At 41.2% G+C, this 144,179-nt stretch overlaps 1 protein-coding gene across 2 annotated transcripts; it reads left to right on the top strand.

The window, feature by feature from the left end:
• The first annotated feature begins 44,777 nt into the window (after nt 1-44,777).
• SNAP25 (synaptosome associated protein 25) lies at nt 44,778-124,260 on the top strand. Of its 2 annotated transcripts, none has more exons than XM_065892223.1 (8): nt 44,778-44,925; nt 94,492-94,627; nt 96,519-96,560; nt 104,155-104,203; nt 111,340-111,457; nt 115,153-115,278; nt 117,810-117,954; nt 122,964-124,260. In XM_065892223.1, the coding sequence occupies exons 2-8, from the start codon at nt 94,556-94,558 to the stop codon at nt 123,030-123,032; spliced, it is 621 nt and encodes a 206-aa protein (XP_065748295.1). In that variant the 5' UTR covers nt 44,778-44,925; nt 94,492-94,555; the 3' UTR covers nt 123,033-124,260. The 2 variants fall into 2 exon arrangements, with proteins under 2 accessions (XP_065748295.1, XP_065748294.1); XM_065892222.1 differs by lacking the exon at nt 111,340-111,457 and adding an exon at nt 111,055-111,172 and having other exon boundaries at nt 44,840-44,925.
• The last annotated feature ends 19,919 nt before the right edge of the window (nt 124,261-144,179 follow it).

Below are 144,179 nucleotides of genomic sequence, written 5' to 3'. Positions count from 1 at the left end.
AAAGAAATGTCTGGGGGAAGAGAGTTCTAGGTGGAGGGGACAGCATGCCGGAAGGGCCATTGGTAGGGGTGCACCTGGTGTGTTCATGGAACAGGGAGAAGGCCAGATCCCTTGCTCTGGCTGGAGTAGAGTGATAGAGGGGAAAGAGGGGACGGGGAGGAGGTAAGCGTTAACTGGGGCCCGAATTCGGAGGGTCTTTAGGCTTGGTAGTGACTTGGGATGGGAAGTCACTGGAGAGATCTGAGCAGGTGACAGTATAATCTGACTTAGGTTCCAGGAGCATGACTTTGGCTGCTATACAGAGGAAGGACAGCCTTCTGTTCATCCGGAAGCAAACTGGTACAGACAAGAGAAACAAAGAGGGCGCCCCACTGACCCTCTATGAGCTGAGATCCCAAGTCATAGGCTTTGCTGAACAAGTCACTGCCCATCTTGGTGGAAGCACATCCAGGCTGGGGCAGCTCTTTCATCCCAGAGGACTGGGGCAGTGTCATTCCTCTGCCATTAGCCTATGGAGGAAGGACAGCTTCTAGACAGCAGGAGCTCCTGGGGGACCTGGTGACCACCCTGCAGCCCCTGGGACTCAGGGTGGCTTTTCAGAGATGGCCGCTTTGGGTAGTTCCAGATAGAAATGACCCAATTTGCTGCTCTTCATTTCCATCCATCCTCCAGCCTTTCTTCCCAAAAGGTAATCTGGAAAGGTCAGTGGGATTGAAGCACTTGGCTTTGGCCCAGCAGAGTGATTATTCTGTGGATGCTCAAGGCTTCAGGAGCTTATTTCTTTTTCTGGGTCACCTGCTTGGTGCGAATTCACCCAAATACAGCAGTTTGGTATTTTTAGAGCTATACATTTTAAGTGCATTTCTACTCTCCTACAAAAATTCAAGCTAGGGTTGGGGCAGGGTCCGTCCCGCTGTTTGAAACTTAGAGACCCACCAGGCCTCTTAGCTCCCACCACTGCTGCTGGAATCAGTCCTCTGCACCGCTGCGTCGTAGCCACTCCAAGAATCCTGAGTCATTTCACTGGTTCTGTTTTCCCCCCTTTTCCCGGGCTACGTTTCCTGAGGCCAAGGAACACTGCAGCTCAGCAATCGCCCTCCCTTCAGCAGGGCAGGCACCCACACCCCTTGGCCTCCCTCCGGCGGCCGCGGCTCAGGGCTGCGGCGGAAGGTCGGGGAGCCGGATCGCCCCGCGAGCAGCAGGCGTTGGCGCGGGGCGCGCGGCACGGAGGGTGGGCGGAGGCGCGGCGCGGCGCGGGCGGCGCTGAGCTGGGCGGCGGGGATTCGCCTGCGCGCGGGCTGGGGGGCGGGCTCTTGACTCAACGGCGGCACCCGCGGGGCTGCAGCCCGGCCTCCCTCGCCCCCTGCCATCTGCGGCGGAGGTGAGGGGCGCCAGGCCGGCCTCCCCTGGCTCGGGGGTCCTCTCGAGGGCTTTCCGAACAGCCCGCGCTCATTTCCGCGGGAGCCCTAGGGGGGCTGTACTGTCACTGTTTATTTCCACTTCTGCCCCAGGAGACTCCGACGGGGCAGAGCTTTCATCCACCCCCCGATGAATTCGGGGCCGTCGCACTTGGCACCGTTCCTGGCACGTCATCACGACTTGGGGGATCAGTAAACAGCAGTGGAAGGAAGAGGGAGGGAGGGGGAGGAGAGAGACAGGGCGGGAGAGAGGAGAGAAAACGGAAGCGGCCTTGAGCCTCCATGTCTGCAGAAGCGCTGCCCGTCTCCCTTTGAAACACAGGGATTAAAGCCGTGTTTAACCCCTTGGCCTGGCCGCCCCTCTCACACCTCTGGCATCGTCCTCAATATTTATGCTTCTAGAGTGACAGTGATGTGATCAGGAGGGAAGGAAAGGACAAGGAGAAATGGGGGTGTCTCTTGCTCTTAAACATGAGGGGGTCATAAACACTTCATTGTCCTCCAACCACCAGTTGCCCCCAAAGCAAAGCAGGCTGGTGGCCCTTTCCTTCCTTATCATAACCGCAGAATCTGCAGAGCCTGGAGGATTCTCAGACATGTCTAGGACCCCATGTTACAGATGAGGAAACTGAGGTTCAGGGAGGCTCTGTCATGTGCCCAAGTCGAGGAAGACAGGACAGGAATCAGTGAGTTGGAGCTTGGATTTCCAATCCCTTATCCTGCCTACTGCATCCCATGGCCTCTCTCTGAGCTTTCTCCTCTCCCTAATTTCCCAAAATGAAAGTTCTGGAAGAAGCCCCATATTGCATTTTGCTCAGGGCCTGGACTCTGAACATGTGGAATTCTGGATGCAGAGACCCAGGCAACCAGCAGCCTGTGAAACCTCCACCCACCAGCGGGGAGCAGCTGCCAGAGGCTGCCTGACAACAAGCTTTCTGGGGCAGCTCTGCGCACGGAGAGGTATGTCGCTTGCAGCTCCAAAAACAGATTTTGCCATCTCATCCCCACATTTGCAGTCTCCAGTTGGCTTCTTGTGATTGGCCAGAACTTTTCCTCACTAGAAAGATGAGGAGAATTTGCCTCCTCCAACCGGCTGGGAGAAAACATTCTGCAGCAGAAAAGATGGGAATGACTGTTCCACCCCCTCTAATGGGGACCAGGGGGATAGGCGTGGGCTCCACAGGATGAATGATGCAAGGGCCCCCAAGGGTCCCTACACCTGACCCTGGGGGAGGTGGCCTCTGATGGGGTAACTGACCTTGAACCTTTCAGTCTGTAATTGGGGGTGTCGGAGTGGATTCTCTGGCTTTCTGGACCAAAACGTTTCTCAAAATTTAATTTCAAAAGTTGTCATCAGGGGCTTCCCTGGTGGTGCAGTGGTTAAGAATCCGCCTGCCAATGCAGGGGACATGGGTTCGAGCCCTGGTCCAGGAAGATCCCACATGCCACGGAGCAACTAAGCCTGTGTGCCACAACTACTGAGCGTGCGCTCTAGAGCCCACAAGCCACAACTACTGAACCCACGTGCCACAGCTACTGAAGTCTGTGCGCCTAGAGCCTGTGCTCCGCAACCAGAGAAGCCACTGCAATGAGAAGCCTGTGCACCTGAACAAAGAGTAGCCCCCGCTCGCCGCAACTAGAGAAAGCCCGCTCACAGCAGCGAAGACCCAACGCAGCCAAAAGTAAATTAATTAAATTAAAAAAAAAATTGTCATCAGGGCTGGCAACTTGTGTACACAGCAGGTGGTTGCTAATAAACTTCAGTTTGGGGGCAATTACAGCTACCTGTCTGCCGACCGCAGTCCACTTCCATGCCAACTGCACCACACTGATTCTTAGCTTTCTCCAGTGTCGGGAACTCTGCCCTGAGAGAGGCCCTCTTTGAGCCTGACCCGCAGGCTTCAAGGCATTTCCCAGGATCAGGCTTAATTAGCTATTAATATCCCTAATGCAGCAGTTCTGCCTTTGGCTACTCATTAGAATCACCTGGAGAATTTTTTTTTTTTTTTTCTGGCGGTACGCGGGCCTCTCACTGTTGTGGCCTCTCCCGTTGCGGAGCACAGGCTCCGGACGCGCAGGCTCAGCGGCCATGGCTCACGGGCCCAGCTGCTCCGCGGCATGTGGGATCTTCCTGGACCGGGGCACGAACCCACGTCCCCTGCATCAGCAGGCGGACTCTCAACCACTGCGCCACCAGGGAAGCCCCACCTGGAGAATTTAAACGAATACTGAGGCCCAGGCCACACCTCAGAATGAAGGAGAATTTAAACGAATACTGAGGCCCAGGCCACACCTCAGAATGAATAAAGCAGTATTTCTGGAAGTGTTTTCTAAAAGTCCCCCTCGGGTGACAATAATATACAGTGAGATTGAAAGCCATTGGTCAGATGGTAACTACTGGTTTTACCTGCCCACATCTGTCCCCCTTCTAGTAACAGCACCTGATGTTCCGGGGAAAATCCCACTCTCTCTTAATCCAAGTTACTGAGTGGTGCTCGCCCCACCCTCATCTCACACTCTACCCTTCTCTGGGAGGCTAGAAGGTTACCAGTTTGGCTAATTAGCATTTGCCATTCCCCTGGAGAAAGCAATCTGTTCAGGCACACTATGTGACCCAAGGAGTCCAGTGAGAATCAGCCAGAAGACTTGTGCTGAAACTAGTGGGGAGGGAGACTTCTCTTTGTGCTGCAGTTATTCAGCAGAAAACATGGGAGTCCCAGGCACCCAGCAGCCATTTTTGTCACCATGTGGAGAAAGCCTGCCTGTAAATTAAGGCAACACAGAGGAAAAGAGAGATTACTGATGGAGTGAAAAAGATGGAAACCTAATTAAAACCATGCCTGAAGCCAGATACCCTTCAGTAACAAAAACAAATAAATTCCCCTTCTTCACTCAAGCCAATTTGAGCTGAAATTTCTGTGATGGGCCAGCATCAGAATTAATCTGTTACATAACTAGGTGTTACCTTGAAATGCAATGAACAGAGTCCTCATCTAAAGGGTCACCGCACAAGTGAGCTTAGATGTTCATGGGGAATAGTCCCAGGTATCTAAAGACAGCAAGGGCATGATGCCCACCTTCAAGGATGGTGGCTGTCAGAGGAGAGGGGTGCAGAAACTAAAGACAGACATGTCCTACTGCATTGTTTTCTTCAGTGAACATCAAGAGCCATGAGTAGCTAGGCCTTAGCTAAATGAGAAAAAGCTTGAAGCAGAAATAAGTAGGTCCCAGGGATAATGTGTAGACTAATTTTAACCATGTCTGTTAGAGCTCTTTAAATAGCCAATAGAACAATGATACAGGAAGTTATACAGCCAAACAAAAGCAGACAACAGACCATCAAGACAATGCATTGGATGCTTTCTTGGTCAGGGGAAGTTTCCTGGAAAATGTACCCTCTGTCTGAAGGTACAAGGGAGGGAAGGGTAATTGACTCACTGAATGTTCAATTTGAAAATTATATCAGTTAGCTATTGCTGCATAACAAACACCCCTAAACTTGGTGGCTTAAAAAAAAATGATTTATTTGGCCCAGCAATCTGAGTTAGGGTCAGCTGAATCCTTCTTCTGGTCTCAGTTGGGCTCACTTATGTATCTGCAGTAAGATTCTGATCAGTTTCTGGAGTTGGCTGGCTGTTGGCTGGCATGATGGGAGTGACTGGACCATGTGTCTCTCACCCTTTAGCAGCCTAGCCTGGGCTTATGTACATGGTGGAGGCAGGCTTCCAAGAGTGAGAAGAAAATCACACAAGGAATCTTGGGATGGAGAATTAAAACTTGCACATTTTCATTCCACCCCACTATTGGTCAAAGCAAGCCACAGCTCCACTTTTTAAGGGGAGGAGTTGCAAAGTCACAATACAGCGAGCCAATAAGAACTGAACTCAGAGGTGATTTGACCCAACCCTTCCTATCTGACAGGTGAGAAACTACAACGAGTGAGCTTACCCAGGTCCCCCTCTGATTATGGAGGAGTATTCTGGCCTCCACACTTGATGATTTGTCTACTACACTTCCCTTTTCTTAGTTATTTCTCTTACAATGTAGATCACTTGGCATCTAGTAAATTTTCCATAAAGTGACTAAGGATGACATTGTTTAATTTGCTACTTTATAATTAAAGAAACTGACACTCTTCTTCTCAAGGTCACCCACCAAATATATTGGGGTTCTTTCTCTGGACTGGGCACTCAGACACAACAGAAAACAGTGCAGACATGGATTCTATCTGCACAAAACACAGAGTTTACCATCTAAATGGGGTATCTGGACCTGAACCAAGACCATCCAATTCTTCCTCCGGACATATTTTTCATCCCCAGTTGCTGTTATGATTCTGATCTGTATGCTGATCTGTATTTCAAAGCCAGCTGTTTGCATTTGTGATGGGAATGATCTATATTAATTTACGGAGTTCTCAGCCTACGATTATTCCCTTTTCTACCCCTGCTAAGGAGAATTTTCTCCTTGACTACTCAGCTTTGTCTCTTCTCCCCTGGAGAGTTCTGTCTTTGTTGGGTAAGGTCCCAGGCTTTTATGACAGCTGAATATGGAAAATGGATAGAGACAGTTTGGAAGGAGCAGGAGGAAAGAATTGAGAAAATGATGAGACAGAAGAGCCATGTGTAGTGGGGCTTCAGATAGAACAGAAGTGGAAATAGAAAGGAAGGAATTTGGAAAATGTGAAGGTCCAGAAAACTATAGGTTATATGAAAACCAGAGAAAAAAGAATTTTAAAAACTGCTGTGCTGAATTATGAATTGGATCTCTTTTTTCTTCCAGATACGTAAAAAAGGGGGGCAGTTTAATACTGCCCCCAAAGTTATGTGTCAATTTTATTATTTCAAGACATTTAGCGTTTGCCTGATTTTTTTCCATAATAAACCACACTCTAATATTTGCCTGCAGGTTCCAAAGCACTATAGATTTCTTTTTTTTTCTTCTTTTGCTTCTTTATCTATTAGATATGATAGTAAAATTGAATTTTGGCACTCAAAGAGGACTTGGAGAAAACAGCCCTCACTCTGTTTTCAGGAACTGTACTTTGAGATATTTTCTAAAAGTACAGAAAATTGGACGGAATGATGAAACAAACATTACTTAATTACTGTTAACCCTTATATGACAGGAGTGAAGGACACGGACCCCAATGTGGTAGAAAATCCAATTATAATTTTACAGTTGGCCCTCCATGTCCTTGGTTCTGCATCTGTAGATTCAGCCAGTGGCAGACCTTGTAGTATTGTGGCATTTACTGAAAAAAAAAAAAAAAATCTGTGTATAAGTAGACCACTGCAGTTCAAATCCGTGTTGTTCAAGGGTCAACTGTATATCTCCTTCAGAATGTTTAATTAAAATAGCTAGATTATTATACATGAGCTAAAGTCTTATTTATTCTATTTCTTTAGCCCATCTTTTCCCCCCTCAAACTGACTGACATAAATTTAGTGTGTTATCACCCAGTCCAGATTTTTCTATTTTGCCACATACATGTGGGAGATATATAGAGTTGTGTTTTTATATGGATAAACGTTATCAGGCTGAATGTAATGTTTTTCCATTTCTTTTTCCATTCAACATTTTTTGAAATCTGTGTTGATTTATATGGCTCTAGTTCATTCATTGTAACTGTTATATAGCATTCCATCACGTGAATATATAACCTTCCATTTTTATAGCTCTTTATGTTGTTTCCAAATTTTCTCTAGTACAAACAGTACTGCAGTCTACACAGGACTTTGATGTGTCTTCTGTGGCCGTGTGGGACACCAGCCTTCTTTTAGTACTTTCCTGACATATCAAATGCCTTTTCCATCTCTTATTTCCAACCTTCTGAGTTGTGTTACTTAAGTGCATCTCTGGAAAGTGACAAATAGATGGATATTTTAAAACAATTTGATTGTCTCTAGTTTTTATATAATCTATTCCCATCATTATAATTACTGACATATTTGGACTTATCTCTGCCGTCTTATTTTGTGCATTCCATTTGGGAGATTTTTCTTGACTTCTTTTTCTTCCTCTCCATGAATTTTGTTGGATCCATTTCCTTCTGGCTTCCTTTATTGGTCCCATTTTATTTCTACTATTTTAGTGGTTACCCTTAAATGTTTAACATGTATACTTAAGAAATCACAAGTTAATCTTCATCCTTCTCCTTCTTCCAAACAGTACAAGAGTTTAGAATGCACTAACTCTGACCTTTGCTCCCTCATGTTATTATTTTCTAGTATGTTTGTTCTGGCATGTCTATGTATAATATTTGAGATAGAAGGAGAGCTCTCCTGGGTCAGGTCAACCTGCCATTGAAAGTCCCATAATAGAATTTTTAAAGATTGAATATTTGAAAAGTCTGGCTGTGCACAAAAATGTTGATAGTAATTACTGTAGAATGATGTGATGAAAAGTGATTTTTTATTCTTTTCTATATTTTTGTTTTTCTACAGTTTCTCCTTTTTTTCCATAATGAAAAACTGCAAAGAAAGAAAGATAGAAAGAAAGAAAGAGAAAAGGAACTTTTTTTTTACTACTTTATTTTCATTTTGCACTGTAGTTTTCATTTTAACTAATGGTGGGATATAATTTCAAACTTGCCAATTAAGAGTAGTTTGATCTCTATCGTGTCAGTTATAAATTGGCACAACAATGCCACATAACAAACGATTTCAAGACCTCAGTGGCACGCAACATTGAGCATTTATTTCTCACACATCTGTATCTGCTGATCTTGGTCTGGGCTTGCTCATATATCTGTTATGGTAGACAGAATAATGGTACGCAAATATGTCCATGTCCTAATCCCCAGAATCTGTGAATATATTACCTGCCATGTAAAAGGAACTTTGCAGCTGTGATTAAGGATCTTGAGATGGAGAGATTAATTTTGATTATCTGGGTGGGCTTGATATAATCACAAGGGTTTATAAAAGAGATTGGCAGGAGTTCACACAGGAAAGATGCTATGCTGCTGGCTTTGAAGATGGTAGAAGGGTCCATGAGTCAAAGAATATAGGCAGCTTCTAAAAGCTAGAAAAGACAAGGAATCAGATTTTCCCCTATAGCTTCCAGAAGGAATGCAGCTCTGTGGACTCATTTGAGACTTCTGACCTCCAGATCTGTAACAATAAATTTGTGTTCTTTTAAGTCACTAAAACTGTGCTTATTTGTTACGGTGTCAAGAGAAACCTTATACATCTGGGGATATCTGGAAGTTAGCTGATCTAAAATGACTTCAGCTGGGATAACGAGGATGACTCAGCCCATCTCCACATAACCCTTAATCCTGGGCATGTTTTCATGATGATGGCAGACACAAAAGTGCAAGAAAATGGAAACACACGGGCCTTCTGAGACATAGGCATTGAACTGGAACAAATCCCTTTAGCTTCATTCTATTCACTAAAGCAAGTGACATAGCCAACTCCAGATCCAAGAGTGTGGAAATAGACTCCCCCCTAGACTCTACCTCATTAGAAAGAGGAGTTATGAGGTCCCATGATAAAGGACATGGATACAGGATGGGCAAAGAATTAGGGCAAATGATGCAATCTACCAGAAGAAGGTTAACACAGTCTCTTTCAGATTAACCTAGTCTCATTTAGTAGGTACACGATTAAACACTTTTAATTCCAGACGCTCTATCAAGATAATACCTCTTCTTTCTCAGTTGGTTTCACAATCTGATCATCCCTTCTAATCTGGTGTTTGGATATAGGTAGAAGCTTACATTCTTACCTACATGTGGTTCTCTGTTGATTCCCAATGACCTCACGTTCAGATATACCTCACTTACCTGGTAAAACTCTAATCTTGCTGCATTCAGTGCTGATGGGTCTTGTGTAATTCATGGTCTGCCCTTGCTAAATTGTCCTTCTCTTTGGGTCTTGGTGGTGATACTCCTCCTCTGAGGAAATTGTAATGATCCCCATTCAACCTTTAGCCTGAGTGACCTACCTTGCTGTCCTCTACTATAAAATCATCACACCCTTTACTGGGAAGAGTCCCCTGATGGAGTCATAAGGCAGCTCCCTCAACTGTCTTACATGTGCCTCCGTCCCCTATCCCCTGGAGCATGCAGGAAATTCTGAATTTTTTATAAAGCATTCTCAGACTGAAGCAGGTGTCATAAGCTTTTTGCTGATTAACCTCATCATGCCATGTGTGCATTTCCATTTTGCCTTCACCTCCTTCTGTTGGCATAGGACTTTTCTAATCATCTTTAAAATTTCCTAGGGTCTACTCATAAGAGTGAGAAATTATTCTTCATACTCTGGCACTTCTCCAGAACAGTCTGGCTATTTCTCCCATTGTATTTATCTTGCATGATTTTGGCTCTAAATAACAGAAAGCCTGAGTCAAACTGATTAAACAGGATATAAAATTATTATATTACAAAATGGGAAGTCTAGTATTAGAATTGCTTGGTTCAAGACCTCAGCAGTGTCAACTGGAATGTGGGTTCTTTCGGCTTTTTCCCTCTAAGAGCCACACTGTTGGCCACATTCCAAAGCTGGCTTCCCACTTGGTCACAAGTTGGCTGTAAATAGTACTGGCATCCTGCTTCCTCCATCACCAATGGGAGAGGGAAGGAGAATAACTTCTCTGTAACCTTGTAGCAAAAGGTTTTTCCTTCAGCCTGATTGGACCAACTCAAAACAAATAAGAAGGGACAAAAGAACGCCATGTGCTGATTGGCTAAAACCTGGGTTTCGGAAACAGTTGCTGTCAAGGGGATTACCATCATTTGCTTCAATTAAGCCCCACCCCTGTAACTGGAGGTGAGTTCAGTTTCTTAGTAACAAGGACTGTGTGAGATAAAGATGGACACAACAAAATCTGCCTTCTCCATGAAGATATGAATGCCAGTGATCCAGTGAGTAGAGAGTAGCAAGGCAGCAAGACAAACAGATCTACAGGAAATTCAGGATGTATCATAGAAAAAGAGCAAAATGAAAATGCAACCTACTAAATGGGATAATATATTTGCAAAAAATATACCCGATAAGGGATTAATACCCAAAATATATAAAGAATTCATACAACTCAAAAAAAAAAAACCTGATGAAAAATGGGCAAAGGGCCTAAATAAACATATTTCCAAAGAAGATATACAGATTACCAACAGACACATGAAAAGGTGTTCTACATCACTAATCATCAAGGAAATATAAATGAAAACCACAGTGAGATATCACTTCACACTTGTCAGAATGGCTATTATCAAAAAGACAAGAAATAGCAAGTATTGGCAAGGATGTGGAGAAAAGGAAACCCTCGTGAACTGTTGGTAGGAATGTAAATTGGTGCAACCACCATGGAAAACAGTATCGAGCTTCCTCAAACAATTAAAAATAGAACTACCATACAATCCATCAATTCCACTTCTATCTATTTTTCCAAATAAAATAAAAATATTAATTTGAAAATATATGTGTACTCATGTTCACTGCAGCATTATTTACCATAGCCAAGAAATGGAAACAACCTAAATGTCCATCAATTAATGAGTGGTTAAAGAAATTGTGGTGTGTAGGTATATACATAAAATGGAATTCTACTCAGCCATAAAAAAGAATGAAATCTCGCCACTTGCAACAACATGGATGGACCTAGAGGATATTATGCTAAGTAAAATAAGTAAGACAGAAAAAGACAAGTACTGTATCATTTCACTTATAAGTAGAATCTAAAAAACAAATAAACAAAACAGAAACAGACTCATAGACACAGAGAACAAACTGGTGGTTGCCAGAGAAGAGGGGAGTGAGGGTTGGGCAAAATAGGTGAAGGAGATTAAGAGGTACAAACTTTAGTTATAAAATAAATTTCATGGGGATATAATGTACAGCATAGGAAATATAGTCAAAAATATTGTAATAATTTTGTATGGTGATAGATGGTAACCAGACTTATCATTGCAATCATTTTGTAACATATAAAATTATCAAATCATTATGCAATACATCTGAAACTAATATAATATTATAAGTCAATTATAATTCAATAAAAAGACAATATAATGCAAAATGTGGGGGAAAAAAAACTTAGCTGTAGTAAAGTTGTAAAAACATAAAGTTCTCAGTGTTCGAGAACCACTTCAACAAGTAGAGGTGGTAGAAAGCCCTGTCTAGTCAAAGAGAACAGAATGAGCAATGTTAGGGGGTGGGAGACAGCATGAAGCATTCTGGGAGAAATCCAGTGGTGCATTCTGGGAGCACTTTCGCTTGCCTAGCCTGTTAAAATGTCTAAGGAGATGTGAGACATTCCACAGGAGAAAGGCGCCTTTCCTGCCTGTTTGGCTACAAAAACAACCACTACTGCTTCTAGAGTGCCCAGAACCAAGTTCCCTGCATAATAAAAGAGTCTGGATGGAGGACACAGTATAGAAATCTCAAGGTTAAGGGAGATTAAATTTAGCCTCTGTCTTCCTGGAACGTTCCTGGAGCTAGAGTTACATAGGAGGAAGGCCAGCAGTCAGACCTCAGGGTTTCTTCTTCAGCAAAGGGAAACGTCCCCAGCCCTGCAGGCATGCCTCTCAAGGACTGGTGGGGGCAGGTGTTGGGGAGCTGACGGCAAACCAAGAGAGAGGCTGACAGGAAGACAAGCGAAGCTGACCTTTTCCTCCCTTGGAAACATCAAGGATTCTAAAACCAGAGATCTGCGGTAGCTCTGATGCTGCAGCAGCTGTGCAACCTCATCCCTACTTGAAGAGTTTCTTCCCAATATGAAATAGGATTGGCATTATCTCAGAATAACTATTTGTAGGGCCAGAGTCCATCCATCAGCAGTCACTAGTCTCACTGATACTTAGATAAAAGCTCTGCCAGAGGAGTAAGGCTCTCTATTATTTTCCTAGGGCTGCCATAACAAAGTACTGCAAACTGAGTGGCTTAAAACAACTAAAATGTATTATCTCACTGTTCTAGAAGCCAGAAGTCCAAGATCAAGGGGTTGGCAGGACCATGTTTCTTCTGAGGTTACGGGTAAATCTCTTCCTTACCCCTTCCTAGCTCTGAGTGGTGGCTGTCAATCCCTGTAATTTATGGGCTTGCTGCTCTATTATGCTAATATCTGCCTATGCCTGTGTTTCTCTGCCTTCATATGGTGTTTTCCTCTTCTTATAAAGACACCAGTCATATAGGATTAGAGCCCACCCTAATGACCTCATCTTAACTTGATTATATCTGCAAAGATTCTATTTCCAAGTAAGGTCCATTCACAGGAACTGGGGGTTAGGACTTCTACATATCTACATACAATTCAACTACAACAGCTTAGTATTACTATATCCATTTTTTGAAGGAGGAAACTGAGGTTCAGAGAAACCAACGGATTTGTGTGATGACACTACAGTGGATCAATTTCACTAGTGGCCCCAATTTTTTCATGCCACTCTACAACTTCTTTCCACACTCATTCTAGGCTTGACCATGTGTCTTGCCTCAGCCAATGAAGGAGAGCAAACATGATGTAAGCAGAGGTTTGAAAAGTGCTTTCACATTAGGATTCATCACTCTTGTGTACTCCTGGAGCTCTGTGACCATTATGTGAATAAACTCAGGACAGTCTGCTGAATGATGAGTGACCATGTGGAGAGAGATCTCAGTCATCTCAGTGTTGCCATAATAAACCAGCCTAATCTCTAGCTGAGCACAGATTCATGAGCAAGTCCCACCAAGATCAGGCAAGCACAACCCAAGTCAGCAGAACCCATAGCCGACCCATAGACTCATGAATAATCATGAATATTTTTTGCTGTTTTAAGCCAAAAAAATTGGGGGGTGGTTAGTTACACTGAGATGACTAACTGATATAATCACATAGATGGTAAATGGTAGAGATGGTTGTGGTAAGGTGGGGGGGGCAGGTAGGGAGAGAAGAGTGCTATGGCTATGCAACAAGCCACCCCAAAACTTAGTGTCATAAACAACAACCATTTGTTATTTCTCATCAGCCTATGGTTCCACTAGGAAGTTCTGCAACCCTGGACCAGTCTTGACTGATTTTGGCAGGGCTTGCTCAGGCATCCACTACCACCTGCCACAGGCTGGCTGTCAGCTGGCTGGTCTAGGGTGGCCTCAGCTGGGATGACTTGGCTCTGTTCCATGTATCTCTCCCATCCCTCTAGCAGGCTAGCTCAGGCATGTACTCTTGGTGGTGCAAGGATCCAAGAGAGAAAGCAAAAATGTGCACGCACTTCTCAAAAAGATAGCTGCTATCTCATTAATCAAACGTATATCATGCCCAGGCCCAGAATAAGTGTGGAAGGTCACTAGTGAAAGTTATGGATAAAGGGAGGCATGGAAATCTGTGTATATTAATGCAATCAATCTCCAGTAGCAAGTCAATAACCAGAAAGTTAGACACAGAAATGAGTTCTTAGAAGGGAGAAGAGAAGAGTGAAATTCCTGGAGGAAGAAGAACTGGGAAACTCAGAAAACAGTGTGATAACAAAATGAAAGTGAGTTCACACATAAGTACCTGGAATAAGTATTTGGGCAGAAGTCTGTAGAAGTACTGCCTGGAGTTGGCCCCAACTTGGTCCAGAATTCCTCCTACTGTTTACCCAGTAACAATCCCTTGTATTGACTGAGCAAAAAAGAAGTTCTCAGAAAGCACAAGGACCCCCACCTCATGTCATATGGCCTCCACCTCATGATCCAACATGGATACTGAAATTCCAGCCACCAACTCTGCATTCCAGCCTGAACAATAGAGGGAGGAAGTGAAGAAAGGTAGAGATTAGCCTCACACACTTCCTCCTACACTGCATTGGCCAAAATGTAGTCACATGACCACAGGTAGCTACAAAGAAGGCTAAGAAATATAATCTTTGTTCTCAGGGGAGGAGCATGTGTACAGCTAAAAATAAGGTGTTCTATCACTAAGGAAGAAAAGAAAAAGGATATGGAGGGGCAACTAGTAATTTCAAACATGTAAATTCATCAAAATTCATTGTTTCCCCTTGAACTGTTTAGAGAAAGTGAATACATAAACACAGATGATGGCTGGGCATCTCAAAGTTGTTTTAAATACACAATTTGTTTCTTCCAAAAGAGATAAGGAATATTGTCCAAGTTAAATAATGCAGAAGAGTTTAAATGTTAGCAGTTGAATTGGTCTCTACATCCCCAGAGGCCATCCCAACCCAAAGAGCTTTCCCATAGAACAATGCAGAAAGATCTCAGTTCTTCTCCAGAGAGTCTTTGGCTCTGAGGTAGGCAGTGCTCTCCTTACCTTCAAGGGGGAGTACTACTTTCAAGCACCCTCCAAGGGGGCAAGGGGAGTTAGTTCAATTCCTTAGGCAAAAGGGCCTCACCTGGGACTGATTTCAGAGAGACAGCAGCGAGCAGTCTTAGAAAGAGATTTTAGTTCCCTGCCCAGGAATTGAACCTGGGTAGCCTGGATGAAAACCAGGAATCCTAGCTGCCAGTCCACCAGTGGCTAGAGGCTAGAAGCAAAATTCTCCTGGCTCTTGCCCCATTTGAAAAATTAGTTTCTCAAAGAGGCAAAAAGAGCAAAACAAGTACAAAGTTTATTACTAGAGACACAGCATAACACGTGAGAAAACACACAGAGAAGCAGTTTATTTATGTAAGACAGAAGCAAGGCAGAAATACGCACCCAGAGAGAAAGGGTGTGGGCGTCCTCTCTAATGAGGAGGGGCACAGTAAAGAGGTGGTTACATCATGTGTATAGGGCAGTTCCTCTGGGTCTTTGTTTACCTTTGGCCAATTATCTTGCTTCTTTTCCCACATCTGACCTGTTCTAGGACCTTCCCCAACATGTATGCACATCTTTTTGCCAAGATGAATTCCAACACAGAGGACTGTAGGAGGTTTTAAAACACTTATTATGGGGTGGGGCCCCCTCCCTTTTGACCCCCAAGGTGTCTTTCTGCACATGTGCAGTCAGGGAGGTCTGCTTGACCTCAGGAGTGGTCATCTTATCTCTTTAGTCCAACAGAGCTCAGCTCCTGCCACTAACTTTGTCCTTGCCATGTCTAGGGAAAACAAAGCTCCAATTTACTCCACTTGACAAACTTCAGCTGCTCAGCCCAGGGCCCCATCTACCTCCTACCACAGGACCAATCTTCCCCAGGCTCTGCAAGGACTGGGAAGCAGAAAGCCTGCACTGTGCAGCTCACACCTGAGCAGGAGCTGGGCATGCTCTCAGATGGTCAGGGTAGTGCTAGAAAGATGGGGAAGGACACAGTACAGAGCTGAGGGTGAGTGCCCATTTGCTTACTCTTCTCATTTGGAAACCACTGGAGAGAGAGAAAGATGCCATGTGCTTGCAACAAGTTATCTTTCTCTCTCTGCTTTCAGTTTCCCAATGGATAAAATGGGGACGTTGAAACAAGCCTTATAGGCTTGTTTGAGTGGTTATTTGGAAAATACCTGCCAAAGTTCCTGGCAAACACCTCCACTTAATGTGTACAAGTTCTTTTCTCTTCTTCCTTTTGGAATAGTGTAATCTGATTGTAAGGACACATTTCCATAAGAAAACATGACAAGAAAAGTTTGACAAGATGTCTAGAGCTGCAACATGGTAGCCACTAGCCCCTGTTAAGTACTTGAAATGTGTCTACTGTAATTAGGAACTGAATTTTTAATTTTCTTTCATTTTAGTTTACTTAAATTTACATTTAAAATCTGATACTTGATTCATTATCAGAAAATGCTTAAGCATGTTTTGAACTGTTTGGGTATGTGAATCTTCTTTTTCAACTATAAATTTTATAAAATTGAAATACAAATCAAGGAGTTCCTATAAAAACCTAACATTCGAATTAAGATTTCCTGTAAGTATCAAATACTTATCAGATTTCAAAGACTTACTACAAAAAAAGAGAATGTAAACTAGTTTATTAATAATTTTTACATTAATAATTTTTATATTAATTACATGTTAAAATGATATATTGGATACACTGGGTAAAATATAATACATTATAAAATTAATTTCATTTTTTTTTACTTCTTTAATGCAGTGACTAGAATATTTTAAATTACATAAATGACTTGAGTTGTATTTCCATTGGATAGTACTTAGCAGAGGATACCAAATAATCAATTGGATTGAGTTCTCTTACCAGACTAGCTGGTGATTTTGGCCTGGTTCAGACATTTCATTAATTAATTGAGCACCTATTCTGAACAAGGGATAAAGTAGCACTTGAATACCAAATAAACATATAAACAAACATTGAAACAAAAATATTACAAATAATTATCATGAGTACGAGTAAAGGAATAAATACAGTAATGAATAAAGGAATAATTGGCCAGAGATGGGGGTGGTTTCCTTAGATGAAAGAATAGGCAGAAAAGGGTTTTGAGAAAAGGGGCATTTGAGTTAGGGCTTGAAGGATAAAGATGAGCTAGAAGTGCAACAATCTAAATGATCGTTGATCTTAACCATTTCTTTTCCTTCTTTTAATGATACTGTTCTCGTCTTCTAAAGAGACAAATTGTTGCCACTGACTAACTGCTCTCCTTCTGCCCTATCATATAAAACTTATTATGTTATTGATGGGACATTTCCCAGTTTGACTCCTAAGGTCAGGAATCCTGAACAGTAGCCAATACATATGGGTATGTGGCATATCTTACAGGAAAGCATTCGGTTTTACTCTTGTTACCATTTTGATTTTCTATGACAAGGACCAATTACAAAGATTACAGAAATGATGGAAATGATTTCTGAGGAAATGATTAAACTATGACTTAACGGGGTCAAGCTAACAAGCTTGAGGGAATAGAAATGACCTAATGGGAAAATAATGGTGATTCTGAGAGCAGGACAGTGTGGATTTGGGAGCAGGGGACCAACCAGCACTACAGTCCCATGGGGAGTTATTAGATCTGGAGAAGCAGCCATCCCTTGAGGCTTTTATAAACTGAAAAATGGATGTAATCTGTCATACTGAGTTATAGAATTTTACAGGCAAAACTGATGAGGGGCACCATCTTTTTCTCAGACTTTGAACCTCCAATATTTTTCTTCAACTCCTAGGGACTGCTGTGAAACTACAAATGTGCAATGGAGCCATTTAAGCTCCAGACCTTGGTTTTTTGGTTTTTTTGTTTGTTTGTTTGTTTTCTGATGCACTGGTTAAAAGCTCAGGAATATGGTTAGCCCTTGCTTTACTTCACAGAATAAGAGGGCTGAAGAAAATCTTCATAGGTATAAAAACAGAGATGGAGGAAGATGACCCTGGTGCTGTATTGCCTGGAACTGAAGTGATTGGGAAGCGCAAGAGGATACTGAAATTACAGGTTTGGAGAAAGGCCAACAAAGCTATGTCAAAAGAATAATTCAAGTTTAAAAAACTAATTTTTGTATAAGAGAAATTCTATACCTAGCTCAGATATCTCCCTAGCTCCAGGTTTATGGATCCAATTGCCCACTTGACATCCAACCACCAGTAGAAAGTAGGATATCTCATGGTCATCCCAAATGGCTAAAATAAAATGTTGGGGCTCTATGCCTAGTTTCTCCCATCTAGAGAAATTAGCACTGTTTAATTATTCAAGCCATACCCTCCCATATTCATTCTGTCATCAAGTCCATTTAATTTCACCTCTTAAATGTATGTAGAGCTGCTTCTTTCCATCTCCAGAATCATCCCCCTAGTCCAAGCTGCCATCATTCTGTACGGCAGCAGCAGCCTTTGAACAGGTGTCTTGGCTTCTATACTTGCTTTCTAACCCCAATCTATTCTTCAGGTGGCAGTCAAGGGCCCACCCAGATCCAGGGAAGGTGACATGGACCCTCAAACTCTCAATGAAAGGAGTATCAAAGAATTTGTGGCCATTTTTTAAAACTGCTACAATCACTCTTACAGGAATATTGGTACCCACTGTAAATCACTTGCTTTGGCATTCCCACCACTTCTGGTCACAGGCTTTGCCCAATATTTAAAAAAAAAATCCACACCAACTGAATCTTCTACAAAGTCCATTTCTGCATGGTTTACCTCCAAAAACACAGCACACTCCTCTCTTTAGACTTTGAGGTGATTAACTCAGACTAGCCCTATACCACTTTATTCTTGGCTCTTCAAATGGTCTTCAGCAAATTACTTAATCTCTCTGGGTCTCGCTTTCTTCATCCAATATGACAGTCCTTGTATCTCAGCACTCAGACAACTCTGTGAGGGTTAAGTCACTGCCCATGTTCACATGCCATGAATATACAGTTAATAATCATTTTTTGGTTGCACTGGTTATGAGAATGGCTTCTGGTTCAACTTTGCACAGAACATGATGCAAATCTCCTGAGACTCGAGCTGCCTTGTAACCCTTCCTCCCCAGGATTCCTAAATCATCCGAACCAATAGATTCTATGATTATTTCTATAGCCAATTTTCTAAAAGCTGTTTTCCTTCTTTTGACCCAGCCAATCTATCCCCAATCAAGTTTGCCAAGCAAGCCCCTATCTGATTTGGCCTTTTTTTTTTTTAATTCCTGCAAGGTGTTCTTTTCTTTCTGTTTCAATTTTTTTTCTTCAGTTGTCTTATTCAAAAGAGGCTTCTTACCTTTTGTCAGCATAAATTTATAACAAAAAGCAATTTCTCTTCTGTTTGAATTTTCTTTTGCTCTTGTCTTAAAAGTACAATGCATGCTGAAGCAGAGAACTAGATTCCTTTTACATATTGGGAGTTCATTTAAGCTGAGGCAAAAGACAAAGCTAATATACAATTTTTTCAAAACTATTTTTTAAAGTTTTAAAAATTCATCATGATTAAATTGTTTATAAGGAAAAAGAATTTACTTTTTTTATTCTCAAGCCTCTTTTCAAACTTTTGGTCCTGAAATATATAAGAATATATCACATATATGAAAACTAGCATAATAAAAGTAAGTTCTTATGAAAAGACAGTGTTTTTAATCAAACTAAATCACTATCAGGTATAAATAACCCAGAGGGTTGAACTGTTTTTTCTTAAACTTTTTATTGCCATATGATGCACACATGGAAGACTACACAAATAATAGTGTATGATTTGATGAATTTTTCACAAAGTAGAAACATCTACGTAACCAGCCAAAGGGTTGACTTTTATCTTGCTGAAGGATTCTCAGTGATAGGCTATTGAGAAAGACCTGTATAATTGTCTTACATTGTTATTAACCTTATGTGAGCGTGAGGCTGTCCCTCCAACTAAATTATACATTCTGCATGGTTTTTACAGGAAGACCATAGTCTATAGCTCTGCCACAGAGCTAGCTAAGTGACCTGAACTGAGGACACATCAATAAATGAATATAAACTATAATGCGACTCCGTTTATTAAACATTAGTGCATGATCTACATATTTTTATTTCCTGTTTCACCTTCTAGTCTTTTTGCTGGCCCCAACCTCATTGGCCAAATGTTGGACTTCTTAAGACATTCTCTTCTTCACCTACACTTTATCTCTAGTTGAGCTCAGTTTTTCCTAAGGCTTTAAATAATACCTATATGCTGAAGACCTGTACTATAGTCAGTTAATTGCATTGATGGCCCCAGATAACGGCCTCTCTGTGTCTATACCCTTTTGCAATGTGACTTTACAATAGCTTAGATCATGAGGTGTAATCTATTTCTTGACTCATTGAATCTGTGCTGGCCTTATCATTTTCTTTGGTCAATAGAATTCTGGGAAGGTGAGGGTTTACCAGTTATGAGCTTTAGACTCTAACTCTTGGAACCCTCCTTCTATCATATGAACAAGCCCAAGGCAGCCCACTAAAGAATGAATAGATCATTACACCATCTGAAAATCAACCAACCCCCAGAAACAAAGCCACCTAGCCAAATAACAGCCGACTACTGATGAGCTAGAGAACCCAGGTAAAACCAAATAAGACCCTCAGTTAACCCAGGGTAACTCACCAACCTGAAAAAACCACAAGGTAACAAAATAGTTTTTGAAGCTGCTGACTTTTGGTGTGGTTTGTTACACAGCAATAGATAACTAATACACTAGCTTAGACTTAAAAATAGACACATATTCAACTACCAATCTGACATCTCCATGTAAATGGCTCACAGTCATCTTTTAAAAATCTACATCAGACTGTTGATTTTCACCCCAAGTCCAGATCCTCCCCTCTCTAGTCTTTTCCTCTCAGAAAGTAGCCCCATCATCCATCCAGTTCTTTGAATCAAAAATCTGGAAGATACCACTTAATTTTTCCTTTCCCTTACCTCCCACACTCGATCCATCAGCAAATTTTGTTGATTTAACTTTCTAAATTGTCTTGCATCTATTCACTTCTTCCCAGTCCCGCTTCCATCTCTTCTCCCAGGCTAAGCCTCTGCCACTGCTTACCTATAACACTAGAGTAGCCTTCTATGTGGTTTTCTCCCTCTGAACATCTCTAGACCATTTTTACACAAAAGCTAGAGTTTTAATTTTTAAATCCCACAAAATCATGACTCCCCCCTGCTTAAAACCCTTCAAAGACTTCTCACTGCTATTAGAATCAAATAAACATTCCTTATTATGACCTATAAAGCCCTACATGACCTCGTCCCTGCCATTCTCTCTAAAATTCACCACACTGCAGCCACATTTACCTTCTCACTTCTTTTAGAATAACCAAGATCTACCCATCTCAAGACTTTTATTCTTATTATTCATCTGCTACAAAATCTTTCCCTGTGTTCCCTGTTCTTTACCTGGTGGGCTCCATTCCATCCTTCTCAGATTAAATCTCACCACCTCTTGGAGGTCTTCTCTGGACACTCTCTTGAAAGTGGTATTCCTGCCCCACTCATTTTCCTCCATCATCCTATCCTGTTTAGCTTATTAAAATTCTTACAATTTCTGATTCTTGCTATGCTTATTTAACAATTTACTTTTTTGCCTGTCTTTTCTACCAGATCAGAAATTCCTTTGTTCATCCAGTATCATCAGTGTTAACCATAATTTCTAGCTCACTATAAACATTTGGTAAATATGAATTGAATAAATGAATTTAATACAGTCCTTCCAAAAACAATAGCAAGTAGATTTTTATCACTACAATTTTATAAATAAGAAACTTGAAAGCAAATATTATCTGTATCACCCTTTTTTCAGACCAGATAGAAGGGATGGAAACATAGTGACTAGGCTAATTTGTCAGAGAGTGTCTCAGGGACTGGAAACCAATAAACCTTTTGGGAACTTATAAAGGGCCTAATCCTTAATTCCTCAATTGCAGTGAGTTGAGAAAAAAGCAACTGTGCACTTGTCAGGAGGGTTGAGGGTCGTGTTTTAAAGGGATATGAAAAAAGAGATGCCCCAACTCACATTAGAGTTTCCCACCCTGCACTGTTGCTGCAGCTCCCAGAGTCACATCCTCACACGAACAAATCCAGATGTAGGAAGGCAGAGGCAGACAATAAAGGTCTGTCTTATGTACCTCCCTCTTAGCAGAGAGGAAAATATTTCCCAGAAAACTCCAGCAGATTTTTAGTTACATTTCATTGGCCAGAATTCAGTCCCATTCCCATTTCTAGACAAATCATTTATAAAGGTGACCAAAATTGACACATCTGGTTTACATTCATCACCATTCATCACCTGGGCTAGGCTGTGGCTGGTTGCCACACAAATGCATCAAGATTTGGTATCCATAACGAAAGGGGAGAGGGGCTATTGACCATGCAAGCTACAGTATCTGCCACAGCAATTAAATTACCCTGCGTTTTTTTGTCCCACTTTATCCTAGAAAGTATAAGTACCATGGATTTAGTCCATAGACTAAGAAACTTAGAGTTCAATCTGATGACACCGAAAGTTACAGCAAGGTTACAACCTACTTTTCTCAGAAATTGATGAACCCATATATTGCACCCAAAGAAGAATGTCAACCTCTTACGTCCTGGAGATAGATAAATTTAAATACCAGGCACGGTGTAACAAAAGCAAACAATATAATAAGGCATTGTCCTGATGACAGACCTAAACTTGTCCTGATAAATAAATCAAAGCATGTTTTAAATTCAGTACTTTGTAAACAACCTAAATATGTTAATATAAAAATATTAGGCTAAATTTTAATGTCCTTCTCCTTATAAAGACAATTTTAATTTTCCACAAAATTCAACCTGTGTGTTTCTGTCTCACTGGCAGTCATACAAGTGTGCTGAAAAGTATGTATAGACTAATAGAGACAAGTTTGGCTTGGTGGAGCCAGCCTTGGACTGAGACTTGGGAGACTGGATTCTAGTCCTGGGATTTCCAAAAACTGTGTGAACTTCAGCAAGTCACTTCATTTCTTCTTCTGTGAAATAAAGAGATGAAATAGACTGAGGACTTTCTAAGTTCTATAAATCTGTGATTATATCTGATATCCAAGTTTAAGCCAATTGGACATATAAAGATAATTGACACTAATAGTTATAACAAATAGCCCTCCAATTATAGTGGCTTTACACAGTAAAAGTTTATTTTTCACATAACAGTCCAGTTGGATTTGTGAGACCTTCCTGGTGTCTCCTCCAAGCAATATTCTCAAGGATCCAGCTCCATTCATCTTATGGTGCTACCATCCTCTGCATTTGGCTTCCACGGTTCCTGTAAAAGAAGAAAGAGTATGAAGAATAAAACAAGAGGTTTTATAGGAGGCATGTCAATGTGGCAAGATACCTTGGTCAGAACCTTGTCATATGGCCTTGGACTAAATAAAAGTAGGGCTGGGTAGTGTAGCCTGGGAGACTGGAAAGAAGCAACAGGCTTGGTGAGTACTGAGCCAGTCTCTGCCACAAACATTTTTGGAAATACTTCTTTCTCTGAATTCCACGTAAGTAGAGAGAATATTAATCTCACTTTCAATATTTCCACTGTGTCACTCCTTATTCTATGTCCCCATGCACCTCATATATATAGCTCTCACCGTTGGCTGGGAGCTCCCTGAAGGAAGGACCCGGTGTAGTATGTACCCTTAGGTCTTAGCATAGTGGATGGCACATATTAAGGGTTGGAGATCCTGGACAAATCAAAAAAGAGGGGATATTCTCAAGAGGGTCTTGCCAGGAAGGGTATTAGGGCTACCACACTGACTGACATAGTAGTTCTGCTCTAGGGCAATTGCCAGCTTTCCCTCTACCCTACAGTCCAGCACCACCAGCCAGCATGGCCTAACCCAGTGTCCACTCACAAAGTAGTGATTCTGCAGGTTGCCATACCCCAGACTGAGAAAACATTCTAATGGGAATCTCGTGTTTTCAGTCGACAGACCAGGAATGTACTCGTGAGATTCCTTTATTTCAAGTTAAGCATGCATTTTAGTATTTTTTTTTTAACTCAACAATAATAAACTTTGTTGAAAGACCAACTTCTAGAACTTTGCTATGTAATACAGCAGTCATTAGCCACATGTGGCTATTTAGATTTAAATTTATACTAATGAAAATTAAACAAAACTTTAAAATGAGTTCCTCAGTCACACTAACCATATATCAAGTGTTAAATGTAGCTAGTGGCTCCTTATTTGACAATGCAGCTATGGAGCATTTTCTGGCATCACAGAAAGTTCTATGGACAGAACTGCTCTAAAAACAGCTTTTACGTTAGTGTCCAGCTTTCTAGATCAAGTTATCTCAGCCTTATTTAATAGAAAATATGATAAACTCTTTTTAGGAAATTAAGAGGACCTGTATTTTGCTAAAATTTAGACATATGCATGCAGTCTCAAAATAAGTTTTACGTATTTGAAGGGTGAGTCCACCCTTGAAAGCCAAATTTCATATCTCTAACATGAACAAAGTTTTCACTACCTGGAGCTCAGTGATCATTATACATTAATGGTTAAAAAAACAAAGAAAGAAATTTAGTATCTCTTGACATCTGGGAGAGAATATAAGCCAAACAATGTAAACCCCCTTCTAGTAACAGTGAAAGCAAGAAAGAACTGAAAAAGAACCTTACCTGTTTTTAACTGTATTATCTCCAGGCACATATCATTTTAAAGAATAAAATTCTATATTACCTTATTTGAATCACTGAAATGTGTTTATTCCTTATACTTGTTAACCTCTAAGCTGTATAAGATATGGCATTATTGTTTTTTATGTTTGGTTTTTTTTAAATTTATATATTTTAGGCTGTGTTGGGTCTTCATTGCTGCACGCGGGGGCTTTTCATTGCGGTAGCTTCCCTTGCTGCAGAGCACAGGCTTCAGTAGCTGTAGCTCGAGGGCTCTAGAGCACAGGCTCAGTAGCTGTGGCTCATGGGCTTAGTTACTCTGCGGCATGTGGGATCTTCCAGGACCAGGGCTCGAACCCGTGTCCCCTGCATTGGCAGGCAGATTCTTAACCACTGCGCCACCAGGGAAGCCCTGGCATTATTGTTTTTTAAGGTTAAAAGTTAGTCCACCCAAGAAGAAAGTGAATTGGCCAGAATCCTATTTCTTCATTGGTCCAGGAGTGGCAAGGACCCTACCTGACCATCTGGGCTAGTTATTGGAGCTGTTCATAAAACCTCTGGCTTTATTTCTCTAGGCATATGGAGGGACTGCACTTCCCTACCCCCTTAAGTAAGAGTGGCCACATGACTTGGTTAACACCGTTAAATATGAACAGGAGTGACGTATGTGTAGAAGCATATAAGTTCCTGTGCTTGGCTGATTCCCCATTTCTCCCTTTGCTGACAGTCATGGAAGTCCACAGAAGTGGACATTCATTAGTGAGGATGATGAAGAAAGGCCCCACTAATCTGCATTGGACAAGTAGAGGGTAGAAGAATAAACTGTTGTTATGTTGAAGCCATTATGAACATGAGGGTGTTTATTACTGCAATATAATCTAGCTTGTTCTGACCAATACATCATCCAAATCCAGGTCGTATGGCTTAAAATGCAAACAATGAGTTCTGAGTCTTTTGTTTGTATGAATAAAAATAGAAAGCTATATGTGTGCAGATCAAGAATTAGATAGAGGCAAGGGATCAAATTTGACAAAGTCAATCCTAGACCTGATTTCCTATAGGCATTAAATATAGAAAGAAAAAATAGCTTGTGCATGTGAGCATAAGTGGTATGTAGATGTCTGTTTAACTCTGCTGTGAGCTTGGACCTCTTTTTCTTCCATGCTGAAGAAAAAAATACCACATAGGCTGTGTATATCTAAGATGCTTTTCCTATAAGAGCCTTAAAATTTTCATTCCCCCTTTTCTAGGCATGCTACTAAGAGAATATTTTTCCTTTAGGAATGAATAAACCACTGAGATTCACATCCAATTGGCTGAGTCACTTGGTTTCTGCTAGAATTTTAACTACAGGGATCTGAAGGCAGCAGGGAGAGAGAAAGACACACACACACACACACACACACACACACACACACACCGATTTATAGAGAGAAGGAGAAAGAGACTACTTCTATTACAGACAGAAAGAAGAAAATTTTATTAAGTCAAATGGAAAACCCAAAAATATTTGAAAGATTTGGCTAAGACATCTATTTTCTTACTCTGTAGTGGAATCCCAGAATACAATATTTTAATAAAAATTGCAATGTAAGTAAAGTTTGAATTGGATTTTAACAGTGGAAAAAGCAAGGTCACTAGAGTGAAAAGACCTACGTTTTAAAAACCTTTTTTTATTCCAGGACCTGCACTACAAGCTGTTTGACTTTGACAAAGTCAGCTCACTTTTCTGAGTCATAGTTTCCTCATCTATAAAAAGGGAATAATACAGCTTACCACATAAGTTGCTAGGGAAGACAGAAGATCATAAAATATGTTAACAGTCTAGGAAATTATCTGACACCAAGCAGAGATCACTAAATGTTTATTTCTTTTGTCTTTTTCATACCATCTCTTCTTAATTCTAATAGAAAGTTTCTCCATTAGGCTTCTTGAAGATAGCTGTAGGAGGGCAAACTGTAGTTGTTATTCTGCCATTTAATGGAATACTGTGGGTTTTTTTTTTTACCTCCCTTATTATTTACTATTCAAAATAATTCTAAATAAGTTTATCCCCATTTTACAGAGGAAACAGAGGCTTACAGACAATAAAAAATTTGTCCCAGTTCACGAGATAGTCTTTTAGTAATCTATTGCCACAATAATATGACACACATCCCCAAAACTCAGTGGCTCATAATAACGGCATTTGGTATGGCTCGTCAAGCTGTGGGTCAACCGAGTAGTCCTGCTGACTTAAGGTGGCCTCAGCAGGGCCCAGCCATGCAGCTACAGTCATCTGGAGTTTGGCAAATCTCTCTGGTCTATAGCCAAAGAACAATAAATAAGCAGCAGGAAGTAGAGTGATCTCTGGCTCCTTTATTGAATAAAATGGTGACCATGGATGCACCAACTAACCTTCCCTGAACCCTAAGCCAGGGATCTCCTTTGGTCCAATGCCTTAAACCCAAGCAGTCCTGGAGTAGGCAAATGAGGAAGTCTGTGGTTCTAATAGAAAGATTGCCTCCGTCTTCATGTTATCCTGAGAGAGATGACTGATAGCAGGACAGAAGCTACTATGGACGTACAGACAGCGAGTACAGATGCTTCCAACTGCCACCATTTCAAGGGAAGGACAATCTAGCCGGAGAATTCACCACAGCTGGAGATGATTACTGTTGATGCTTCAGCCCAGCTCCACGCCAATATGTGGTCCACGAATCAGCAGCATCAGCATCACTTGGGAGTTTGTTAGAAATGTGGACTCTTGGACTCCACCCCAGACCTCCTGAATCCAAACCTGAGAAGCACTGCTTCAGCAAGAATCACAAGGTCACACTATTGAAATAGCATCTGTAGCCAAATTTGCTCTAGTAGGTAAATTTACTCTTCAAGCCCCAGCACCTTGTTGAGTCTCTGACCTCCCACCCAAGCTCTTACCCCCTTCAGTTGCCCAACGGGCCCCATTCTCTGGAATGAGCATCTATTGTTTTTGCTTTTTCTGCATGCATTCCCCATCTTCTTCTTTCTTTCTTTTTTTTTTTTTTTTATCTCATTCTGATTTTTCTTTGAGACAATTCACCTCCATGTGTTCTGGATGGGACTTATCCTGGTTCTAGGAATAGGTATGTGATCCAGGCTAGGCAATTAGAGTACAAAACCCTTCCACAGTGATTGGTTCTGGAAGGAACACATGACCCAGGCCTGGCCAAAGAAAAGAATAGTCGTGGATTTTTCTGGAACTATTGGGAAAGTGGCATGCTCTTTTCTGCTGTTGACTACAGATGGTGGAGTCTATCTGAGAGCAAAGTCAGCACTTAGATGACAAGAGATAAATTTTTGATGACATTGTTTGAGCATCTGAATTCAGCCTTCTTTGAAGCCAGACCTGACCCCAGACTTTAAAATTATGTGGGCCAATATATTCTCTTTTTTGCCTAAATTGTTATGATTTGGATTTCTATAACTCGAAAGCAAAATAGTCCTGATGTACAAAAGCCACCGCATGTTTCAAGCTTGCTGATCCGCACAAGTCCTTAGCTAAACTGCCAGTCCCCTATTTCCCATCACCTGTAACATGGTCATTTTCCAATGTCTATGTTCATAATTGTATGCGCTGCCACAGTCAAAAGAAGAGTGGGGTTTCAAGATATAATTCTGGGCAGGACCCTAGTGATTTGAGGGAGATGTAACTCTTCCCAAGTGCGACATGACCTGAGTGCTAGGTTCTATCTAGAACCTCACTACTCAGAGTGTGGACCAGCAGCATCAACAGCACCTAGGCGCTTGTTAGAGATGCAGAATCTCAGTTACCACCTCAGATATTCTGAATCAGAATTTGCATCTTAACAAATCCCCAGGTAATTCATGGACACAAGTTGAGAAGTGCTGCTCTAAAACACATATCACATAGTAGAAAAATGTTACTGCCTTGGAGTTAGAAGACTGGTCCTCCAAAGTTCTTCTTTTTTCTCAGTTTCCTCACCTGTGAAATGAATAGGGCAGAATGTTTCAGAGATTTACTCCAGCCTGGACTTTCTAAGACTCTTATGTTTTAGGGACCCTTACTCAAACAGATTGTGACAGTCTTGCACACTGATTAACAGGAAGAGAGGGGGCAGAAAAACAAAAGTGTGTCTCTATCAGTCAATAAACAATTGGTTGAAACTGTGTGTGGCAAGACATCCACTTCCATTTAGAAACAATTTTTTATTTTAAAGATGAGAAAACAAGCCCAGAGAGGTTAAGAGGTTTTCAAAAAGTCACACAGTACAGACACAGCAGAGCAGGGATGAGAAGATAGAGCTGAGAAGGAACAAAAGAACAAAGGATAGTTTTTGAGCACTTGTGCTCTGGATCTGGGCTACCTAGGTCCTGGTACTTATTACTGGGTGTCCTTGGACAAAATGCTTAACTGCTCTGTATCTCAGTTTACTCATCTGTTTAATGGGCTTTGTGATAGTTCATGAAACTTCATGAAGTTGTAGGAAGTTAAATCTGTAGTGTTTAAAATGATGCCACAAACATATAACATTTTATACATGTTTGTTAAGTAAATAAAAATAAATCTTGACTCCCTGTCTTGAGTGATTTCTGTGGTACATCCCAGCACTCCTGAGCCAGAACTGTCCTTCCCTTCCTTCAAGACTTCTTTGGCCACCATGCAATGTCTCTGAACTAGGCCTTACTAAATTCTTTTTTAAATTACTTATTTTTTTAGCATGGTGAATATGAGTTAATTTAATATGAATTAATTACCAGATAATCTATTCTCAGTAGAAATTACTTGAGGCAGCAGGTTAGCTCAAAGGAGAAAGGAGAAGGGAGTTGAATAAAAAAGGATTGAGTGGGGCTTCCCTGGTGGCGCAGTGGTTGAGAGTCCGCCTGCTGATGTAGGGGGCACGGGTTCGTGCCCTGGTCTGGGAAGATCCCACATGCTACGGAGCAGCTAGGCCCGTGAGCCATGGCTGCTGAGCCTGCGTGTCTGGAGCCTGTGCTCCACAACAAGAGAGGCCACAACAGTGAGAGGCCCGCGTACTGCAAAAAAAAAAAAAAAGGATTGAGTGGATGGAAAGGGCCAAAAGAAAATAAACAGAGTAATTCTTGTTCATCAGTTTATCTATGGCTTACCCACAGCAGTAGTTTGAAACACTGGATATACTTGGGAAGCTTTAAAAACATTTTCAGTGTCCAGGGCCCACTTGAACACAATTAAATCAGGATTTTTGGAAATGGTACCAAAGTGCCAATGTTTTTAAAACTCCCTGTAGTAGGCTGAATAATGTTCCCCAAAGATATCAGGTTCTAATCCCTGGAACCAGTAAACATTATTTTATTTCAAAAAAGGGTCTTGCAGATATGATTAAGTTAAAGACCTTGAGATGAGATGATTACCCTAGATTATCTGGGGTGAAACCTGAATGAAATCAGGCTGCATGTATCCTTATAAAGAGGGCAGGGAGAGATTTGGACATAGGTGCACAGAGAAGGTGATGTGAACCCAAGAGGAATGTGTATTCCGTGGCTGTTGGGTGGAATGTTCTACAGAAGTCTGTTAGGTCTAGAGTGTTTTAGTGTTGTTCAAGTCTTTGATCCTTATTGATTTCCTGTGTAGGTCTTCTATCCATATGGAAAGTGGGGTGTTGATGTCTCCAACTATTATTGTTGAATTGTCTATTTCTCCCTTCAATCTGTCAAATTCGAGCTTTGCTGTTACACTTTTATGATTAAAATGTCCTTCTTTGTCTCTAGTAGCAATTTTTATCTGAAAAAATCTATCATGTCTGTTATTAGTATGGTCACTGCATATTTCTTTTGGTTGCTTGCATAGTTTATCTTTTTCCGTCTTTTTATATTTCAACCTGTTTATGTCTTTGACTGTAAACTGGGTCTTGCAGTTTATATGGCAGCATATAGTTCAATTATGTTTTTTAAAGTCCATTTGACCAACTTCTGCCTTTTGATTAGAGTGTTTTGTCCATTTACATTTAATATAACTGATAAGGTAGGATTTATGTCTGGCTTTTTGCTATTTGTTTTCTTTATATCTTTTGATTTTTCCCTTTATTTCTCCATAACTGCCTTCTTTTGTGTTAAAGTGATATTTTCCAGTATACAATTTTAATTTCCTTGTCATTTTCTTCTTTAACGATACTTTTCTAGGTATTTTCTTATAGTTTCCCTAAGATTTACAATTATCATATTAACTTTAAAAATCTAGTTGAGATTAATATTAATTAATGATACCAGTTAATATTAATTAATATTGAAACAATTTAAATGGCACACAAAAACTTTTCTTATATACCTCCAATTCCCTCTCTCCACGTTTATGCTATTATGGTCATACAAATTTCATCTTTATACATTATTAACCCATCAACACAGTCTCATAATTATTGATTTATGCAGGTGTCTTCTTATAGTAGGAGAAGAAAAGAGTTACAAACAAACCAAAAAATACTGGCTTTTTATAAATAATATATATTTATTTATTCGGCTGTACTGGGTCTTAGTTGCGGCATGCGGGATCTTTTAGTTGTGGCATGCAGGGTCTGGTTCCCTGATCAGGATGGAAGCCAGGCCCCCTACATTGAGAGCTCAGAATCTTAACCACTGGACAACCAGGGAAGTCCCAAAATACTGGCTTTTATATTTACTCATGTATCTGCCTTTACTGATAATCTTTGTTTTTTTCTTCATGTGGATTTAAGTCACTGTCTAATGTCTCTTCATTTCAGCCAAAGCACTCCCTGTAGTATTTCTTGTAAGGCCACTCTACTGGCAGAAAATTCTCTCAGCTGCTGTTTTTGTTTTAATCTAAGAATGTTTTAATCTCTCCTTCTTTTCTGAAGGATAGTTTTGCTGAATATAGAATTACTGGATAAAAGTAATTTTATCACTCTGAATATGTCATCCCATTGCCTCCCTGGTTTCTGATGAGAAATCAGCTGTTAATCTTATTGAGGATCCCCTGTCACTTCTCTCTTATTGCTTTCAAGATTCTCTCTTTGTCTGTTGCTTTTGATAGTTCATGGTGCATGTAGGTGTGGATCTCTGCAGAGTTTTCTACTTGGAGTTCATTGATTTTCTTGGATGTTTAATATTATTTCTCAAACTGGGAAGTTTGGGCCATTATTTCTTCAAATATTCTTTCTTTTTCTTTTCTCCCTTTCTTAGACTCCCTATATGGATATTTGGTATGCTTGATAGTGCCCCACAGGTCTCTGAGTTTCTTTTAATTTTTCTTCATTCTTTTTCTGTTTCTCAGACTGAATAATCTTAATAATAATAATAGTAGGGACTCCCCTGGTGACACAGTGGTTAAGAATCCACCTGCCAATGCAGGGGACATGGGTTTGAGCCCTGGTCCGGGAAGATCCCACTTGCTGCAGAGCAACTAAGTCCATGCGCCACAGCTACTGAGCCTGCACTCTGGAGCCCATGAGCCACAACTACTGAGCTCATGTGCCACAACTACTGAAACCCATGCACCTAGAGCTCATGCTCCGCAACAAGAGAAGCCACCACAATGAGAAGCCCGTACACCACAACAAAGAGTAGTCCCCACTGGCCGTAACTAGAGAAAGCCCACGTGCAGCAATGAAGACCCAATGCAGCCATAAATAAGTAAGTAAATAAATAATAATCTTAATAATAATAATCAATAATCTTCTTAATCTAAATTTAATTTGCTGGTTATTTTTTCTACCAGATCAAATCTACTATTGTGATCCTCTAGTGAATTTTTCATTTTGGTTATTATACATTTAAATCCCAATATTTCTATTTGGTTCTTTTAAAAATAATAATTATCTCTTTATTGATATTCTCTATTTGGTGAGTCACCTAATACTTTATTTTAGTTCTTTAGAATTTGTTTAGTTCTTCAGCATATTTTTAATCACTGATTTAAAATTTTATCCAGTTAGTCTAATGCGTGAGTGTCCTCAGGAATAGTTTCTGCTGATGATTTTTCTACTGTTTATGGGTCATATTTCCTTACATGTGTCAATATTTAGTTAAAAACTGAACATTTAAAACAGTATAATGTAGCAACTCTGGAAATCAGATTCTGCCCCACACATCCCCATCATTTGTTGCTGCCACTGTCTGTTTGTTTAGTGGCTTTTCCAAACTACTTCTATAAAGTCTATATTCTTTGTTGTGTGTGTCCTAAAGTCTCTGCTCAGTTAACTTAGTGATCAGCTAATGAATGGACAGATTTCCTTAAATGCCTTGCACCACTGAGTCTCACAGTACTTGCAGAGAAGCTCTGTCTGTGTGTTAGGGTGCTGCTTCAACATTCTGGCAGGCAGTTTACAAGGCTGCTTTAGCCTTTGCTTCCTGTTTTTGCAGAGTCTCAAGAACATTCAGAGAATAGGGCTTTCTCAGATCTTTTGTGGGCATGCTCACAGCCCCATGCATGTGCATGATCTTCTAGATTCCCAGGAATATATTGGAACTTTTCAAAGGCCCTATGGATATCTCATTTCTCAGCATTTCTTTTTAAGTTTTTTGGTCAGTGCCTTGTTTGCCCCAACGTTATCACTGCCTCAGGCAGCTGCTATGTTAAACATTTGCTGCTGACTGTTTTTGACAAATGCCCTGGGGAAAAGTCTGTTCACATTGACTGCGTTCTGATACATGTCAAATATAGACAAGCCCCGAGAGTAGTAGTTTCCAGGGAACTTTCAAACAGGTCAAGTAGTGACAGTTCTCTCTGGGTGGGGCTTCTAGGGAGCTCCAAACCAATTATGCCTCCCTCGATTGGCTTCTAGGCTCATGGTTTTCAAGGGTACTACAGAGCTGTGGAAAGGGGGATGGGAGTAGGAAAAGTTAAACGCTACAAAGTTTGCTGTTCTTACCTAGATTCAATCATTTTTCTTGCATAAATTGTTTAAATCAGATTGTTATAAACCTTTGGTTAATTTCCAGAGGTTAAAAAGAAAAGTTTTTGAAAAATTTTGCCAATGCTCTCATTGCTTTATCGAGGAGCAGATTTTGGAGGTCCCTACTCCATGATTCCAAAAGTGACTCTCTATGATCACTATTTTATTATTAAAACGTTGACCTCCAACAGGACTCCTGCCCAGACATCAGCTCCCACATCTCACATTTAATCCAAACTCTCCATTTAGCATTACCCAGAAGAACAAAGAGATTAAAAATACACTTCAGGGAGTTATTTTTTTCTTTTCCACTCTAAAAGTGGATGTCATTTTGACAGACTGAACAAGCAAGTTTTTAGAATTGCCAAGGCATTATGAGACAGATATTTCAGGTAGAACATTGCAGCCCACCCAAATCAGGAATGCCTGCTTAAAAGCATTTTTAAAAAATTTGATATCTCCATTCTTTTTAAGATGAGTAATACAGTCACATTAAAAAATTTTTTTAATTAAAAAGTCGGGACTTCCCTGATGGTCCAGCAGTTAATACTCCATGCTCCCAATGCAAGGGGCCCGGGTTTGATTCCTGGACAGGGAACTAGATCCCCCATGCTGCAACTAAGAGCCTGCATATTGCTAGTAAAGATTTCACACGCCACAACGAAGGCGAGATGCAGCCAAATAAATAAATATTATTTTTAAAAAATATAAATAAATAAAATTTTAAAAAGTCTCCAGGAGTGGAATTGCTGAATCACATGGTAGTTCTATTTTTAATTTTTTGAGGAACCTCCATACCCTTTTCCATAATAGCTGCACCAATTTACATTCCCATCAACAGTGCAATAGGGTTCCCTTTTCTCCACATCCTCACCAACATTTTTCATTTCTTGACTTTCTGATAATAGCCACACTGACAGGTGTGAGATGATATCTCACTGTGGCTTTGCTTTGCATTGCCCTGATGATTAGTGATGTTGAGTATCTTTTCATGTGTCTGTTGGCCATCTGTATGTCTTTGGAAAATTGTCTATTTAGGTCCTTTGCCTAGTTTTTAATCAGATTGTTTGTTTTCTTTATGTTAAGTTGTATGAGTCCTTCGTATATTTTGGATATTAACCCCTTATCGGACATACCTTTGACAAAAATTTTCTCCCATCTAGTAGGTTGCCTTTTCATTTTGTTGATTGTTTCCTTTGCCTTGCAAATGCTTTTTAGTTTGATGTAGTCTCATTTGTTTACATGTGCTTTTGTTGTCCTTGCCTGAGGGGACAGATCCAGCAATTCCAGTTCTGTGTATTTATCCAAAGAAAACAAAAACACTAATTCAAAATATATGTATACACTCCAATGTTCATTGCAACTTTATAATAGACAAGGTATGGAAGCAACCTAAGTGTCCACTGATAGATGGATGGATAAACTCAGACATAAAAAAGAATGAAATCTTGTCATCTGTGGCAATGTGTATGGACTTAGAGGGTATTATGCTAAGTGAAATAAGTCAGACAGAAAAAGACAAATATTATATGTGGAATCTAAAAAACAAAGAAAGCAAACAAACATAAAACAAAAGCGGATTCAAAAATAGAGAACAAACTGGTGATTGCCACAGGAGAGAAGAGTGGAGAGACAGACAAAATAGTGGAAGGAGGGTTAAGAGGTACAAACTTCTAGTTATAAAATAAATATCATGGGGATGTAATGTACAACATAGAGAATATAGTCAATAATATTGTAATAGCTTTGTATGGTGACAGATGGTAACTAGACTTATTGTGGTGATCATTTAGTAAGGTATAGAAATATTGAATCACTATGTTATACACCTGAAACTAATATAATACTGTAAGTCAATTATGCTTCAATAAAATTTTTAAAATAAAATAAAATCATGCATTTTAGTGTTTATCCTTCTCCGAAGTAACCATCTTTAAATATTTCAGTTGTAAGTTCTTCTTAGTGTTTATAACCTTGATTTTAAATGATATAATCCTATTTCTTGATTTATCAACTTTAAATAATATTTATTAACTCTCTCTTATTAAAGATTAGAACATGATCTAATTGGCCCTTTCTCTCTATTCCAACACCTCAACTTTATTACTTCTAACAATTTTTGGTTTTCTGTTGGTTAATTTCGTATATAAATGTATGTTTAATCATATAATATGATTAAACTTTATTTTTTCTTCTATCAACTTTACACCTATTCTCTTAACCCTTTACCATATAAAAATGGATAAACTGGAGCTTGTACATTAAATAAAACCTCTCCACCTTGTCCCTTCCCAAGCCCCTCCTTTAACAATCACATTCTGAAAGTTCTATCATCACTTTTCTATAACATGTAGATTCTGTTAGATAAACTTAATTAAAACTCTGTGCTTGATCTACAACTTGATTATAAACATTGAAAATTAATAAATAGCACTTACAGCATTATGATTATATAAATATTATTCGCTGCAGAACCAGGTAGAATAGTATGTTTTTAAACATTCCTATGGCACTACATCTTCACTATAATAACAAGAAAATAAAGAGAAAGAACAAATGGAAAACCTTTCCTTAAGCTCCACCAAAAATTTCTCAAAATTGTGTAATATTTGAAACAAAAATTTATAGCATAGCTTTGTTTTTCCTGGCATTTTTAAATAGGTGCTTTTTATTGCCATTAGAAGAGATCTATGCCATTGTCAGACCAATACTAGGATCACATTTTAAATCACATTATTTGTTAGATTATCTAATTTGCACTGATTCATTTCTATACTTGCTTCCTAGCTTTGATACTAGGAAAAAAATTCTATATTAGTTTTAATATTTCCTAAATTTTTAGTCTTCTTGCATTTAGTGGATTCCTTTGTGAGTTTTTGTTTTGCTAGTGTACAATGCTCAGAAACTGTTTTGATTTGCAGACAAAGCACAAGTGAACTTCCTGATTCTGTGTATATTTGGAAATGTCTTTATTTTGCCCTTCATTCTTTATTAACATTTGGCTTGGTATAGACTTATAGACTAAAATTAATTTTTCTTGCAACATGTGAAGACTTATTCCATTGACCCTACCATCTGGATTCACTGATGAGAAGTCTGATGTTGATGTGATTCATGTTTCTTTGTAAGCAACCATCCTTTTCTCCTCTAAAGAAATTCTTAAAATCTTCCCCAAGGAAAGTGGGAAATTATTCAAAAGAAGCAGCATATTAATTGTGTGGTGCTAACTTGTCAGTGAACAATACTTACATACTCGTGTTAATGTCCAAGTGATTATGTGAAGAAAACTCATGATATTGAAAGGATAGGGAGAGGAAAAAGTGGTGATCTAAGAGAGCTTGTTTATCATTGACCATAAGAGGAAGTCAAGGACTTCCCTGGTGGCGTAATGGTTGAGAGTCCGCCTGCCGATGCAGGGGACACGGGTTCGTGCCCAGGTCCGGGAAGATCCCACATGCCGAGGAGCAGCTAGGCCTGTGAGCCATGGCCACTGAGCCTGCGTGTCCGGAGCCTGTGCTCCGCAACGGGAGAGGCCACAACAGTGAGAGGTCCGCGTACCAAAAATAAAAAATAAAAAAATGCAATTACAAACTGGGCAGAGTAAACAGTTTTTTCATAGAAGACATGCCGATGGCCAACAGACACATGAAAAAATGCTCAACATCACTAATCATCAGGGAAAACACATCAAAACCACAATGAGATATCATCTCACACCTGTTAGAGTGGCTATTATCAGAAAGTCAAGAAATAACAAGTGCTGGCAAGGATGTGGAGAAAAGGGAACCCTATTGCACTGTGGTTGGGAGTGTAAACTGGTGCAACCACTATGGAAAACAGTATGGAGGTTTCTCAAAAAATTAAAAATAGAACTACCATATGATCCAGCAATTCCACTCCTGGAGTTCAAAAAGTTATATACACCCCTATGTTCAGAGCAGCATTATTTACTATAACCTAGATATGGAAGCAACCAAAGTGTGTCCATTGATGGATTAATAAATAAAGAAGATGTGGTGTGTGTGTGTGTGTGTGTGTGTGTGTGTGTGTGTATACATGTGCATACATATATATGTTACATATTTATACATATATAATGGAATATCACTCAGCCATTAAAAAAATAAAATCTTGTCACTTGTGCCAACATAGCAGGATCTAGAGGGCATTATGCTAAGTGAAATAAGTCAGACAGAGAAAGACAAATACTGTATGATTTCACTTATATGTGGAATCTGAAAACAAAACAAATGAACAAACATAACAAAACAGAAACAGACTCACAGACAACAAGCAGGAGGTTGTCAGAAGTGAGGGGGTAAAGGAGATTAAGAGGTACAAAGTTCCAATTTCAAAATAAATTTGTCACAGGGATGAAATGTACAGCATGGGGAATATAGTCAATAATATTGTAATAACTGTGTATGGTGGCAGATGATAACTAGACTTGTCATGATGATCATTTTATAATGTACAGAAATATTGAATCACAATGTTGTATGCCTGGAACTAGCATAGTTGTGTAGGTCGATTATACTTCAAGTTAAAAATGAGGAAACTGAGAAAACAGAGTTGAATAACTTGTCCAAAGTCACACAGTTAAGAGTAGAACCAGGATATAAACACAGGCAGTTTGGTTCCTGAGTGTGCTGTGCTGTCTCAAGAGAGCCAGATTTTGGCCTCTCTGAGGAATATAATGCAAAATGGAAATTTTCATAGTGAGTAGAGCCATCTGTGTATGAAAAGGCTTGCCTTTCTGAGGTGGTAGCTAGTCCCATATAACTGCAGGTGTTCAAGTACAAGTTGGACTACCACTTGGCGAAACTAATCAGTCTTAGTATTCAAAGTGTTATCCATGGATCAGCAGCAGTGACACCAGCTGGGAGCTTGACAGAATTTCAAGCTCCTCCCCAAAACACTGACTATCAATGTTTAGGAGTCACTGTAGCACAGGGTCTTTGTGAACCAGAGTAATAATAAAAGGGTGACGAGCATGGTTGTATCGCCAGACAGGCCTCAAGGTGAATCTCAGCTAGGCCAATTCCTAGCCATGTCATTTATTCATCTAAGCTTCAGTTTATACATCTGAAATGGACTGAAATTGTATTCCCATGGGGTTGCTGTGAGGACTTAATGAGTTTATACATGTAGAGCACTCATCACAATGCCTAATATCTTATAAGTACTCAATAATTGTAAACCACTAATAGGAATATGCATCAGATGTAAGGCTGGACCAGATAAATACCTCTGAAGATCCCCTTCAAAGAAAAGATTAAAAAAACAAAGAATATAAGAGGAGGAGAGTGGAAGAAATCAACTGATGCATAAATATGTTGACTTTAAGACACCTTGATTCCTCAGGTAAGAGTATTCGGTAAGAAGCTAAGAAGATGCTTCTGAAGCTCATGAGAGAAGGTGGGACTGGGAATATAAAATGAAGAGTCATATATAAATAATGGCTAAACTAAGGGCATGGATCAGATATTTTTAAGACAACATGTGAAGGAAGGGATAGGACATTGGGTTCTCTTGATGTACTGTGGTCAGTTCAGGAGTCCAGAAAATCAATCAGAATTCTCATGTATTTACTGGCATTAAAATAATAATTACTTGTACACATACCTCAGAGAATGGTGAGAATATAATGAGATCACGTGTGTGACAGTGCTTTACAATTTGTACAAACGTGAGCTGTTCGATATTCTTCTCTTTGACTTAGAGTACCAGAGTTTTCGTGGTGGAGAGTCAGAACATGATCCATGGACATATGGAGCTCCCAGAGGGTTTGTGTGGGGCTCAGGGAAATGTCCAGCTTAACCTGCTGGGCACAGCAATTTTACTGCTTCAACCCATCTGCTATGGAAAACGAGAAGCCAACAAAAAAGGGAGAAACAGGTGAGAGCATCTGATAGAGCACTTTAAGAAATGGAATGAGTGGTACAGATTGTCAAGTGAAGTCAGAGGTTAAAAAGATGGGAAGTCCATTGGTTATGACCAAGAGATCATTGATACTATCTGCTGAGATATTAGAATGCCTTGCCCAGCCTGGTACCTGTTGGCTGGCAGAACTGCACTGCTCTTCACGGTCAACACTAATAGAATTGTGCCAGATAGCCTTGCTCCATCCCAGCCATATCCTGAATTATTCACATCAACCCATCTCAACCTGATTTTCACTGCCAGAGTTCCTGGCTCTTGGGATCAATTCTGATTTAAGACCTCATATCATACCCTCAAAAGCAGTAGTTCACACTGATGTTCTGTTCTGACTTCTGGCTGACTCTCTCAAGTATATTTTGAGTGCATCTTCTGACCCAATTCTTATTTATGCTCCTTATTAAGTATTGATCTCTAAATTCCTTTCTTGATTGTACTTGGCACTCTTTTATTTGGAATATGTTTCTTCTGTTTACTCCAGGTAATCATCTGGCCAGCCTAGATCCTCTCTTGAAATTCACCCCAACCACACTTTGTGGTCAGTGATCCATAGACTTATCCCATTAGCAAGTGGAACCCCAAAGCTGCTAATGAAAATAGTCATACATAAGCCATAACGTGTTGAGGTTAGCTGTAAAGCGAGAGTGTGATGGTTAATTTTATCTGTCAACTTGACTGAGCCTCAGGGTGCCCAGATATTTGGTCAAACATTTCTATGAGAGTGTCTTTGGATGAGATTAACACTTGAATCAATAGACCGATGAAGCAGATTGCCCTCCCTAATGTGGTGGGCCTCATCCAGTCAGCTAAAGCCCTGAGTAGAACAAAAAGGCTGATTCTCCCCTGAGTAAGAGAGAATTCCTCTTGCCTGGCTTCCTTTAAACTGGGACACTGGCTTGTTCCTGCCTTCAGATTCAAACTGAAACAATGGGTCTTGAGCCTGCTGGCCTTTGGTCTAGAACTATACCACCACTGGCTTGGTGTCTTAGGTCTCCAGCTTGACTCACCCTGCAGGTCTTGAGACTTGTCAGCCTCCATAATCACATGAGCCAATTCCTTATAAGAAATCCCTTTGCATATATATGTATAGGGAGAGGGGGAGGGTAGTATGGGGGAGAGACAATGTGTGTGTCTAGATATATATACATATTCTATTGGTTCTTTTTCTCTGGAGAGGTACAGATGGGCTAAGTCCAATGAGCCTGGCAGAGTCTGTACTAAAGCACAGTGTTTATGAACTTGGGCCCTGGGGTTCAAATTCCAGCTGTACCATTTATTAACTGTGCCCTTGGTCAGGTTATTTAACCTCTTTAATCCTTAATTCCCTCCTCTGTTTTACGTAACTCCCAATATATTCCAGTGCCAAGCATACGGCAGGTAAATGTTGAGTAAATGAATGAACTAATACAGATGAAGAAATCAAGGCCCAGGGCCATTCATTGATACATATTTCATTAGTAGCTAATGAAAAAAACTCAACCCTTCATATTAAAGCAGAGTTACATTTCATTACTTAGAGAGGAAAAGTTAAAAGTCTCATCAAATTGAGAGATTTATTTAACCAAGACTTCACACTTTCTTTGTGGGTTGGTTATAATTACTGTCCCCATTTTACCTATGAAATGACTGAGGTACAGAGAGCTTAGAGAGCTAATAAGATTCTTGAAAGACTTACTAAAGGAATACTGTGATCCCTTTCAAATAACCTTTTAGAAGTTTGCTTATTTCAACTACTATTTTTTCCTTCCCTCTGTCCCTGACTGTCACAGGGTTCTTCCTCCCTACTTGACCACCTGCATCTTTCGGTATTGGAGAGGGTCCTGGGATGCATTCACATACAAAAGAAACCCTGTAATTTTGATGCATTAAGGAACAGGAGTTTGAAAGCACCCAGCATCTGGCTGCTGAGCACTTCTCCTTCCATCCTGCAATGCTGTTCTTAGTAAGGAACGAGGTGTTATTTAGAATTCTGGTGTGCAGTCTTATTTTTTCTCAACATGGCAAGCCAGAAACAGAAACCAATATCCCTAGTTCTGCCTTTACCTCTTACAGGATATGTCTCTGCCTCAGAGGCTTCAGGGAAAAAGGAGTTTAGATCTACAGCATTTAAGTTTTCCCCAGGTACTCTTAGTTCACTATCTATAAATGGGTTGGGGGATGAGGTAAGGGCTAGAAGAACATACAAAGAGAAAGTGGCAAGCAAACCATGTGGAAAAAAACCCCAAGGAATTAAAACAGTTGATCTGTCAAATTACGTATCCTTGTGCCCTCACAATGTTTCAAAATATTGTCACAGGGTGCCTGGCATGGCCCAAAGGAGGACCTTGGAGAAGGGGGTTCTGAGCTGGGCTAGTTCTAAACTACTTGCAAACTGACTTTGGAAAGATCTTACAACATTTTATAAAAACTTTTATAATTATTCTTCATGAAGTTGTAATTATTGAGTCAACCATGCATCTTGCTCCTTACCTGGGAGATACAAGCTAAATATCTTAGATCTGGAGTTGTTGCAAACCAGAGTACTTTGGGGAATGGTGTACCAGAAAAAGCTTTCAGAGACTACATTAGCATAGTGTAAATATCCTTCCAGCAGAGCAGGTAATTTTCTCATTACTCATCAAATGAGTTCCTAAGCATTCGTTACTCTACACGTTGGATCTTTGTAGAAATAACTCACAAGAGCTGAATCATTTCAGAGTGAATTTTCCATTACCTTTCTTCTCTGTATTGCTTAGGCCTTTATAGACCCTGAATAACATAAATCTGCTGGTTCCCTACTGAGAAAGATGACTATGGATTTTTTTTTTTAATCAAGCAAAGAGAAGACACTAGGGAGAAAAAAATCTCATTATCAGGGACTTCCCTGGTGGCGCAGTGGTTGGAAGTCCGCCTGCCGGTGCAGGGGACACAGGTTCGATCCCTGGTCCGGGAAGATCCCACATGTTATGGAGCAACTGGGCCCGTGCGCCACAACTACTGAGCCTGGGCTCTAGAGCCCGTGTGCCACAACAACTGAAGCCCACATGCTCTAGGGCTCGCATGCTGCAACTACTGAGCCAGCATGCTGCAACTACTGAAGCCTGTGCACCTAGAGCCCATGCTCTGCAATGGGAGAGGCCCACGCAGCACAACCAAGAGAGAGCCTGCACGCAGAAACGAAGACCCAACCCAGCCAAAAAAAAAAAAGAAACGAAAAAAAATCTCATTATCCTATTAAAATACATTTAAGGATGTCTGGATTTCCTGAGTAGACTTATATTTATCCAATGTTTATGTTTTCTAAATTAGACTCTGCTACCTTTCCCAGATCAAGATGAAGAACCTCTCAAACAGCATCTTTTTAACATAAACACGGGGGAATGAGAAATGCTACCGCCACCACAGCATAATCCCGTAGAGCCTGTGGTATTTTCTGTGATGCTTTGAATTAGTCTGACTCTCTCCTCTACTGTGTAATTTTTTAAGATGTCAATGTGGGGCATCAGCAGCTGAAAATTCAGCATACCAAGCCAGTCCTCCCCTGTGACTGCCACAGAGCTGTTGCCTACAGTTGAGCCTACATCATTTTAATCTGGAAAATCCCCCACCTCCTCTATTCCTGCACAAAACTTTCTGCCTGAATGACTTTCAGACTGAGGGCCAAACATATATTTTCGTTTCTCTCCACTTCAGGCTTCCCCCCTCAAGACTTCTACATGCTGAAAATGTCACATTTTTGGGAAAAAAATCCTGACTATGAAGGATTTTGTAGTGACATCACCGCATTCGCTGTCACTTCTCCCAGCCCATTCCAGGCAGATTTTCTTCTTCTTTATTGTATATGAATCTTAAATGTTTAATGAAGTAAACAAATTTCAGCAACATGCCGTGTTTTAAGAATCCAGCTTTAATAAAAAGCCAAACATTATTCATTCATTATTATTGAAAACATTAATATTTCAAAATACCCTTTGGGTCAAGGAATCTTTAAAGAAGCAGTGACTTCCACTTATTTCAATTAAAGGCATTGTTTATTAAATTCTTACAGCTCTGCTCGCTATAAATGCCCCCATTAAAACTCTGTTTCCTCCTTTCTTTCCTGGGATTTATTCTCCATTTCTCTCTCTCTCTCTCTCTCTCTCTCTCTCTCTCTCTCTCTCTCCCTCCCTCTCCCATCGCGTGCAGTTAAAAACCTAAGCTCTCTCTCAGCCCACAGAGCAGGGGTGTGTGTTGGGGTCGGGGAGGTGATGTTCGTTTCCCCAGCCCCAGGCAAGGAATTTCCATTGCCTAAAAGAGGCCATCAAGTTTTAACATTGAGAGGCACGACTTCTAATCGCATCCTTCCCAGAAAAGTACAAACAGCTCCTCACCGAGATCCCCCACGTCCCACGCGCTCCCAGCTCGCCCTCCCCGCGGAGTGCCCCGCGACAGCCTCCCCAACACCTGTGAATCATCCGAGAAGCTGCCACCATTTGCATATGACCCCCCTTCCTTGGCGCCTAACGCACACAACAAAGGAGGACAGGATTATTGCTTTATGATTATTCTTTTTACTCTCTCCTATGACCAGCACTAGTAGTTTCTCGCCCACGTCCTGTTTTGAGCATCAGAGGGCCGCCAAGGTAGCTTCGACTGGTACCCAGGGTGTGTGCACTGAATGAAGCACCAGAATTTTGTAGCGTCCCAGCAATCCTTGAAGCCGCAGCCCCCCACATTATCCCATCCCCACCCCCACCCCCACCCCCGAAGTCTGGTCAGTCCTAGGACGCGTGTACGCGCCTCTGTGAACTATTCCTAAGAAACCCTACATAAAACCCCAGGCTCCGATTGCAAATTAAACCCAAACAGCGTCACCTATTTTGGCCTCCGCAAACAACTCTCAACCCAAAGCTTTGAACTCCAGCAAACCCACGCTGGTTGGGTTAACTACCCTTCCCTCCCCTTTCCCCCAATTCCTCTGAAATCGCTCAGCGATAATTGCTCTGACGTACTTTAAAATAACGTGTACTAATCTCTCTCCCCAACTGACCACATTGAGGCGAACTCCAAGCCTCGATGCTACTTTGATAAAATGAAGAAATCACTCATAAGAATAGCAACCCACGTAGCTTGGCCATATATGGAGCTGGTGAGAGTTGACAGGGATGCCCCTTTGGACTATCTTTTTTAGAAAAAGCAAAATCGCAGCTGAAATCTCCCCCCACCCCCTTATCGTCTACTCCTCCTCTGCCTTCCCTTCCCCTTCTATGACTCAACCAAAGACGAACTCAGCAGGGGAAAATTTTTGTATATATAATCACAAATATATTGCATATATATCGCACATATACATACACACACACACATATATATACATATACATACACACGTACACACACAAAAAACAGAATGTCAGATGACCAGTCGCGAGATAAATGAGTTTGCCCGTGACCGGGTATTAAAATGGAGTCATAAGAATCGTCCCGTTCTGGTGTTTATAAAAGACTAGAATACAAAGGTTTGCAGTACAGCGAACTGGGAGCTGAGTCAAGCGCTCGGCCCCTCGCGGCTCCTCCCCGCCCACCGCCCGCCCCCATCCTCCCTCCGCCCTCCCCTCAACACACTTCCTCCCCGCCTCTCCAGGAGAGGGCTATTAAAAGCTGCTGACGTCAAAAGGGACGGCCATCTTTGATGAGGGCAGAGCTCACGTTGCATTGAAGACGAAACCTCGAGGAGGTCAGGCGCTGTCTTTCCTTCCCTCCCAGCTCCGCGGCTCCTCCACACTTGGAACCTGCAGGGACCGGGCGAACACCACCCTCTGGAGAAGCCAAGGTAAGGAGCCCCCCTCCCCAGGTCGTGGTTCTGGCTCTAGATGGCTACATACCCAGAGGGGACCACAGCTGGGCAGACCAAGTGAGCTTGGGCAAATACAAGAATTTGTGCACCTAGGGTGCGGTATTCCGTGTGTGCGCGTCTGGCTAGACTCCCGCCTGGGGCTTTATAAAGTATTTTCGAGGTGAGCTGCTTGGGGAAGGGATGAATGGGAACAGTGCAGGTGGAGCGATGGGGAGGAAGCGCAAGAATACGTACGGAATAATAACTTACTCTCTTGAAACAGTAGCGGGACCTTCTGTCTCTTCCATTTTGCGATGCAGTTTTAAGAGATGTTTAGGCTGTGGGGTTTTGGTTTTGTTTTGTTTTGTTTCTGTAGATCAAGACAAACAAACCCTGTGGTTCTGACCCGATTATTAGGACTTGTCGTTAGGCGCTATTATCTAGGGAAGAATTAGGGAGAAGGCAGGGTGTGGGCGCTGGGGAGGCGAAAGAAGGGGGAGTTCCCGCCCCGGGCAAGCTGAGCTGCAGCCGCCACAGCAGCCTCCATGCCCCACGGACTTGATTTATGCCGCCTGCTCCACGTCAACTGCAGGCTGGCGGGAGGCGGGCGGGTAGTGCTGGGTGGGAGGGCTCTGCGGAAGGCTGGCGGGGGCGGGGGCTCGGGCTCGCCTCCGTGCTGCGGCGGCCAGAGCTCAGCACCCTGGACAGCAATACCAAGGGACTGCGCTGGCGTCCGCGACCTTTCAGCACCGCGGATAGCGGTCCGGCCGCCCCGGCGTACCTACCTGCTGCAGAGATGCCTGGCCGGGGCTAGATGTTCCAGGGCTGCAGGCCAAATTGCTTCTCTGAGACTTAGGTCTCACGGAGACCCCCTAATAGAGCAGGTGTAGTAGGTTGAAAGGAAAAAAAATCCTGCCTACAGGACTCCTTTGGAAGCAATTACCAGCTCCCATCCTTAGCTCCTGCATAGCCTAAAAAAAAAAAAAAAAGTCTACTTGTGGAAATTTTCTGTTGCCCTCTCCCCTCCCCGCCCCCCCCTTTTTTAGGTAAAAAACAAACACATTTTTAAAAATCTGCATTTATCCTCCAGTCAGAAATCAAGGGTTTTGTTTATTTCTTTCTTTCTTTCTTTCTTTCTTTTTTTTTTTTTTAACACAGAACAGATCTGTCTACAGATCCAGGGTGGTCATGAATGAGGTATATATGAAGACGCCAACACAATCTGTTTATAGGAGCGATATATCTTTCTACATGTTTCTATTTGATAAAAAATGTAGGGGTAGTTGAACTAAGCAGAATCAACTTTAATAATGAATCCTTCTTCCTCTCTCCCATCCTTGTAATTAGGCATTGACACAAGCACATGCCCATAAAAATACATCTCTAAGAAATATTACAGGTCTTACAGGGTATAGATTTAACCTCTTTGGCCATGGTTTCAGAGTGAGGGGAAGTATTTCCTATGGACATTTGTTATCTCAGGATAGTTTCTGATTTTGACAACATTAAGACTGGCTTTCCTCAGGGGAATCTAACTGTGTCCTTCAGGGTGATGCAGATGAAAGGACCATGGTGTTAGGCTGAAACTGGACTCTGACCTAAAGATCTACTGCAATTTCCATTACAGCATTGCGGGATTTTGCTGAGGCAGTAATAAGTACTTTAACCATTTTCTACTCTGACGTTTGCAGCCTGTGAGTGAACAAAAATTATCACAGGGATATTTCCAGCTGTTTGATATAGATAAAATCAACATAAAATGACCAGGAACAAAATTGTGCTATTTGAGTAGTTGTTAAATAAGAGTAATAGCGTCATATGTAAGAATGTTTATACAGCGCATTAAAGAAATGCTATCATGATCCCCTGAAAAGCCTTAAAATAAGATCTTGGATTGGGTTTAGTTAGTCATTAACTCAATCATTTATATATTAGAGGTGCTCCAATGCCGTGTCCACATAGAGAAGGTACTTTCATTCCCAGCTATTTATTTCCTAGTGTTTTTAAGGATAACCATGTGGTTCCATATAAGTATATACAGATCTGTTGCTGGATATGGATGTAAAATTATTATTCAAGAGTATGTAACTGCATGGAAGAATTTTACAACTCTGCAATCTGCAGATGAAATAAATAACTGTGTTTCAGTGATAGGAGGAGGGGAGACAAGATGGGTAGGAGTCTTGAAAAATGCTTTGACTTCATGCTGCATGTCCAGACAGGTCTCTGCGTAGTTGCGACAAATGAAAAGGCCTAACACTGCCGGAATTATGTGCTTGGACATTAGTAATTACTGCTGGGTTTGTTTGTTAGTGGAAGACTGGGGTAGTGGGGGCAGAGGTAGAGGACTGCGGTGAAGCTGGCAAAGGGTACAAATCTGGGAGGAAGTGGTGATGTGCACAATTATGGAGCTAAATAGCTTACTGAAAAGTTTTAAAAAAATGTAATTGAAACATGAATTTACATTATTGATAAGCTTCAGGAAAAAAATCAAGAGAATTCCTATTTTAAGTTTTAAATTTTAACAATCCAGGGCAATATGGTGAACAGAGGCAGGAGCAGATGGACACAGAGATGTGCCAGGAAACATTCACACAGACCCTCCAATGGTACCTGCTTGTTTGCTCATTGGCATTTTCTGCTTTACCACCTTGGCATTCAGAATATGAAACAATTTGTAATCTTATTAACCTCTCCATGGTAAATCTCCCAAGAATTCACAATTTTATTTTTACTTCGTTAAATATGCACGACCACACATGCACAAACACAATACAAACTGCCTCTGAATTCGCTTATATAAAGACATTTCTAAACTCTAGGTGTTGACCCCAGAGTGATGGTTATCAACCAGAAGATTGATCTATCTGCCAGTAGCACCTCTTCTCATAGCAGCCAGCCTTCAACAGAGCATGTAGGTTTTGACGATTAGGAGAAATGAGAGATAATTTGAGAAAGAGGTTGACAAAGGAGACATGAAGGATAAAAATAGATAACTCTGCTTTTTATATGATGCACTATGAATAAACGATTTTTCTCACATCATGGAACTTCTTTACAATTCTATAAAGGTAAGGCAATTGGTATTTTCAGCCTCAGTGCTAAATATATTTCTGCAGTGTCATCCCTTGTCAGCAGGGACCAACCTGATTGGAAGACATTGCTCAATCAGTGAGCACCAGATACATAAATGAACCCCACTGAGGATGTAAAACCTCATGCTTATATAGTCTTTGACCTCAATAAGTTTAACACCTAGTACTTTTTTTTTTTTTTTTTGTGGTACGCGGGCCTCTCACTGTTGTGGCCTCTCCCATTGTGGAGCACAGGCTCTGGACACGCAGGCTTAGTGGCCATGGCTCACAGGCCCAGCCGCTCCGTGGCATGTGGGATCTTCCTGGACTGGGGCACGAACCCGTGTCCCCTGCATCAGCAGGCAGACTCTCAACCACTGCACCACCAGGGAAGCCCTAACATCTAGTACTCTTAATGAAAACAACAAACAATAAAAATTAATAATACCAGAAGGAAAGTGCAATAAAACAGTAGAAGAAAAATCATGAGGGAGTGTATAATTACTTGCCAAATCAATGCGACCAAAAATAAAGAATGCAAATTCTGAGAAGGACAATATTTCAGTGGACTAGAATGATCCGAGACAGGAAGCATGACCTGAGCTGGTTTGGGAGGTAGGAGAGAGGTGAGGGGACTCTGCTAAGTAAAAGTTATAGCATAGGCAGAACTACAAGTTAGGCAAGCCCAAGTTATGGTCAGCACACCCTAAAAATGCCTATCCATTTGGGTGAAGTGGGATGCTTATAAAGGGGAATCTGCTGGAACTGTGAGTTGGAGCCGTCTATGAAAGGCCTTGAATGCCACACTGAGGACTTAGTGCCTTATCCTCTAAAGTTGATTTCTGAGCAGAAGCTGATATAACAAAGTAACCATGTCTTTTTTAACATCTTGGAATTGCTATTGACTGAGTGGAATTAAATTTACATTCTTCCAGAAATAGAGGGGAGCAAACTGTTATCATAAAGGATGATTAATTAAAAAAATAGTAACCAGTCCTCATTTAGTCATCTATTAAGACCACCCTTCAGTATATACATGGGCTTCTAAGTTCTACCCAGAAGTTAATTGTAGGTTTCAATTTTTCGTTATTGACTAGAACAAATTATTCAAGATGAGTGCCTACCAAGAAGATTGAAAATCGGGTCAGGCATCTGGGGATGAGAGGTGTCCAGCAGGTACACTTGAATAATAAACACGCAAACACTCTCTTGGACCCTCTGAGTATTCTGCACTGTCAAATACACTGACTGGATAGATGAAAAAAGATGCCAGGTTTTCTGTTCATGTTTCAGGCAGCATGATACATAGAACCAGCTCCAAGTGGCTAAAACTGGAGAAAAAAAAAAGGAAGGAGGGAAGGAGGGAGGAAAAAAGGAAGGAAGGAAGAAGAAAGAAAGAGAGAGAGAAAGAAAGAAGGAAAGAAAGAAAGAAAAAGAAAAAGAAAAGAAAGAAAGAAAGCAAGCAAGCAAGAAAGAAAAAGATACTATGGTAAAATTTTGAAAAGCTGAGGTGTGGTGGGCAGTATATCATATTTCTTTCCCTACCATCCTAGCAGCCTAGCTGACTTTTGCTGATTACCCTCACTCCAGCGCTTGCTTGAGGTCTGAACTATACCCATTTCATTTTTAATCTTGTGGTTACTACTCTCAAAGCAGAGCTTCACAATTCCAAATTCTTACAGAACTGCTGAACTGAAAGAGTCAATGGCTTCATGTGGAGGACTAAATGGCAGTTGCAGACATAGATCTTGTTGCTATTTCAATTCTCACTCTGAAGTGTCAAGGGACTATTCTCATCTGTTCTTCACCAAAACACTGGCAGGAGAGACATCCTTAGGGTAACTTGTTGATTTCTAAGCTGACTCCCTGAGGCAAAATTGGAGGTAGTGATGTTTGATGCTTTAGGAGGTCAGACTGTGGTTATTAAACGGAGTGCAGAAGGCCTTCCAAGTTATTAAGTAGGAAGGAGGAGATATGACAGAGCATTGAGGAAGCAGGACATGATGAGTGGAGGAAGAGGTTTTTTGTTTTTTTTTTTTTGCTGTATGCGGGCCTCTCACTGTTGTGGCCTCTCCTGTTGTGGAGCACAGGCTCCGGATGCACAGGCTCAGCGGCCATGGCTCACAGGCCCAGCCGCTCCACAGCATGTGGGATCTTCCCAGACAGGGGCACGAACCAGTGTCCCCTGCATCGGCAGGCGGACTCTCAACCACTGCGCCACCAGGGAAGCCCAGGAGGAAGAGGTTTTAAAAAATTATTCTTACAAGAAGAAAGAGGCTTCAGAGAAATTTCCAGAGAACCCTGTCTGCACTCTGAACTCTTTAGAATTACTGTCATTGCTGTAATAATAGCTACTTGTTTCTACATAATTTTCTTCACAAGGATCTCAAAGCACTTCACCCAATATAAAAGTCCAAGCAGTTTCTGATTTCCAAGTGAATGATACAAACCATAGTCATATATGATATTAGATAACATTTCATATATGATATTTAGGTAACATTTAGTAAGCCATAAATCTGATTTAGAACAGAGATACCCAAAGCAGTGATTAATCAGAATAGGTCTGTGGGAGAGAAGAGAGAACCACTAATTCTAAAAGTTTTTACCAGTACTAGCTCACTGAATCTTCATAACAATCCTATAATTAGGGTGCTATTATTACTTCCATTTTACAGATGAGGAAACTGAGGCAAAGAAAACTTAAATAACTTGCCTTACATCACAGAACAGAGCCAGGATTTAAGTGTAATCAGTCTGACTCCAGGGTCTAAGCTCTTAATTATATACTCTTCTACCTCTTGCATCATCCACATTTTTCATACTGGCTAAATAAGGCACAGAGAATGTATATGATTTTTTTTGTTTTGCAATATCTTTTCCCTTTCAGTTGGACAGCTGAGCATGATGGCAAGGATGCTGATCAGGAGCCAGGAGACCTGGATCTAGCCCTGAAGCAATTGCTTGTCATTTTCTTTAAATAAGTCATTCAATCACTATTGAACTCAGTTTCTTCATCTGCAGAATGACAGCAGAATTGAACTAATGTTTTCCAATATGCCATTCAGAAGTCAATGATATTGGTGGTGAAAACTCTAGGTAGTAAGTCTGAGGCCAGTGACCTGGTGCTCTCAGATGGCACTGCCTTAATACTGCTTCAGTAACTGACCTGACTCCCTCCCTCATTGTAAGATTAATTATATCCACAGCACCCCCTGCAATCTCTCTCTATTTTTCCCTCAGTAATTTCTTTAACATCATCTTTCTGAAGTCTTTCTGGTCAGACTTAAGAAATCCTGACTTTTTCCTCAAAGCCCTGATCTGAGTCATCACTGCTATGGGGATCTCCCCTCGTTCTCAACCAGATTTATTGCTGTCTGGAACAGACTATTTTCTACAACCTGCCTAAACTTTTTATAATTCTTTTTTCAACCTAATTAACTGTTATAAAAATTTCTTTCTAGACCCCCTTTTGACATTATCTTTAAGTGTGACTTAAAGCAATTTATTAGCTGCTATTTCTTCATTCCTCTTTTTTCCTCTGCCTCTTAGAAAAGGGGAAACAGAAGCTTTTTAAGAGTCTGTGAGCTCTTAAGTACTTAAAAAGTAACATTTCCATATGACCTGAGTTACAAGATTTAAGTAGCCAGCTCAAAAACTAATAAAGTTTGGAGGATGGAGAGGTGGTGGTAAAATAATGTTACAAAAAAGCTTCAAGGACAAGGGACTAGGAGAGGAGGAAGCTTTAAAGCCTATGAAATATAAAGCTCGGAGGCTAGCAGTTGGCGGTACAATATTTATTAATTAAATTCACAAGTTCCAGAAAAGCCGTGTTCTCCTTGTTGCTATAAACTCATTCTTGCTGCAGATTTCAGCATCTTTCCATCACAGTAAAGCATTGACAAGGGGAGTTGCTAACTGATTTTCTTACTGCTGACTCACAGAGGTTAGCTTCAGTAGTGATTAACTGATGAGAGGAACAAATCTGTATTCCCAAAAAGAGATGTGTAAATCCTGTTTAAGGGTTAGTGCTTCCTTTTAAATGCCTAACAACCATTCTGGTGAAACTCAAAGTGAATTAACAATGCTCACACCGGATTGGTACTGAATGACAGCTGCGCTAGGTTTATGAACTGCTTTCTGTGGTCATGGAAAAATACATTTGATCCTCTTAGCTTGTAAAAGAAGCTGAATTATGATCCCTGTGAAGGGAAAACAAAAAGAACTTACTTATCTTTTATTCTGTTTGGGGGTTTTTGTTGTTGATTTGATTTGGTTCCTATTACCCAAAGATGGCTAATTCTCAGGTCTTAAATTGAGACTGTTTGCACTTTCTGCTGACTCACCTCATTTTATACTTGAAGATGGTCCATTTTATACTTGAAGAGCAATGTTATTTTCCTGCTAGAATGGTAGATCTGACAAAATGACCATCTGGTACCTGCTTCCCCATCACTTCCTATATCCAAATGACCCTAGTTATAGATTTTGAACTTAGGAGATGACTTTTCATGGCTGCAGGCTTGAATGAGTGGTTTCTGTCCTTTACTGATGACAACATGTAAGAAAGTGGAAGCCTCTTATGTGCCCCCTGAGGCTAGAGTCACCCTGTACTCCTGCCTCATTCCTATTCTAGAGAAATCTCTCAATTCAGCTCAGAGAGTCCTACAAGTTGAACAGAATTTCCTTCCACGGAAAATCTCAGACCAAATTGCTGATCACCTTTATTCATGTTTTGTACAATTTCATAGAATAGTGACTGACAAATTGCAAAACAGTATATTTCTTAAATTTCCCTGAAGTTAGTCTGAGGTTGGTCTGACAGCTAGTTACGGGTAAATCACACTGCAGCTTTTCCGTTGATAAACAGAAAGTAGAAGGAAATAAATGCCAGTAAGTCTGCTAGAAAAAACACTGGCAAACGATTTCAATATGCAGTAGTCCTGTAGAGTGAATTTTTTTTTATTTTAATAGGAAAGTCCATTATAACTTCATTATAACACTAGAAATCAAGATAGTGTTCCTAATTTATGCCTGAGAAATTGCTGAATATATCTACTTTTTCCAGTTTCAAGATGACTATTCCTGTATTCCTCAAACATAAATCAGCTGTCCTTATGGCACTCTTCACTAATTAATTAATTCAACAAATATTTATTGAGCATCTGTCATGTGCCAGGGAAACATAGTACTGGTTACTGAAGATAGAGCCATGAATGAAACATGAATGATTCTGCCCTCCATGTATTTTGATAGGCATCCCTTTTTGAGGTATTATTTTAGAAGACATGTTTCACATAGAATCCCTTTTAGACTCTAAGACATTAACCCAACTTAGAAAAGAACTTGGCTGTCTGTCCAAATATGCAATTGACTAAAGGTTTCTACTGAGTGATCAGTGTCCATGGAAAGGTTGCTGTCATAAACAGAATGTAAATTAAGAACCAGCCTCAGCCATCAAGGAACTTAGTAAATATCTAAGATATGCCCTTGTATAAATTTGCCTCTATTTATGTGGCAGTATTGCTAAAATTTCCTTTCAGAACATGTTATATTCCAGTATCCCGGTCTCTCCCTATATAGACCATTCCCCACCAATCATGGGGAGAACGGGTCAAGCTTCAAGAAACATGGTATCTCCTAGGCTAGAAAACCTAGTCCCAACTATAAAATTCGTGAAGCAATGCAAGAACAGAATGACAGAGAAGCGGCAGCATCTTTTGGATGACAGTACCTCCCGAGCCAATCCACGTTCCTCCTCTGAAAACTCCCTATCATTAAACAAGTTTACGGATTCAGGATCAGATAGAAGAATGTATTAGTTTCCCAGCTCTTGCTTTTCAAAATTTACCTCTTCTTACCAATGAGCAAAGCTCCCATTTATCACATTGCTTTGTAATTATGTACTTATGCATTTCTCTTCCTTAACAGAATATAAAAGTCTTTGAGAGCGAGGGCAATATCTTAACCATCTTTGAATCCTCAGTACCTATAACAGTTCCTGTCACACACCAGCTATACAGGAAAAGAATGGGTGAGTGGGGATACCAGCTACCCCTTTGCAGAGAAAAGAATTCTACCACTGTAAGTAATTCTTTCTTTAATTGGTCAGATGTTATGATCAGAACAACTTGGGAATACAGATTCACCCTAAATGTTGGAATAAAATTATATCCCAAGGAAGCACTTTTGTTCATCCCAACTAGCTGCCAAACTTTGGCAAATAATTTGTTTTTCTGACCTGCTGTTTTATCACCTATGCATCAGGGGCTAAAATGCTAATGAAGAATCTGAAGAATCTCATGAAAAGCATTGCTAAAAGCAGGTTTATATAAAGAAATGAAGAACCATTGCCTATGACCTATTTAGGTCAATTTCACACATAAAACAAAGCTGTTTAATGTATATAAAATAATGCGTTAAAATTCTTTACTTTTCATTAATATGGAAAGAATATTTTTGATGCCCCTCTTCACACGTTCACTGAGACATATAGTCACCAGGGAAGTAGATTGGTGGCTTCAGCCATCTCTTGTCTTTGAGGCCACATATTTGCTGCTTCTCTGTTAGAATTGGTGGCATGGTGTATACAAGCTCTCCATGTTCATTTGGCTTCCTAGAAAATGTCCTCCAAACACATCAATTTCTAACCTATCCTTTCAAACATCCAGTGTCCTCTTGCCTAGGAGAGAAAAATAAACTGAGGCATGATGTGGTAAATCAGTCCCATTTATCACTGAGAAAAAGCCATTACCAATGGAGCATTGAATGTTGCACTTTTCCCCCCAGTCCTTCTTATGAAACAACTTTAAAACCACTGGTCAGTTACTCTGTGCCCTACATTCTCCAGCTGAGAATGGAGGTACCACTTGTTGACCATAAGAAAAAAGTAACTAACTTACTGAATGCCCATAGTATGCTGAGCTAGACCCTTGGCATACATTATCTCATTTAATTTCCATGGCAACCTTAAAAGCATTTGGAATTCTTGTCTCTGACTGCAAAGCCCATGTTTTTCCCCACCACCTCATGAATTTTCCCATGAGTCGCACACAATCCGTTGAGATCTTCTAATAGAAAGTATGCTCCTGATATGTAGAACATGAGTCAGCAAAATCCAAACAACTCAGTCCTATGGACTAAAAAGTCAGGTGAGATGTGGTGGTATGAGCTACCTGGAGAAACTAAATATCCAGACAAACTCATGGAGCACTGGATTTATCACCTATGCATCAGGGGCTAAAATGCTAATGAAGAATTTGGAGTCAGAGGGCTGCATACTTGGCCCATCTCTGCCACTTCAGTTGTATCACCCTGACCAACTTACCTAACTTGAACTGAGCTTCAGTTTTCATATCTGTACAAAGAAAGCAATAGCTACCATGCATACATCCTGTAGTTGCTATGTGACTCTGAGCTAATGCTTGTGAAGTATTGTTACCTCCACTTGGGAGAGAAGAATGAACCATTGTTATCATGTTCCATTGTCTGCTGTTTGCCATGCCAGATTTCCAGTGTTCTTATTGCAGGCCATATGCTTCTTTTCCTCTTTATAATGTGGATTTTGCTTAAAGAAGTAACAGGTCCTGCCATCATACTATTTTTTAGCTTGAGCAGCATGCATGATAAAATGGGAAAATGTGTCAACAGTCTTTGATTTTTCTATTTGTGGGAGGGTTTTTAAAATGCCTTTGAATTGCATCTCTGCTTTGGCTTTGTGACTTTCAGGATAACTTTGGAGATGAAGAAGCTCAGGTTATGCTTTAATGAAACACTGGTCCCCCTCTTGCTTAATGCATTGGGTGTTAGGGCCCTTGAGGAGTTGAAAAGAAATAATATGCAAAATTACTTACCCTTCTTTAGCTTAAGAAAGATAATTTTGCTGTGAGCTATTTAGTGAACCGTTATTGAAGCTGCATCTGTTGGCTTCATTTTGTATTGAGTGTAATGTTTTTTGTCGGGGAGTGTTGGGTTCCTTAGTAAATATTGCATGTGTGTTTTTGTATGTGCACACAATATATAGGCAGACAGGTGCAAACGCAGACTCTTGCTTGCAGCCAGCTTTAGGTACAAGATTCCTACATGCATCACCTCATTGTCAAAACCTTTAGCTATATTCATATAAACCAATAAATATAAAATATATATAACAGAGCAAGTTATGTGAACTGCAAAACGTATGATCTTAGGCTGCATTCACAGAATGATTCCCCTCCAAAGTTGGAAAATGCTCCCAAAACAATTCTCTATGCAGCAATGACCTCAAATTTTGGGAGAATTCCTGCAAATCTAGGCTTACAGGACAAGAGAGCTTGTTGGGAAAGATTTTTGAAATCCACACTGTCTTTTGAGCACCTACTATGTTCTACTTGTTATATTACTGTCCATTGTAGCTAGTAGTATTTTATTTAATTTCTACACAACCTCCTAAATGGTGAACATAATTTTCCACACTTGACTCAGAGAGGATACTGTTTGGTCAAGGTCCTACCAAGGTGCTAATTGCTGCCTCTCTCCACTTCCATGAACCAACTGATATATACGTTAGTGATGAAAATATCAGGATTTTTGTCAAAGCTTGATTGGGAGAAAATGGTTAGAACCAGCAGCCAGAATCAGACTAGTTCTACTTCTAGTCCTCCAAGTCTAGACATGGAGAGCCACCAAAGGAGGAAGAGCGATGGAGACAAGTGTAGTCAGGCACAGCTAGAATACCTTAGGTCCTGCCCCTACTCCCCCACTCACCCCTCCCAAGGCACAGAACATGCCTCAGAAGATTTGCAGCTTGGAGGAGCAGAAAATGCAACCTTGCTATGAGTAAGAAAAAGAAAAAGCCAAGTGGAGGACTGAGGTATGCTTGCTTACTGCCCATTTCCCATCTCACAGAGCACTTAAGCTGGGGGTTAGAAGGGCAAATAAAGGAAGGGGTGGAAGGGATGGTGGAAACCATCTTCCTAATACTAATCTTCCCAAAGAGTGAAGGTTCCTATTTTAAGGGACAAGGGAGGAATTAATGAGTCTGAGAGGCAGAGAATGGATCCTCCTTCCACACAGCTAATAAAAGAGGGAACTTGAGTTTGAATTTAAGATCCCAAGTGCAACATTACTGACCCTTCAGAATCAGTGGCTCCTTGCTCCAGGACATTGGTTCTCAAACTGTGATCTTTGGACCAGCAGTGTCAGCATCACCCAAGAGTTTGTTAGAAATGCAATTCTCAGGCCCCACGCCATCCTACTGTCTGAAACTCTAGGGATGGGGGAAGAGTTTTCCGTTTCCATCACCTCCAGGTGATTCTGATGCATGCTCAAGTTTGAGAACCAATATCCTACAGATCTTTAGTAGCTCCTTCAAGTGTTCACATTGATCTTGAACTGGGTCTGATGAGGATGAGGTGTTTCCCCTCTTCTCTGACTAGGCCCAGAGATGAATTGCTTACCAAAGTCACAGTGTGAGCATTACAGCCTGGGCTCCTGACTCACAGTTCAGTGCTCTTTTACTGCATTGTGCTTTCTTGCCACTTCTGCCTCATCTTTTCCAAATTTTCTTTCCAGCACAGGCCCACAGCCTGCTCAGGAAATCTCTCAGTCTGCTGTTCCCCTCTGAGGTCTCCAGCCTCAGATGGTAACCCAACATTTATAAAAGCATTTTAGGAACATTCCCATGATTCTGAGCTGCCAGGTAGAGCATCCTGAAATGATTGGCTATATTGCTTATGTCTATTTGGGTTTTGCGCATGACAGAAAAACTCAAATATAAGTGATTTAGGCATAAATGGAGATGTTTGATTGCTCAAAGAATCTGAGTAAATGTTAAACAGTCAAACCATGGGAAGGGCAGAGAGGTTGCTGGAATTCAGGAACAACTCAGGGTTGAGTCGAGTTGAGTCAAGCACCACCAAGGCTCTCGTGCTGCCTCCTCCCTGTGCTTCTTTCTATACACTGACTTCATTTTCTCTTGTTAAAAAGTCAGTTCCTCCCTCTATATATCGGAAACATGGACACCTAATTTGTACTCCTTGCACATCCACTATAGAAAAGGGACTGCCATTTTCTGTACCCCATGTTAAAAAATCTCAGGGAAAGGCTCTGATTGGTCCAGCTTGGGCCAGGTGCCAAGCTTACACCAATGAATTGAATGAATGCCATTGGTGTGGAGCATCACGGAACAGTATGTCTTATGTGCTGGAGCCACACAATTCCGTTGGGGGAAGAACCAGGTTCAAGGTTGACATAATAAGCCATATTATGTGTCCTATATACACAGACAATTTTTATCAGGTCACTTACCAAACACTTGTATTTGTTTAAAGATATTTTTTGGGTTGTTTTTAACAAGTGGTTTCTCCAATGTGATCTAATTTTTTAACTTCATGACAGCTCTGGAAAGGAAGATGATTTTTTAAAAAGTAACCATTTTGTGGATATACAAACGGAGGCCTAAGAAATTTGATTGCCCTGGAAAACATCACCTACCTACTTAAGTTGATGGCAGAGCCAGCTCAAAGGATGAAGATTGAACAGATGTTCAGTTTTGCTCCTAATCGATGGATGACAAGCTAATGACCCCTAGGCTTAATACTATCCACAAACTTGTTTCATTTGGCCAATGCTGAGTTTGCAAACATCTTAAATCTGAATGCCTTAAGGCAGAGTATTTCTTCTCCAATTTGCCACAGAGCCTAACACTACTTGTCTTCATGTACCTGCTTCAGTCCATACATCTGTATTATCTTCCCAACACCTGTAGGCATTTGAGTTTGTTTCCACTGCTTACCAAAGTTGTGGCATTCTTGGTGGTTCAGTGATCCTGCCAGAATCAGATACAGCTAGAAGTTTCCTGGGTTATCTTGTCACAGCTTTTCCTAGTCTTCTTAAGTTATGTCAGTATTTGGAGACAAGATTGATCGCCTTAAATAGACCAACCAAGTTTCGGGGTATTTTTTTTATTTTACTCTGAATAGAGTTAGCTTTTTTGTTCTTCCCACTGACCCTCCTGGCAGTCTGAGGAAGCCTTTGGATCCCTTTGCAGAGTGGTATTTTTTAATGTATAAAATAAAATACAAAGGATTTCATAGGAAACCAATTATATTATAGTTATAAAAATATTTAAATTGTGGATAGCAATATATAATCTTTTAAAAATTAAGCATTAAATAATAATATTTGGTCCAATAACTACCATAATTTCAAAGTGGTGCTGAGAATATGATATTCTGAGATATTTGCAACAGCTATAAAGTGATATGAAAACATCCTGAGATTTCTACTGGTGGCTCATCAGGGTTTGAGCTCTCTTCTCGCCCCCTCGGTGGTGGCGTGGTGGGGTGAAGTCGATGGAGTGGTGGGAGGGGTGTGTCTTCATGTCATTCAGGCACCAGTGACAGCTGGGAGACCCTGAAACAATTGGTCTTTGTTAGGTAACAATTTACCCTAAAACTTTGCGGCTTGAAACAACTATTTCTTACCACTTATGGGTCTGTGGGTGACCTAGGCGGTTTTTTATTCAGCTGGTCGATTGGCTGGAGTCTTGTTGGTCCACGACATCCTCACTTTCATGAGTGACGGTTGGTGCTGGCTCTTGGCTGGGGCAATAGGGGTGACTAGAGCACATACCATTCAAAAACAGCACAAGAGGGCAAGCCACCAGGTGTAGGCACTTCTCAAGTCTGGTGAGGCCACATTTGTTATTGTCCCATTGGCCAAAGTAAGTCACATGGCCAAGTACAGAATCAGTGTGGGAGGAGCCACCCCAGATTATGGATACTGAGAGGGGAATTATTACAGCCATTTTTGTAAAAATATCTACCACAGCCTCCCAGTCTTGGGAGCGTAAGTCACAGAAAACCCCTCCATCTGCCGTAGGCTGGCTCTAGGTTCTACCTGTCCATCCTCGGGCTGCATAACTTCCACTAAATTCCACAAAGCACGAAACCTGGGCATGCGTCATTATTACCCTGCCACTGTCAGCCTTCCAATTCCTTCCTCAGCCAGATTTGGAGCCCTTGGGATTAAGTTTTGGATATCCTTGGGTCGAGAGGGCACCTGGAACACCTTGCTGCATCTCTCCAAGGCACCTAAGCAATCACAGACCCAGATGTCTGGTAAACTCAGGAGAAAGTCAAAGGAAAAATTTTCTGCTCTGAACTTTGAGGATGAGTAAGACTTTCTGGGCTCAAACTGGAAAATAATATCAGTTTCCTACTGTTTTGTGATGATGTTTCTTTATCTGAAATTTCACTTGAGCTTGTCTCAGCAAAAGCAGTTGTATTTGAAGTTTTTTCTCTGTCCTTCCAGAAGTCCCTCCTGTTTAAGAAAACCCTGATTTCTCCTATAATTTCAAGATCTCCCCGTAATGTTAGAAACAATCCTCAGCCAACCCTTTATCCAAAGAGTGCTTTGGAAATGGGAACCCGAGGGATGAGACAGTGGAAAAAACCCTGAAGCCTTTTCAGCTGTGCTGCTGCGTCACAGAAACAAACCAGGCACCTGCATCGGGGCCTCACAGCAGACCCAGGAGAGCCTTCATCTTAGCTCTTCCATAGATTAGCAGACAACGCCCAGCTCACCCAGCTATCTAGTTAGGCACTCTCAAAGAGCATTCTGAGACCTGGCTGTTCATTTTCTCAAATCACTTCAAATATCAGATGGCCGACTCCTAGGATCACACCCTGGGCAGAAGAGCTGTCCACTTGTTCAATCCTCTACCGGCTTCAGGTTACTGAAACCCCAAAGCAAAAAAACAAAAGAAACTAAAAATGTAAAGCCTTCAAAATTCTTTAATCGGAATGCTCTCTTAAGTTGGGTCCTCCCAGAAGCAGACCCTGAGAGAAGGATGTAGTGCACATACTTTATTTGGGAGATAATCCTAGGAAGCAGTGATCAGTGAGCAGGGGAGCTAGATGGGGTGGGAAAGAAGCAAATACAGGGGACATCAGAGTGCAGGGTACCACCTGCTGGGGTTCAGTCCTGCTAAGACCGCTCTCAGAGGGAGTGCACAATATGCCTGAATTACCCCACCTGAAGGGCAAGGAATTTAGGGTATTTATGTACCAACTCCCATCCTTCAGTGGCTAAGGGCTCTTCCCAGGAGTGTAAACTTGCACCCAGCCCAGTAAAAGGCTAAACCTACTCCTGAGACTGGAGAAATCCCTAAGGCACCGAGTCATAGACGCTTGTCATAGAGGCTCTCAGAATATACAGGAGAGGTGAGTACCAAGGTGATATAGGTGGAGCATCAAGAATGGCTGCTACGATTTTGCAACTTGTCATCTCCAGACACCCCAAGCATCAAAACAGCTGTCTCCAGCTTTGGCACATTGATATTTCAGCCCTTCATTTATTCAACATGTATTCACTGGGCTCCAGCTGGGTACCATTTATTCAGCACCCGTCTGCTAGGCATTAAGCTAAGGTTTTTGCATACATCATCTCATTTGATTCCCATAACAACCTACAAGGTATTATTTGTTTCATTTTACAGCTGAGAAAACTGAGATTCAGTGAGTAATTTAAGGTAAGTAAAATTACCTTAGTCCCTCAGCTTGAAAATGACAGAGCTAAGATTCTAATCCAGGTCCATTTTCAAGTCTAAGCTCCATTCACTGTAAACCTAGCCCAGTTCTCAAGTTGGCTCTAGTGAGTTAACTCCTGTTCCTTCAGTGTTGCAAACCCTCTCTAAGGATAGTGGACTGTCCCTCACATCCTCCAGGCCCCCCCTTACCCTGAGCCCTGTGACCGCTTTTTCCGAGCTCACTACATCTTTGAATCTCCAGATCCTTAAACACCTTCAACTCACACCCACCCATGATCTGTGCTCCTCCAACCAGTATCTGTCAGGGGTTTTGGCAGGTCCTGCTACTTCTGGTTTCCTACTAAAGGAATCGGAGAATCATCTCTTTGTGGCATCTTGTGATTTTAAGGCTGATTTCACCCATGAGCCCCAAGCAAACAGGATCAAATGGTTTGTTTTTAAGCATCAGACAAAAATGTAAGTCCCACTTTACCGTTGTTAATATTTTAAAAATAAAATGGCGTGGGGTGAGGAACAAGAGAGGGAATAATTAATTCCAGTCTGCCAGCAGGGGAGTGGGAAGGAGTCAGCAGCTCCTGCAGTCCCAGGGAGTATACCACAGCAGTCAACACAGAACTTCAGCCTCCAGATGGCAAAAAAATATAAAGGGGAGCATGTGGGGTGCAAAATGCTGCTGCACAGCTCCATTTTAGAGCCATTATATCGGACTTCATGGGAACCCTGCTATCACTTTGGAAAACATTATCAATAGAGCATCAGTGCCAGTATGAACTCTGCTGCTCTGGAGTCAGTATTGGTGAGTGGCAGAAACTCTCCACCCCTCATGGGACAAAAACAAATTAAAGTTGGACTTGAAAGAACCAAAACAATAGGTCTTTGATGGAAAATGCCCTGGTATAGATCAGTGAGTGTAAATTTCACGCCATGGGTCCAAAGAGGCCATTTAAATGGTACAATCCAAAGTGCTTTAATGGAGAATGAAGGTTAGAGTGCCTTGGGTCATTCACACCTAGTTTTGAATCCCATCTTAGATCCCAGCTCTGGGGCCTTTTGAACCACTCAATGTGCCATGCCACCCCTGTGCCACCAGGGGTGGGATTACATTGTAGAATCATGGAACGTTGAGCTGTAAGAAATGTTGCGAAGCCTTCAACTCAACCCCCTCACTCACAAGTAAGGACACTGTTGGGACTTTGTTATAACGCTTGCTAAGTGGAGTCTCCACACTACACTGCGATACCCGTGAGCCTTCCCTAAGCAGAGGAGTGGAGGGAGACAAGAGCAGGTAGAAGCCCTCTGACTTGGGGGAGGCAGCACCGGGAACCCACAGGGGCCTCTCTGGAACCCAGGTGTATTCCTTATTTATTGCTGTGAAGCAATATTACCTCAAACTTAGTGGCTTAAGACATCTCACACATTCCATGGGTCAAGGGTCTGGGCACCATGTGGCCGGGCTGTCTGCTCAGGGTCTCACAGCTGCCGTCCAGGGGTCAGCTGGGCTGCATCCTCATCTGGAGCCTGAGGTCCTCTTCCAAGCTCATTCGGGTTGTTGACAGATTCAGTTCTTGCATTGTAGGGCCGATTCCTGGCTCGCTGGTCGCCAGGAGCCATTCTCAGGTCTTTTTGCCACACGGCCCCCTTGCAGACCCTCTCACAGCATTGCAGGTTACTTCTTCGAGGCCAGCAGGAGAATTTCTTCAGGGAGGGCCAGCTCCCTGGTTTAAGAGCTTCTGCCTAATTAGGTCAGGCCCACCCCAGGAAATCTCCCTTTTGATGATCTTAAAATCAACTGATTGGGGACCTTAATTACACCTGCAGAATCACTTTACCCTTTTCCATTGAACATAAGCTAATCACAGAGTGACATCCTGTCCTATTCACAAATGCTCACACTCAGTGAGAGGAGATTACACACAGAGCTATGTGGGAACCTTGAGAGCTGTCTTAGAGTTCTGACCCCCACCCTGGGGTAAAGATCAGTTCTGCTTCCTGCAGCCATCTACAGGCTCCTACCCTAGCGGACACCTGGATCCACATCGCAGTCAGCAGCCTCCCAAATGACCCTTTCTCAGCGGCCAGCTCTTGCTCTGAACTGGATAATTTGGTTGTTTGCAGACCTGCCTGCCAGCCTGAGTTGGGGCCCGTGTGCACTTTTCTGACCTTGATTACTTCAATCCACAGTCATTGTTCCAGAAGAGGCAAGGCCCGCAGAGCCCTGGAAGAGCAGGCAGGGGCCTCTAGAGGAGTCGACTTGCAGAGTTTGCCATTAGCAACCCTGGAGACTGATGCAAATGACTTCATTCTCTCTGTGGAGCCAGCAATCACTGTGGGCACTGGGGGTCCTTGACATGAGCTACGGATATGCCTCTGTGAAGCAGCTGCTGGGAGTAACGGGGATGCCCTGCGGCCTCTCTGAGCTTCCATGGCGCTGAGCAAGAAATCTAGGACAGCACACCCTGCTCAAGAGAGGCCAGTGTGGACTGTAGGGCCCTCAGCATGCTGAGTCCTGCCAAAGCTGGGCTTCCCTGAACCAGAAAGAGCAGCGAGGACTTGGCCAGAAAGACAGGGATTGGGACAGACCTCGAGGGGGCATGCTGGCAGAGGGGTGCCATCGTGGGGCGAGGGTGGTCCCTTTGTTCTATGATTTATAGGCAGCCTGGCAAAGCCTCCTGGGCCTCTGAGGCCATCAGTGGGTTCAGATCCTCGTGCTGTGGCGTTGGAGTACAAAGCACCATCGACTCTCCCTCCCTCCCTCCTTCTGTCGCCCCCATGTATTTACTGAGCATCTATTACATGCCTAGTGCTGCTCTAGGCACTGGGGAAACAGAGTGAACAAGTCAGGCAAGATCTCACATGGAGATAACGTTTTAGTGGGAGGAGACAGACATCCAACAAACAGGCAGACAGACAAGAACCACATCAGATGGAACAGGGGCTAAACAGGAGATTAAAATAGTGTGAAGTGGAAATGTGAGATGGGGTGAGGGCGGGCCTCTCTGAGGGGATGGCAGTCAAGCTCCGGAGAAGAAGGCACCATCTTGGTGGGGGCTAGTATTTCAGGAAGGATGGTGTGTTTTCAATAGCAAGTGGCCAGAGCTGTTGGAGAAGATGGGGTGTGAAATGAGGCCGGGAGTTAGGAAGCGCCAGATCAGTGAGGACTGCAAAGCCTGGTGAGGGGTCTGGCTTTTGGTGGTGGAGTACTGGAAGCCTCTGGAGGGTTCTATGAAGGGAATTGACGTTATGTGCCTTATCTTTTTCCAACATCACTCTGGATTGGGGTGAAACAAGAGCGGAAACAGGGAGCCCAATAGGAGGTAGCTGTGGATGGAGAAATTGAGACCCAGTGAGAAGACATGACTTACTAGGGGCTCCCAGCTAGACAGGGATGGCCAGCTGGTGAGCATCCTTGGAGTGGGAGGCCACTGGAGGACCCTATCTGCTGTCCCCTCAGTCACCGCCTGGAACAGGATGCGGGCTGATGTAAGTCTGATTCCCTGGTTGTAGTGGAATACGAGTGCAAGTGGTTCAGTGAGAAAGGATTTTCAGGTCAGCCTGTAATAACACGAGGGGAGCAGGATGGGGCAGGGGTAAGAGCCCGGCAAGGATGCCATCTCAGCTGTGGACTAGCCTCAGTCTGATCCTCAGCTCTGGAGTGTGGGTTGCATCACAATTCATCCTGCCTTGAGGCAAGGAGGTAGCTCTGTATCAGTCAGTCACTGGGCAGCCTGGAAACTGCCAGGCATCTCAGGGGAGGTGGGCCCTGTCAAGAGCAGGGCTCAGGAGAAATGACAGGTGTAACCTGTGAGCCACAGCAAGCTCAGCATCTGTGAAACTGGTACACCTGCCAGTAAAGAGTAACTGGGATCTGGGCAGGGCACCTCCAGCATCCATTATGGTAGCCACTACGCTTCGGAGTGAGGGAGGGAGATGACTAGTCTGTGAAGCGCCCTGCTGCCAGAAAACACTGAACCCAAATGTAAAGAAATTAAATAAGCTAACCTGGGAGGTCTGTTACAGGAGAAGCCTCTCATTGCCCACAGGTCCTCTTCAAAAAACCTTTAAATAGTCACCTCCCACTAGGCACTTAACTGATTTTTGGCTGTTTCATTCACCCAGCTCCTCAGGAATAAATTCCTTGCATGCTAGAAGGTGTCAAAAACCAAACTCTGCCCGCTGAATAAAACAAAGCAGAAGGGTGAGTTTATTGCAAGGCTTTTGACCTGCATGCAAACTGGGAAACTCAAGACTCTGGGAGCAATGAGTTCTGAGTTGCTCACAGACTAAGGGATTTTTATGGGATCGTAGGGAAGTTATTTGGCTTTTTCAGCTGACTGGTTGCCCAGTGGTCTTCTTTCTCATTTGGATCAGGGGAGCTGAATGAGGGGAACAAGGAAATCCAGAGCTGGCATGAACAGACCTGGAGTTTGAGGGTTGGCTAGTGTCCTCTGCTGATTTCTGAGAAGAGCTGTAAATTCCTGTAAGGCTAGTTTACGTTTCCTTTATATGCCTGTATTGACCATCTACATTTTATCCCTGACAATAGTGACTCCATTTGGTTTGGTTCTCCAAAGGTAGGTCTGAATACCCACTTAGCCAGCATAATAGGAGATTAGGATTAATCTAACCAGTACATTAGAGTGTCCCACCAAAGAGATAAGGTCCTGTTTCTGAGGATAAATGTGAGAGTAAATTTGCAAGGAGTGCTGTTCCAGAAAGAACCACTGTACTATCATCACAGAGATGCAACCAGTAGCTCAGGGGTAGAGCCACCTTAAAGCAGCTGCTCCTTGTGACTTTACTTAAAAGAAACTGGCTTTACCACTCAACTCAGTAGCTCTTAAGAATGTGGATCAATGGTTTCCTAAACTTGTCTGCACATCAGAATCCCCATGGATCTTATAAAAATTCCAAAGCTCAGGCCATATCTTAGACCAATCAAATCACAATTTCTGGAGGCATTTTTAATTTAGGAATAAAAAAATAAATAAACTTTTATTTAGGAATAATTTTAGGTTTGCAGAAAAGTTGCAAAGATAGTACACCTCCCACCCAATCTCCCCCATTGTTAACACCTTACATTTTCACATTTGTACAGTTGAACACATGGTACATTTGTCACAACTAAGAAACTGACATTACTAGTAATCAAACTTCAGATATTATTTGGATCCTACCAGCTTTTCCATTAATGTTCTCTTCCTGGTCCAGGATCTAGTCCAGGTACCACATTGCATTTAGTTGTTATTTCTCCCTGTCTCCTATGATCTATGACAGTTTCTCCATCTTTCTTTGTTTTTTATGACCTTGACCATCTCGAGGAGTAGTGCCCTACACCCTGTAGAATGTCCCACAATCTGGGTTTGTCTGCTGTTGTTCTTACCGTTAGACTCGAGTTATGGGTTTTGGGAAAGAATACGGCAGAAGTGAAGTGTCCTATTCATCACCTTATGTCAGGGGGGACAGCAAATCCATATTATATCGCTACTTGCCCAAGGTAGTGCTTGCCAAGTCTTTTCCCTGTAGAGTTACTATTTTTCCCTTTCTATACTCTTATCTTTGGAAATGTGTCACTGAGTCTAACCCACCCTCAAGGTGTGTGTGTGTGTGTGTGTGTGTGTGTGTGTGTGTGTGTGGAGGTGGTACTCAAACCCCACCTACAGGCAGAAATCTGAGAGACACATTTCCATGGCCATCATACTGTCCCCATCTCTTTGCCTTAGTTCCCAGTCACTATCGTGCGAACTCCTCAAATGATCCAGAACTTGGAATGCTCCTCAAATCTCCTGGGATTGAATCAGTACTTCCTGGCTGTTACCTTGGGCAGATTGTTTAGTCCCTTCTGAGCATCCTTTTCCTCATCTGAGGAATGAGTATCAATAGAGTATCTATTTCTAAGACTTGTTGTAAAGATTACATTAGACAATGCCTATAAAGTTTTGACTACAGTGCCAGACACAGAGCAAATAGTCCATAAACGTTAGGTACCAACAGTAGTAATAATAGTGGGATAGTAATGCCTTCCTTACTCCAGTCTTGTGCATCAGACATCTAGTGCCACAATAATTCACCTCAGTGACATAAAACAATAAGTTGGAACTTATATTTGAAAGGAACATATTAAAAAACTCATTCCACTATGTTTATTTATTAAATGAACACTTATTTAGCACTTACTATATACCAGGCACTGTTCTCATCATTTTCATAAATATTAACTCATTTAGTCTTCATAAAAAGCCTATGAGGTAGGAACTACTCTTAGCCCCATTTTACAGATAAGGAAACTGAGGCACAGTGAGGTTAAGCAGCTTGCCTAAAGGCACACAGCCAGAAAGTGGCAGAGGCAGGATGTGAACTGAAGAAATCCCATTTTGGAGTCCATACTTGCAACCACTACACTACGCTAAATGGTACAAACAAAATTATAGAGTGTTGGGAGACTGTTTAAAATGGGGCGGGGCCTGGTCAGGGAAGGGGAGCCCCATCAGGGAAAGCATCTGTGAAATCTTGGGTAAAGTTATACCAGGCAAGAGAAGGGTGTTGGGGGGTAGGTTAGGGGAAGGAGATCAGGGATGTATGGAAAGATTTGGCTCCCCCAAAAGCCATCCGACATTAAGTATCCTTTTCACAGGAAGTCTCCTTCTCTCTTGCTTTCTTACCTTCTCACTTGCTTTCTCAATTCTTGAATGTGCCCTTGGGAAAATTCAGTAGGTCTTTGATTTTAGGGAAATAGGAGTGGGGAAGACGACACTTTCAATAACTCAAACTGGTGGTCAGTATAAAAGAATCTGGACCATTCAAAACAGATCCTTGTGCTTTGTCTTCCACATTTAAGAGAATCAATCTGTCCTCCTTCATTTTTATGTCAGGAGTTTGGTAACGCGAAGGAAGTTTCTGATTGTGAAGACTTAGATTAGCTATTAAATTATGTTTCGCGAGAATGAATATTAATTTAAATTTGGGAGTCAAAAATAAGTACTATTTTCTGGTCAGGGTGGGTTTCAAAGTATTGCCAGGGGTACGTCTCTAGATCCATATTCCTGCACCTGAACTCAGCTACAAACTTCTTGGCGACAGGAATGCTATCTTATTCATCTTTACACACTCACACTGACAATTTCCGCACAGCAGGTGCTTGATATGTGTTTTTAAATGAATTTATAATTAAACAGACTCATGATGAAGTGTTGTGGCTTGCTTTTTTACCACTGCAGCCATATTTGAAACCTCAAGAGCACATGTAAATTATAAGCTATGTCCTTTCCCTTGTCCTGTCTTGTCCCCATATAAAATCATCTTTCTGCTTCCAAAATTGGCAGGGAATAAAGTATGTTAATTCACATCATGAATGAAATTTTAAACACACCTTTACTGAGACTTCAAAACTGTATGTCCTTCAGCCCAGGTAACTAGTGTCCTCGAGTTTGGCATTATTTAGTGGAGCTCATTGGAATTCATCTCACGCTTGACTATGTTGACTCCACTTCTGTCTGAAGCCTGCTGGGAAAACTCAGAACTCCAGGGGTTTCACTGGGGCCATGTTGACTTTGAGCTGATTCTGAGTGGTTGTATTTCAAAGATAGAGTCTCACATTGAATTTTCCTGGTTGAGAGCAAAAGAAAGTATGGTGGTGGGGGGTGTGTTCCATGCACATTTTTATGTGTTTGTGGGGTGGGGACAGAAGGTGGAAAGAAAGAGATGAAAGGAGCTGACCAATTTATTGAGAGGGGAGCAAATTGTACTTGCAAGGTTCTCCTTATCAGTGAAGACCAAATGATCAGCTGAGCCCAAGAAATGTTGACGTTTGGCTAAAACATAGAGAAGAAAGGAAAGAGGCAAGCCACCTTGACAATGGCAGATGTGTGTAGGGGGGTGGTGCTTTTGCTATCCACCATGCCCAGAATCTCCACCACTACCCCAGCTGTCATCCACAGCACACACAGAACCCGAGTGAAAACAGTGTGCTTGCTGGGAAATCTCACTTTCCAGACAAGTCTCCTGAACTTCCTACCAAATCACCACCTTTTAAGCCATAAAGAATTTCATAGGCCCCTCAAAATCCATAAAGAATAGATGTGCTAAGAGTGGCCCTATAAAGGGAAAAGTAGGGATAAAAGGGGAGAATTAATCAGTACCCATCACTAATAGTCATTCTCTAGGAGCCCTTGCCAGCACCCGGTACAACATCTCTGTTAGGGCTCACATGGTCAGTCAGACACAGTATTTATTGAACGTCTACTATATCCTAGGCACCGTCCTGTCATCTGGCTGAGATCTAACATAAGCATTAATGGTGGGGGCTCCAGCCTCAGATTTGAGGGAAGCTATTTAACTTCCTATTCCTCAGTTTCTTCATGTATAAGGTAGAGAAATGATAATGGGGTTGTTGTGGAGATTATCACACACAAAGAGGTCAAACACTACCTGGCATGCAGTGAGTCAACTATGTGTCAACTGTGGTGCTTCCAGGCATTTAAGATGGCCAAATTCATCTAATTAAAATCAATATGACCCAAAAGTTAGAACAGAATAGGCAATTTCTCAACAGGTAAGCAAGGAGATTTCTTACTCCCTAAAGGATGCGTGAAGCTGCAGAGGACACCCTGGTTCTGCCCAGAATGCTGCACCTGAGGTCTCATTAATTAACGGCCATCAGCAGAGCAGTAAAGAGATAGATTGGTGGTAACATCTGGGTCCAGCCCTACATTGATTTGTTTTCAGGCTCCTGAAAGAAATGAGATGCCAACACTTTATTTTCCCAACTCCATTCTTCCTGTCCTGGCCCATAACTTCAGTATTGCCTTTCAGACCAAGATAGACATTAAAGTGGAAATAAATTTCAGCTTCAATAGAGGAAAAGACTAAGAATAGACTGGCTGGTTATTCCTGAGATGCCATGGGAAAAATTTATATTAAGTCAGGCTTCTTTTTTTCCTCTTGGCCTATTTTCTTTTATAAGGACGTGAAGACAGCACCTTCCATTACGGATGTGTCTTTCGAGCCTGCTTTATTTCCGCTCTACTTGCTGCCTGCTGCTTACTTATCCTGATAGTCCCACTGTCTGTACAACTCTTAACATAAAAGAGTAAAAATAAATTTGACTGCTGGATATTGAGGGAAGAATAGGATGATGGCATAATAGCAAACTCTTGACGTATACCCAGTGTATCAGTTAGCTTTTCCTGGGTAACAAGTAACCCCCCACCAACTTAGTGGCTTCAACAGTATTCATTTATTTAGCTTATGATTCTAAGTCAGTAATTTGGACTGAGTTCAGCTGGGCAGTGTTTCTCATCTTGGTTAGGCTCAATCTGTGGTCAGTTGCTAGGTCAGCTGGGAGCTAGCTGATCTAGAGTGACCTTAGCTGAGACGACTTATCACTGTTCCAGATGGTCTGTCTTATGATCCATCAGGTATAGAAATCACCTCAGTCCAATCAATCATCTGGAGCCCAGGCCCATGGGTAATGAGGCCTAAGAGGCTTTTCTTCCTGATTGATTGCATAGGAATGATCAAACTCACACGTGTATGTACAGAAGCCAATAAAAGATACGCTTGGCTCTAAGAATAAGGCATGAATGGAGGGAGACCCATGAGGACCCATATGATATTCCATAGCCAACCCAATAACTCATCCAACTCAGCTATTAACACTTTCCCTTCTTTATGTACATCATTGTTATAGTGTTGCTTCTGGTTATAAAAACAATTCAGTAAGGCCAGACACTAGAAAACTCTTAGAGGAAAACATAGACAGAACACTCTATGGCATAAATCACAGCAAGATCCTTTTTGACCCACCTCCTAGAGAAGTGGAAATAAAAGCAAAAATAAACAAATGGGACCTAATGAAACTTAAAAGCTTTTGCACAGCAAAGGAACAAGGTGAAAAGACAATCCTCAGAATGGGAGAAAATATTTGCAAATGAAGCAACTGACAGAGGATTAATCTCCAAAATTTACAAGCAGCCCATGCAGCTCAATATCAAAAAAACAACCCAATCCAAAAATAGGCAGAAGACCTAAATAGACATTTCTCCAAAGAAGATATACAGATTGCCAACAAACACATGAAAGGATGCTCAACATCACTAATCATTAGAGAAATGCAAATCAAAACTACAATGAGGTATCTCCTCACACCAGTCAGAATGGCCATCATCAAAAAATCTAGAAACAATAAATGCTGGAGAGGGTGTGGAGAAAAGGGAACCCTCTTGCACTGTTGGTGAGAATGTAAATTGATACATCCACTATGGAGAACAGTATGGAGGTTCTACCGTAGAACCCAGCAATCTCACTACTGGGCATATACCCTTAGAAAACCATAATTCAAAAAGAGTCATGTGCCACAATGTTCATTGCAGCTCTATTTACAGTAGCCAGGACATGGAAGCAACCAAAGTGTCCATCGACAGATGAATGGATAAAGAAGATGTGGCATATATATACAATGGAATATTACTCAGCCATAAAAAGAAATGAAATTGAGTTATTTGTAGCGAGGTGGATGGACCTAGAGTCTGTCTTACAAAGTGAAGTCAAAAAGAGAAAAACAAATACCATATGGTAACACATATATATGGAATCTAAAAAAAAAAAATGGTTATGAAGAACCTAGGAACAGGACAGGAATAAAGATGCAGATGTAGAGAATAGACTTGAGGACAGGGGTGGGGGGGAGGGTAAGCTGGGACGATGCGAGAGAGTGGTACTGACATATATACACTACCAAATGTAAAATAGATAGCTAGTGGGAAGCAGCCACCCAGCACAAGGAGATCAGCTCAGTGCTTTGTGACCACCTAGAGGAGTGGGATAGGGAGGGTGGGGGGGAGACGCAAGAGGGAGGAGATATGAGGATATATGTATATGTATAGCTGATTCACTTTGTTATAAAGCAGAAACAAACACACCATTGTAAAGCAATTATACTCCAATAAAGATGTTTAAAAAAGAATTCATATAAATTGTAGAAAAAGTGTGAAGGAAAGTATAAAAAAGTAAGTCAACAATGACCTCATGGTCCAGAAACAATAATTATAAATAATTATTATACTATATATATGGTATAACATTGGCCTTGCTTCTATCTATACTTAAATATGCAGTAATACCATTTGTTGAGCCCTATGTGTCAGACCTTTTGCTAACTGCTTTACCTGTGTTACTTCATTTAATCCTTACAACAATAATCCACTTTAAAATGAGGAAAATGAGGCACAGAGAGGCTAAACATCTTGCCTGAGATCACACAGCAAGTAGTAGAGCCAGCATTTGCAGCAATGCAACCTCACTCCTTAGCTAGTCTTGACCATGAGAATCTACTGTTGGTCTTCATATCCAGTGTTACTCAAACTTTAGTGTGCAGTGTGTATCAGAATCCCCTGGAGGACTTGTTAAAACACAGATTGCTGAGACCCCCACTCCAGATATTATGATTCAGTTGGCCTGGGGTGGAGCTTAAGAATTTGCATTTCTAGCAGACTCCAGGTGATGTTGATGCCACTGGTCCGTGAACCACACTGGTCCACAAGCTCTGTTCACAGCAACATTGAGGTATGTACTGTTAATGCTGCTTCACAGATGAAAGGATGGACGTTCAGAGAGGTTCAGTGAATGGACACACAGTTGGCCAGTTCTACGTTATACCCCTTTTCCAGTTCACTCTCATTGAAAATAATAAGCAGGGGTAATTTTCACCTCATTTTATAGCCCATGCTTTTCTTCTGGTGAGGTTATGGCGCTCAATGAAACAGTTCTGAACTCAGATGCAGGCTCTCTGATAATAGGCATTACAGTTAGATGTGGAGGTTGTAGTCATTACTTCTTCATTCATTTATTCCTTTCCTTGGTGAGGGGCTCAGCTGGGAAGCCCTGGATGGGTAGTGTTATGAGCCCTGTCCCAGCAGCCTCTAAGTACTGATATTTAAGTGACTATCCTCATCAAAAAAGATATGAAAGGAAAACATTGCACAAAGATGTTGCCTTTTGAAGATACAGAAAGGAGCCTGCCCCAAAGTCTTCTATGCTATTTTTAAACAGCAAAGAGCCCAGTAATATTTCGCTGAGTTTCTTACAGGGAAAAAACAAAAACCTCCTCGTGATTGCCAAGGCTTCATGATGTCCTGACTACGTGGAGTACAGCTTTTGTAGCCATGTATGATCAGCTCATTGCTCTCTGGATGTCTGCCCTTGCTTCTCAAAGTGTGGTCCATGGACCAGCAGAACCACTGTGCAGCTTGATAGAAATGGAACTTCAGAAACCCCACCCCAAACCTACTGAACTAGAATCCCCAGGGTTGAAGTCCAGGAATCGGTGTTTTAACAAACTCTCCTAGTGATTTTGATGCAGCTACCTTTTTAGAAGCCCTGGTCTACTGAGAACCCTGCAGAATGGATTGATTTGCTTCCCAAGGAGGACAGCTGATCCTCTGGAGAGTTTTAAGTCAGCACCTCTAGTGACCATCAGGATCACCTGGAGAGCTTGGCAAAACATAAATTCCTGGGCTGTACCCTTAGGGGCTCCAATTCAGCTGGCTTAGGGTGGAGCTCATGAATCTGTATTCCCAGTGAGTTCCCTAGGGCTGCTGATGCTGCTAGTCCTGGACCCCATTCCAACTTGCACTCCTTTAGCCAACATCCTTCTAAAAAAACAAACAAACAAAAAAAAACAACTGACCTCAACTTTCAAGAACTTTTCAAGATTTCTGATTCTATAGTTACATTTTAAAATGATATTTTCTTAATTAGGGAACTCATTTTCTTCAGGAATCCAATTATTTTTAACTTATTTTTTAACCAAAGTTCACAAAAACTGTTTTGAAATAGAGCTGGTTCTGGTGTCCAGGGAATTTCTGAAAGAGCTAGCTGAGTCTAAGTGAGAAGAAGGGTGTAAGCTATGTAAGGTATAGCTTCATGATTTCATGTTTGGGGGACTTTGATGGCCTTCCATCTGGTTCCATTAGAACCAGAGTCCCTGGTAAACAGCACTGGGGCTACTTTTTCTGGGCTCATTAGTCAGGCCCCACAAAAGTGACACCCAATTGCCAAGAGTGGTCTCTGTGTCATTTGGAAAGGAAGCCTTAACATGTTCCCCTAATACTTCCCTCCACCTTCTATGATTCTGATGTCAGATAGTGTGTGTGTGTGTGTGTTTGTGTTTTCTTAAATTGCTCATTGGACTGTCTAATAAATGCCCAAATTAATTGAGGACATATTGCATTCAATGCTCAAAGGAATATTGGTACCAAAAAACTGCAGGAAACAAGCAACATGTATGTGAGTGTCTACTCATGTTTGAGAGCCCAGCATCAAGTCAAACAAAAACTGTTACAAAGAAGTGTGAGCTCCGGGACTTCCCTGGTGGTCCAGTGAGTGGTTAAGACTTCGCCTTCCAATGCAGGGGGTGTGGGTTCGATCCCGGGTTGTGGAGCTAGGATCCCATGTGCCTTGGGGCCAAAAACCCAAAAACATAAAAAACAGAAGCAATATTGTAACAAATTCAATAAAAACCAAAAAAAAAAAAAAAAAAAGGTCCACATCAAAAAAAAGTGTGAGCTCTGATCCTTGTCCTCAAAAGCAGTCACTTGATGTGTTTTGTGTGCTAGCTACTGGGACTAAAAGGGTAACTTTTGAAGACCCGTAACAGGATAGTGGGAGATGTAGGTAACATAAAGAGACCAATGTAGCATGAAGTGAGAAATACTAGGACAGGACACCTAAGAGCACATAGGAGTCCAGAGGGGGCCTTGGCCAAGCCACCAGCCTCCTCTAGGAGATGCCACTTGTGCTAAATTCTGAAGGCTGGGTAGAAGATGGCCAGATAAAGAAGGCAGAGCAGGGTTGAGAGGTGATATTATGGCAAATGAGATCACAGGGGTTTGGAGGATTACAGTAAAAGTAAGTAGGTAGGTAAGCATGTTCATCAGGTTTGCTCCTGAGGGAGCAATGATTAATAAGCATGAGATCTGATTCCTCGGAAAATGTTAAACAAACCTGCTGCTACCTCTGGAAAGGAACACATAAATCTCTTTGAAGGGAGCCATGTTTGCACTTGTGATTAAAACAGGCCAACCTTTCCTGGGTGGCTTTTGTGTTTCCTTTTTGTCATTCATGAAATCGTTCATTTCACATCACATCCCCTTGAGGTTCTAGTGAACTGTGGACCCAGAAAAGCCCTTTCGCCTGTAATACCTGCCTCCTAGAAAGTGAATTTATGGAAATTTTAGATATTTGTGCAGCTACAGAAAAAGAAATCTCAAACCTCGGGAAATGGAAAGAAGAGGAACCTGGAGAGATTCAAGGCACAAATTCTCTGTACACTTGTGTTTGCCGGGCACTCCGCCAGCACACACCAAATAGGAATGAGTGAGGATCATAAGCTTGCTTTCTGCCTTGGCTGACATGACCATCTAGAACCATCTAGAGTTCTACCGTCCTTAGGTGGATAAGAAAATATGTGCCTTGATTTGCTCTCTGGAAGAGCCTGGGGATCTAGGAATACATTGACACATTCTGAGACACACATATGCTAACTCAGTAGTGGCAAAGTGCAATGTCCAAAGAGTTAAAACATGACTCTCCTATCAATGTATAGTGAGAATATGTCAAAAGTTCCTTTATGTCATTAGTGAGAGAACCAGTAGGCTGGGAAAGCTCATTCACAGAGCATTTGAGGAGCAAAGATTTATATAAACAGTCAGGAAAGGAATGTGAGAATAAATTTGTTCAGTTAAGTATGAAACTGATTAATGTCTTATAGGGCAAAAAAACTATAACACTTGGGGTTATCTTTTCTATCAAAGAGGAATCATTTGCATCTCTACTGGATAAAAGTCATTTGCTCAATTTTCTATAAAGTACTATTTCATTTGGTAGTCTGGTCTCTAATTAAGAGAAAATAGTAAAAACTTTTGGGGGTGATGGGTATATTTATTACCTTGATCATGGGGCTGGTTTCACAGGCGATGTACATATGACATTAAAGTGGATCAGATTGTACACTTTAAATATATGTATTTATTGTATATCAATTATGCCTCAATACAGCTGTTAAAAGAGAAAGAGAAAAAATAGAAAGCCAAACAAAGGCACATTCCCCTAGAAAATTAGATACTCATTGCATGAACCAATTAGACAATTCCCCAGTGTGACATAAAAGGATGTGATCATCCTTTTGATTTATTTCCAAGTTTTGGATAATTTTTCTTGAAAGTAATTAGAGCAACTGATTCTCAAATAAAAGGAATTTAGATTTTGGTCGCCTGCTAGTTGTGTGACCTTGGCCAAAATATTTAAACCTCCCTAAGTCTCAGGCTCTCCGTCTGAAAAAATGAAGATAAAAATAGCCTCCTATGTCATAGGCATATAACTAGGATTAAAGAAAATAATGCATGTGGAACGCTTAGCAAAACACCTGGCACATATTATATTGAGGACCTAGTGAATGTTCACTGTTCTTAATTATTGTTTCTAAGGAAGAAAATAGCTGAGGAATCTGAATAAGACAATAAGGTGAATGGAAAGACTACAGACCAAGAATGAGGTGCTAAGGATACTAAGAACTGTGTGATCTTGACCACAGCACTTCCCTTTACCTTATCTCTCTTTCCTCAGCTATAAACTATGAGAAGAGCAGATGAGAGCCAGAGCAGGACCTAACTTTTAAAGTGGAATTGACTTACCGGGCCTTGAGCCAAATCGTGGTGGAATTCTGGCTTCTTCTCATCCAGAATCTACTCATAGGCTCTCAGAGTCGTCGGTCCACCATGCTGTAGCCCAGTGGTCAAGGGCAAAGACTCTGGACTCAGACTCTCTGACTTCAAATCTCAACTCTGCCATTTACCAGCTAGGGAACACTGGGCCATTCACTCAACCACTCAGTGCCTTTTTTCCCTATCTGTAAAATGGAGATAATAAAGACACCCACCTCACAGAGTTGCTGGGACTATGACCCTGGATCTAAACAGGGCTTGGCAGATACTAAGTGCTCAGTGATCATTCCCTTATTATTAGGGCCTTTGAATGAATGGCTGAGAAGCCAAGGGTCCTGGACATTTAGCAGAACTGATGAGTGTTGTTGAACTTCTCAGAGTGATAAGGACTGAATACATAATTTGTATATGCAGAAGAATTCCCCTTTGGGGTGTCGTTCAATAATAACTTCAAAGGTGTATTTGTGTTACTAACAGAAGTTGTCTGACAGCTGCACATACAGTCTAATGACACAAAAAGCTCTGTGATCTACCCGTCATGCATCCCATGGGACTGGAGAAAAGGTGTTGTTGGTGCAAAGGTCCCATCCAGGCAGGTTTCAGGGTGACCTGGCCAGGATTTCCCCCTGCTGACTGGCAGGGTTTCCTAAGCAGGAAGTGCCTCGTGTTCCCACAGAGCCCACAGATGTCTTACCACCTGCTTTTGGCAAGATGACTTCTCTCTGGTTCTGGGGTACCTCTCCACCCAGAGCTGCAAGAAGATGTGTCCCCAGAGGCTCCTATAGCAGGCACTGTGGGTCCACCATAAGATCTCATTGGATCCCTTGCACCAGCCTTTTGCCCAGAGTCTGCAGGTTTTGCTGCTACAGACAGCCTACGACTCCATCCATGCAAAAGGTTGCCTGTGTGTAACCCCTTAAGGACTGCCTCCCCTGAATAGAGTTTCAGAAATACCTGGGGGGTCTCTATGTCACTGGCCTACTCAGTGGCTTTCACCCATAATTGACTGGTGTGGAAGTCCAAAATCCCAGCTCCATGGCCTTGAGGTAGCACATACTCTAAGGTACGTCTTACACTCCAGGGCTCCCTGTGGGATGATCTTGTCTTGATTGCCTTCTTCCCCTTCCTCAGTCTACTTCCTCTATTCCCTCCCTGGTCTCTGCTGAGGCACTTCCCCCAGTAAACCAGGTTCTGGCACACAGATTCTTGGCTTAGGGCTGGCTCCTGGGAGGAGGCAGTCTAGGACCACCTCCTTCTCTCCTTACTCTTAACTCTAAAAGTGTCTCTCTGCCTAGAACTTGTGGAGCCCCAAAGGGGAGGCTCCAATCTTGACGTTCCCACAAAGCCAGGGCTTGCTTTGAGCAACTGGCCCCACCCTGAGCTACTTGTTTTGTAAGCACTCTGGGGGCAGGAGGAGAAGTAGAATAGGTAGGCTTGGGGCTCGCAGTGGGTGAAGAAAGCAGCATTCAGAATCCTCCAGGGGAGAACATTGTGTCCCCAAGGCAAGACGCCTTCTAGTCAGGCCTGTGTCACTGGAAACTTTTTCTCGTGCACTGGGTAGTCTCAGAGCCTCAGGAACTTCTCCCCAAACAGGTACAGCACTGACCTCAGGAAAGTTTGCTCAACTTCCTCCTTCAGCTTAGCCACAGCAGGGGGTCTGGGCTTCCAACTGCTTCTTCATTTGAAGTAAGAAGATTGCTGAGACTCAGTGGGACTCCTCAGCCCAGCCATCTGCCAGCTAAGGGTCTACCAACCTGCCAGGTTTCCAAAAGTTCGGTGGTCTCACATGGACTCTTTGGTGCTGGGAAGCACTTCTAAGTGATACTTGCTCCCCTGGCCACAGACAACACCTTTAATTCTTGTCCAACATCTTGTGTGTGTGTTTCAGAGGAGCAAATAACTCCTTGATCAAGACAGAGGCTGGGTGGGAGAAGGTGAATGAGTCAGGGTAAGCTATTCTCAGTTTCTGGAAAGGTAGCATACAATTAACACACATACAACTTCCTCTGCCTTCTCAGGGTTATGGAAATCCACCAAGGTCAGCTGTTCCTCTTTGCAACCCACAGTCACTAGGGGTCTGTTTAACGCCTGGAAATAAGAGATGCACAGTGAAGGTTTCTCAGACTCAGCAAAGCTAACAAAGAGTAATAAAGCTAGTGAAGCACAGCTCATTAAAAAACTGAGTAGGCGAGTCTACATTTCCTGCGATTTAATAGAGGAATCTTGAGGGATAGAAGGGAGAGATTTGTGTCCTGCAGTCATCGAATATGTCTCTGTTTTCTTGAGCATAATTTAAAATTCTGGCCTCCTTTTCTTTTGTGTGATGTGGCTTTGATAACTTCAGCCTTCATTTAATGACTGTAAATAGGGCTATTAAGCATAGAACAATGAGGCTATAATTATTACAGAAATAATATTAAATATATGCAAACAAAAATATATGAAAATGGATCCCACTAAATTCAGAATTGGTAATAAGTCAGTCTGGGATATAGTGTAGAAAAGTCTTTCTTCATAGATAATGCGAGGGTATAACCAATATTACAGAGGGAGAATATTTAAAGTAGAACAGATGGATTTAGGCAGGCTTCTTATTGGCAAAGCTACAAGCTGCTTGCAGACAGATTAAAGCCATCTTAGGGAGGATGAGAGATATCTGAGTTGCTTTTCAACACTAGGAGTTCTCTAAGTGAGTGAGAGTTAAAATCAGAACTAGACATCTCTAAGAAATAGTGATGGTTAAAATTGAGGCAAGAATACACTCAAAATAGCTTGTTAGTAGTTTAAACTGGCATGTGTATCTATGAGTCTATCAACCATTACAAAGCACAGTTAACCCACCTACATATTTTATTTTACATAAATTAATGGAAAAAGAATGAATTATTCCACAAAGGATGTTGTAAAAAGGATGTTTGGAAAAAATATGAAATTAGAGTTTTAACTGTTTCTGTATACACTCTAACATAAATTTAAGCCAGAATAAAAAGTTAAATTAAAAATAACCATTGAGATAGACTGAAAGAAAATGAATTTTTGACTGTTATTAGAATATGTAAATATTATGTAAATGAAAAATTGAAGAACACATCCGTTTAAAAGTATACACTGATGAGACTTTATAGGAAGCAATTTGGGTAATATGTCTTGAAGGTCTTTTAAAACAATTTTTTTTTTGACCTGTAAATCCACTCCCAGAAATCCATTATAAGAAAATAATCCAGGAAGTAGATAAAGTTTTTGTATAAATATGTCCATAGCAGTCTAACATATAATGGCAAAAAAAAAAAAAAAAAGAAAAGAGAAAAGAAAAAGAAAATAGCATTAAATGTTCAGAAATAAGCCCAATAAATCATAACACATTTATATGCTGAAGCACAGTATAGTCTTTTAAAATGTAAAATTTTCAAAATACAATTAAATAAAAGAAAAAACAGGATAATATATATCAGTATGATCCTAAATTAAAGATAACTTTATTTTAGGCATACACAATATATACTGACTCTAAGTAGTTCACTGGTTCTCAATCTTGCTGCAATTAGAATCACCCCAACAGCTTTAATGTATCCTGCTGCCTGGATCCATTCTCAGAGATTCTCAATGAATTGCTCCGGGGTGTTGCCTGGGCACCTGGATTTTTTTAAAGCTCCCCAGGAGATTTTGAGATTTTAATGTGCTCCCCCGCCCACCCCAGATTTGAGAGCCTTTTTTTTTTTAAATCCTCTTTACGAAGCACACTAGGAGAAAGCACTCAGCCTTCCAAAGCAAAAGAAGCATCTGGTGGCTGCTACAAATTTCCTGGCGTAGTGCCCAAGGCAAAACTCACCTCTTTCTATTATTTCTATCATTAAGAAAAATTATCCAAAGCTTAGAAATAAGGCAAAAGGGTGGATACAAGTCTAAGGGACCCACCCAAGGATTACTTGATTCTCTTTGTTTGACTTACTATTAACTTCTGATCAGGCTCCAGACCCTGTGAAGTTACCGGTTCATTAACTTGGAGATTTTTGTGTGCTAGAGATTTAAATGATTTCTGTCTAGTAGAAAAGTTACAGTTTTACTGCCCTGTAAGATATAAACCAGCTCCGTATCCAATTAGCAATCTCAAGCCAGCATCGTTATATACGAATTATCTGTGAACCAGCTTTTTCATCTAATTGGTTCCCTCATTAATGAGTTAAATAAAATTTTGACACACTTTCACTCTATAATTTCATGAGAGTCATGTTTTTAACTTTTTGGAATTGTATATTGAAACTGTCCATGATTAAACACAGATACAATGATAGAAGTGAACATTGGAAACTCACATTGAGTGGGGATTTATCCGGCATGAACATCTTAGCACTTGGTCACAGGAAGCTTCCTTCCCTCCTATGGTCTCAGTACATGCAAAAAAAAAAAAAAATTCCCAGGTCCTCTGACCACAAGATTTAATCCAAAGTGCCTTTTAAATCTACTCCATATTAATGTTAGTGAGTGCCAAATTGAGTAATTGAAGAAATCAAATTTATACACTGGTTACTTATAAGCAACTGGAGATTTGAGTAAATTCTCATTTTACAAATCACATCATTTAGAGCCCTTCTGCCTTTAGCTGAGATTCCTGGTGCTTTGGCCAGACTTTTTAATCTTTGGTTCACCCTCTCTCTGTCAAACACTTAATGATCTGGAAAATGCTAGAATGTAAGCTAGGAGCTTTGCTATTTAAAGAAACCCTGCAGTGAATTCATTTCTAGAGCAAGTAATTTTCTGTGAGTTTCTTAGCTTAACTGCCCAGTAGCTTGGTCCATGATGGGTGTGTTTTGGAGCGGGATTGTTTTTGAAGGTGCTGGCTGCTTCAAGGAGAGTCAGAACAGAACTGTTATCTAAGGCCAAAAAAATAACCGAAAACAAAAAACACATTATCTCCATCAGAGGTGAAACTTATAAAGCCCAGGGCGAATGCCTGTGTCATTTGATGTGAGATTGTCAATGAATTTAAGAAATAATCATTAGGTTGGCATTTTTGGTTCTCACCTCCATAAAGCAGACTTTGCAAATGAATCAGCCCCTTCCTGGGAGCTTGTTCACTTGGGAAATATGTTCCTGGTTTCTACCCACAAAGGATCCTTTAATACGGAGAGGCCGATGGTGCTGCCACTCAGTGAATCCCAACTGCCATGGCTGCAAAGACCCCACTCTTGCAAGGGGCCTGGCCTTGCAGCATCAACATCATAAATCCACCTTGACATCCTTTATAGAGTTGGAGACCTCAGGTTTGGAAAGGAATTTACATATTGCTTGATCCAGTGTCCCCTCTCTTAATTGAATCCGTCGACCATAGGCCACCAGCTTTTTCCTGAATATTTCCAAGAACAGGAACTCACTTCATCCAAGGTGTCCAACTCAGACTTTGGACAGATGGCTCCAAGGTTCTTTACTGAGCCAAACTCTACTTTCCTGTAACTTCCCCCCAGTGCTGATGGTTTTGTTCCTTGGAGTCTGTTGCAAATTGTCTTCTCACAGTTTGGTAACTCTCAGTAATTATTTCATAGATAGCCACAGCTTCTACTAGTTAGAGTAGGGGATGCTTGTGGGTCTCTTCTCCAATGACTTTGAAACTAGATATTATGTTATAAGGAAAACAAGATTCAAGATGAAGTCTTCCCTTCATGCAAATATTTATTAGAAAGAAGACACAATCCTAGTTGGACAACCTGTTCTACCAGTACAATGTCCCAGCTTTCTGTTCTTTTTGACACTCCAGTAAGAACCTTGCAGAAAAGGCTTAATTAGGGAAGCTGCAAAAATATTCTAGTAGGAGGATTCAGGTGACCTTATAGTCAGACCACAACAGTGATTCACAAAGAGTGTTCCGTGAACCATCAGCAACAGTTATCACCTGAGAATTTCTTAGAAATGTAAATTATCAGACCCTGTTCTGGAATCACATACTGCATTAGCAAGCTGAGTTTTAGTAAGCTCTCCAGATGAGAATCAGTGGGCAAGACAATTCCCTAACCATAACAGAATCAAGGACCAAACTGCAGCCTTAAGCCAATGAGTAGGTCTGGACTGAGTGAGTACACACACACACACACACACACACACACCCACACACACTATTCCTATTAAGTGGGATGTTAGTGCCTACATTTCTAGCCAATTACCCTATTTTGAACACTCAATTCACCAATTAAAAAGCATCCCTAACATCCATTATGTTAATTAGCAAACCTCCCAGTAGATCACAGATAAAGGACACGGAAACACTTGTAGTAGCTGTTTCAGGAAGGTGGGCCTCTGGGTTCACAAAGACAGTCATCATGTCTCTTCCTTGTGGTAACAATTAAGTCTTGTTCTGCTTTCTTTTCTCCCAGCTAAACATCCTCATACCTTCCTTTGTAATATGTCAAAGCTCTTGAGCACCCTGTACTCCTCCCAACTTCAAGTTAACCACAAATTAATGAGTATGAATTCTGATAGATATCGCTTGTTCTGTGGGCTCCCTGATTCCAGGATAAAGGTACTTACACACACAGACACACACTCACACTCACACACACCCCAAATACTCTACATCCATGCTCCGGTTTTGCTCAAACTCAGAACCCCTTTTAGCCAAGCTTCTCTTGCCTATCTCTGACCCCTCTACGTGGGTCAGACATGTGGAAATACAGACAAGAATGTGAGTGGGTGAGTGAATTCCCAAAGACAACACACACACACCCTTGATGGCTCTCCAAGTGAGCTGAAGACGATGATGGAAAACGTTTGTTCCTTAAGATTTTAATAGTCATGTGTCTATTTTAATGTCTATTAAAGAAAATACAAAACTTCTGATTTTAGAGACATTATTACTTAGAACAAGGCTAAGTTTGAAAGGTGAGTCCATTAAAATCAATTTTTAAAAAAGATCAAGTTAATAACCTGGTGTGCATTTTTGCTTAAATTGTGAAGGCACAGGAAGCCTAGGGTTTTGGATAAACTATTCACAAGGATAATAGGTCTGTGATATGGAGGACCTGGCCTTGGGTGTCTTCACCATGGGTACCTTTCCTAGGAAAACAGAGATCATGGTAACCAGTGTCATTTGCCTGTTGAGCTATTTGTCATGTCTCCAGGAGGAAGGAAAATAACAGAAAATGCTGAAACTCAATTAGTTTAGCAATGCAAACACTACTGATTCTTTGATAAACCGCATACAGCTCACATGCCTCCTTTCAATTGAGGAAAGAAAACATTCTATGCCAAGACCAGTACCCACCAAAAAGACCTAAGCCAGAAGAAACTAGAGTTTGGGTTTTGCTAGTGGAGTGATGATATCATGGCAGATAAAAAGAGTGGTTGCCTCAAATCAACAGTGGGAAAAGAGCACAGGGCATATTGGCCTTAGTCATACTATTGTTTCTACGTTCTGAAAACAGTCAATGTACACAGACAAGACAGGTTCCTCCCTCCTGAGTTTTCTGATATTTCCTGTTTCAGTGATACCTTAAGATGAACCCTAGCTCTTAAGTTAAAAGAAGTGATGATGCAGCCACCAACAAATTACTCCACCCTTGAGTTTCCCTTCCCTCTGTGAGGATGATGCTCCAATAACCCTCAAGTCTAACCACTCTGTGATATTTTGGATGTGGAGTGTTCAAATCCAATGAAGTCCAGCCAGGACTTCCCGTATTGTTTGGCAGGGCTGGGAACACAGGGAATTTTTGTTCTCCCCCAACCTTTCCTAATACAGTGATTTGTTAATTCTTTCAGTACCTGATTTGCAATCATCTGTACCTGATAAAGTATAGCTCACAAGCCAGTGGAAGTTGTCTTAGGTTGGGTTCTTGAGAAGCCGACCCTTAGACAAGTATTTGTGTGCAAGTGTTTTATTAAGAAGGCACTACCAGGAGAAACCAGAAAGGGAGAGGGAGGAAGAGGACAGCGAGGCGGAGAGGAAGCCAGGCAGTAGAGCAACGGCAGGCGAGGTCCTAGCTTTGGCATGACCTCGAGAGAACTTTCAGAGTGTCCACTGCATCTCATGGTGTGTCTCACCTTAAGGCAAAAAAAAAAAAAAAAAAAGCTGGGCTTCTGTACTCCTGAGCCAGCAGGTCACCAGCTATGGGTCTGCCCTGGAGAGACCCAGGGACTTGCGGCTCTCAGTGGATCAGGTGAAGCAGCATTAAGGCAGTTTTACAAAGAGGGTCACATGCATGAGTCAGAGTAAAATATGCAGAAATTGGGGGATGACCCCATGGAACCAAGTGAGGGAAATCCTGGGGATGCCAAGCAGAGCACCAACAGCATCTACAACTGAAAGCAAGTTATCAGCAGCCGGAACATACAGCAGCTTCCTTCTGTTGATTGGTCATGTGGGCACAAAAAGACTTTGTTTCGATGAGAAGGAGGGTGTTTCTGCCTGGTCTTGGATTCTATATGTTCTTGCACTCCTGAGTGGAATCATTTTGTTTAGGGCATTTTGTTTCTCATGTGGCCAAGTGTTAGTCTTACATGGATATCATTCTTCCCTCAGGAACCAAGCCAGGTACCTTGGGATACAAACATTTTCATCAGTTCTCTCTTAAGACAAGATGGAGGAGGAGAACTGAAAGCAAAGGCTTCCAGCTCAAGCTCCTATGGCCACCTTTTAGAGGCAGCCATTGCCCTCCAGCTGCAAGCCAGATGTGGCTGCACTAACCCATAGCGCTCAGTAAATATTGGTTAAATGGATGAACAAGTTACTCTGGTTGGCTTTGACTATGATCAGGGTAAATGAGATGAGGTTCAGTTCTGCCTTTCCCTCTCTTCTGGTCAGTGAGTCCTCTGTGCTTGGCTCCCAAGTAAACAATCAGGAACTGCTGCATAATACAAACCTCAGTGCTAAACAACCATTTGGCCACATTTGCAAAACAGACAAAGGAAACACTGGCATTTCTGAAAAGGGGAAATTTAGGCATAATCAGTGTTGGTTGTGGCTGGCTGCCCTGTTGCAATTAAGAGATGCCAAAGCTGGCTGCATTGAAATGCCAGAGGCCACCCCTGACCCAGGTCAGTAAAAAGCAAAAACCAAGGCAAAGCTGCCTGTCAGCCATGCTGTCATTAATCCCAGAATAGCCCAGGGAAGGGGCTCATTGGGGAAGCTGGACTTACCTTATCAAAAGAAACCAGATCAGGACTGTATCTGTTTATATATCCAGATGTACAAACATAGAATCCCATTTAGGAATGGGGTGGGGTGCAGTGGTTTAGAAAATAAATAAACCAAGTTTGAAAAGAATTGGGCTCTAATGGTGGTCAGTGCCATCACTCAGAAACACTAAGGGAGACAATGACAATTCTGTGAGCTGGTTGAAATATTTGTCACTTGAGATGGTTCTTAAGCAAAATTCTTTTATAGGGAATGCATTCATGGTGTTTAACCCAGCACATACTATGCCATCAAATATTGAGGAGAATATGGTGGGGAGAAAAGAAGGCTGCCATCTCAGATCAAGATGGCCTCCTAAATGCTGGACCACCATGTACTTGTATTTCTAGATGGCTGTATCATAGGACTGTCAGCCCACTGGATACTTGCAAAGCCCTTTGGCCTTACGTGATGCTGCACATGGATTCTCCCATTCTGGGCACATATGAAGGACTTGTGATTTTGTCAAAACTGCAAATTCCAGCCCGATCTTCATAGATCTCTTTTCATTGGTGGTGTGGCTGGGAATCTGTATTTTAATAAGCAACTATAAGGTTTTAGATGCAAGGAGACCTCAGACCACACTACCGAGAAGCCCTAAGTCACTTGAGACTTATCTGTGAACCACATAATGGACATAAAATGTATGTAAGATAGTAAATCAGTTCATTCACGAGCCACTTCTTCTTCATATTTGAAAGATGCTCTTTTCATTCAACTAAGAAATTTATTAAAACCAGTAGTGAAAAGAGGACGTTGAATTTCATGCACAAGAATGTTCAAGGTAGAGTCACAGGGAGCCAAGTCCAGTCCACACTTTGAAGAACTTACACAACCATGAACACAGCAGATTTAAGAAATGGCCATTTTTAACCATAGACGTTCCAACAGAACCTTGCTACCTGTTACCCGCTAAAATTATTCTTTGCTCAGGTCCTTAGTTTTAGCATTAAGACATGAACTTTAATTATCATCATTTTCAGAAGAAGAAGAAGAAGAATTTATCAGGACCATCCATAGAGTCTCCAGTATTCAAAATCCTCAATGTTTTCTCCCTTTTGAGCTCTAATGATCTTAAATAATAAGTCTTAGCCTTCACAGACTCTATTATTTGGGGAAGATGGAAAGTCTCCAGTGTGCTTTTTCTGATAAGCATCTCCCCTTTGCTTTCTGAATGAAATACTTAATCTCATGGAAATCAGCCAGTTTGTCCACCCTCTGAGTACAAGACTCTGTTGTGAGACATTTAGAACCCATGACAACATGGAGCTCTCAGCTTCTTGGGAAGCAAATGCTGTTGGAAGTCTGCAGGTCGTGTAGAAGGGGCAGAGTGAAATAACAGCATGCAGTGCTGGGTGGAGGGACAGGCAGAGTCAGGCTCCCAAGGTGGGGCTCTCAGCCTCTTCCACTGCAGCTCTGTGATCTTGGTTGGTTATCAACTTCTACTTCATTCTTTTCGTTTAACATGGAGATAATGTGATTTAGGGCAGCACTTCTCAAACTTCTGATGCTCGGTGATCTTGTGCAATAGATGATCTGATTCAGTAGGTCTGGGGTGGAGCCTAAGATTCTGCATCTCTAAGAAGTTCCCAAGTGAAGCTAATTCTGCTGGTCTGAGGACCACACTTGGAATAGCAAAGGTTTGGGGGATCCTATATAAACCCTCAAATTTTATATAAAGTTCCTGGTTTGATTCCTATCACATAGCAAGTTGTCAATAAATGACTATTACTATGCCTAATATATATATATATATATATATACACACACACACACATATATATGTATATGTACACACACACATATATGCGCATAGGCTTTCTCTAATTGTGGCGAGCGGGGGCTACTCGTCGTTGCGGTGCATGGGCTTTTCATTGTGGTGGCTTCTCTTGTTGCGGAGCATGGGCTCTAGGCGCGCAGCCTCAGTAGTTGTGGCGCACGGGCTTAGTTGCTCCACGGTATGTGGGATCTTCCCGGATCAGGGATCGAACCCGTATCCCCTGTATTGGCAGGTGGATTGTTAACAACTGTGTCACCAGGGAAGTCCACACCTAATATTTTGACAAGAGTTATGTGACACAGAATGTTGGATACGTGCAGATGATTTATCTTAATCAAGAAAGGCTGCTTCAAACCTAGGCCTAATTCGGATAATTCACAATAAATAATGCTTCCGATGTGCCTGAGGAAACTTAGGGACTTGTCTCAGCAGCAGTAACTGTGCTCACCCTTCCCTTAGAATGAGCACTTTGTGATTGATTCCACTGTGCAGCCAGGGTTGGGAACCATCTGCCTAATCGATTTTGATCAATGAGTAATTCTGAGCAATCTTTAAGAAGCCTGGGTCTTAAAAAAGTGGTACAAATGAACTTATTTAAAAAACAGAAATAGAGTCACAGATGTAGAAAAACTTATGGTTACCAGGGGGAAAAGGGGGTGGGGAGGGATAGATTGGGAGATTGGGATTGACATATACATACTACCATATATAAAATAGATAACTAATAAGGACCGACTGTACAGCACAGGGAACTCTTCTCAGTACTCTGTAATGACCTATATGGGAAAAGAATCTTAAGAGTGGATATGTGTATATGTATAACTGATTCACTTTGCTGTACAGCAGAAACTAACACAACATTTTAAATCAGTTATACTCTAATAAAAATTTTAAAAAAAGAAAAAAGAATGAGCACTTTGAGTCTTACAGTTGCATTAACCTCAAGGAGAAATTTCACCAGTGAAAATAAGAGCACTAGGCCCATCCTTGATCACATTCTTGTACCATCACAGTTGGGGAAAGAGACATTCTTCTAAACACATCCAAGAGATGGCTTCTTCTACGGGTGAGGACGAAAGCCCAGAGAAAACAGGTGGCTACCCCCTCTGTTAGATTCTGAGTCATGAGCCAAATGAGACCTCCCACAGTTTAGATGTGTGATACTGGTTTGTTCTTGTTGTTGTTGCTGTTTGGGTTTGTTTTGTGAAGATGAAAGGGATAGGCTAAGACATATACTCCAACCCCTTGAGTTTGACCAGAATTGTGTAACGTAAATAAGATAATGAAATGGGGTATACAGGTACAATACTATTCTTTAATACTGATAAAAGTTACAATCCACCATGAATATGTAGCCATTGGGGGTCTATTAGTATGACAACCTAGCTGTAAAATAGAAAAACAAAAAATGGGCTGAAATATAAGATGAAATTGATAAAACTATAGTTCCTATGGAGAATTTGAATATACAGAAATCAATAGATCAGGTTGAGTAAGGATTTCAGAGAGTTTGAATAACACACCTTCCTTTTCAGCTCAATTTGATGTAGGTAGGTAGCTAGACAGAGTCAAATATGGAATAGAATTTCTTTTCAAACACAAATTAAACATTCTCAGAAATTGGTCATACGTTAGGGTGCAAAGGAAATCTCACCAGATTTCAAAAAGTAAAAATCAAGTGGGTCCCATTCACTGACCATAATGAAAATAAAATTAGAAATTACAAAAAAAACCCTTCTTATGTAAATTTTAAAATCATATTTTCAAATAACTCTTGAGTTATAGAAGAAATTAAAACTGAAATCTAAAACTACTTAGAAATAAATAACAAAGACCATTCTACATTCCTAAACATGTAGGATAGGGCCACAGTAACACACCGAGGACAATTTATAGCAGTAAGTAGTATACTGTACCAAAAATAAGAAAAAATGTAAAATGAATCTTTTGTCAATTCAAGAAGATAGAAAAGGAACAATATGATAACACATCTTAGGAAGAAAAGAGAAATAAAGTAAGAATAAATGCAAGGGAAAAAAAGAATTGGAAATTAACAACATAAGTAGGGATGATAAATAATATCAAAAGTTGGGATATACTTGAGATGTACTTGTCAGGTTCCTTAAAAAATAAAAACAGAGTTACCATATGATCCAGCAATCCCACTCCTGGGCATATATCCAGAAAAGATAGAAACTCTAATTCAAAAAGATACCTGTACCCCAACATTCATAGCAGCACTATTTATAATAGCCAAGACATGAAAGCAGCCTAAATGTCCATCATCAAATGAATGGATAAAGATGTGGTGTGTATACACACATACACACACACACACACACACACACACACACACACACGGTGGAATATTACTCAGCCATAAAAAAGAATGAAATAATGCCATTTGCAGCAACATGAATGGACCTAGAGATTATTATACTAAGTGAAATGTCAGGCAGAGAAAGACAAATATCCTATGATATCACTTATATGTGGGATCTTAAAAAATGATACAAATAAACTTATTTACAAAACAGAAATAGACTCACAGACATAGAAAAAAATTAATGGTTACCAAAGGTGGAAGGGGGGTGGAGGGATAAATTAGGAATTTGTGATTAACAGATACACATTACTAAATGTAAAGTAGATAAACAAGGACCCACTGTATAGCACAGGGAATTATATTCAATATCTTGTAATAACCTATAATGGAAAAGAATCTGAAAAAGAATATATGTATATATATGTTCTGAATCACTTTGCTGTACACTTGAAACATTGTAAATCAACTATACTTCAATTAAAAAAGAGATGTACCTGTCAGACCACTACATTATTTTCCGGTATATAAATGAAACTAAAAATAAAATCACTTCCAGTTTTTAATTAAAAGACAAAATATCCACACAACTTGCTTTGAGAATAAATATGCCTTGAAAATATGTTTTTGAAAATGACCCAAACTCATGATCTGAAACTTATCTGTGTGTCAGCAGAGAGTTACCTCTAAGCCTGTTTCCTGATCTACCAAGTAGGGATACTAACAGGGTGCATACCACGTGTCATTTAAGGTTTACATTAGTTATTATGTGAAAACATTGAAAACAGCGCCCTACGAAGAGTAGCCCTCATTAAGTGTTAGTGTGATTTTATTAATAATTAAGGAGAGTTGTCAGACTTGGTTGATAAAATCCCTGTGTTCTTCTTTGGGCTTTTTGAACATAGTGAGTCTTTAATAAACTTCTGTTGAATTTGAAAGCATATCTCCACCAGAAAGCAGGCAGGGTCTACAAGAAGAGAGGGATCTGTCCTACAGAAGCCTTGTTCAAATGATTAGCGGTGTGGGGAGACACGAAGATGTAGGTTTCAGCTTTCTATGATAATTCAGCCGATGGGTATTGATGTATATAGGTTTGTTCTTTTAATTAAAGTGTGAAACAGGAAGAGAAATAGATGTTAGCTCAGGGCATACTCTGCTTACACTTTATCCATGACATTCCTGCCCTATGGCACTTGGACTAACAGCCGATGTCCCCAGCATAATAGCCATCCATGTCTCTGTCAACCTCGTATATCAAAGGCACACACCTAAATATGCACACTCACCTTCTGTTCCTGAGCCCTAACTTCATATTTGAGTCCAGATTCTACGTGAGAAAGCAGTCTTAGGCTAATTCATGTAAATAAGCAAGCCCCTTGATGTGGGAGAAAGGGTTTTCTCCGGAGCCCGTCTGCTGTGTGTCCAATGTGGGTCTTAAATAGACTTGGATGCAGAATGAGAATGAGAGCTTTACAAATTACACCTGCCATCAAGGGATAACTGTAGACAACCCACTTTGTACTGCATACCTCGACAGCGACAGATCCTCAGACGTCTCTGTCTCTGATGCAAATGGCCCGGTGCTGATGCTGAGTCTAGGAACCTTGGTCAGCTGGTCATGAAAATTAGGCATCTTTATGAGGGCTGTACGGTCATCCCAGATTAATCACATGGATTAAATCTGACTTGTAGTACTAAAACTCTGTCCATCAAAGGCAAATTCACTTTTATATTGTACTCCGTGCATCTTTTTTTTTTTTTTTTTTGCAGTACGCGGGCCTCTGACTGCTGTGGCCTCTCCCGTTGCGGAGCACAGGCTCCGGACGCGCAGGCTCAGCAGCCATGGCTCACAGGCCCAGCCGCTCCGCGGCATGTGGGATCTTCCGGGACCGGGGCATGAGCCCGTGTCCCCTGCATCGGCAGGCAGACTCTTAACCACTGCGCCACCAGGGAAGCCCCGTGCATCATTTCTTGTTTTAAAATATTGTCCAGGAAACACAAACCCTATCACAGGAAACTCCAGGCAAAGGAAATTCTACAAACAACTACAGACAGGAAAACACAGCACACCCTGTATCTGTCTATAGCAAATATACAGTGCCCTGTGGACAGGAAATGCTTTAAGAATTTCTGGGGGCACATCCATCTGCAAACAGACGTAGAGGAGTGGGAAACAGCAACAGCACTACAGGTCTGAAAGCACAAAGACCTCTATCTTCTAACAAACTGGCCTATTAAAAGGAAAGGTCACTTGCTGGCTTAGACTGAAGGAAGAAGTTCTGCCAAGGAACCCAGCAGCAAAATATGAAGATGGAGAACAGAGTGAGAAGGCGCTTTTGTTTGTCTCCACCTGGAAATCCTTTGAGAGGTGCTGCTTGGAGACTGGAGATGCAGGCACTCGGTTGGTTTCCCTGTTTTCAGGCTTCCGTGGATGATCAACACTGCAGCAACATGCCTCTTGCCCAGCCATCAGTAAATGAAAGCTAATTAACGAACACTGGATTTGTTTCGCTCTGAGCAAAGGGTACAGGCTTATCCTGAATGAGCAAGCTTTCTGAATATTAAGCTCCCACATCGTTACAAACAAGGTTGATCAGAACTTTCTATAATATATGTCCCTCAACAAGCCAATGAGTCTGGTATTACTTACGCTGTTGAGAAAGCTGGGGCTCAGAGACAGCGATAAACTTGTCCAGAGTCACCCAGCAACTGAGTGCCAGAACCAGCAGTACAACTACGTCTTTCTGATATCAAAGCTACGACCCACAATCTACTCAGCATTTCTGGTCCACCATTTTATCCTGGAGGGCCAATCCCAGTCACTCAGAGGAATATAGGAATTTTGTTTCTGCTCATCTCAAAGTTTAGGAATGACTTGGTATAAATTTCTTCCAAATTCTGTTTCCTAGATCCCTAATTTCTAAAATGGAGACTTGTGTTTAAGTAAAACGCAAAGCTTTTAAAACTCTACATCATATCATGAGTACATATTCTGGTGGCCAGAATGGAGGAGGTGGGTAGGGAAAGAAAGGCTCTGGAGGGAGCCTAGTCTGGTTATCTGTAATTTGCACTAAACGGGATTTCAAGAGAGCAGCCAGAAAAATGCACAGGTCACATTTCAGGACCACGGGCCCATCCTTCTTTAGAAAAATTCCTATGCACACCCACATAAGCCCTCTTGGCAACCTCTGATAACGACTGAAAGAGACGAAAGATTTTCTGTCTTTTGCTTTTAAATGCCCCTCAATACAATGGACTACTACTCAACAGCAAGAAGGAATGCACTATTAGTACATGCTACAACATGAATGAATATCAAAATGATTATGCTAAGTGAAAGAAGCCAGAAAAAAATAATCCATACTGTATCTTTCCATTTATATAAAATTCTAGGAAATGCAAACTAATTTATAGTGACAGAAAGCAGATAAGCAGTTGTCTTGGCACGGGGCTACAGTGAGATGGGATGGGTGGGTGGGTAGGATTATAAAAGGCATGAGGAAACTTCTGGGGGTGATGGATATGTTTATTTTCTTAATTGTGGTCATGGTTTCCTGGGAGGATGCATCTGTCAAAACTTCTCACTGTATACTTCAAAGATATGGAATTTATTGTGTGCCAAATATACCTCAATAAAGCTGTTAAAAAATAAAATAGAAATAAATAAGTGGGAGGTTAAAGGTATTCTAACCCGGAACCACATCCTTCCCTACTGACATTTCAAACTTGAGTGGTGTGTGTCTTAAAAATTATTTCATAGGCAGACAGGTATCCATCTCCGTTGTAAAGTAGGCAAATAGGTATTCATGGTGGCTTTTGGAGAAAGAGCATCATTCTGCGGACTCCTGTCTGGGTACGGCTTCCAGCTCAGAAGATGAGTCATGGAGACAGAGCATGGACCGTTGAGACCTTCCCCTAGCTGAGCACACCTGCCTGTACACATATAAGCTCTCACATGTTCAAATCTGCTTCTTTCCAGGTTCCGTGGCCAAACCCATCACTGACGCTCCAGCCCAGGCACCCCACCAACCCCCACCCCTACCATGGCTGAAGACGCGGACATGCGCAATGAGCTGGAGGAGATGCAGCGAAGGGCTGACCAGCTGGCTGATGAGGTGAGGGATGGAGACCTGGGAAGGGAGCAAAAGATGGAGAGCTGCATAGTTTGTCTTATTCAGGTTGAGGTGGGAAAAGGGCTTCTTCTCATGTCTCAGAAAAAAAAAAAAAAAACAGGAGGAGTATGACTTTGATTTCCTATATATCTAAGGGCTCTGCACACAGGAATGGGTTGGTTATAAAACTTGCATGCAGATCAGTGACCGAGCCCAAGCTTCCAACTCCTAGAAATCTAGAGAAGTCAAGATCCTCTAAGAAAAGCACTGTCTTTGGGTGTCTTACAGCCAGCGTTGTGCCAGAGTTGGCTCAATTCTGAGAGCTGGTTGTTACATTGTCCAGAACTTTGCAAGGTGGTATTAAAATTGAATTATATAAACTGACAATTGAATAGATCATATTAAAATCAAAGATAATAAATACGTCCTAATGATTTTACTACTATCTGTGCTTTCAAAGTTCTTGGCATGTGTTGTATCTGTAGTGTGAGGATACCATCTAGAGGCCTGTTACCGTGAACCTTCCCAAGTTCACCTTCAGTGACACCATGGTGTAGTTAGAAATCAGAGAGGGAAAAAGTATTTACACCACGGAATCTGCAAACACTACAAATCAGGGCTTGACCTATTGTTTTGTTGATCCTCTAGACTTAAGAAAGTGGAAAAATATTAATAATGCAGATTAAACTTAAAAGTATGAACATCCGCAGCCATCACACTATAAGCAACACAAAAAAGAATTGAGAAATCTTCCAGTATTTGAAAACTATGATTCTCTTCAGCAGAGAAGCCACTTGCATCATTGACAAATGAATAAAGTTCCAAAACATGTCTTCATTCTTTCACTTGCCTTTTATTCACTCACGTAAATGAAAATATCCACCAGCGTTCATACCAGAGCTGCTCTTGTTTTATGCGTGCTTAGCTGTGGACACAAGAGTTCAGCAAAAATCAACAAAAGCTTTCTGTGAAAATCGATTGGCTATACAGAATTTGAAATAAGGTGTTGTGTATTTTATTATTATTTATAAATTTTATGGTAGTCATCCTTTATATCATTAAAATAATACACACACACACACACACCTTTTTTCTGGAGAGCCCATTGTTAACATTTACCGGCATACCTCTGCTTACAGCCATTCTATTTCAAAAAGCAGCCTGCTGACAGTGCTTCCAGGAAAGTGAACATGCTTCATGTACCTGCAAACTCTTGTCCAAAATAAGTTTGCCATTGAAAAGCACAGCTTTTGAGAAATCACACTGGTTGCTGGATTCTAGTAATTTAAAAGGAACTTAGAAAAAAGTGACCACACTGTGTCCAAGGGGCCAGTGCTGAATTCATTTTTTCTTATCTAAGGATGAAGATAATTATTATAGCTTTCTCCTATAGACTAGTTGTTTCAAACACGTTTGATTTTTTTTCCACCCTAGGGCAACAACTTAATTTGTACTGATAAGAACTTCCAATTGTGTTTCTAGGAGCTTTATAAGAAAATCGAAGTTAGATTCATCTCAATTCATGACAAATGATATTTGCCTTTAAAATTCAATATTCCTGGTCCAGGGAGGCCAAATTAGTCCTCTGAGTATTCGAGATAATTTTTCATGCCTCCTGCACATGCAAAATTACCTTTTCGAGCTTACTTTGTCTTTGATATCAAAATCAACTTCATCTGGTTTTGATTTTATGACAATCAGCTTTAATGTAATTGCTTTAGGGAATCTTATTATGTAGAAAGCCTGATAGGAAAGAGATTGAAATTGTGGTTCAGTTACAAACTTCAATGAACATGTGATAACAACCCTTTATGTTTCCCAAGTGAAGAAAGTTTTTCTGATATTCCAAGAACTCTGGATCCTGCGCTCATAATATTTATGTTTTTTATCTTAGTCGCTGGAAAGCACCCGTCGTATGCTACAACTGGTTGAAGAGGTAAGCAGTGACTATATTTTAAGATGAACTAATCCCTTTGGCTGACATATTCTTTGCCTAGACCCTTTGCCTTTCCCTAGACCACTGTCCCATTGATTCCAGTGTGGATGTAGCTACCAGAAAGCCATATAATGAGAGAGATGCTATATTTAAGTTGCCAGGTAGCCATCAAAGTATTCACTCTCCCTCCAGCCCAGCCTATCTTCCTAGTCTCGGAAGCAGAAGAGGGTGGTATTTCCAAGTATATAAATGTTCCCAAGAAATCACAAAAACAAATCAGAACGATTTTTTAATATACGAAAGAATTATCTACATAAAATCCTCATTTGTACTGATTTTGATGCCTCTAAATTACATCTAATCTTGGCCTTCTGTTTTAAATCTAGCTACATATATCACTTTAAAAAATATGTACCCAGAGAGGCATACTTTTCAGAAATTGTTACATTTATAGTCGGGCACTAAAATTCATGAAATAATAGGAAAATCCTTTAATAAAGGGAAACATCAAGTCTAGTCATGTAAATATAGAAGCTCTTTTATATTCCTGACTCTGGATTTAACATCCATTTTCAAGGCATGGTTAATGAATCCGTGACTATTTTTAAATGGGTGAAATAGGGCAGACAGCAATAATGGAACCAAAAGGGCATTTGCAATAAACCTCATTTATTCCAATTTGGGAGAGCGGCAGTCAACCAGGAAGAATAAATGGATTAATTGAACTTGTCCGTTGGGAGAGATGAAGTGGAAAAAGAATGGGATGAGCTATATTTATCTTAACTGAATAAAACAAGTCTAATCATTTTTATTCAGTGAGATGCTGTTTTATCTATGCTTTGAAAATGCTTATCAATGTATAAATTCATGTGTGGTTATCATCTTTAGAGATCTTGGGGGTTTTCTAGCAGAATGATCAAATGAGCCTACTTGCCTCATGCTACTGTAAATTGCTTTTGCAATGACATGAAAGGAGAAAAGTGTCAATTTTATAAGGCTAAAAGGAAGGGCAGCCGCCTCTTACACTATGGAAGCCAACATTTTCCCTTACTTCTGCAGCTTCAGCTTCTCAGCTAAGAATGGAATATAGCTAACTGTGAATTGCCACAGGACGGGGAGGAGAAGGTGGCAACCAAGAGCTCAGAGGACCCCTGGGAAGGGTGGGGTGTCCACTGAAGGAGATCTATTATCATGAATAATGACAGTTTGAGCCTGCAGCGTAGCACAAACTGGCCCTCACAGGAGGTGGGCCAGCAAGGGGCCCTCAGCAGCACAGGAAAGCAACCTTCACTCTCTTAATGAAGAGAGATGTTTTCTTTGTGCTGTCCTGGGACTCATGCAGAAGTACTTGAGGACCAGAAAGGAGGCAGATATTCTAAATCTACTAGTGTCGGTGAGGCTTTCAGAATCCACATGTTGCCCCTCATCTTGTCATGAGAACAAGTAAAAGGAACAAATCTGAGTAACATCCACACATGAGCTCTCACCGTGACAGGAAGGAAGGGAGTCCAGAAGTCAGCTGACATCATTATCTTGATTCGTGTTTATGACCTTCAACCATGGCCTCCAAGCTCATATTTCATTTTCATTTGTGTGTGTGCACATGTGAAGGGAGTTTCTAAACTGCAAAATCTATCACCAGTTTGCCCACCTGTGCAATGTTGAAACTGCCTAGAGCACAGAAAGTGATGGAGGAATGCATCCAACACACTTTTCCCAACTTAGCCTTTTCCCACACTTAGCCCCTCCCCCATCAGAGTCTTTGGGCCGCAGAGACTTCTCTTTCTGTGTCTTAAATTGCAGGCAACGTTGGCCAGTCTTGGAAAAGGAGTGTCTGCTCTAATTTATTCTGGAAAAAAAAAAATCTCAGAAGCTCTATTAATTGAAGTAGGATTCTCAAATATTACATTTTTGTTTTTCCTAAAGTGTTTCTCGATCAAGCATGAAGTTGCATCTTAGAACAGGGGGTGAAACAGATGGATGCTGTCTCCTGCCTCTAACACATGAGAGGAGGCTATTAGACTTTCCATCCTTAGGAAATTATGAGTAAGGCATTATTAGACTAGATTGATTGCTCTTATATCCTCCTGGGTTATCTTATATTGATGGTCAAACTTCCCTTATGTCTAGGGCATTGGCCAGTCAGATGATATTCTGCTTTCAATCAGGAAGGAAATTCTCTTTAAAGAGAATCAGCATTAAATATTCATCAAGGGCAGAAATCATTTGGAAAATCTGAGCATTGAAATACTAGGATCTTGCCCATGATCCCAAAGTCCATCAGTGCCATATAATTTGAATTGAGCTGAATGCTTATTGAAATTCAGTCTCAAAGACAGGAAAGGTTACTCAACTTGTGAAGTTTCCCTGAGGCAAACAATCCCACTTTCAGTGGAATGTATAGGACTTTGTGCCATCCCTCATGGACTTTAAGGTGTAACAGAGTGGAAGGCATGGAAGCTTGGTTTTTAATAGAAGCCATCATCAGTGTATCAAGGACAATGTAAAGTTACACAGAGATCAGTAGAGAAAGTTCAGAAAAGCTGAATACCATACACACATAAAAAGATTAGAAATCACATAACACTTGGTTCCCAGCCTGGGCCTGGGAACTGGCTCTTTTGATGGATGCATTTCAGCAAATATTTATGGAGTGCCTGATGCTGGAGGTGGAAGATCAAAATTGATATCATGTAGAAAAACAGATATGAAAATAGCTCTCCAAATTCAAGGCCACACCTGCCTCAGGAGCACAGAGGAAGGGACAATGAATTCTAGAGGGAGAGTCATGAATACTATTTGATTCCAGACAAAAAAGTTAACTCTGCTAATACTAGCTGCAGGAAATGAGCTCTACATGTTAATGCCTTGGGCTATAGAACAAAGCCAGGAAAAGCCACACTGCCCTAGGGCAGGCTGATCCAAAAGCCCCACACAGAGCTTTCACGCAGTGGTGGTTACTGAGGGCTCCCCAACATGTATGGGTGTTTCAGCATCTTTTCTTTTCATTCCAACTTATCTTTTGAAACACGTTGGCCACAAGAAGAAAATAAGCATTCTAAAGCTATGTCTTTGTTATGCCAGACTTTGTACTAAAGGTGGAAAATTCAGGCTGAGCAGTTGTTTTCAGGTAGGCAGTTGTAGGGATCTTTTGGAACTCTCGCGGTTAAGAGAGTGTCTGGACTGGCCTAGTTTTAGCTCAGGTGTATTGGACTTTGGGAAAAGCATTGCAGGATGACAAAAGACTTTAAAATGTTCTATAAACATGGTCTTAGATCATCAGCAAGAAAAAAAATAAGAATAGAGAAATAAAAAATAAATGAAAAAAATCAGGGACTTCCCTGGTGGTCCAGTGGTTAAGAATCTGCCTTCCAATGAAGGGGATGTGGGTTCAATCGCTGGTTGGGGAACTAAGATGCCTCATGCCATGAGGCAACTAAGCCCACGTGCCGAAGCTACCGTGCCTACGCACTCTGGAGCCCACACACCACAACTAGAGAGCCTGAGTGCTGCAACTAGAGAGACGCCCATGTGCCACATCAAAGAGCCCAAGCCCGCGTGCTGCAACGCAGATCCCATGCACCGCAACTAAGACCCAGTGCAGCAAAATAAGTAAATAAATAAATATATTTTTAAAAAGCACTGACATCTCCAACTCCCCCTGTTCACAGTTAGACAAGTTTCCCAGGGATCTTGAACAGGAACCAGGAATTGAGCTAAGACAAAAATAGAACAACCTCCTCTCCCTCCTAGCTATTAAAACATAATACTCATTAAGGAATCAGAGAAAGTAACATTCTGCCTCCCCCAAGATATCGTCCCATCCCTGTCCTTCTCTCTTGCCATCCTAGTTCCTCCAAAGGACCGCCCAGTTGTTTTGATAAAAGTTGTCAGCAAAAAGTGGAGCCAAATATAAGTTCTACTATTTATTGAGAACCTACTATATGCCAGCAACTGTGCTCAGAGTTTATTATCTAATTTAATCCCTGCAGTCACTTTTTCTACTGCTTTGCTCTCCATTTTGCCAAGGAGGAAATTGAAGTCCACAGTGATTAAGAAACTTGCTTGAGACACACAGCCACAAAAGACAGAGATGAAATTCAAACTCAGATCTACCTGATTCCAGAGTGTGAATTCTTACAGCATTTCCCTTACACCAGCAACTCCCACAATATTTTAAAATTTTTTGAGAATTCCACAAAAAGCAAAAGGATCTAAGAAAACAAACATAGCAGCTCATCCTAAACTGACAGATTCCACACAAATGAAATCCTTTATCTCAGTTTTTGAACCATGGCCTCCAGTGGAGTTGAACCTGTAGAAGCTTTTAGGTTCTGTAGCTTATTTTGTCTTTATAAATCTTGGGAAGTGAGGGAGCTGTTTCTGTCCCCATCTGACAGCTGGGAAAGCTGAGACACAGAATGGATGACTCTAGAGCAATAGAACTGTAAAGATAAGTCTAGAATTCAGAATTACTGACTCCCAGATGCCAGCTCTGTTCACTTGACCAAACTGTTTATCATTCTGTGAAGCACAGTTTAGAAGCCAGGCATTTGTCTGGCCCTTACCTTAGTGCCTGGGGCAGAGTGGAAGCACAATAACCATTTAGTGAAGGAATGAATGAATGAACAAACTAATGAATGAGTGAGTGAATGAACCATCCTAGCAACTACCCAATCTTATTTAGCATCTCTATCCTTATCTTAAATATGGGAAAGCATCCTGAAAGGTCAAGTGACTCTTCCCCAATCTCAAGACTATTAACTGGCTGAGCTAAGAACATAATCTAGCATTCCTGACTCTCTGACCTGTGCTCACTGCTTCTGTTCTCCCAAATTGGGGCAAACTCTTGGTGGTTCTGTGAATCATTCCAGCACTGAAACATTTAGCACCAAATTGAACAAAGAGGAAATTATACTTGCAGAGGAAATTATACTTTATTTTATTTATTATATAAAATAAATGGGTAGAGCAGAAAGGGTCAACAGATGAGAGTTGAACTGACTAAACTGAAGTCACTCACCTGTTTCTCACCCTCCATCCCAAATAGAACAGAACAGAAACCTCGTGCATAGCCTTGAGTTGGATCCTTAGAGAAGAAGATGCTCTCTGAGATGACTCCATCCTCACTGGAACTTGCATTGTCACATCCATATGCCTGAATGAGCCATCTGCTTTTTACAATTTCCTCTCATAAACAATGGCTAAAATTTGCAGAAAAGGGTCATAGAAATTGTTAAAATACAGTCTAGTGTAGACAAATGTCCATTTATAACACATTGAAGAACAAGATTTTGAAATGTCTTGTGGGGTCTAGAATCTTGCTGCTCAATGTATGGCCCTGCACCAGCCAGCATTGCCGATCTTGTTCAAAATGAAAAATCTCAGTCTCTACCCCAGTCCTACTGAATCAGGATCTATATTTTAACAAGATGTTTTCTATGCAGGGAATTCATATACACATTAACGTTTGAGCAGTGGTCTAGAAACTTCTGGTGGTAGTCTGTAATGATGATATTTTAGTTTGCCCAGATATCCTGCTATAGATGCATTTTGTGAAGGTATTTATTTTATTAACCCTGGTGTAAGGCTAACTATAGGCCAGGCACCGTTCTAACATGTGCCGCCTATTAATTCATTGAATTCACATAAGAACTCAATGAAGTATGAACTATAATGATTGCTGTACTACAAATGAGAGAACTGAGGCACAGAGCAATTAAGACATTTGCCCGAGGTCCTGCAGCCAGGAAAGAAAATCACCAGGATTCCAAGGCAGAGTCTAGCTCCAGAATCTGTGCTGTCAATGACTCCTGAAGTCATCCTGAGCCATCACTCTCCAAACTACATCCTGACTTTGCAACTAAAACTTATCAAAATGTGTTCAACCACTAATTTGAAAAGATACATGCACCCCAGTGTTCATAGCAGCATTATTTACAATTGCCAAGGTATGGAAATGACCTAAGTGTCCATCAAGAGATGAATGGATAAAGAAGCTGTGGTATATATATACAATGGAATACTATTCAGCCCATAAAAAAGAATGAAATTTCGCCATTTGCAGCAACATGGATGGACTTGGAGGGTATTATGTCAAATGAAATAAGTCAGACAGACAAAGACAAATACTGTATGATATCTTATCTGTGGAATCTAAAAAACACAACAAACTAGTGACTAAAACAGAAAAGAAGCAGACTTACAGATATAGAGAACAAACTAGTTGTTACCAGTGGGGAGAGGGAAGGGGGAAGGAGCCATAGAGGTGTAGGGGTAAAAAAGAGGTTCTTATATGATTACATGAAATCATGTATGTGAAAGTTTTGAAAATTATAAAGCACTATACAACTTAAAGAATCTTTCATTCCATTTTTTTAAAACAAGCATAATAGGCTTTTCTGTCTGGTAGAGTTAACTGCACACGTTCTCTGAAATGGTGAGCTTATAAAAGCTCACAGAAATAATTTTCAGTGTTTTATTTTATTTTTGAAAGCACTATTGGAATTAAATTGTTGAAATACTGTTAAAAAAAACAAAACAAAACACTTTTGTTGACCTCCACTAACATCTCTCTCTTAGGTTAATGTAAGTCAGTCGAAAATAAATGGGGCCATGAGAGACGTATTTTAGAATTTGTTCTAGGTACCACCATGAGCTTTTCTTGAAAAAACAATTAATCCAAACTGTAAGCACGGCCATTTAATATCTATTAATAATCACCCTATAAAACGGAAGGTCTTTACATAACTAGTTCCTGGAAATGATGATTATGAGCAATGCAAATATCTCTGCTCCTTTTTTCCCACCCACCAACTCCCACTCCCCTCCACTAAATAGTTCAGGGCTGTTTGGTTTATTTAGATCATAAGGGGTGAACAAAAAAACTGCAGTAAAACTTGTGGATGAATTATTTTCTCACACCATATTATTGTGCAGAATTTCAGATTTCATTAGAAAAAGCCCTTATTTCTCATCTGTCATTCCCTTTTCTAAATCTTGCAGAACTTCTCTCCATAGAGAAAGAAATGGAAGATTGAATTTCCTTTTGAGCTATGTTTCTCAACCTTTGTGAAGCTGTCATCCTTTTTGATAAACCTAAAAATCTCACCACCACTCCCAAGATTCTTACACATCTTTTCAGTAGAGCACCCCTCCCCAATTCACCTAGGGAAACTTTCTGATCTATCTGCCAGAGAAGATTTAGTCTTGAAGATTTTGAAAGATTTGCTTTCTGTGGTTGGTGTTACAAAAACTATAGGCATCTTTATTTTCCAGATATAAAATCACACTATAATATTAAGTATGTGTATTTCAAGTCCATGCCAAGCCCCATCCCAAGCCCCACCCCATGGAGACTGAGCTACATACCCCTCTTCTATCTGAGAATCACTGATGAAGCAAGTCCACAGGTGACCCACCTCTCTGAGTTCCTCCCCAGCCCCTAATACTCTCCGCCATATTTCCTCCCTCTTTTTCCTTTGGTCCTTCTTCATTTTCCATATCTAGGGCTAATTGTCCCCTTACTGATTTCTCTTTCTCTCTTTTCTCTCTCTAACTCTTTTTCCACTTTGCTACCATTATTGGAATGTAGAGTAAAGATGCTGGTATCAGGACTTTGGTTATGTTGGATGAACAAGGAGGTAAGTTCAGATTTCTTCAGTAAGAACAATTCCTCATCTGAATAAAGTCCATTAAAAAATGATTTGTGCATCTACAGGTGGCCATTGATGTGTGTTATGCACATATATGTGTGTAAGAGTTCTACAGTTTTTATCTTGCTTTTTTTCTCCTTTTTCTGTTGAAAAGATTGGTAAATGTATGGAAATGTTGAGATCTTCATGGTTGAGTAAATGGTACTACACGCCCTGTTATATGTGTTGGGGTAATAGAATTTTGAAGGCAGAAGTCATTTGTTTGAATTTTTAATGATAGGATTTTGGAGAGTTTGAGAATTCTTCTCCTCATCCCCAATCTTTCCCATAAATTTGATGTGGTAATTCCTAAATAGAATGAGAGAATAGTATACCATATTGTCCATTTCTTTTGACCATCCTAATTCAGCATCTGGCAATATTGATTTCCAAGTCATTATGAGAATTCCTTGAATAACTGGAAGCTGTTTTTAACAGGACATAAACTGAGGGAAATCACTGTAAAGTGGAAAATTGAACATTTAAAATATTTGAACTTTTTCTTTTAATTATTACGGAAATACTAAAAGCAGTGAACATCAGAGTGCCAACATTTTAGTATAGCATATTTAGTCTACAGTGGAACCTAGAAGGGTAACACCAAACTTTTTTTCTTTGATTTATACATAGAATCATACAGCAATGATTTATTTAATTCTAGCCACAAGTTAGTTACCTGATTCCATTCTGAATTCTTATCATAATAATCAGGTTTAGCAGAATTTTTTCTCTTTATGTATATCTTACAAAGACATTAGAAAACTCTTAACAATCACGAGAAATTTTTTGTCAAAGATAAAAATATAAAATTTTCTACAACATGGAACACCATAAACAAACTCCAGGAATAAACCTCAAACTGGGGAGGTGGGGACGGGGCGGGAAACTGCCTTACGGATAACAGACATAAGGCATTTCCCTAAAATACAGAGAGAACTTGCATTTTATCAAAGAAAAGGACAACAATATACAAGAAACAATGGATGTAATATGTAAATCATCAGTTTACAAGTAGACAAATGAAACCATGCTTCACCCAACAACAGTAATGAGATGCCACTCTTTAGCAGATTGGCACAACTTCTTTTAACTGATAACAATCAATGCTGTGAATATGTTGGGAAAACAGAAACTCTCAATCTACAGATGGGCACTGTTGATCGGTACAAAGTTTAAGAGTAATTTGATAATATCTCCAAATTTTGATGTGCACCCATCTTTGACCAAGATATTCCACTCATAGAATTATATGCTACAGATATTCACTGACAACTCCGTGAAGAAAAATATACACGCCTTACCTGTAATGGTGTAAAACTGGAAACTAAATGTCTGTCAGTGGGGAGACTGACCAAATCAATTATGATATGGCCAGGAAAGAAATTCTGCATAAAATGTTCTGCAACCTTTACAATATATGAGATCAATTTTTACTAACTTCTGAAGAATTACAGCAGGGGCAGGGAGGGACTGAAGGAAGGTGTATTATTTGGGGTCCTCTGGGAAACAACTGCTAAGAATCAATTAGAAGTGTGTGAGACTTCTTAAGGAAATGTCTGCAGTGGGTGAAGGGGAGAGGAAGCAGGAGTAGGCAGGGAGAGCCTTTGGACTGTGATGCGGGCTTGACACTTGTGAGAGGAGAGGGGAACAGAAGGAGGATTGGATAGGAAGAGCCTCATTCTGTAGTGCTGCTCTGAGAAAGTCTCAGCCAGACTGATAGGCAGCCCAGGAGCAAAGACAACCCAATGGAGCAGCCCTGTGACGGGCAGGGATGCCTCCACTCTAGTAAATTGTGCTCAGCTGTTGGCTAGAAGCATCCCAGGGAGGGCATGGCTTCCATGTAAATGTGGTAGATCCCATAGGTGCAACAGCTGGAGGTGTCAGCTAACTACAGGGTCTCTCTTGAAGGGAGATCTGAGGGGTACACCCTCATGGCTGCTATATAAAGACATTTGTTTCTATATTATTTATTTGTATTGAACTTTTCCAATAAATATACACCAACTATTTTTTTTTAATCCGAAGAAAATTTTTAAAAAAAACAATTGAACATCAATCCCAACACTTCTCCCCCCATTTTTAAAATATAAATTGTCAAAATTAAAACAAAAATAATGGAGCCTAGTGGAGTTGTATTTTGAAGGAATTACAATAGCTGTGGCAGTCTTCAGAACTCTCCAGATGAATTTGCTATAAATCATAAGACTTGCTGGCTTGATGTGTATAACAATGTCCCAGACTTTGAAACTCAGGACACAGCAAATCATTGCTTTTTTAAAAAATTTATTTAATTAGGCAGCAGGTGCCCATACAGAAGAGTGGTACCTCATTTGCAGAGCTAAATTGATACATATATACTCAGGTAATAAGAAGTTCTATCTTATTAACTCTTTTAGTTAATAATTTGCATGTGAAGAGAGTAGAAAAGGAGCATTGCAATAGGAGAAAAAGTTTGAGAAAGGTTCAGGATAATACCATTTTCTCCCCTAATTATAAAGCATTGACATGAAAAAATAATATATACAAATCTGAAGTCAAAAAGAAAGTGAATAAGATATTGAGTTTCAAATTTCATTGTACTTTGATGAAGAAAATCTACAGGAAAAATTTGCCAACATCTTTACATTATTCTCTGAGAAACGAAGTAAAATTGCAGATTGCCCCCACAAGATAGTTAATGTTCTCAGCTAAGACATTTCGATTGTGGCCACACAGCAATAAATGCTAACTTCTTGGTTGAACATATTTCCTAGGATAACCTGGGTTTTACCAGATGCGTGGTGAATAATTGATACCGATGAGAAGCATGCAACTGTAAACCCTCAAAAGTGGGTAGCTTCTGCCTGGTCTTAAATGCTACATGTTCCATTTATACTGTAAGAAGAGATTAGAACTTTTGAAATGACTGATGAGTCAACAACCATCTTTACTGCCATTGTAAATGCATTTTGACACTGCATATGCTGTGTTTAGTTGTTTAGATCAGTAACTGCTTTAAAATTTCTCTCCAGTTATGCTCTACTAATTTTGTCTTTGCCTGAACACCAAAAGTGTTGACTGCAACTGCACAGAAGTCTCAAGAAACAGCCATCCGCCTAAAGAGCCAATCCAGGTTGTCCTGCTAAATGGTTGTGCTAGGAAATTCCTTATGGGATTCTTGTTTTACACCCAGGTGTCAGGAGACACCAAGGAGCACTGAACATGACAGATGGCCCTGAAATGTCCTACGTCCTTGGACTTTTCTTGTCTCCAAGAGAAATCCCCATGAAAAACCCCTAGCCCTAATGTGGGATGATTTAACCTTTCACTTCCATATCTCTTGTTCCCTTTGTTGGTCTTTGCTGGGTTATATGTTTGTTTTGATGCTGAAAATGCTGCTCTTGGGACAATCCCATGGGAACGGCTACAAACTAAACAGTGAAATCTTTGACCACTGCCTGGCAGAGTAAAGGAAAAGTAAACCCTCATCCACAGAGCCTGCCAACTTTCTTAAAGGGTTCATGGCACTACAGGGTAAAATTTGTGAAAACATCCCTCTTGCTAAAGTCCACTCACCAATATCTCTTCTGAATGACTAAAGCTGCATTGCCCAATAATGGTAGCCCCTAGTCACGTGGTTATTTAAATTTATTTAAATGAATTTCCATATGGTCATCAATTCTAAGGAAAATGGAAATCATGTAGGCAGTATCTTGTAATTGGTTACACTCATGAAGGCTTGCACATTGGGTCAATCAATAGCATTGACCTCTTGCTATTCTTCTGCTGTTTCTTTTTTTACTAGATTGAGGATTCTAACGGTCCCATGCTGCTTCACTTACGTAATATTAGTAGAAAAGATGTCTAAACTTAGATCCCTGAGCATCCTGCTATTGGTGGATCCATTACAAATAACCAGTCATCCAAATATCATAGCAAAAGAAAGAACAAGCTCTTGCCCCAACATATAGTGTGATGTACTGGAATACCTCCCCAATCCCAAATTTTATTCCCCTCCCAGTCTCCAAGAGTAAACAGAAAACAGCCAGAAAGTAAGTTTAGGGAGGTAAGGAGCAGTCAACCCTAGACACTGCATTGCATCAGCTTCTCAGATCCTGCTGTCTACGCAAGAATGGAATGAGGATATTGATTGCTTTCAAGCATTTCCTGAGGAAAATCTTCACAGAAATCATTTAAGTGCTGTGAAGTCCCAATACACCAAACATATCCACAAACGTAACTCAGTAACACTCTTAAAATTGACATTATTGTGAGCTCCTGCTATGTGCCATAGCACTGAATAAAACAGGCAAAAATCCCTGCCTTTATAGCATTCACATTCAAAGAGGGAACCAAAAAAAAGAAAAAAATTAATATTATTGTCAGAATATCTGTGACAAAATGGTTCCACAATATTTTTTAATTTCTTTTTAAATATTTTTATTTCTTTTTTAATTTTTTGTTTATTTTTTAATTTATGGCCATGCCATGAGGCATGCTGGATCTTAGTTCCCTGACCAGGGATCAAACCTGTGTCCCCTGCAATGGAAGCGGTGGAGTCTTAACCACTGGAACCCCAGGGAAGTCCCACAATATTTTTTTAATTAAGGATTTGACTTATAATTGTGTATAACGAAACATTCAACCAATATTGGAGCAATAAAATAGTTTTCTGAATCAACTTTTCTGAAAGAACTCCAGAATTCCTATTTGCTGTGATCTTTGCTGAACAAACTGGCAAACCATGGCCGAATCCCGCTCTCAGAAATAGGGATTTGGACCTGCCTGTTTGTTTTTATCTTTTAATTTGAATTCTCTGGTTCAGAAATTCAACACTTGTGGGCCAGTTCACTTTTATTTATGTTATTTTCTAATCCCTGGAGACACAGTGGGTGGGGATCTTGAAATGTCAGAAAGTTATCTTAGCTGAAAATATTAACTCAAGAGAAATTCCTTAGGAAAGGCAAACACCTGAATGTGTGTCCCCATGCCATAACCTGTGCATATGACAGCTGTCATTAGTTGAGTCCAGCAAGTTTTCCCTCTGAACCCAGATGCTTCAATCTCATCTCAACCCAGCTCTCCAGGAAGCCATTAGCAATTCCTCGATTGGAATTTGGTGTCCCTATTCTGTCTGTACTTAACATAGTTCTTGTTTTGAGGATATTGGGCTCCTTTCCCCCCAACCAATCCCCTCATTTGATAGTTAATTTGATCTACAGACTAATTTATTGCATTCCTTAAAGGAAACTGGAATGAAGTCTTCAGAAAAGTACAGAATTCCTTGGTTTGTAAAGAATTGTCATCCATTTGTTTTTTAGCCCCTTTAGAGATTTTTCTTAAGCTATTACTGTACCTATATTTATTCAGCAAAAGTTTGCCAGCACTGCACCCTTATTTCCTCCGTCTAGCCTATGCTGGATAAACATTTTGTTTTCCCCTGTCATTTGAAAAGCAGAGCAGAGATAGCAGATTCTTAATAAGCTGAATTCTATTCCTCAGCCCCACAAAAGAGAACATAATAGGCTCTTATTTTCCAAATGGATAGTCTCTCCAGTTTGGGCCACTAGTGAACCTAGCTTAGTTTTCTGGAATGACAATTTCGACTGGAATGACAATTTAATGTGAAATTGTTTTTAAGTGATTATGTATGCCCTTAGACTGGAAATGTATTTACCAGTTTTATTATAATCATGCCTTCCTTCCCAGAGGTGTAGGCATGCATGCATGACAATATAGATGAAAGGAGGAATAGAAATGTAATTAGGTTTTGTAAATAGACAGCCAAGACATCCCATTGCTGTCTTAATGGTCTTAAAAGCTGTTTTAAAAATCCCTTCATGGAACTTATAGTTTACTCAGTTTGATGACACAACTTTTGAAAAATTAATCAAGTTGGTGTATGTTACCCTGGTGACCTAGAAGTATAATTCATTTTTATGGGTATTGATCTATGTCTTAGGTATACTAAGGTCAGCTTTCCTGGCAGTGATGACTTGGTACTGTTTTATGTTCCAATCCATCACCTTCCTCCAGAGACCCAGGCATTCATTTTTCCCATGCTCTGCCTGGGGTTGGGGTCTAGCATTTCCCATTGTGGAGAATGGGAAATCAGGGTCAGAGAAGTGAAATGCCTTCCAAAGCTTTCATTACAAGGAAGTCATAGGATAAAAGGAATTTAAATGTTCCACTACCTATAACATTGCCGTGCTGATGTTGCTTTTCTTAGAGCTTGTGTTAATTGAGTATTCAAAACCAAGAGCTGTCCATGGCCTGCCTTTGACTAGAGAGCCACTGCTAGGGGGAAAAACTGTATGGTATCCAGTGATAGTTATCACTGTAGTTGTTATTTTTCCCAAAGAAGAAGGTGGATTATTTTCTACCCTTAGCTGGTTGAGGATGCTTAAAAACCAAAAGACGGAGACCTGTTAAAGTTGAAGCAGACACTTTCTCTAGTAGCATTACATCTGAATGCCTGAAACATAAACTAACATGCTGTTTTCTTTCTCTTGGGTTTCACTGGTGTCTGAGTAAGTGAATATGCTGTGTTGTTTTCCTGGACCCTCAGAATCTAACAGGCCTACCTATCCCATCCCATCGTATCTGCACTATAAACTATTTGAGCATCATTTTTGTTCATTTCCTTCCACCCCTGGCTGCATAGGGGAGCAACAGCCGACTCCAGCAATGCATCCTCTCGGACAATGCATTGTAATAGCTCTCCTTCTTTTTCAAATTCCGTTTCACATAGACATTTCTCATGTTCTGTTGGAAACCCCCCAAAAATTCATTCCACACTGTCATCCCTTTGTCCTAACCAGAACAACTCGATCGTGTCGAAGAAGGCATGAACCATATCAACCAAGACATGAAGGAGGCTGAGAAAAATTTAAAAGATTTAGGGAAATGCTGTGGCCTTTTCATATGTCCTTGTAACAAGTAGGTACTGGGTACCAGCTCTAATCTGTGGCGTCCAGTTTTCTTTCTTTCTTTTTTTTTTTTTTCTTTTTTAATGTCAAAGTGAATGTCTGAAGTTTTGTCTTTTTTTTCTTTGTCCTTTTTCATCTGCTTCATTCTGTGGGGATAAAATACTTGTGTTTAATCAGAACAACTGGAACGCATTGAGGAAGGGATGGACCAAATCAATAAGGACATGAAAGAAGCAGAAAAGAATTTGACGGATCTAGGAAAATTCTGCGGGCTTTGTGTGTGTCCCTGTAACAAGTAGGTGCTGCCTGCCTGCCTGAAGCTTTGGTTTCCCAAGGCCCATCTCCAAGCCTTGACAAGCTCATTCCTGCTGGGTGCAAAGGCAGGATGAGTATGTGGCATGCAGAACAGATCAATACCGTCTCCAATGCATTCATCTCATAGCATAGATGATATTAGTGGGAGTTACTGTTGATGCATTAAAAATCAGGCATACTACAGTGAAAGCTTCACTGTCAGCAACTTTTACTGATGAACGTTTCAACATTTTCCAGAACGTGTACCTCGAGACAGAGACTAATCTCAAGAAAGAGGCGCTTTAGAGAACATAAAATCCCATAAGAGAGGGATTTTATGTTCTCTAAATCCCAAAAGTGAAAATTGCAGATTTAGAAAAGACTGTGGGTAAGTTGGGAAGATGAGAAACACGTATCAAGGTCTGATTTTTCAGAAGCAAAAATAAGAGTTAATTTGGCCCAAACAAGCATTTCATAAGTTAGAGAGTATGACAGCAATTCACCCTTTCAACTGCCCACCAGTTGACAAATCGTGTCAGTGGTTAGCCCGTAGATGCCGCAGCTGCACCCAACTCAGAGGCAATGAGTCCTTCAACAAGAAGTGCTCAAGCCTTAGCCAAATTGGACCCATCCCTCTCCAATTCTTCCTCTTGGAAGACCTCCCTGTACACTGGCCGAAATGTTGAAATGTGTAGATTTTGCATGCACAACATCACAAAACATTCAACTATTAAGGTTCTGCAATGCTTTTTCGGAATGTAGCAGAAATGTGACATGTGGTTATAAAGGTTTGCAACAGAAGGAACCTGAAAATAAGGGTTCTGGAAGGTAGTCTCCTTTGACTAGCAGTGGAAAAAAAATGCATGAGCGGATTGTCCAACATGCATTTGGAAAATTAAACCCGTTACCCGATCCCCTTCACCCCTCCCACTTCCCTTTGAACAGAAGCCTTTTTCCTAAAAGCTCTCCTGATCCTAGCTTTTAGAATAGAAATTGATGTCATTTCTAGCTGATTATATGACCATTCACATCCTTTAAACTTTGAGGCTGATTTAAAATATCCCACTTCCTGTTTAGGAGGGGGAGGGGCTCAATTTACAAGTAAATTTAAACTTTTATTTTTTCTTTCTTTAAAGAATGATCTACAGTAAAGCCTGATTAACTGGAATCTAGCTAACTGGAACCCTTGAGTATATTTATACTTTTGCTCCTTTCCACTTTTAACAAAAAGAGACAAATGAACAAGGAGAGAACAAATCCCATCAAGGATTTTAAAGTGTTTCTCTTTAAGGTCAGTCTAGGCAGTTGGCATTCTTTCACTCAGTCTCCATTCTATATAACTTCTACATCCAATAGGACCAAACAGTAAGAGCTGAGCTGCAGAGGAAAGGCCATCAGACACATCAAGAGAAACCATAACCAAGGAATGATTTGATCATGTTCACTGCCCTAAGACTCTGAGGCAGGAAAGTAGCTCAAGAATCTAACAGATATTCAACCATCACCCTCGAAATAAAATGTACCGCCATGGCCCACTGCTAATGAAGAAAGTCCAATAATTCACCAAAATGACATTGCTAAGCATTCCAGTTAGTCAAGATTTAACTGTATATCCTTTTCAGTGGCCACTTGCCCCCAGGCGCGATGTCTACCTGCTTTGTGATGAATTTCACAGGTACATTTTCCCCATCCATCAACTGTGTGTGGAGAAAAGGTGGAGGCAGGCCCCCTTCCCTCCCTGGGATGGATTCTAATGTTCAGATGAAATGACGACCCCTATGAATTCCACATACCGGTTGGCAGTAATTCCTTATTGCACAAGAGACCCTAACTGAGCTTCAAAGCTTGACTGAAGTGTTCCGTATTGTGTGTAAATAATGCTTTAAAAACCATGTGTCACAACGCAGTGGCTGGTGGTGCCCTGGACTCTCTGAGGGCTTCGCCCTGTCTCGGCATGTTTCGAAGGACTATGGTAGATGTCCGGCAGTTATGTGAGTCTATGTGCAGCATTGTGGGTGCAGTGATTCGCCTTCGTTCAGAAACGCAAACTTTCCCACCCCCTTGACTCTGCCAAAGATGGTATACCAGACCTTTTACATAGCAGAAAGCATCACAAGGTCCATATAACTTCTGTTAATGTGAGGATGGAGGAGATGGGGATTTGAAAAACAACAACAACAACAAAACCAGACTCTATAAACTCCATTCAATTCGTTTTTGGATCCTATCCCACTAAGTGGGCCCCTGGTTCTTTAGAGCAGTGAATTCTGACTGCTCTAAGGCTGTGGTATTATACACTAGATTGTGAGAGTTGCTGAAATTCCATTTGTACAATTTTCCAATTTGTCTCCAAGGTTTCTTGGTCCCTAATCTTCAAATATTAGTATTAGAGCCAGTTTTAATAAATGGCTACAGTCCTACACTAAAAGAAAAAAAGGTTAAATTCTGGTGTCTTATAATAGAAAATGTAAAAGTGGGACCAAAGGAAGTTCTGTTCTTGGACTAAAAAGCGTGTGGTTTCTACTATGCAAAGAACCTAAAAACATCTTTGATTGCTCAATTACAACACACCTACCAAAACATGCTGCACCTGTTTCTATTGGGCACAACAGGTATGCCTGGATTTTAAGTTTTTCTCCAAGGCAGCTCAGTGAAATACGGCCTACGGAGACCACACCAGTTCCAGACCACTCTCCCCCACCACATCCCAGGACAGTTTGAAGTAGGAGTCTGTAACCACTCCCATCCTGCCCCTCAGCCCAACAAAGAAGCTATTGAACTGCGTTTCAAATCCTCTTGAAGGCTATTACTGTCCTGCTGGTGCCTTTTTTGAGAATGGTCAACTTCTGGAGTAGTTTGGCTTAAATGAGAATGCTTCACTTTCTACTCATGCCTGTAGCTGGTGCATGAAGAAGATGTAGAGGGATTTCCCTTTTTGGTGCTAGATGGCTTGTTCTCTCTTCTATTTTCCTGCATTCATTTCACTACGCTTCTTTTACTTTTTGTCTCTGTGGACAAAGGTTTGTACATCGATTCTGGATGTATGGTAACTGTTTGGAAGTACCGATATATTATCTAATTCAAATCATTCTAGAGGCAACTCACAGACCATCACGCTTGGCCAACCACCAATCCTTTATGTTCTCCATGCAGAGTGGGAACGCTTGTTTCCACACATGCGTTGGGGGAAAACAATTAAGCAGGGAATCTTTGCATGATGGTGTGTAAAAACTTGGTCCAGTATGTTTTTCTTGATGACAGTGTGTTCCTGTGGTGTGATGTACGCACTCTACTTGGCAGTCTTGTTTTGTGTCTGTCTGCCAGTATGTTTTTTCTGTGTGTTTTGTGTCTCAAAATATAACTGTGTCATTGAAATAGAACTGAATGTTCTCCAACTACCTTAATCCTTGTCTTAAATCCAACTAAACTACAAAAACAAACCAAAACAATAACAATCCGCGGGCAAAGGTTGCCATCTTGACAATTGCAATTGACTTGATTGGAAATGATATCCTGAGTAGCTGAGGCATGGTGGTGGCCAAATCTATGGGTCCAGATTATGATATATCGGTATTCTCTAATGCCTCGAATTAAAACTCATTCGCTTGGTTCAGTTCTTAGCTTGAAGAGGTAACCGTTGTTGCGAGCTTGATGCTCTGCCCCCTTTGCTTGTCACTCACCCTCTTTTTTGCATAGGCTTAAATCAAGCGATGCTTACAAAAAAGCCTGGGGCAATAATCAGGATGGAGTTGTGGCCAGCCAGCCTGCTCGTGTGGTGGACGAACGGGAGCAGATGGCCATCAGTGGTGGCTTCATCCGCAGGTGAGCCTTGTGCAGCCGGCGCTATGTAAGTTATCTACTTTTGAGTGACAAACCACCCCAAACTGAGTGGTTCTAAAACAACAACTAAGGAGTTCCCTGGTGGTCCAGTGGTTAGGACTCCTTGCTTTCAATCCCTGGTCGGGGAACTAAGATCCCGCAGGCTGCGTGTAGAGGCCAAGAAAAAAACAAATCATTTTTCTACTTCTGAACCTCTATGTTGGCTGAGTAGGTCTTCCAAAAGCCTCTCCTGGGCTCACTCATTACATGCACCTGGGTGAGGGATGATCCAAGATGGCCCTCCTTGCTTCTCTGGTGTTTGGCTGGGGCTGTGGGTAGGGGGCATCCATTCTTTTCTACGTGGCCTCTCCAGCAGGGGAGCCGAGGTTTCTTGCATGGTGGTGGCAGCAACCCAAGGGGCAGGCTCTGATGAGCAAGCACTTATCAAGCCTTTGCCCACATTACATTGGACAAAGCAAGTCACATAACCACATCCAGCATCAGTGTGGCAGTAAACAGGTGTCTCATTCCATGAGTTTCATTGGACAGAACTCATGAAAGAGATTATTTACAGAGGTGTGGGCAGGGTCAATAATAAGGAATAGCAAAGCACTTATGAACTAGGAATAGCAGGAAGAATCCTGAAGGGACAGGAGAGAGCTGTCACCAGAGCCCAACTGTAGTTATGGCTATGGGCAGGGGCTGTGGGTTGAGATGCAGCCACTGTCAAACCCAACGGGAAACTAGAAAGGGAAATAAATGCCCCAGCTCCTCAGTCTCTTGTCCTCCAGAGTCTCTCACTGGCCATTGGACAAAGCCTACTGGAAGGCAGAGTAAGAGAACCTGGGTGATAAGGTTGTAGAGAGGTCAGCCTCTCTGGGCAGAGAGCAAAGAAGGCCAGAGAACAGATCTGGGGGTACAAATAGAGAATAATGAGCAGACCTGAATTCTTATTAATCGTTTCTTTTGAGATCTGGAAGCAAAAGCTAACTTAAACATCTATTAAAAAATCTCAAGTCACACAGACCTGCCAACTCAGAATTAAACTCTTAAGAGATCAGAAAATAATAAGAAGAACAAATATCCCTGTTGTTAAAAAGAAAAGGAAAAAAACTATAAGTTGTTACAGGTTACTACACTAGGACTTAGCAATGACTAGGGTTGCTGTTTGTACAGCCATCTATACCCAGGCCTTTGTAGCTGAGACTGCCAACCAACCAGATTCAAATGTCACTGCCATTTGTGTATAAAGATCTAGATATCTACCTAGAAATAACAGATGACAATTCTATTCATGTTTCTATTTGCTCCAAGGGAAACCAGACCAGGGGTCCTCAATCCTGGCTGCACATTGGAATAACCTGAGCAATTTTTAAAAAGTATCAGTGCCTGGACTTAATCCACACCAATTGAATCAGAATTTCTAGAAATGAGATCCAGGTATCAGTAGTTTTTAAAGCTCCTCAGGTGATTCTAATGTGCAAATAGGGCTGGGAACCCTGGAACCAGAAGTATGCCTTTAGCTGCTGAAGATTATTTAAATAAGCTTCTTTTCTACAGAAGAAATCTAGGAAGTTCCCCTTTAATTTTATCTGGCCTGGACTGCTTTAACAACCTTAGAGGGGCAGCCTGCATTGGGATTTACCATGGGGGATGGATTTTAACCCCTCTGAACATATTTTAGCTCATCACCATCTGTTGTAGAAAGATATTAGTTAGCCAGACATTCTGCAATAAGTACCTACCGTTTACAATAAAGAGTTAGTGCCTTCTTAACTTTCAAGCTGAACTATGAAAAAAATGGGAAGGCACTTTGGATAAGGCACTTTGAGAGCCAACTCCTTCCTCCCCATTCAAACTGAGACAATAATCTTTTATCACAGCTTTCTTCCTTGAAATCACCCATTCACAATGCCACCAAAAACCCAATAGCATTGAAATCTGAGCAAGTAAAAATCATCTTGAACAAGTAACTCCCTTTGGAATTCTTGGGAGCAAACAGGACTAAGGGGAAGACTGTAATTCTCATTACTCTTCCCATTGATGTTGGTCCCAAATGGGGAAGAAGATGAGTGGAGAAATTCTCTGACTTAGTACAGTAGCTTTTGTTTCATTCTAAATTTGAGTCTTGGAGATTTTGACTGACACTTCAGAAAGAAAAATACAGTTTCTAACTAGTTCCATTCTCTGACCTGGAACCCTCCCAACTAATCCTCCCAGCTGATTTTACCCTTAAAAAAGTGAAAATTGGGATAAACATATGAAGGGAGGAAATGATGTGTTGGTGGAAGCAAGAGAAGAAGATAAATTAATCTATTTAATATGCCTTCTTTAAAAATAGAAATGTAAGTGTTCAATAACGCACTTTAAAACATCATTTTCCAATGTACAAGAGCGAACATGTGTTCTTGTATAGAATAGAAATTTTAAAAGGATAGGATTGATACCTAGAGGTCTACAGATTTTCCCTAAACTTTGGGTCCTTGGTATTTGAGTTTTTTCCTATCTTCTAAAAACTGTTCTTTGATGCCCAGGGTAACAAATGATGCCCGAGAAAATGAAATGGATGAAAACCTGGAGCAGGTGAGCGGCATCATTGGAAACCTCCGTCACATGGCCCTGGATATGGGCAATGAGATCGATACACAGAACCGCCAGATCGACAGGATCATGGAGAAGGTGAGCATGTGACATTCAACAAGTCTCCATGGCTTATCACTTCCTCTGAAATAACCACCGAGGAAGTGCGAAGGCCATAACAAGACCCTCAAACCGTGACTTTGGATCCAGACGTTGGTAGATAGACATTTTCCCTTAATTTTCTACGACAAAAATCCAGCAACAGATAAGTAAATAACAGGGTAGAATTTAATCTAGCAGATATTCCTCAGAGGAACCTTTATTTCAGGCATTGTGCTAGGAATCAAAGGACATATTAAGATGAGAAAGACATCATCCCAACTGCCAAGAAACTCACAGCCTACAGAAGGCAGTGAGCTTCAGATGAAAATATAATTTGCGAAGAAAGCCACACATCAAATGCTAAATCATGTTAGATGAGGAAAGATTTCAAGGGTCAGGGGATGGGAAAATCTCCCAAAAAACCGTTGAATTGGAATTGAGTCTTAAAGGATGGTTAGGAGCTTGTCAGGTGGAGATGATGTAGGAACAGAATCAGGAAATGGGCAAAAGAATAGTTATTTTAGGTTAGCCAGATGATGAATATGAGCTTTGATTTTATAAGTGCCAGAGCTTTAATGACAGTTCAAAAAGTCCCAGATTCCATTTCCAGTTCAACAGTGCACACGTCCAGATCTCAAAGTAGGGAACGTAATCTGATGAAGCTGCGTTCACATAAGGACACCAGGTGTCATGCTAAGACTGAGCCCCCTAGTGTCAACAAGAGGCATAAGGAAGAGTGGAGACAGTAGAATGGAAAAGGGTAGGTTTGGGCTTGAGATTAGGAGGGAACAGAAAGAAACACTGGAAAGCTCTTATATAAAGATTTGGGGCACCCAAACCTGGTATTCTACACTATGCAAATCTGATTCAGTCTCTATGTCTTTGTATTCCACCCCCTCCCCAATCAGTAGACTCCTAAATATTGCTTGTAATCTCTTAAAGGTGTCCAAATGCCAACAGGGAGAAATAGACACATTATGGGTTTAATGGTAATTGTGCATCTATAATCGATTCTACGTGGCTAATCTTATATTGTGTGAGTTTATTCCTTGGAAGATATTGAAGTTTTGAGCCTGAAACCCTGAGTTTCTTTTCAACAACTCATTCCACTTTGGTAGGGGGAAGAAGGATGGTTTTTGAGATCTCTTGAATCATAAGGCTAAATACTCAGTTTCTTAGTGCCTAAGCATTCTCCACCGACTTTAGAAAGCAATGAGTAGACATAAAGGGAACGCTTTGCCCTATTGTGTTCTGTGCACTTTATATTAAAAATATTTGATTGCATAACACTTTGGCTAATCAATATTGAGCTACACAGATGTCAATGTTAGTTGACAAAATACTTGAGCTCTGCCTACTTTACAAGTCATGACATACTTATTATTGTTAAGAGCCTTTGATACGCTAAAGCTTTTAAAGCAAATCAATAGATTTTCAGAACAATATTGAGGGTTTCATAAAGCACTAGAGCCAACAGAAATGGACCTAACCACTATGGCCCAGAAAAATGAACTAAGAAATAATTGCTGAACTACGTTCCAACAGGAAAATGATTTTTAAAAAATGAAGAGTAGTCATTTTCTATCAAAGGACCCAATTGACTCAGATGTAGGGAGATAATGTATCTCTAACTCACTTAGAGTCCTAGAAGGAGAAGTTCTACTAAAAGAGAGGGGTCAAATCTTTATTGATAGAGCTGGGCTTTAAGCAAGCTGTTTTCCTGGAAAGGCAAGTGACATCTTAATTCTGCCACATTGTATTTCTAGTTCTCTTCTTTAGGAGAATACCTTTCATTCTGGGCCAAGTTTGCTATAAGAGCAAAGACATGTGCAGCTATAAGGTTTAATCAAAAGTCAGACAAGTGTATAGGAAATAGTCATTACAGTTTATATCATCCTTGAATGCTGAATTGCTTAAGAAGTAAGGTAGGGGTCTAGTTGCCATTGAGTAACTAGCCTTTTTTTCCCCTCAAAATAACAATGTGGATATGATTGAGATAAAGCCCATTTCAACTCAGCATTGCTCCAAATGATACATGTTACATGAGCTACAAAATTATTAGTAGACTTCCATCTTCTTGTGCAAGTTCTTACTTCCGATAACAGGAAATGGTATGCAGAGGTCTCCTGCATATCTAAGATTAAATCACACTGTAGAACAAAAGAGAATCTTCTGATGTTTCTCCCATATTCTCTCGTGACTCCAACAGCGATCTTCACCCAACTTCACCAGTCATGATCCTTTCTCATCACTTCAGATAGCAGTGAAGTTTTGGGAGTCCAAAACAACCCAATTTTCAATACATCCTTATGGACTGTCAAGAAATTACTTTGTCTATTTGAAAACCTTGTTTTCTGATTTAGGATATTTATATATAGACAATCTTCTAAGGTTACAAAGCTACAATTCTCTTAGAAAACTATTAAAACAGGGCAAGTTTATATCAGATCTTTATGGTAACTGTTGCTAAGGAAACAACTTAGTGATGTTCAAACTTGGACTTAAAGTTGTCAGTGGAACATGCTACACACACATTGAAATACAGTGAAGCTGAAGCTTTAGCATTGCTCACATTCTCTCATCAACAAGGAAACATGGAATTTGAAAACTAAGATCTTGAGTACCAGCAAGGTTTTCCTGCTCACCAGCTTCATGACCTGGTTCCTCACCTGAAAGATGATAAGAGAACAGTGCAAATCTGGGGTCAGAACAGGCTGCCATGTGGGATACTGAGTATCCACTTCTGGAAGTCTGAGCTGTGGCCTAAAATCTACCTGTCATGGTCTGAAGTTGAGATTTCCAGAGTGTTCAGAAGGGTGAACTAAATAGCTCCTTCTACCTCTCTTACTGGCTTTTTTCTTAGTCATCCTGGGTTTCTCACAAGGGCAAATCATGTACCATATCTTGAGTATATTAGCAAGTTTAGGATTCTTTACATAGAAATATGAAAGTTGGAATGGGATATATTGCATAAATAAAGTCCTAAAAAGCATATAAATAGAATAAACACAGACACATTCTCCAAATACCAGGAAGACATCTAAAATAAGATTATCTCAGGAGTTTTTTCTAAAAGCACTACTGTTATATAATATAATAAAGATATGGCACTTTTGTACTGTATGGGCTGGAATTTTGATATGCTTCAGAAATAATTCAGGTGGACATCACAGACGGTTGTTAAAGATAGGTCTGTTCCAGCTCCTCCCAGATCCTTTGAGGATATCCAAAGAGTAACCTCATGCTCTACTTCAAAATATCCTCTTGTACCATCATGGGAAGACTCGTCAGTGCATTCTTAATGTAAGAAATCCTAGAATGTTTGCCTCCAGAAATGCTATCCATTTTTAAATAGATGATTTTTCTCATTTGAACAGTTCTCAAAGTTAAGTGTGGAAAAATAGAATAATCCAGTCTTCAGGAGCATTTCACACTGGTCTGAGCCTCTAATTTTCCTTTGTACCAAAGAGTCATTATTTCTGTAGCTGAAGAGGGAATACTTAAGAGCCAAGTAAAATTGGAGAGAATACCCATTTCCCAAATTAGGAACCTAAGGTCAAAAATATGAATCTATAGATCAAGGCAATCAAGGAAAATTAGTGTTCTATCTTATCTGTTTTGAAGTCAACTCTTAATTATCCAAACAGATGGTAGGGAGCCATTGCCAGATAATTTAGAGTTATGAATAATCTAGAATTATTTTTTATTTTAACTTGGCAAATTTCTATTTGAATATTGATAACTCTAGTGTGCTGGGAATTCACAATTAAACTGAATAAAGAAGACACAACTTGGTGGAGATTGGAAAGCACCAAGCACAGTCATAGATGCAAAATCAGTAACCGTTGAGTAAATACTGGTTGATATAAAAACAGTCCAGTTTCCTTACACTGCCTCTCAGCTTCCTTCCCCTCTTCCCAGGCTGGAGAGGGACAGACAACATTACCAATCATAATAGAGGAAAACGACAGCCTAAAAAGAATTTTTGTCTTCCCTTCTACTTGCTGACTCATATACTTCTCAGTGATGTCAGGAATAGTTTATTTCCTGGAGTCTAAAGGTATATCCAGGTAGCAGACCTGGGTTTCATGATGCATGCAGAGCAAAAGGTAGCTCAAGCAGTGAAGAGGTCAGTCAAGGCACAAAATGATAGTAAATGATCCCCTGCTAAAACAAGCCAGTTATAACTCATAAGAGTAAGTCTTCAGAAATGGGGCTAAACAATTATTAAACATCCTTAAAAGCAAACCACGTTTTCACCCAATAACAATAATTACAAGATAAGATATGTTGAGCCCTTAATTTTTGCAAAACATTATTCTAAGCATACTATGTGTATAAACTCATTTCATCCTCATAGCAAACTTAAGTAGTAAAATGACTAACATATTGACTACCAGTGTGGACGCTGACTCCAGGATGCTGGCCTTCTGACTCTGGTTTCCTCATTTATTAGTTCTGTGACATTAGACAAATTGCCTAAATCCCCTCTGCTTAGTTTCCTCACTTGGAAAAAGGAGCTAATAACAGGATATACCTCATAGTTGATGTTGTCAAAGTTGAATGAGTGGAACCGTGCTCATTAGCCTGTTCTTTATTATCCCCAGCTTATAAATGAGAAAGCTGAGGCCCTGAAATGTTAATAATTTTCCCAAAGTGACACTGCTAATAACTGTACAAATGGCAGGAATTCAACTCAGTCCAACGGATGTGAATGCCTGCCATAGAAATCACTGGGTGTCATTCCAGAAGAGAAAGATAAATGATATAACTCTGCTCTCCATAGTAGGGAAAAGAGTCATGAGAACTAAGATCAAGCTTCTGTGATCATGTCTAAGTCCAGCCATAAGCAATCATTCTGGGAACACAAAAGGAGGCATGGTTCATTCTGATCAGGGAAGTCTCAAGATGCCTTCACCCAACAGGAGGAATTTGAACTAGACCCAGAAGGATGAATGGAATGTGAATGGGTAAACTGAATTCTGTTTTCTTTCCCCTTTCTCCAGGCTGATTCCAACAAAACCAGAATTGATGAGGCCAACCAACGTGCAACAAAGATGCTGGGGAGTGGTTAAATGTGCCCACCTGTGTCCTCTTCCAAATGCTGTCGGGCAAGATGGCACCTTCATGCTTTTTTCATGGTATTACCTAGTAGGTCTGCACACATGCACACATCAATCCGCCCCCATTGTGAATGTTGTCTTGTGTCATCCATCAGCCCAACAATACTATGTGTCTTTTGTTCTTTCCGGGTCTCTTTCTTTCCAAAGGCTGTATATAGTGGTCATTTGGTGGCTCTAACTCCCTACGTAAGATGTCTTGGGTTTCGTTTTTTCCTTTTCTCTCCTCAGTGGCGTTTGCTGAATGACAACAATTTAGGAATGCTCAATGTGCTGTTGACTCTTTCAATACACAATATTGTTCTTGTAAAACTGTGACATTCCACAGAGCTACTGCCACTGTCCTTTCTTTGGGTGTCAGGCTCTGAAACTCTCAAAATTTGCTGTCTTTGGTTCCTCACGGCTGTCATCTGTCTTTATGATTTCATGATTAGACAATGTGGAATTACATAACAGGCATTGCACTCAAAGTGATGTGATTTATGCATTTATGCATGAGAACTAAATAGATTTTTAGATTCCTACTTAAACAAAATATTTCCATGACAGTAGCATACTGATGAGAAAACACATACATAAAACAACAGCAACAACAGCAAAACAACAACAAAGCATGCTCAGTATTGAGACACTGTCAAGATTAAGTTATACCAGCAAAACTGCAATAGTGTCACTTTCTTTTTGTCAATATTTAGACTTATTAATCATAATCATCCTTTTTTTAAAAAAAATTGTTTTTAAAAAGATGGGTTAAACACGCTCACCATTTAACCATTTCCAGCAAAATATATGTTTGGCTGAAACTATGTCAAATGGATGTAATATAGGGTTTGTTTGCTGCTTTTGAGGGCTCTGTTTTGGAGAAAGCAACCTTGCTGTAAAACAGTGTGGAGATGTGAATTTTATAAGGCTGATTCTTATTAATCACCATTTCCCCTGTGGTTTGTTATCAGTACAATTCTCTGTTGCTTAATCTAGAGCTATGCACACCAAATTGCTGAGATGTTTAGTAGCTGATAAAGAAACCTTTAAAAAATAATATAAATGAATGAAATATAGATAAACTGTGAGATAAATATCATTACAGCATGTAATATTAAATTCCCCCTTGTCTTCTCTGTCCGTTTGTGATGTGATTGACATTTTGTAGCTAGTTGAAAATTATTAAAAATTATAGACTCCAGATGTCTGTTTTAATTTCTTCACGGACCCCCGTCTGAGTTTGCACTCACATGAGAAGAAGAAATCTGGCTACTGTCCCATTGCTCCTAAGAAGCCAGTTCTGTGTGCTGAGGACACTGCATGGAAAAAACAAAGGTGCCCCTTCTAGACACGATCCAATGACAGCCAAAACTTGGCTTGATTTTTATAATCTGTTTCAGAAATGCTTGTGTGTAGGTTCAGTGTTGTCTGTGGGGAAATGTAGTTCAGCCAGAAGGCATAGAAAAAAATTCCATGGGAAAAATATCTGTGGTACTCAGACTTGGCCGTACATTGATTGAGGTATATCAGGTGTCGATGAACTCTCATCTTCCTTCCTCTCTCCAGTGTCCCCACCAAATTTAGCCCTCCACAACCACCACCACTGCTGCCCCCACTTTATTTAACAGCTTTATTGATGTGTCATAAAATTCACCCATTTAAAATGTATAATCCAATAGTTTTTAGTATATTCACAGAGTTGTGCAATCTAATTTTAGACTATTTTTATCATCCCAAAAAGAAAGCCCATACCTATTAGTAATCACTCCCATTCTACTTCCCTCAGCCATAGACAACCACTCATTTAAGTTCTGTCTGTAGACTTGCCTATTCTGAACATTTCCTATAAATGGAATTATATAATATAATGGTGATCCTTCTGACTGGCTTCTTTTATTTAGCATCATGGTTTCAACGTTCATCCATATTGTAGCATCTAACAGAGCTTCATTCCTTTTTATGGCCAAATAATATCCATTGTATGGAAAACACATTTTGTTTATCCATTCATCCACTGATGGCCATTTGCATTGCTTTCACTTTGGGGCTATGATGAGTTATGCTGCTATGAACGTTCGTGCTCAAGTTTTTGTGCAAACATAAGTTTTCATTGCTCTTGATATTACCACCTTCACCACCATCATTTCCTCTGCCACCAACACTTCTCCCACCATCACCTCCACCATAACCTATACCCTCCTACCTCCACCATGACCACTGCTTCGACTACCACCACCTTGACCTTTCCACTACCTCTGCCACCTCTCTAACTGTCTTAACTAGCACCTCCACCTTTATCACTGCTACCTTCCCAGCCACGACCATCTCCTTCATCACCACTGCCACCATCACAGTTGCCCCCACCTCCATCTCCTCTACCACCTTCACCAACACCACCATTATCTCTCTCACCTCTGCCACCTCCTCTGTCTCTGTCTCCTACCCCATAACGGCAATGCAGGCAAATGTATCCTGATTGCTCTGGTTGGCTGCCATATCATTTCACCAGTAACTCTGGAGGTTTGGTGAGAGCAGCTAAGAAGTAAAAACAGTGATGACAAGCTCTTCATTCTCAGGGAATGTTTGCAGTTCTTTACCCTGTTCCCAAACCTCAGAACAGGTTCTAGAGATACCCAGGTGCTCAGAGAAGTTATTCTAAGGACCAACTCTAGCAACACATTTATTCCTTAAAATTAAGGTAGTAGAGAGGATGCTCAAAGATGGAGAAGATGAATAAATATACTGTGTATGTCCAAGCTGCTAAGGGGTCGATGTATGGGCCGAGTTAGAAAATTCTTTTCCAAACTCCATCTGTTCTCAGTGAGGTGAGTGAGTGTGGTTCCACATTGTTTGAGTAATTAAAATCCCACACTGGATACATGAAAAGTAAGACATGGGTATCCTGCTTTAAGGTCCATCATGTAATTCATTCTGAAACATATTTCCTTTGATAATTGAGCTTGTCTAGCCTCAGCTTTAATGCAGTCAGCTTCATTTGGCTAAAGGAAGACATATTCCCCAGGGATGAATCAGATCTGTGTAATGCACCAATTCAGGAAGTACAGTAGAAATATAATTACTGGAGCAAGGTGGAACATTGCGAAGCCTAAGTCTTCTATCCCTCTCATCCGTGAGCCTTCAACAGAACACCAGAAGGTGAAAGGTGGTCCTGTGTCCTAGTGACAGATTCCTTTCCTCTTGTCTGCCTCTCCATTTCTAGTTCCGGTTTTCTTTTTTCCACATCCTCCCCCAGCATCTGCTTTGACCACCTTGCCCCAATCTTTGTGTCACTGATTTGTCAGCACATTGAGAATGGCACTGGAAATTGAGAGAAAGGGAAGAAAAATCATACTTGTGGTCAGCTAGTACATTCCAGGTGCTGTGTGAAGTGCCTCATTAATGTTGACTCATTAAACACTCTCAAAAACTCTGAAAACTTGACATTATTAGCCCCATTTTGCAGAAGAAGAAATGAATAGATTATTTGAACCAGATTTCTCTTGTTTAAGCTAATAAGTGCCAGAGGCATGATTCAAGCCAGATGTGTGTCTCTCCAAAGCTGTAGAGAGGCCTGGAAGATAAATCCAGGATTGTGCTTCTCTCAATTCAGCTGGTCAGGAAACTCCGAGAGACATTTGGCTTCACAAAGAACAGTAAAGACAAATGTGCTGGGCTTCTTAGAAGGTCTTGGTAAACCCACCTTTCATTCACTCATTCATGAAATGATTTTTTTTTTTTTTAGAAGATGTTGGGGGTTAGGAGTTTATTAATTTACTTATTTTTTATTTTTGCTGTGTTGGGTCTTCGTTTCTGTGCGAGGGCTTTCTCTAGTTGTGGCAAGCGGGGGCCACTCTTCATTGTGGTGCGTGGGCCTCTCACTATCACAGCCTCCCTTGTTGCGGAGCACAGGCTCCAGACGCGTAGGCTCAGCAGTCGTGGCTCACGGGCCTAGTTGCTCTGCGGCATGTGGGATCTTCCCGGACCAGGGCTCGAACCCGTGTCCCCTGCATTAGCAGGCAGACTCTCAACCACTGCGCCACCAGAGAAGCCCCTCATGAAATGATTATTGAGCCTCTATGCCAGGTCCTGGTCTGAGTATTGGGAGTGGGAGGGGCAGGGACAATTCCCTCGATTCATTGAACTTACACTCAAGCTGGGGGTTTTATCTATCCAGATAAACCAACAACTAAAATATGAAGTGTATCAGATGGTAGCTGCCCCAGAAAAATATAAAGCAGTGAGGAGGGTAAAGAGTGTAGGAGGTGGGAGAGAAGGTGTTATTTTAAAATAGAGTGATCCAGGAAGAAAAGGTGAAGTTCAATGTTGGGAGTAACTAAAATGATATGTCCAGAGCGAACCCATTTGGGAAGCAGAGTCTGGGAGTGATAAAAGGAACGTACAAACTACCTGTATCTTTTCATTTCGTAGTACTGGCGTACCTCCTCTACAGCTCAATCAATACTGGTTTTAAGTATTTCCTAAATTGTCCAGAAGAAACCTGTGAAATCCTTGGCCCTATGAGCAAGAAGGCTCAAAGGATGAAACAAACAGTGTGCAAGGGATGAGTATTAAGTCAAATGTTATTAGAAGAGTAAAAAGTGTTGACTTCTTGATCCAAGATTTGGAAATTCTTGCTCTAAGTGGCCATCATCCAATCATCAACTTACCTTCAAGTACATTAGTCATATACCTCAGGCTCTCCAACTAGCTTTTGGAAACTCAAATACATCTCCTAGAATGTAGGGGAAACAAGGAAATTAAGAAAAACTAAACCATGAACAAGTCATTTAACTCTAGTACTCTCAGTTATTTCCAGAACGAGTTGCCAAAACCTCCCAGGCTGTTCTAGAGCCTCACTCCCAGGCAGGGCGCCACCAGCTAATGTTCCCACCCACCACATAGTCCTTAGCTCCTCCAGCCTCTCACCATAGCACAACTTCAAGACCATCCTGTTTATGGGAGTTGCTGCCTTGAGTTCACGATTCTCTTTCCACAAGCAAACTGGAGAAATTGACCCACAGTCCTTCTAGCAGATGTTGCTAGTGCCCTGCCCACATCCTCTGAGCACTTACCTCTACTCCCAAAAGGCGATTTACAGTGAAGAACCAGCAATTCTCTGCCTTGGGGCAGGGAACGCCATAAGTGCGAAGCTTTTTTTTCTTTTTAATTAATTTTTATTGGAGTAAAGTTGATTTCCAATATTGTGTTAGTTTCTGCTGTACAGCATAGTGAATCAGTTATACATATATCCACACTTTTTTAGATTATTTTCCTATATAGGTCATTACAGAGTATTGAGTAGAGTTCCCTGTGCTATACAGTAGTCTCTTATTTGTTATCTATTTTATATATGGTAGTGTGTATATGTCAGTCCCAATCTCTCAATTTATCCCTCCCTCGCTTTCCCTCTTGGTAACCATAAGTTTGTTTTCTACATCTGTGACTCTATTTCTGTTTTGTAAATAAGTTCATTTGTATCATTTTTTTAGATTCCACATATAAGCGATATCATACGATATTTGTCTTTCTCTGTCTGACTTGCTTCACTCAGTGTGACAATCTCTAGGTCCATTTATGTTGCAGCAAATGGTATTATTTAGTTCTTTTTTATGGCTGAGTAATATTCCATTGTTTACGTGTACCACATCTCCTTTATCCATTCATCTGTCAATGGACATTTAGGTTGCTTCCATGTCCTGGCTATTGTAAATAGTGCTGCAATGAACATTGGGGTGCATATATCTTTTTAAATTATTTTTTATTTTTTATTTTTTGCGGTACACGGGCCTCTCATTGTTGTGGCCTCTCCTGTTGCGGAGCACAGGCTCTGGACGTGCAGGCTCAGCGGCCATGGCTCACGGGCCCAGCCGCTCCGCAGCGTGTGGGATCTTCCCGGACCAGGGCACAAACCCGTGTCCCCTGCATTGGCAGGCAGACTCTCAACCACTGCGCCTCCAGGGAAACCCTATCTTTTTGAATTATGGTTTTCTCTGGATGTATGCCCACGAGTAGAATTGCTGGATCATATGGTAGCTCTACTTTTAGTTTTTTAAGGAACCTCCATAGTGGCTGTACCAGTTTACATTCTCACCAACAGTGTAGGAGGGTTCTTTTTTCTCCACACCCTCTCCAGAAGTGCTGAAGTTTTAATGCCCCTGGAAGCAGTCCTCGACCAAGGATGGATAGGGCTGGGTGAGTGGTTTCCCCAGCTTCTTCGCCCCCAGGTTGGGATGGCTCTGAGGCATGTGTTCTCAATATATTGTCTCCCAGAGTTCATCAGTAGAACCAATCTCAACTTCCTTAGTCTATATATGTCTAAGCAAAATAGATATAATGATGCTTGCCCTACTTATTTTACAGGATGATTGAGACTATCAACTGGGATCATGTTCATTCAAATGCCTTGTAAATCTTATGTGCCACAAGATGACAAATAAAGTGAAAGAGAACATAGCACCACCAAGATTGAAAACAGGCCTCCCTTGCCACTTTTGGTTAGAGAATTCGCTCATTGCCTATGTGCACACACAGTGTACTCCCTGGACTTCACCTTAAGTTTAAATAAATTAATTTTCACATCAAAAATGCTTGATACTTTATTAAACCTACTAACAAGCTCTTCGGTTATCTCCATTCTGAATTGTAGCAGTTGGTCTGCTAAATTTTTCACCATTAAAGTTCTGTCAGTCTCTTTGACCTTTACCCAAAGGTAATAAAAGTCAAGAGTGTTAGCACTGTTTTTGCCCTTGTTCACATCCAAAATAAAAGGCATCCCAGGGACTTCCCTGGCAGTCCAGTGGTTAAGACTCCATGCTGCCAATGCAGGGGGCACAAGTTCGATCCCTGGCTGGGGAGTTAAGATCCCACAATCCACATGGCACAGCCAAAAAAATTTTAATTTTTAAAAAAGAGACAAAATAAAAGGCATCCCCTAGATGTTATTGTGAGACCCAAATGAGTTGTACACTCTACAGTTCTGTCTTAATATTACCTATTGTTATCACTGTTGCCAATACTATCAATGATAATAAGGGAAACCAGGCAAAGGATCCAAAGAATATGGCGGAGGCTGTGAACCTCTGTAACAGTTAGCTATTGCTACAAAACAAGCTGCCCCCAAACACGGTGACTTAATAAATATTCATTTGGCTCCCAATTCTGCATTTTGGCATTTGGGGCTGGGCTTGGCTGGCACTTCTGGTCTAGGCTGGGCTCCTCACATAACTACAGGCAGCTGGGCAAGTTGGCCAGCTGTCTGCTGAGGAACCTCCCTTTTTCGCTTTGTGGCCTCTCATTCTCCAACAAGACAACCAAGATTTGCTCTCAGGGCAAAATCAGAAAGAGTCCAAGAAAAAGAGTGGAAGTAGGCAAAACCTCTTGAGGTCTAGGCTCATTGCTTCTACTACATTCTATTGGTCAAAGCAAGTGACAAGATCAGTTCAGATTCAAGAGATAGGGAAATACACTTCTTATTGGGAAAGGCTTAAAGTCATATTGCAAAGGGCAGGGATGCAGAGAGAGGTGAACTATATGGCTATCTTGGCAATCAATCCACCACACCAACCGAGAGGCCTATGGAATTCTCCTTCTGTCCTCTGTGTCCTTGTCATCTCAAGGAAACAAAAGATCAGGGTAGATCCTCTGTGTGCCTTAGAGTAAGCACACCCGAATATTCTTCCTCTTTAGTCATATTCAAAAGAAAAACTGTAGGGCTCAGCAGGCAGCAGCCCAAGCGAGGATTTGAGAACCCGAGCAGAGTGATTGTAGGACTGGGCACTGCTGACAGAATGTGGCAGCCAGTCGATAAGACTGACCTTAATCCCAAAATAACGAAACTAATCCCTCCTATTCAAAGCAATAGGGTTTCAGCACTATCATTAACCCCTAAACACCAGAACTGGAAAGAAAACATTTTAAAATGTTGAAAATAGAACTGGATCCTCAACCAGCACCTGACAAATATCCTTATTCTAGAAACTTCTGTGGTTTTTTTCTCTGCCATCTTTTATTTGTTGCTATTTTGTGGGAATTTACACGGAAATTTCTCAGGAGGAGGGCAGGTGCTTTTTTAAATTTTCCTTTCCTCCCAATCTTTTCTGCACAAAAATATACCATTCTCTTTGCTAAAAGGATAAAAAAGACTGATTACTCAGGGATGAAAAAGAAATTATGTGTGTCAGAGACAGCTTAAGTACACACAACGTGTATCCTGGTGGTCTGGGGAATGGGGGTGTGGGAGGTGACTACTGTCTTCCCAGGCACTGTCTTAACTTCTTTAAAGGAACCGACACAACCGCCAGTTTAGGAAAGATGAGAAAATGCTAACGGTGTGTGTTTTTAAACTTTCAGAGGCTGGGGGGCGGATAGAAAGCCCTAGAGAGCTAAACCCATACCCCCATTTTTTATTAAAGGCAAAACCCCCAACTAGGACAAAGAGATTCTCTAAGGGGCTAGAGCTTTTTTATGTCTCCACTGAAAATCCACTTTACCTTCCATACCTATCAATTTGACCATGACAATGGCCTACTGGAATTCCTGGCTTCTGAAATTTCATTTCTGTACCTTAAATATGAAGAGCCCACTCAGCTCTGAGAAAAAAGAACAATTAATTCTTCAGTCGAGATATCCTGACCAACTATCTCAACATAATTTTATTCCAGAGCAGTGATTTGAAGCCAAGAAGAAACAAGGGAGTGCCTTGGAAATGCTGTCCCCAACCTCCAGGGACTGAATTAGGAGGCATTCCAGGTTGGTTCCTCAGAAAACAAAGCTGAGATAGATGCATAAGTCTAAGTAGTTTACCTGGGAGTGTGATTTCAGGGAGCAGGAAAGAGGGATAAGAGAGTGAAATAGCAAAGGAGGGGGAGCCATATGGAATTAGCCAAGCTACAGGCACCTGGGTGTTGATTCCCATGGGGCAGCTGAGAAGCCCTGTGAAATGCACATCAGGACCATCTTCCTGGGGCAAGCTGGGGAGATTTACCCATCAGCTTCCATCTGCCTTTAGTTAAGGATAGCCACAGGGCAGGGCATCAACTCCCTGATACTTCTGAGTGAGGCACCTGAATGTCAAGGGGCTCTTTTCAAGGTTGTCCTGCCCTAGAAGATCAAACACCTCCAGGCAGAAGTGAGAGTTGGGGCTGAGGTGGGTACCGTCAGTTCATGCTTGTGTGAGGCTGGTTGAAATCTGCATGAAACTGGTCACTACTGCTGTGGCTGGGATAAGAGACAGGGACAAGAGAGTTGGAAAGTATGTTTAAGAAGCCTCTGATGTGCATTACATACTGTTGTGCGGTTTGCATACTGCTCAACTCTAGAGGGTGCCATTCACAGCATAATAGCAGCTCCATATTTCCCTGCTTTATATACAAGGTCTCAAATGAGATTTTGTTTGAAAGAGATTCCACTGCTAAAAAAGAAAATGTAAAAACAACATAAGATGAAACCTTTAAAAGCTTCTGTTTTAGAATAATTTGGAGGACCAACAGAAGGGACAAACTGAAGAATAGATGGGAAAAAAAAATAAAGTTCTATATATTAGTGATGGATCAAAGGTTTTGGATGTTAACAGAAAAGTAACAGGGAAGGCTTGTTTTTTTGTTTTTGTTTTTTGAGTCCTGGAAACCCAAAGGCAAAAGGCCAGAAAGTTTAGCATTAGGAGGGAGATAAGGAAGAGGAACACCAAAGAAGATAGTATTGAGCAATTCTGGCAAAATGACAACACAGAAGAGATTGAGGGAATGGGGTTGGGGGAGCAGAGAATGACATAACTAGTTAAAAGGAAATAAGAAAGAAATATAAAAGAGAACTTTTAGATAAAAATACTACCCGGAGCTTCCCTGGTGATGCAGTGGTTGGGAGTCTGCCTGCCGATGCAGGGGACGCGGGTTCGTGCCCCGGTCCCGGAGGATCCCGCATGCCGCGGAGCGGCTGGGCCCGTGGGCCATGGCCGCTGAGCCTGCGCGTCCGGAGCCTGTGCTCCACAACGGGAGAGGCCGCAGCGGTGAGAGGCCCGCGTACCGGAAAAAAAAAACAACAACAACAACACTACCCGAAGGATTGGAGGATAGGGGCTGGTTATGGACTCAGTTCCTTGTTACTATTTCTCTGTCATCTTCCGGAAATAACCCTACCTGCAGTCCTTGGTCCTTCTCTCTTCCTTTATTCTTTTTTTTTTTTTTTTTTTGCGGTATGCGGCCTCTCCCGTTGCGGAGCACAGGCTCCGGACGCACAGGCTCAGCGGCCATGTCTCATGGGCCCAGCTGCTCCGCGGCATGTGGGATCTTCCCGGACCGGGGCACGAACCCCTGTCCCCTGCATCGGCAGACGGACTCTCCACCGCTGCGCCACCAGGGAAGTCCTCCCCCTACCTTTATTCTCACAGTGATCAAGGTGACCTTGATTATAAGCTTCTGCATTGCAAAGCTTCTCTCATCCTCAGTTTCATCCAATATTGCTCCAAAGTTCAGAGAAAAAAAATTCATCTCTGACCCAAACTTTTACACTTCCATTCTCTCGTGTTCTTACATATCTGTACATGCCCTTCAAACTCATCTAAACTTCTAGCTGCTTCTCCTACCTTTTTTCTAAGTCCAACTTCCTAATGTCACCAAGAGACCTGGTCAACAACTTCCTCCACTCTTGTAGCAACATCTGCAACTTTCTGCCCTTCAACCCTGGACTATAAACCCCAGACTCTGGATAAATGCAGCCCTCTGCCTGATCCCACTTGTATGAAGTCCTTTGGAACACAGGGTAAAATCACACAAATACCTGGATTGGTGCCAATAAAAACACATGGTCCCACTGGAACGCTAATGCCCAGCAGGTGACAGTGTAAATTGGTACAACCACTTTAGAAAACTATTTGGCAGTACATTTGGCCCTCCATATCTGGGATTCTGCATCTGCAGATTCAACCGACCACAAATCTATCAGTAAGGGACTTGACCATGCACAGATTCTGGTATCCGAAGGGGTTCTTGGAACCCATCCCCCGGGGAAACAAAGGGATCACTGTATCTACAAAAGCTAAACATATGCATACACTATGATTCAGCAATTCCATTCGTAGGTATCTACCCATCAGATATATACTTTCGTTCATCAAAGACATGTACTAGAATGTTCATAGCAGAAAGTATTCATTATAGCCTCAAAGTGGGATTTGCTCAAATGCCCATCAATAATAGAATGGAGAAATCTATTATGGTTGTTTACACATGGAATTCTTCCAGCAATGGGAACGTGCAAACTACAACTACATGCTAAAGCAAGGTGCATAGACCTTATTAATTCAATACAGAATGACAGAAGCCAAATATAAAGAACACTTTGTTTGATTCCACACATATAAAGTTCAAAAACAGAATAAATCAATCCATAGGGTTAGAAGTTAGGATAGTTATTACCCTTAGAGTGAAGGGTTAGTAACTTAACCAGGACACAGAGAAGTTTCTGGGGCATTAATAATGTCCTGTTTCTTGACATCAGTGCTGGTTACATGGGTGTATTCAGTTTGCAAAAGTTCACTGAGCTGTAGAATATCATATGTGTGCACTTTTTTGGATGTATGTTATATACCTCAACAAGAAGTTTCAAAAGAGTTATAAAAACAACAAAATAGAGTCCCCAGCTTCATCTGGCTCTCCCTTCAGCTGTAAGGGGCTTTCAAATATAAAGGAACCCCTTCTGAACCATCCTTTTCATTTCCTCTCTCCTAGAATGATTTTACCTTGTATTTCAAGAGAAAAACTGAAGTCAGTTTTGAAGTTGTCAGAAGGAGCATAGTTATGAGCCCTGTGGAAGCTCCCCTTCTGTCTGTCTTTATATTCTTTCATTAGCTCACTGCTTTTGCTCTCTCATAATGCTGCTGCAGGGGACCAACCATGTCCAACTCATCCATCTCAACCTTTCAGCTTCTGCTCTCATCACTTCTTCATTCCCTAGATCTTTCTTAGTCTGATTCCCAAAACAGGGAATCCAATTAGCTCCTCCCTTATTTTCACAACAAGCAACATCATAGGTTGCTGACTCTTTGACATTTGGCTTTGATAGGCTGAGCTCAGTCACATGCTCACTCGTGCTCCAGTTAGCTATTGCTGGAGAGTTAGGTCATGTGACCCAAAACATGGCCACCTAAGCAACAGGAGCTTTAAGGAAAGGGGGTGTAGTGAGTGAGTACTTATTGATATCTATATATTCACCTTAAATCTTTAGTCTAAAAGATTTCGTTTTTTAATTTAGATTCTCCCAAAACAGAGCCTGAGTTAGGGATTCAGATTCAGACAGTTTATTTGGGAGGCAATCCCAGTGTGCAGGAGTGAGGGATCTGGTAAGGAAGAAAAGCCAATACAAGCATGTGTTGTCAAAATCACTGCTCTGGGCAATAGAGCTCAGTTCCATGGGAACCTCTGAAAACTTTACAGAATGCCTCTCAGAATTGTCCAGTCTAAAGAGGAAAGGCAAGAGCATTCTTTTTTCTTTTCTTTTTTTCCAGCTTTATTGAGATATAATTAACATGCAAAATTTTTTATAAGTTTAAAGTGTACAAGGTGATATTTGATATGTGTTTATATTGCAAAATGATTACCACAATAAGGTTAATTAACACATCCATTACCTCACATAATTATATATATTTTTTTGTTTAAGAACATTTTAGATTTACTTTCTTAGCAACTTTCAAATATATAATACAGTATTATTAACTATAGTCACCATGCTGGATATTAGATCTCCAGAATATATTCATTTTATAACTGTGAAGTTTGTGCCCTTTGACCAATTTCTCCCCATTACCCCTACCCACAGCTCCTGGCAACCACCATTCTATTCCCTGTTTCTATGAGTTCAGCTTTTCTTCAGATTTCACATATAAATGAGATCACATAGTATTTGTCTTCCTCTGTTGGACTTATTTCACTTAACAGAATATCTTCAAGGTTTATTCATGTTGTCACAAATGGCAGGATTTCCTCCTTTTTATGGCTGAATAATATTCCATTGTGTGTAAATACTATCAATACATTTACTTTATCCATTCATCTGCTGATGGACACTTAGGGTTGTTTCCATATCTTGGCTACTGTGAATAATGCAAGACAGAATCATTCATTCATTAGCTCACATCCACATGGGTGGAGGATTGTTGATTCCCTCACAGAGGTGTTAACTCCCCCATACTTCCAAGCTTTCATGTACAGGGCTGAGCAAGCTCTCACTGGTGCTCATGGCATTGGAGAAACCCTGGACAGAAGGGAAAACTTAAAGTTTTCAAGACACTGTGTGCTTGAAATGAGTCAAAGACTGCACAGGACTATCTACCCCTCCATGACTGAAATCAGAGCTGAGGTCTAGAGACCATGGATGGATCTTCCGCCAAGGAATAGTTAACAGCCATTGTTTTCTCCATTTTCTTACTACTCTCTCACCCTTCATGACCGTTGATTCAACCCTTGGTAAGGTCACCATGAAGTTCATCATAATTTCTGAGCACAAGACAAAGAGAAAACTTTCCAATCCTCTATGTCTCAGCCTCTCTGGGATATTTGATACTGTTGACCTCCAACTTCAAAACTCCTTCCTTGTTTTATAAGAAACCTCTTGCCTCTGAATCTTCTCTTTCTCAGTCTCCTTTGGTTTCTCTTCCTCTGCCTATCTTTTAGGTGTTAGTGTTTCCCTGAAGTACTGAGTTTGGTTTGCTTCTCACTCTGCATAAACCCAACCTTGCCAATATTAGCTTCAGCTACAGCCTCCATGCAGATGATGCCTAAAACTAGAACTCCAGGCTTCTTTTCTGATGTCCCAAATCACATTTCTGCCTGCCTACTAAACACCTCCTTCCAACTCACCCACAGCCACTTCAAATTCATCATGACCCATACTGAATTGCATACCGCCCCCGCTTCCAAACTTTTCTGCCTCAGGACTGAAGCCAGATACCACGCCCTCATTAAATCAGTTGCCAAGCCTTGTCTGCACCACCTCCTAATATCTTCCTCCTCTGCCCTTTCTTTCCTATGGCCACATGTGGAAGAACACAGATTCAAGACTAGCCTCCCCAAGAATTGCCTGGGTCCACACCACTTCCAGAGCGAGCTTAAAATGCCATCAATCCATTCATGTTATGCGTCTCCAGTCCTTCAGTGGTTTGGTTACCATTAAGATAAAGAACAAACTCTTTAGCAGGACATATGAAGCTATTCACGATCCAGTGGCTGCCAATAATTAGGAACAATTTATTATTATCGCTCCTTAGCTTACTAAGAGGCTTGCAGTTACCGGAAAAGGATGTGCTTCCTCAACCCCCACCTCAGTCTCCCAACCCACTCTAGCAAACACCTGCTCATCCTTAGAACTTCATTCAGGCATCAGCTGAAGTCTTCCACTGCCTTGACCACTCTGAGGTAGATTTAAACACTACCTTCTCACTCTTCTCAGAGCATCCCATTAAATCTTCAAGTATAACATGCATCACATTGCATTGCAAAATTTGCTTTTATGTTTGTCTCTTTCATGACACTATAAACTTGTATCCGTTACTATTGTTGTGTCAGAAACAATCACACAAACTCAGTGGCATACAATGATAAATATTAATGTCTCACATTTCTTCCAGGTTCGGCAGTTCTGAGCTGGGTGTTTCTGCTGGTTTCTGCTGGGTTCACTCATGCATCTGTGGGTCTGATAGGGTTATATCTGGGCTGAGCTTGGCTGGACAGCTTAGCTGGGATAGCATTGCTCCATCTGTATCTCATCCTTGAAGGCAGGGATTTTGTTTCATTCATCATGGCCCTTGGTATTGAATTGCCAAATGGAAGACCACAATGAGATAACTAGTTAATATTGAATATATTAAACAGAAAGTACTAAATTGAAGCCAATGGCATCCCCTACTCTTCCCAAGTTCTTCCAGTTATCCATACCTAAAAGAATAGAATACCCTCTCACTCGTTCTCATAAGTATTATTTTTTCACTATTCCAATGATTATTAGGTAAGACTTCCATGTCTCTTGCAACCTCTCAGCAGAACATTCAAATACCAGGTGGTATTTTATCCACAGGGTAACAAGGATTTGTTTGCCTTCTCCAGAGCTATTTGAAGGAAAGCCACTCTGGTGGTTTAAAATACATATGTAAATTCTTTGATGCTCCCTCCAATAGGTGAAGCCTAATTCTCTTCCCCTTAAATGGACACTTAGTGACTCACTTCTAAGGAATAGGATAAGGCAGAAGTGACAGTGTGTAACTTCTGAGACTAGATTATCAGAGACCTGTGGCTTCTTCCTTTCTTTCTCTTGGATCACTTGCTCTGGAAGCAGAAGCCAGCTGCCATGTCATAAGGGCATTCAAGCAACCTTATACATAGAGAGGTCTACATGACAAGGAACTGAGGCCTCCAGCCAATGGGCACCTGAAAAAGCCTTCCTGAAGCAGGTACTCCAGCTCCTTCTGAAGACTGCAGTAGTCCTGTTACCTACTGCTAGTTCATGTGCCTGATGCACCGGGAGGCCAAACAACAAAACTTTGGAGTTTGGAGCAGAGAAAGGTTTATTGCAGGGCCACGCAAGGAGAAATGGGTGGCTCATGCCCCTCAAAACCCCAAACTCTCCAAAGGATTTCAGGAAAGCATTTTTAAAGGCCAGGTGAGGGAGGGGCATCACAGGGTATGTGATCTGCTCATGCACAGTTCTCTGATTGGTTGATGGTGTGGTAACAGAGCAGTTAACATTGTTAATCCTTAGGCGCCAGAAGGTCTGGGGGCTACGTGCTCATGATCATCAAGGAGTTAATTTCTTCCATTTGGTGGTGGTTTTTAGCATCTGAAAAACTCAAGAAATATGCATGAGATACTATTACCTGGGTACTTCAGAGAGGAGCTACAGCAGAAGATATGAGGGTAGGGTCTGTCCCAGGAAGGCCCATAGGGTCCTGCCCTGTTGCAGTCCCAACCAACATTTTGACTGCAACTTCATGAGAGACGCTGAGCCAGAATATACCCTGATTTTCAGAAACTTTGTGAGGTAATAAATGCTTGTTGTTTTAAGCTGCTAAATTTGGGGATAGTTTGTTACGCAGCAACAGATAACAAATTCATCCACCTTGTGAATAAATTATTGAACCTTCCCCCAAAGACCAGGTTCCATGATTGTAACATTACAATAGCTTCTAAACAGCATAAAGGGGAGAAAATACAACAACGAAACCCTCTCCTTGGAAGCCTTTTACCTAATGCTTTAAAAAAAAAAAAAAGGACAAAATAACTATCTACCTTCCTTGGAGGCTAATAGAAAACAATCAAGTTTTAGGAGAAATTGTTAAGTCTGATTGCAAATGCTGTCCAGGAAGTCTGAGTTGGACAGTGAATTTGTAGAAGAAGAATTGAAAAAACTCTAACATTATCCCTTTGACTGAAGCCCAGTTCCTAATTTTCAAGTTCCACATTTAGCTGTTACCTCCTCAGAACAACTAGATTGCTAGAACACTAACGTGACCCCCAGTTTATTGAACTGTCACTTGCTTTGTTCTCCCCAGCTTGGCCCTGAGACAGAAAACACTGCAGGCCAACTTCTGTTCTAGCCCAAAGGTGATAATGAGGGAAATCGTGAGACTCCTAAAAATAATGGGAAAAGGGAGCAGCGCTTGTGCTTGTGAGTCACAGTTGCTTGGGAGGCAGGAGAGGTAAGTGGACAGAGGAGGATTATATAAAAAGAGCAAAGCAGAAAATAAACACAGGCTCTGCAGACACAAAGCTGAGGGGAGCACCCCAGGCCAGAGGCCTCAGAGAGCATCCAAGCAGGCTGAGCTGGAGGTCTTGACGGGCAGGTGCGCAGGTGAGAAGCCTGTGTGTGGCTGACTCCACCAGGGGAGCTGTCACCCACCCACGTACAGCAGACCCTGGCCAATGATGTGAGGTCTTCCGGGTCCCCGACTCTCCCCTTTGGCCACTGAACAGCAGCATCTACCCCCTCTTCATGCCAAGAAACATACATTCACCAAGATGCCACTTTGCACTCAGCACTGTACCAAACCCAGGGAATACAAAAATTAATGAGGCCCCTGGGGATTCAGAACTTAACAGGGAGACTGACCTAGGGATGGTCATACAAAAAAATAGGACAAGAACAATAAGAGGGGATTGTTTAAGGAACTGTGGGAGATAAAGGAGACGTGTCTACTCAGAATGGGGCCTGGAGGAGAGGTCTAAGAGCCTACCTGGAGAGGTGGCATGTGAGCTGCCGAGATAGGAATCATTCTGATGGATTATGTGTTATGGGAGAGACTGGGGGTGGGGGAGGCAGGTCATTCCATAAATAGGTAATATTACAGTTGTAATAGTTTTCTCAGGCTTCTCTAAAAAATTACGACAACTGGGTGGCTTAAAACAACCGAATTTTATTCTCTCACTGTACTGGAGGTTACAAGTCTGAAGTCAAAGTGTTGACAGAGCCATACTCCCTATGGAGGCTCTAGGGGACAGTATGTTCCAACTTTTGGTAGCTGCTGGCATTCCTTGGCTTAGGCCCTTATCAATCTTTGTCTCTGTCTTCCCGGTGTCAAATTTCCCTCTGCCTCTGTCTTACGAAGACACTTGTAATTTCATTTAAGGCCCACCTGAATAATCTAGATAATCTCTCCATGTCAAGATCCTTAACAATCATATCTGCAAAGACACTTTTCCTTATAAACTAAGACTAACAATTTCCAAGGATTAGTACTTAACATCTTTGAGTAACCATTATTCCCTGTACTGCAACAACCTAATACCTGGACATGCAAAGACCCTGGTGAGTGGATATTTCTGCATTCCTTGAGCTTAAGAATGAGTGAGAGATGAGGAAGGCAGACATCTGAGCATGAAGGGTCTTACAGACCACAACAGGGAAGTTAGACTTGACTCTGAGGGCGACAGGGTACCCTTAAAGATTTTACATGAGAGTGGTCAGACTTTCTTTACAGGGGATTCTCCAGACAACTGTGTGGAGTAGGGTAGGAGAGGGCTAGACTAAAGGCAGGCCATTAAATCTCACACTGGCTAAATTACAGATGTTCGGCCCTGGAGAGAGAGAGGTCCAGGGTTCTCCCTGTAGCCACCAGGTCAGGTTTCATTATCAATTAACATCACTGTGAGCTTTGAAACAGAGGAGTTAAGGCCCTGAAAGGATCTCACAAGTACCCAGTGCCTGGAATATGTGGGCAATACATGCTTGTGAAATAAGACAAGAAAAACATGCATTTACAAAGACTGTGGAAATTGGGGAAAGTCAGGAGGCCAGTGAACCTCAGTGAAGGGGCCCCTGGGCCTGCAGGGTCCTACTGAAAGTGTTGATGGGAGGTGCCCCACCCAGGAGATGATACCACACCACCCCAGGGCAATCCACTGCCAATGCCTGACTGACATTGGGGTATTAAGGGTGGCCCCCTGACTCAAAGTGGGACAGCTCTTGGTGCCCTTCATGCTCCAGAGCTCCTCAGGGTGTCAGGCTGAGGCTACAGATGAGACCACATCCTTATTCCACTCCTGCCTGGCTTTGCCCTACTCCCCTCACCCTGTCACAGTTTCCTCCTAAGTGCCCTCCCTAAATAAATCACTTGCACAAGAATCCTCATCTCAGGCTCTACCTAAGACAGCTTCCCTTTGTGGCGATGTGGATCTTAGGACAGTCTTAGCTAAGAGACAGGTCAGCAAGCAGAAGTTCGAAACAGCTGTCAGTGACTTCTGGGAGAATGCTAATTCTGCACTCACTAAAATGAAGGAAGAAAGTTTTGAAATTGATATTCAATAAGTAGATGCCAAAAATTTGATGGTCTGCACAGAGTGTCTTTTCTTTTTCCCAGAATTGGTTTCTAATTTAAGACTATTCCTTTGACACTTATCTCACTCTTCCTTGCACTGAAATTTTATGTTTTTGCAACACGTTTTGTTTTCACCAACTAAATTCTTAAGTCTTTGTGGTGAGGCCCCACATGGTAGGGTTTTCTTCCCCATAATGCCTGTCACCATAGTTGGCACTCAGTAGGGGCTTAATAAAGACTCAAAGTTCACATTCACCTGAGTTTGTGTGGGCTTTAGAGTTTACAGAGCACTTCACATACCCAAAGTGTGGTCCATGGACTGGTAGCATAAGCATCACCTGAAAACTTGTTAGAAATGCAGAATTTCAGCCCACAGCCCCGATCTGCTGAGCAAGGATCTCTGGGGTGGAGCCCAGCAATCTGTGTTTCAACATGACCTCCTTGTGATTTTATGGGCACTAACATTTGGAAACCACTGGCATATATCTCTCATTCAACTTGGGATGGATAGATTGGAGAGAGGACTGTCAACAGAAAGCCACAAAGAAGTGCAACAGCAACAGGAACTGACCCCACCCCCAACAAACTTGCCTCCAACTGTGTTCATGCCCTGGGAGTGCTAGGCCAAGGTCCGCACTTCTCCATTCCACTACTGAGATTCAGACCCCACGTCTAACACGGGCTGCTTCAGCAAATGATTTCCCTCATCCTCTGTTTCTTCATCACTGAAATGGGAACAATTTTAGTACTAGCTCACACAGGCTAAATAAACTGTGGTACATCCGTGGTACAAAGGAATACTATGCAACCTGAGGAATGAGGTGGGCTTATATCTGCTGCTATAAAAGATGTTCAACTTATATTTTTATATAATTCAAGATTCTGAAGAGTAAATTGTGTGTGTGTGTGTGTGAGGTTAAAAACAAAGGACTCATTACATAGATACGTACATTATACCCAAATGTATACATTGCATATGTGTGTTCCACGTATGCATTACATATGTGTGTGAAGTTAAAGATAAAATACTCATTAACATATACACACAAATAATTATTACATGTATATTGTATGTGTGTGTGTGAGAGAGAGTCCTGCAGTTTTAACCTCTCATACACACATACACAGAGCACTGATTATAGGTGAGATGCTGGAAATAGCAGTGAAAATAAGAAAATCAAATTCTTGTCTACGAGAAACGTACATTCTAAGAAGAAGACAGCCAACAAAGAATCAAATACATAAGTAGAATAATTATAGATTGTGATTAATGTTATGAAAGAAACCATCTCAATGGTCTGATTGTGACTTAGGAGGGGCTTGTTTGGTAAAGGACAGTGAGGATCTGCAGGAGGAGGTATGTTTAAGCAGAAACTGATGGAGGGCATGGTGATTCGAATTGTTGGGGAAAGGGCATTCCAGAGGGAGCATTATGGGCAAAGACTCTAAAACGGGAAGGTGCTTGGCTCATTTGAGGGTAAAAAGGAGGAGATCAGTAGAATAGGAGTCTAGTAAGAGGATGGAAGAGCGTTTTATAAGTTCAGATGAGGAAGCACAGTATGCAAACCTTGCGAGTTGTGTTAACATATTGGATTTTGTTCTAAGAGCAAGGAGAATCCATCAAAGGGTTTACCCAGGGGACTAACACCCTCTGATTTGTGTTTTTAAAAGATCCCTTGGCCGCTGAGTGGGAACAGCCTCATGGGGAAGGGTGAGGGAAAGCAGGGCCCTATCTAAGAGGCCGTTACAAAATTCAGGTAAAATATGGCACAGATGCTCTAAACTAAGGCAGTGACTGTGGAGGTGGAGAAAAGTGGGCAAACTCGAGAATTACACTGGAGGTAAAAACAGACTTGGAAAATGGATTGAAAGATAAAGGATTGGTACTAGAGTCCACTGGCCCTTGGTTGATCTAGACTGTCTTTATCTGGGACAAATGGGACAACTTAACTTTACTCCATACATCTCTCATTCTCCAGCAAGGTAGCCTGGGCACGCATTCATGGAGACAGCAGAGACACAAACCACAATGGAAGGGAAGAAGCTCTTTCTCAAGCCTCTGCTTGAGTCACAACTGCTAATATCCCATTGGCTAAGGCAGGTCACATGGATAAATCAGAATCAAAGGGCAGGGAAGCAAGCTCAGCCTCTGGAGGGAAGGAGCTGTATGTAAAGCCACAGGGCCAAGGGCAGGGACACAGGAAGGGCTGAAGAATAGGAAGACAGAGCTTTTCAAAGGACTGGCAGCTCTACATTAACAGCTGGGAACAGGAGACAACAGTGGTTAACATAGTCCTGAAATGTTGAAAATGATAAGTGCT

The sequence above is a fragment of the Phocoena phocoena genome, chromosome 15 (genome assembly GCF_963924675.1).
Source record: "Phocoena phocoena chromosome 15, mPhoPho1.1, whole genome shotgun sequence".
NCBI classification, from domain to species: domain Eukaryota; kingdom Metazoa; phylum Chordata; class Mammalia; order Artiodactyla; family Phocoenidae; genus Phocoena; species Phocoena phocoena.
The sequence above is the reverse complement of the archived record's forward strand: the minus strand, read 5'-3'. Positions and strand labels throughout refer to the sequence as shown.

Coding starts and splice junctions, on each gene's coding strand:
- SNAP25 (XM_065892223.1), top strand. CDS start 94,556: ATGGCTGAAGACGCGGACATGCGCAATGAGCTGGAGGAGATGCAGCGA. Junction 104,204..111,339: donor TATGTTGGATGAACAAGGAG/GTAAGTTCAGAT, acceptor GTGTTTAATCAG/AACAACTGGAACGCATTGAG. Junction 117,955..122,963: donor TCGACAGGATCATGGAGAAG/GTGAGCATGTGA, acceptor CCCTTTCTCCAG/GCTGATTCCAACAAAACCAG.